The sequence below is a fragment of the Triturus cristatus genome, chromosome 9 (genome assembly GCF_964204655.1).
Source record: "Triturus cristatus chromosome 9, aTriCri1.1, whole genome shotgun sequence".
Taxonomy (NCBI): domain Eukaryota; kingdom Metazoa; phylum Chordata; class Amphibia; order Caudata; family Salamandridae; genus Triturus; species Triturus cristatus.
In genome coordinates, this window is record NC_140592.1 from 435,729,120 (window position 1) to 435,873,298 (window position 144,179).

Sequence of the window (144,179 nt, forward strand, 5' to 3'; positions counted from 1 at the left end):
CATTTATACATGGAAAATCACTTTTAAAGATAAAATGAGATGTTTATAGTGATTTTCAAGCTTCCAGGGGCCATAAACACAAGATTTGAGAAATGGGTAAAAGTGAATGCAAATGGCCAATTTACTCACTCTGAGGCCTTAAAAAGTGTTTCTCCTCCACGGGAAGTGAATTAAATAACATTTGGAGGCCTTTATTGTTCAACCAAAAACGCCCATTTTTTGGTGCAAGAGATAACGACCCCCCCCTTACGACATGCTTCAGAAACTAAAAAAATGGTCCGTTTTCAAATGTTGCCTCTTTGAACTACAATTCACATTTGTACGTGGAAAATCACTTTTATAGATAAAATGAGATGTTTAAAGTGATTTTCATGCTTCCAGGGGCCTTAAACACAAGATTTGAGGAATGTGTAAAAGTGAATGAAAATTTCCAATTTACTCACTCTGCGGCCTTAAAAAGTGTTTCTCCTCCACGGGAAGTGAATTAAATAACATTTGGAGGCCTTTATTGTTCAAGCGAAAACGCCCGATTTTTGAAGAAAGAGCTAACCACCCCTCCTTACGACATGCTTCAGAAACTAAAATAATGGTCCGTTTTCAAATGTTGCCTCTTTGAACTACAATTCACATTTGTACATGGAAAATCACTTTTAAAGATAAAATGAGATGTTTATAGTGATTTTCAAGCTTCCAGGGGCCATAAACACAAGATTTGAGGAATGGGTAAAAGTTAATAAAAATGGCCAATTTAATCACTCTGCGGCCTTAAAAAGTGTTTCTCCTCCACGGGAAGTAAATTAAATAACATTTGTAGGCCTTTATTGTTCAATCAAAAACGCCCGAGTTTTTGATGAAAGAGATAACCACCCCCCCTTACGACATGCTTCAGAAACTAAAAAAATGGTCCATTTTCAAATGTTGCGTCTTTGAACTACAATTAACATTGTACGTGGATAATCACTTTTAGAGATAAAATGAGATGTTTAAAGTGATTTTCAAGCTTCCAGGGGCCGTAAACACAAGATTTGAGGAATGGGTAAATGTGAATGAAAATAGCCAATTTATTCACTCTGAGGCCTTAAAAAGTTTTTCTCCACCCCAGCAAGTGAATTAAATAACATTTGTAGGCCTTTATTGTTCAATCACAAACGCCCGTTTTTTGGTGAAAGAGATAACCACCCCCCCTTACGACATGCTTCAGAAACTAAAAAAATGGTCCGTTTTCAAATGTTGCCTCTTTGAACTACAATTCACATTTGTACGTGGAAAATCACTTTTAAAGATAAAATGAGATGTTTAAAGTGATTTTCATGCTTCCAGGGGCCTTAAACACAAGATTTGAGGAATGGGTAAAAGTTAATAATAATGGCCAATTTAATCACTCTGCGGCCTTAAAAAGTGTTTCTCCTCCACGGGAAGTAAATTAAATAACATTTGTAGGCCTTTATTGTTCAATCAAAAACGCCCGATTTTTGATGAAAGAGATAACCACCCCTCCTTACGACATGCTTCAGAAACTAACAAAATGGTCCGTTTTCAAATGTTGCCTCTTTGAACTACAATTCACATTTATACATGGAAAATCACTTTTAAAGATAAAATGAGATGTTTATAGTGATTTTCAAGCTTCCAGGGGCCATAAACACAAGATTTGAGAAATGGATAAAAGTGAATGCAAATGGCCAATTTACTCACTCTGAGGCCTTAAAAAGTGTTTCTCCTCCACGGGAAGTGAATTAAATAACATTTGGAGGCCTTTATTGTTCAACCCAAAACGCCCGTTTTTTGGTGCAAGAGATAACGACCCCCCCTTACGACATGCTTCAGAAACTAAAAAAATGGTCCGTTTTCAAATGTTGCCTCTTTGAACTACAATTCACATTTGTACGTGGAAAATCACTTTTAAAGATAAAATGAGATGTTTAAAGTGATTTTCATGCTTCCAGGGGCCTTAAACACAAGATTTGAGGAATGGGTAAAAGTTAATAAAAATGGCCAATTTAATCACTCTGCGACCTTAAAAAGTGTTTCTCCTCCACGGGAAGTAAATTAAATAACATTTGTAGGCCTTTATTGTTCAATCAAAAATGCCCGTTTTTTGGTGAAAGAGATAACCACCCCCCCTTACGACATGCTTCAGAAACGATAAAAATGGTCCATTTTCAAATGTTGCATCTTTGAACTACAATTAACATTGTACGTGGATAATCACTTTTAGAGATAAAATGAGATGTTTAAAGTGATTTTCAAGCTTCCAGGGGCCGTAAACACAAGATTTGAGGAATGGGTAAATGTGAATGAAAATAGCCAATTTATTCACTCTGAGGCCTTAAAAAGTTTTTCTCCACCCCAGCAAGTGAATTAAATAACATTTGTAGGCCTTTATTGTTCAATCACAAACGCCCGTTTTTTGGTGAAAGAGATAACCACCCCCCCTTACGACATGCTTCAGAAACTAAAAAAATGGTCCGTTTTCAAATGTTGCCTCTTTGAACTACAATTCACATTTGTACGTGGAAAATCACTTTTAAAGATAAAATGAGATGTTTAAAGTGATTTTCATGCTTCCAGGGGCCTTAAACACAAGATTTGAGGAATGGGTAAAAGTGAATGAAAATAGCCAAATTATTCACTCTAAGGCCTTAAAAAGTTTTTCTCCACCCCAGAAAGTGAATTAAATAACATTTGTAGGCCTTTATTGTTCAATCAAAAATGCCCGATTTTAGATGAAAGAGCTAACCACCACCCCTTACGACATGCTTCAGAAACTAAAAAAATGGTCCGTTTTCAAATGTTGCCTCTTTGAACTACAATTCACATTTGTACGTGGAAAATCACTTTTAAAGATAAAATGAGATGTTTAAAGTGATTTTCATGCTTCCAGGGGCCTTAAACACAAGATTTGAGGAATGGGTAAAAGTGAATGAAAATGGCCAATTTACTCATTCTGAGGCCTTAAAAAGTGTTTCTCCTCCACGGGAAGTGAATTAAATAACATTTGTAGGCCTTTATTGTTCAAGCGCAAATGCCCGATTTTTGACGAAAGAGATAACCACCCCCCCTTACGACATGCTTCAGAAACTAAAAAACTAAAAAATGGTCCGTTTTCAAATGTTGCCTCTTTGAACTACAATTCACATTTGTACGTGGAAAATCACTTTTATAGATAAAATGAGATGTTTAAAGTGATTTTCATGCTTCCAGGGGCCTTAAACACAAGATTTGAGGAATGTGTAAAAGTGAATGAAAATTTCCAATTTACTCACTCTGCGGCCTTAAAAAGTGTTTCTCCTCCACGTGAAGTGAATTAAATAACATTTGGAGGCCTTTATTGTTCAAGCGAAAACGCCTGATTTTTGACGAAAGAGATAACCAACCCCCCTTACGACATGCTTCAGAAACTAAAAAAATGGTCCGTTTTCAAATGTTGCCTCTTTGAAGTACAATTCACATTTGTACGTGGAAAATCACTTTTAAAGATAAAATGAGATGTTTAAAGTGATTTTCATGCTTCCAGGGGCCTTAAACACAAGATTTGAGGAATGGGTAAAAGTTAATAAAAATGGCCAATTTAATCACTCTGCGGCCTTAAAAAGTGTTTCTCCTCCACGGGAAGTAAATTAAATAACATTTGTAGGCCTTTATTGTTCAATCAAAAACGCCCGATTTTTGATGAAAGAGATAACCACCCCTCCTTACGACATGCTTCAGAAACTAACAAAATGGTCCGTTTTCAAATGTTGCCTCTTTGAACTACAATTCACATTTATACATGGAAAATCACTTTTAAAGATAAAATGAGATGTTTATAGTGATTTTCAAGCTTCCAGGGGCCATAAACACAAGATTTGAGAAATGGGTTAAAGTGAATGCAAATGGCCAATTTACTCACTCTGAGGCCTTAAAAAGTGTTTCTCCTCCACGGGAAGTGAATTAAATAACATTTGGAGGCCTTTATTGTTCAACCAAAAACGCCCGTTTTTTGGTGCAAGAGATAACGACCCCCCCCTTACGACATGCTTCAGAAACTAAAAAAATGGTCCGTTTTCAAATGTTGCCTCTTTGAACTACAATTCACATTTGTACGTGGAAAATCACTTTTATAGATAAAATGAGATGTTTAAAGTGATTTTCATGCTTCCAGGGGCCTTAAACACAAGATTTGAGGAATGTGTAAAAGTGAATGAAAATTTCCAATTTACTCACTCTGCGGCCTTAAAAAGTGTTTCTCCTCCACGGGAAGTGAATTAAATAACATTTGGAGGCCTTTATTGTTCAAGCGAAAACGCCCGATTTTTGACGAAAGAGATAACCACCCCTCCTTACGACATGCTTCAGAAACTAAAATAATGGTCCGTTTTCAAATGTTGCCTCTTTGAACTACAATTCACATTTGTACATGGAAAATCACTTTTAAAGATAAAATGAGATGTTTATAGTGATTTTCAAGCTTCCAGGGGCCATAAACACAAGATTTGAGGAATGGGTAAAAGTTAATAAAAATGGCCAATTTAATCACTCTGCGGCCTTAAAAAGTGTTTCTCCTCCACGGGAAGTAAATTAAATAACATTTGTAGGCCTTTATTGTTCAATCAAAAACGCCCGAGTTTTTGATGAAAGAGATAACCACCCCCCCTTACGACATGCTTCAGAAACTAAAATAATGGTCCGTTTTCAAATGTTGCCTCTTTGAACTACAATTCACATTTGTACATGGAAAATCACTTTTAAAGATAAAATGAGATGTTTATAGTGATTTTCAAGCTTCCAGGGGCCATAAACACAAGATTTGAGGAATGGGTAAAAGTTAATAAAAATGGCCAATTTAATCACTCTGCGGCCTTAAAAAGTGTTTCTCCTCCACGGGAAGTAAATTAAATAACATTTGTAGGCCTTTATTGTTCAATCAAAAACGCCCGAGTTTTTGATGAAAGAGATAACCACCCCCCCTTACGACATGCTTCAGAAACTAAAAAAATGGTCCGTTTTCAAAAGTTGCCTCTCTGAACTACAATTCACATTTGTACGTGGAAAATCACTTTTAAAGATAAAATGAGATGTTTAAAGTGATTTTCATGCTTCCAGGGGCCTTAAACACAAGATTTGAGGAATGGGTAAAAGTGAATGAAAATGGCCAATTTACTCATTCTGAGGCCTTAAAAAAGTGTTTCTCCTCCACGGGAAGTGAATAAATAACATTTGTAGGCCTTTATTGTTCAAGCGAAAACGCCCGATTTTTGACGAAAGAGATAACCACCCCCCCTTACGACATGCTTCAGAAACTAAAAAAATGGTCCGTTTTCAAATGTTGCCTCTTTGAACTACAATTCACATTTGTACGTAGAAAATCACTTTTAAAGATAAAATGAGATGTTTAAAGTGATTTTCATGCTTCCAGGGGCCTTAAACACGAGATTTGAGGAATGGGTAAAAGTGAATGAAAATGGCCAATTTACTCACTCTGCGGCCTTAAAAAGTGTTTCTCCTCCACGGGAAGTGAATAAAATACCATTTGGAGGCATTTATAGTTCAATCAAAAACGCCTGTTTTTTTGGTGAAAGAGATAACCACCCCCCCCTTACGACATGCTTCAGAAATGAAAAAAATGGTCCATTTTCAAATGTTGCGTCTTTGAATGACAATTCACATTTGTACGTGGAAAATCACGTTTAAAGATAAAATGAGATGTTTAAAGTGATTTTCATGCTTCCAGGGGCCTTAAACACGAGATTTGAGGAATGGGTAAAAGTGAATGAAAATGGCCAATTTACTCACTCTGCGGCCTTAAAAAGTGTTTCTCCGCCACGGGAAGTGAATTAAATAACATTTGTAGACCTTTATTGTTAAAGCAAAAACGCCCAATTTTTGACGAAAGAGATAACCACCCCCCCTTACGACATGCTTCAGAAACTAAAAAAATGGTCCGTTTTCAAATGTTGCCTCTTTGAACTACAATTCACATTTGTACGTGGATAATCACTTTTAGAGATAAAATTAGATGTGTAAAGTGATTTTCAAGCTTCCAGGGGCCGTAAACACAAGATTTGAGGAATGGGTAAATGTGAATGAAAATGGCCAATTTATGCACTCTGAGGCCTTAAAAAGTTTTTCTCCACCCCAGCAAGTGAATTAAATAACATTTGTAGGCCTTTATTGTTCAATCAAAAACGTCCGAGTTTTTGATGAAAGAGATAACCACCCCTCCCTTACGACATGCTTCAGAAACTAAAAAAATGGTCCGTTTTCAAATGTTGCCTCTTTGAACTACATTTCACATTTGTACGTGGAAAATCACTTTTAAAGATAAAATGAGATGTTTAAAGTGATTTTCATGCTTCCAGGGGCCTTAAACACAAGATTTGAGGAATGGGTAAAAGTGAATGAAAATGGCCAATTTACTCATTCTGAGGCCTTAAAAAGTGTTTCTCCTCCACGGGAAGTGAATTAAGTAATATTTGTAGGCCTTTATTGTTAAAGTAAAAACGCCTGATTTTTGACGAAAGAGATAACCACCCCCCCTTACGACATGCTTCAGAAACTAAAAAAATGGTCTGTTTTCAAATGTTGCCTCTTTGAACTACAATTCACATTTGTACGTGGAAAATCACTTTTAAAGATAAAATGAGATGTTTAAAGTGATTTTCATGCTTCCAGGGGCCTTAAACACGAGATTTGAGGAATGGGTAAAAGTGAATGAAAATGGCCAATTTACTCACTCTGCGGCCTTAAAAAGTGTTTCTCCTCCACGGGAAGTGAATAAAATAACATTTGGAGGCCTTTATTGTTCAATCAAAAACGCCAGTTTTTTGGTGAAAGAGTTAACCACCCCCCCTTACGACACGCTTCAGAAACGAAAAAAATGGTTCATTTTCAAATGTTGCGTCTTTGAACTACAATTCAGATTTGTACGTGGATAATCACTTTTAGAGATAAAATTAGATGTTTAAAGTGATTTTCAAGCTTCCAGGGGCCGTAAACACAAGATTTGAGGAATGGGTAAATGTGAAAGAAAATGGCCAATTTATGCACTCTGAGGCCTTAAAAAGTTTTTCTCCACCCCAGCAAGTGAATTAAATAACATTTGTAGGCCTTTATTGTTCAATCAAAAACGCCCGAGTTTTTGATGAAAGAGATAACCACCCCCCCTTACGACATGCTTCAGAAACTAAAAAAATGGTCCGTTTTCAAAAGTTGCATCTTTGAACTACAATTCACATTTGTACGTGGAAAATCACTTTTAAAGATAAAATGAGATGTTTAAAGTGATTTTCATGCTTCCAGGGGCCTTAAACACAAGATTTGAGGAATGGGTAAAAGTGAATGAAAATGGCCAATTTACTCATTCTGAGGCCTTAAAAAGTGTTTCTCCTCCACGAGAAGTGAATTAAGTAATATTTGTAGGCCTTTATTGTTCAAGCGAAAACGCCCGATTTTTGACGAAAGAGATAACCACCCCCCCTTACGACATGCTTCAGAAACTAAAAAAATGGTCCGTTTTCAAATGTTGCCTCTTTGAACTACAATTCACATTTGTACATGGAAAATCACGTTTAAAGATAAAATGAGATGTTTAAAGTGATTTTCATGCTTCCAGGGGCCTTAAACACGAGATTTGAGGAATGGGTAAAAGTGAATGAAAATGGCCAATTTACTCACTCTGCGGCCTTAAAAAGTGTTTCTCCTCCACGGGAAGTGAATAAAATACCATTTGGAGGCATTTATAGTTCAATCAAAAACGCCTGTTTTTTGGTGAAAGAGATAACCACCCCCCCTTACGACATGCTTCAGAAACGAAAAAAATGGTCCATTTTCAAATGTTGCGTCTTTGAACGACAATTCACATTTGTACGTGGATAATCACTTTTAGAGATAAAATTAGATGTTTAAAGTGATTTTCAAGCTTCCAGGGGCCCTAAACACAAGATTTGAGAAATGGGTAAAAGTGAATGAAAATGGCCAATTTACTCACTCTGAGGCCTTAAAAAGTGTTTCTCCTCCACGGGAAGTGAATAAAATAACATTTGGAGGCCTTTATTGTTCAATCAAAAACACCAGTTTTTTGGTGAAAGAGATAACCACCCCCCCTTACGACATGCTTCAGAAACGAAAAAAATGGTTCATTTTCAAATGTTGCGTCTTTGAACTACAATTCACATTTGTACGTGGATAATCACTTTTAGAGATAAAATTAGATGTGTAAAGTGATTTTCAAGCTTCCAGGGGCCGTAAACACAAGATTTGAGGAATGGGTAAATGTGAATGAAAATGGCCAATTTATGTACTCTGAGGCCTTAAAAAGTTTTTCTCCACCCCAGCAAGTGAATTAAATAACATTTGTAGGCCTTTATTGTTCAATCAAAAACGTCCGAGTTTTTGATGAAAGAGATAACCACCCCTCCCTTACGACATGCTTCAGAAACTAAAAAAATGGTCCGTTTTCAAATGTTGCCTCTTTGAACAACATTTCACATTTGTACGTGGAAAATCACTTTTAAAGATAAAATGAGATGTTTAAAGTGATTTTCATGCTTCCAGGGGCCTTAAACACAAGATTTGAGGAATGGGTAAAAGTGAATGAAAATGGCCAATTTACTCATTCTGAGGCCTTAAAAAGTGTTTCTCCTCCACGGGAAGTGAATTAAGTAATATTTGTAGGCCTTTATTGTTAAAGCAAAAATGCCCGATTTTTGACGAAAGAGATAACCACCCCCCCTTACGACATGCTTCAGAAACTAAAAAAATGGTCCGTTTTCAAATGTTGCCTCTTTGAACTACAATTCACATTTGTACGTGGAAAATCACTTTTAAAGATAAAATGAGATGTTTAAAGTGATTTTCATGCTTCCAGGGGCCTTAAACACGAGATTTGAGGAATGGGTAAAAGTGAATGAAAATGGCCAATTTACTCACTCTGCGGCCTTAAAAAGTGTTTCTCCTCCACGGGAAGTGAATAAAATACCATTTGGAGGCATTTATAGTTCAATCAAAAACGCCTGTTTTTTGGTGAAAGAGATAACCACCCCCCCTTACGACATGCTTCAGAAACGAAAAAAATGGTCCATTTTCAAATGTTGCGTCTTTGAACGACAATTCACATTTGTACGTGGATAATCACTTTTAGAGATAAAATTAGATGTTTAAAGTGATTTTCAAGCTTCCAGGGGCCCTAAACACAAGATTTGAGAAATGGGTAAAAGTGAATGAAAATGGCCAATTTACTCACTCTGAGGCCTTAAAATGTGTTTCTCCTCCACGGGAAGTGAATAAAATAACATTTGGAGGCCTTTATTGTTCAATCAAAAACGGCAGTTTTTTGGTGAAAGAGTTAACCACCCCCCCTTACGACATGCTTCAGAAACGAAAAAAATGGTTCATTTTCAAATGTTGCGTCTTTGAACTACAATTCAGATTTGTATGTGGATAATCACTTTTAGAGATAAAATTAGATGTTTAAAGTGATTTTCAAGCTTCCAGGGGCCGTAAACACAAGATTTGAGGAATGGGTAAATGTGAATGAAAATGGCCAATTTATGCACTCTGAGGCCTTAAAAAGTTTTTCTCCACCCCAGCAAGTGAATTAAATAACATTTGTAGGCCTTTATTGTTCAATCAAAAACGCCCGAGTTTTTGATGAAAGAGATAACCACCCCCCCTTACGACATGCTTCAGAAACTAAAAAAATGGTCCGTTTTCAAAAGTTGCCTCTTTGAACTACAATTCACATTTGTACGTGGAAAATCACGTTTAAAGATAAAATTAGATGTTTAAAGTGATTTTCATGCTTCCAGGGGCCTTAAACACGAGATTTGAGGAATGGGTAAAAGTGAATGAAAATGGCCAATTTACTCACTCTGCGGCCTTAAAAAGTGTTTCTCCTCCACGGGAAGTGAATTAAATAACATTTGTAGGCCTTTATTGTTAAAGCAAAAACGCCCGATTTTTGACGAAAGAGATAACCACCCCCCCTTACGACATGCTTCAGAAACTAAAAAAATGGTCCGTTTTCAAATGTTGCCTCTTTGAACTACAATTCACATTTGTACGTGGAAAATCACTTTTAAAGATAAAATGAGATGTTTAAAGTGATTTTCATGCTTCCAGGGGCCTTAAACACGAGATTTGAGGAATGGGTAAAAGTGAATGAAAATGGCCAATTTACTCACTCTGCGGCCTTAAAAAGTGTTTCTCCTCCACGGGAAGTGAATAAAATACCATTTGGAGGCATTTATAGTTCAATCAAAAACGCCTGTTTTTTGGTGAAAGAGATAACCACCCCCCCCCTTACGACATGCTTCAGAAACAAAAAAAATGGTCCATTTTCAAATGTTGCGTCTTTGAACGACAATTCACATTTGTACGTGGATAATCACTTTTAGAGATAAAATTAGATGTTTAAAGTGATTTTCAAGCTTCCAGGGGCCCTAAACACAAGATTTGAGAAATGGGTAAAAGTGAATGAAAATGGCCAATTTACTCATTCTGAGGCCTTAAAAAGTGTTTCTCCTCCACGGGAAGTGAATTAAGTAATATTTGTAGGCCTTTATTGTTCAAGCGAAAACGCCCGATTTTTGACAAAAGAGATAACCACCCCCCCTTACGACATGCTTCAGAAACGAAAAAAATGGTCCATTTTCAAATGTTGCCTCTTTGAACGACAATTCACATTTGTACGTGGATAATCACTTTTAGAGATAAAATTAGATGTTTAAAGTGATTTTCAAGCTTCCAGGGGCCCTAAACACAAGATTTGAGAAATGGGTAAAAGTGAATGAAAATGGCCAATTTACTCACTCTGAGGCCTTAAAAAGTGTTTCTCCTCCACGGGAAGTGAATAAAATAACATTTGGAGGCCTTTATTGTTCAATCAAAAACACCAGTTTTTTGGTGAAAGAGATAACCACCCCCCCTTACGACATGCTTCAGAAACGAAAAAAAATGGTTCATTTTCAAATGTTGCGTCTTTGAACTACAATTCACATTTGTACTTGGATAATCACTTTTAGAGATAAAATTAGATGTGTAAAGTGATTTTCAAGCTTCCAGGGGCCGTAAACACAAGATTTGAGGAATGGGTAAATGTGAATGAAAATGGCCAATTTATGCACTCTGAGGCCTTAAAAAGTTTTTCTCCACCCCAGCAAGTGAATTAAATAACATTTGTAGGCCTTTATTGTTCAATCAAAAACGTCCGAGTTTTTGATGAAAGAGATAACCACCCCTCCCTTACGACATGCTCCAGAAACTAAAAAAATGGTCCGTTTTCAAATGTTGCCTCTTTGAACTACATTTCACATTTGTACGTGGAAAATCACTTTTAAAGATAAAATGAGATGTTTAAAGTGATTTTCATGCTTCCAGGGGCCTTAAACACAAGATTTGAGGAATGGGTAAAAGTGAATGAAAATGGCCAATTTACTCATTCTGAGGCCTTAAAAAGTGTTTCTCCTCCACGGGAAGTGAATTAAGTAATATTTGTAGGCCTTTATTGTTAAAGCAAAAACGCCAGATTTTTGACGAAAGAGATAACCACCCCCCCTTACGACATGCTTCAGAAACTAAAAAAATGGTCCGTTTTCAAATGTTGCCTCTTTGAACTACAATTCACATATGTACGTGGAAAATCACTTTTAAAGATAAAATGAGATGTTTAAAGTGATTTTCATGCTTCCAGGGGCCTTAAACACGAGATTTGAGGAATGGGTAAAAGTGAATGAAAATGGCCAATTTACTCACTCTGCGGCCTTAAAAAGTGTTTCTCCTCCACGGGAAGTGAATAAAATACCATTTGGAGGCATTTATAGTTCAATCAAAAACGCCTGTTTTTTGGTGAAAGAGATAACCACCCCCCCTTACGACATGCTTCAGAAACGAAAAAAATGGTCCATTTTCAAATGTTGCCTCTTTGAACGACAATTCACATTTGTACGTGGATAATCACTTTTAGAGATAAAATTAGATGTTTAAAGTGATTTTCAAGCTTCCAGGGGCCCTAAACACAAGATTTGAGAAATGGGTAAAAGTGAATGAAAATGGCCAATTTACTCACTCTGAGGCCTTAAAATGTGTTTCTCCTCCACGGGAAGTGAATAAAATAACATTTGGAGGCCTTTATTGTTCAATCAAAAACGGCAGTTTTTTGGTGAAAGAGTTAACCACCCCCCCTTACGACATGCTTCAGAAACGAAAAAAATGGTTCATTTTCAAATGTTGCGTCTTTGAACTACAATTCAGATTTGTATGTGGATAATCACTTTTAGAGATAAAATTAGATGTTTAAAGTGATTTTCAAGCTTCCAGGGGCCGTAAACACAAGATTTGAGGAATGGGTAAATGTGAATGAAAATGGCCAATTTATGCACTCTGAGGCCTTAAAAAGTTTTTCTCCACCCCAGCAAGTGAATTAAATAACATTTGTAGGCCTTTATTGTTCAATCAAAAACGCCCGAGTTTTTGATGAAAGAGATAACCACCCCCCCTTACGACATGCTTCAGAAACTAAAAAAATGGTCCGTTTTCAAAAGTTGCCTCTTTGAACTACAATTCACATTTGTACGTGGAAAATCACGTTTAAAGATAAAATTAGATGTTTAAAGTGATTTTCATGCTTCCAGGGGCCTTAAACACGAGATTTGAGGAATGGGTAAAAGTGAATGAAAATGGCCAATTTACTCACTCTGCGGCCTTAAAAAGTGTTTCTCCTCCACGGGAAGTGAATTAAATAACATTTGTAGGCCTTTATTGTTAAAGCAAAAACGCCCGATTTTTGACGAAAGAGATAACCACCCCCCCTTACGACATGCTTCAGAAACTAAAAAAATGGTCCGTTTTCAAATGTTGCCTCTTTGAACTACAATTCACATTTGTACGTGGAAAATCACTTTTAAAGATAAAATGAGATGTTTAAAGTGATTTTCATGCTTCCAGGGGCCTTAAACACGAGATTTGAGGAATGGGTAAAAGTGAATGAAAATGGGCAATTTACTCACTCTGCGGCCTTAAAAAGTGTTTCTCCTCCACGGGAAGTGAATAAAATACCATTTGGAGGCATTTATAGTTCAATCAAAAACGCCTGTTTTTTGGTGAAAGAGATAACCACCCCCCCCTTACGACATGCTTCAGAAACAAAAAAAATGGTCCATTTTCAAATGTTGCGTCTTTGAACGACAATTCACATTTGTACGTGGATAATCACTTTTAGAGATAAAATTAGATGTTTAAAGTGATTTTCAAGCTTCCAGGGGCCCTCAACACAAGATTTGAGAAATGGGTAAAAGTGAATGAAAATGGCCAATTTACTCATTCTGAGGCCTTAAAAAGTGTTTCTCCTCCACGGGAAGTGAATTAAGTAATATTTGTAGGCCTTTATTGTTCAAGCGAAAACGCCCGATTTTTGACAAAAGAGATAACCACCCCCCCTTACCACATGCTTCAGAAACGAAAAAAATGGCTCATTTTCAAATGTTGCGTCTTTGAACTACAATTCACATTTGTACGTGGATAATCACTTTTAGAGATAAAATTAGATGTTTAAAGTGATTTTCAAGCTTCCAGGGGCCGTAAACACAAGATTTGAGGAATGGGTAAATGTGAATGAAAATGGCCAATTTATGCACTCTGAGGCCTTAAAAAGTTTTTCTCCACCCCAGCAAGTGAATTAAATAACATTTGTAGGCCTTTATTGTTCAATCAAAAACATCCGAGTTTTTGATGAAAGAGATAACCACCCCTCCCTTACGACATGCTTCAGAAACTAAAAAAATGGTCCATTTTCAAATGTTGCCTCTTTGAACTACATTTCACATTTGTACGTGGAAAATCACTTTTAAAGATAAAATGAGATGTTTAAAGTGATTTTCATGCTTCCAGGGGCCTTAAACACAAGATTTGAGGAATGGGTAAAAGTGAATGAAAATGGCCAATTTACTCATTCTGAGGCCTTAAAAAGTGTTTCTCCTCCACGGGAAGTGAATTAAGTAATATTTGTAGGCCTTTATTGTTCAAGCGAAAACGCCCGATTTTTGACGAAAGAGATAACCACCCCCCCTTACGACATGCTTCAGAAACTAAAAAAATGGTCCGTTTTCAAATGTTGCCTCTTTGAACTACAATTCACATTTGTACATGGAAAATCACGTTTAAAGATAAAATGAGATGTTTAAAGTGATTTTCATGCTTCCAGGGTCCTTAAACACGAGATTTGAGGAATGGGTAAAAGTGAATGAAAATGGCCAATTTACTCACTCTGCGGCCTTAAAAAGTGTTTCTCCTCCACGGGAAGTGAATAAAATACCATTTGGAGGCATTTATAGTTCAATCAAAAACGCCTGTTTTTTGGTGAAAGAGATAACCACCCCCCCTTACGACATGCTTCAGAAACGAAAAAAATGGTCCATTTTCAAATGTTGCGTCTTTGAACGACAATTCACATTTGTACGTGGATAATCACTTTTAGAGATAAAATTAGATGTTTAAAGTGATTTTCAAGCTTCCAGGGGCCCTAAACACAAGATTTGAGAAATGGGTAAAAGTGAATGAAAATGGCCAATTTACTCACTCTGAGGCCTTAAAAAGTGTTTCTCCTCCACGGGAAGTGAATAAAATAACATTTGGAGGCCTTTATTGTTCAATCAAAAACACCAGTTTTTTGGTGAAAGAGATAACCACCCCCCCTTACGACATGCTTCAGAAACGTAAAAAATGGTTCATTTTCAAATGTTGCGTCTTTGAACTACAATTCACATTTGTACGTGGATAATCACTTTTAGAGATAAAATTAGATGTTTAAAGTGATTTTCATGCTTCCAGGGGCCTTAAACACAAGATTTGAGGAATGGGTAAAAGTGAATGAAAATGGCCAATTTACTCATTCTGAGGCCTTAAAAAGTGTTTCTCCTCCACGGGAAGTGAATTAAGTAATATTTGTAGGCCTTTATTGTTCAAGCGAAAACTCCTGATTTTTGGCGAAAGAGATAACCACCCCCCCTTACGACATGCTTCAGAAACTAAAAAAATGGTCCGTTTTCAAATGTTGCCTCTTTGAACTACAATTCACAATTGTACGTGGAAAATCACTTTTAAAGATAAAATGAGATGTTTAAAGTGATTTTCATGCTTCCAGGGGCCTTAAACACGAGATTTGAGGAATGGGTAAAAGTGAATGAAAATGGCCAATTTACTCACTCTGCGGCCTTAAAAAGTGTTTCTCCTCCACAGGAAGTGAATAAAATACCATTTGGAGGCATTTATAGTTCAATCAAAAACGCCTGTTTTTTAGTGAAAGAGATAACCACCCCCCCTTACGACATGCTTCAGAAATGAAAAAAATGTCCATTTTCAAATGTTGCGTCTTTGAACGACAATTCACATTTGTACGTGGAAAATCACGTTTAAAGATAAAATGAGATGTTTAAAGTGATTTTCATGCTTCCAGGGGCCTTAAACACGAGATTTGAGGAATGGGTAAAAGTGAATGAAAATGGCCAATTTACTCACTCTGAGGCCTTAAAATGTGTTTCTCCTCCACGGGAAGTGAATAAAATAACATTTGGAGGCCTTTATTGTTCAATCAAAAACTGCAGTTTTTTGGTGAAAGAGTTAACCACCCCCCCTTACGACATGCTTCAGAAACGAAAAAAATGGTTCATTTTCAAATGTTGCGTCTTTGAACTACAATTCAGATTTGTATGTGGATAATCACTTTTAGAGATAAAATTAGATGTTTAAAGTGATTTTCAAGCTTCCAGGGGCCGTAAACACAAGATTTGAGGAATGGGTAAATGTGAATGAAAATGGCCAATTTACTCACTCTGCGGCCTTAAAAAGTGTTTCTCCTCCACGGGAAGTGAATTAAATAACATTTGTAGGCCTTTATTGTTAAAGCAAAAACGCCCGATTTTTGACGAAAGAGATAACCACCCCCCCTTACGACATGCTTCAGAAACTAAAAAAATGGTCCGTTTTCAAATGTTGCCTCTTTGAACTACAATTCACATTTGTACGTGGAAAATCACTTTTAAAGATAAAATGAGATGTTTAAAGTGATTTTCATGCTTCCAGGGGCCTTAAACACGAGATTTGAGGAATGGGTAAAAGTGAATGAAAATGGCCAATTTACTCACTCTGCGGCCTTAAAAAGTGTTTCTCCTCCACGGGAAGTGAATAAAATACCATTTGGAGGCATTTATAGTTCAATCAAAAACGCCTGTTTTTTGGTGAAAGAGATAACCACCCCCCCCTTACGACATGCTTCAGAAACAAAAAAAATGGTCCATTTTCAAATGTTGCGTCTTTGAATGACAATTCACATTTGTACGTGGATAATCACTTTTAGAGATAAAATTAGATGTTTAAAGTGATTTTCAAGCTTCCAGGGGCCCTAAACACAAGATTTGAGAAATGGGTAAAAGTGAATGAAAATGGCCAATTTACTCATTCTGAGGCCTTAAAAAGTGTTTCTCCTCCACGGGAAGTGAATTAAGTAATATTTGTAGGCATTTATTGTTCAAGCGAAAACGCCCGATTTTTGACAAAAGAGATAACCACCCCCCCTTACGACATGCTTCAGAAACGAAAAAAATGGTCCATTTTCAAATGTTGCGTCTTTGAACGACAATTCACATTTGTACGTGGATAATCACTTTTAGAGATAAAATTAGATGTTTAAAGTGATTTTCAAGCTTCCAGGGGCCCTAAACACAAGATTTGAGAAATGGGTAAAAGTGAATGAAAATGGCCAATTTACTCACTCTGAGGCCTTAAAAAGTGTTTCTCCTCCACGGGAAGTGAATAAAATAACATTTGGAGGCCTTTATTGTTCAATCAAAAACACCAGTTTTTTGGTGAAAGAGATAACCACCCCCCCTTACGACATGCTTCAGAAACGAAAAAAAATGGTTCATTTTCAAATGTTGCGTCTTTGAACTACAATTCACATTTGTACGTGGATAATCACTTTTAGAGATAAAATTAGATGTGTAAAGTGATTTTCAAGCTTCCAGGGGCCGTAAACACAAGATTTGAGGAATGGGTAAATGTGAATGAAAATGGCCAATTTATGCACTCTGAGGCCTTAAAAAGTTTTTCTCCACCCCAGCAAGTGAATTAAATAACATTTGTAGGCCTTTATTGTTCAATCAAAAACGTCCGAGTTTTTGATGAAAGAGATAACCACCCCTCCCTTACGACATGCTCCAGAAACTAAAAAAATGGTCCGTTTTCAAATGTTGCCTCTTTGAACTACATTTCACATTTGTACGTGGAAAATCACTTTTAAAGATAAAATGAGATGTTTAAAGTGATTTTCATGCTTCCAGGGGCCTTAAACACAAGATTTGAGGAATGGGTAAAAGTGAATGAAAATGGCCAATTTACTCATTCTGAGGCCTTAAAAAGTGTTTCTCCTCCACGGGAAGTGAATTAAGTAATATTTGTAGGCCTTTATTGTTAAAGCAAAAACGCCAGATTTTTGACGAAAGAGATAACCACCCCCCCTTACGACATGCTTCAGAAACTAAAAAAATGGTCCGTTTTCAAATGTTGCCTCTTTGAACTACAATTCACATATGTACGTGGAAAATCACTTTTAAAGATAAAATGAGATGTTTAAAGTGATTTTCATGCTTCCAGGGGCCTTAAACACGAGATTTGAGGAATGGGTAAAAGTGAATGAAAATGGCCAATTTACTCACTCTGCGGCCTTAAAAAGTGTTTCTCCTCCACGGGAAGTGAATAAAATACCATTTGGAGGCATTTATAGTTCAATCAAAAACGCCTGTTTTTTGGTGAAAGAGATAACCACCCCCCCTTACGACATGCTTCAGAAACGAAAAAAATGGTCCATTTTCAAATGTTGCCTCTTTGAACGACAATTCACATTTGTACGTGGATAATCACTTTTAGAGATAAAATTAGATGTTTAAAGTGATTTTCAAGCTTCCAGGGGCCCTAAACACAAGATTTGAGAAATGGGTAAAAGTGAATGAAAATGGCCAATTTACTCACTCTGAGGCCTTAAAATGTGTTTCTCCTCCACGGGAAGTGAATAAAATAACATTTGGAGGCCTTTATTGTTCAATCAAAAACGGCAGTTTTTTGGTGAAAGAGTTAACCACCCCCCCTTACGACATGCTTCAGAAACGAAAAAAATGGTTCATTTTCAAATGTTGCGTCTTTGAACTACAATTCAGATTTGTATGTGGATAATCACTTTTAGAGATAAAATTAGATGTTTAAAGTGATTTTCAAGCTTCCAGGGGCCGTAAACACAAGATTTGAGGAATGGGTAAATGTGAATGAAAATGGCCAATTTATGCACTCTGAGGCCTTAAAAAGTTTTTCTCCACCCCAGCAAGTGAATTAAATAACATTTGTAGGCCTTTATTGTTCAATCAAAAACGCCCGAGTTTTTGATGAAAGAGATAACCACCCCCCCTTACGACATGCTTCAGAAACTAAAAAAATGGTCCGTTTTCAAAAGTTGCCTCTTTGAACTACAATTCACATTTGTACGTGGAAAATCACGTTTAAAGATAAAATTAGATGTTTAAAGTGATTTTCATGCTTCCAGGGGCCTTAAACACGAGATTTGAGGAATGGGTAAAAGTGAATGAAAATGGCCAATTTACTCACTCTGCGGCCTTAAAAAGTGTTTCTCCTCCACGGGAAGTGAATTAAATAACATTTGTAGGCCTTTATTGTTAAAGCAAAAACGCCCGATTTTTGACGAAAGAGATAACCACCCCCCCTTACGACATGCTTCAGAAACTAAAAAAATGGTCCGTTTTCAAATGTTGCCTCTTTGAACTACAATTCACATTTGTACGTGGAAAATCACTTTTAAAGATAAAATGAGATGTTTAAAGTGATTTTCATGCTTCCAGGGGCCTTAAACACGAGATTTGAGGAATGGGTAAAAGTGAATGAAAATGGGCAATTTACTCACTCTGCGGCCTTAAAAAGTGTTTCTCCTCCACGGGAAGTGAATAAAATACCATTTGGAGGCATTTATAGTTCAATCAAAAACGCCTGTTTTTTGGTGAAAGAGATAACCACCCCCCCCTTACGACATGCTTCAGAAACAAAAAAAATGGTCCATTTTCAAATGTTGCGTCTTTGAACGACAATTCACATTTGTACGTGGATAATCACTTTTAGAGATAAAATTAGATGTTTAAAGTGATTTTCAAGCTTCCAGGGGCCCTCAACACAAGATTTGAGAAATGGGTAAAAGTGAATGAAAATGGCCAATTTACTCATTCTGAGGCCTTAAAAAGTGTTTCTCCTCCACGGGAAGTGAATTAAGTAATATTTGTAGGCCTTTATTGTTCAAGCGAAAACGCCCGATTTTTGACAAAAGAGATAACCACCCCCCCTTACCACATGCTTCAGAAACGAAAAAAATGGTTCATTTTCAAATGTTGCGTCTTTGAACTACAATTCACATTTGTACGTGGATAATCACTTTTAGAGATAAAATTAGATGTTTAAAGTGATTTTCAAGCTTCCAGGGGCCGTAAACACAAGATTTGAGGAATGGGTAAATGTGAATGAAAATGGCCAATTTATGCACTCTGAGGCCTTAAAAAGTTTTTCTCCACCCCAGCAAGTGAATTAAATAACATTTGTAGGCCTTTATTGTTCAATCAAAAACATCCGAGTTTTTGATGAAAGAGATAACCACCCCTCCCTTACGACATGCTTCAGAAACTAAAAAAATGGTCCATTTTCAAATGTTGCCTCTTTGAACTACATTTCACATTTGTACGTGGAAAATCACTTTTAAAGATAAAATGAGATGTTTAAAGTGATTTTCATGCTTCCAGGGGCCTTAAACACAAGATTTGAGGAATGGGTAAAAGTGAATGAAAATGGCCAATTTACTCATTCTGAGGCCTTAAAAAGTGTTTCTCCTCCACGGGAAGTGAATTAAGTAATATTTGTAGGCCTTTATTGTTCAAGCGAAAACGCCCGATTTTTGACGAAAGAGATAACCACCCCCCCTTACGACATGCTTCAGAAACTAAAAAAATGGTCCGTTTTCAAATGTTGCCTCTTTGAACTACAATTCACATTTGTACATGGAAAATCACGTTTAAAGATAAAATGAGATGTTTAAAGTGATTTTCATGCTTCCAGGGTCCTTAAACACGAGATTTGAGGAATGGGTAAAAGTGAATGAAAATGGCCAATTTACTCACTCTGCGGCCTTAAAAAGTGTTTCTCCTCCACGGGAAGTGAATAAAATACCATTTGGAGGCATTTATAGTTCAATCAAAAACGCCTGTTTTTTGGTGAAAGAGATAACCACCCCCCCTTACGACATGCTTCAGAAACGAAAAAAATGGTCCATTTTCAAATGTTGCGTCTTTGAACGACAATTCACATTTGTACGTGGATAATCACTTTTAGAGATAAAATTAGATGTTTAAAGTGATTTTCAAGCTTCCAGGGGCCCTAAACACAAGATTTGAGAAATGGGTAAAAGTGAATGAAAATGGCCAATTTACTCACTCTGAGGCCTTAAAAAGTGTTTCTCCTCCACGGGAAGTGAATAAAATAACATTTGGAGGCCTTTATTGTTCAATCAAAAACACCAGTTTTTTGGTGAAAGAGATAACCACCCCCCCTTACGACATGCTTCAGAAACGTAAAAAATGGTTCATTTTCAAATGTTGCGTCTTTGAACTACAATTCACATTTGTACGTGGATAATCACTTTTAGAGATAAAATTAGATGTTTAAAGTGATTTTCATGCTTCCAGGGGCCTTAAACACAAGATTTGAGGAATGGGTAAAAGTGAATGAAAATGGCCAATTTACTCATTCTGAGGCCTTAAAAAGTGTTTCTCCTCCACGGGAAGTGAATTAAGTAATATTTGTAGGCCTTTATTGTTCAAGCGAAAACTCCTGATTTTTGGCGAAAGAGATAACCACCCCCCCTTACGACATGCTTCAGAAACTAAAAAAATGGTCCGTTTTCAAATGTTGCCTCTTTGAACTACAATTCACAATTGTACGTGGAAAATCACTTTTAAAGATAAAATGAGATGTTTAAAGTGATTTTCATGCTTCCAGGGGCCTTAAACACGAGATTTGAGGAATGGGTAAAAGTGAATGAAAATGGCCAATTTACTCACTCTGCGGCCTTAAAAAGTGTTTCTCCTCCACAGGAAGTGAATAAAATACCATTTGGAGGCATTTATAGTTCAATCAAAATCGCCTGTTTTTTAGTGAAAGAGATAACCACCCCCCCTTACGACATGCTTCAGAAATGAAAAAAATGTCCATTTTCAAATGTTGCGTCTTTGAACGACAATTCACATTTGTACGTGGAAAATCACGTTTAAAGATAAAATGAGATGTTTAAAGTGATTTTCATGCTTCCAGGGGCCTTAAACACGAGATTTGAGGAATGGGTAAAAGTGAATGAAAATGGCCAATTTACTCACTCTGAGGCCTTAAAATGTGTTTCTCCTCCACGGGAAGTGAATAAAATAACATTTGGAGGCCTTTATTGTTCAATCAAAAACTGCAGTTTTTTGGTGAAAGAGTTAACCACCCCCCCTTACGACATGCTTCAGAAACGAAAAAAATGGTCCGTTTTCAAATGTTGCCTCTTTGAACTACAATTCACATTTGTACGTGGAAAATCACTTTTAAAGATAAAATGAGATGTTTAAAGTGATTTTCATGCTTCCAGGGGCCTTAAACACAAGATTTGAGGAATGGGTAAAAGTTAATAAAAATGGCCAATTTAATCACTCTGCGGCCTTAAAAAGTGTTTCTCCTCCACGGGAAGTAAATTAAATAACATTTGTAGGCCTTTATTGTTCAATCAAAAACGCCCGATTTTTGATGAAAGAGATAACCACCCCTCCTTACGACATGCTTCAGAAACTAACAAAATGGTCCGTTTTCAAATGTTGCCTCTTTGAACTACAATTCACATTTATACATGGAAAATCACTTTTAAAGATAAAATGAGATGTTTATAGTGATTTTCAAGCTTCCAGGGGCCATAAACACAAGATTTGAGAAATGGATAAAAGTGAATGCAAATGGCCAATTTACTCACTCTGAGGCCTTAAAAAGTGTTTCTCCTCCACGGGAAGTGAATTAAATAACATTTGGAGGCCTTTATTGTTCAACCAAAAACGCCCGTTTTTTGGTGCAAGAGATAACGACCCCCCCTTACGACATGCTTCAGAAACTAAAAAAATGGTCCGTTTTCAAATGTTGCCTCTTTGAACTACAATTCACATTTGTACGTGGAAAATCACTTTTATAGATAAAATGAGATGTTTAAAGTGATTTTCATGCTTCCTGGGGCCTTAAACACAAGATTTGAGGAATGTGTAAAAGTGAATGAAAATTTCCAATTTACTCACTCTGCGGCCTTAAAAAGTGTTTCTCCTCCACGGGAAGTGAATTAAATAACATTTGGAGGCCTTTATTGTTCAAGCGAAAACGCCCGATTTTTGACGAAAGAGATAACCACCCCCCCTTACGACATGCTTCAGAAACGATAAAAATGGTCCATTTTCAAATGTTGCGTCTTTGAACTACAATTAACATTGTACGTGGATAATCACTTTTAGAGATAAAATGAGATGTTTAAAGTGATTTTCAAGCTTCCAGGGGCCGTAAACACAAGATTTGAGGAATGGGTAAATGTGAATGAAAATAGCCAATTTATTCACTCTGAGGCCTTAAAAAGTTTTTCTCCACCCCAGCAAGTGAATTAAATAACATTTGTAGGCCTTTATTGTTCAATCACAAACGCCCGTTTTTTGGTGAAAGAGATAACCACCCCCCCTTACGACATGCTTCAGAAACTAAAAAAATGGTCCGTTTTCAAATGTTGCCTCTTTGAACTACAATTCACATTTGTACGTGGAAAATCACTTTTAAAGATAAAATGAGATGTTTAAAGTGATTTTCATGCTTCCAGGGGCCTTAAACACAAGATTTGAGGAATGGGTAAAAGTGAATGAAAATAGCCAAATTATTCACTCTAAGGCCTTAAAAAGTTTTTCTCCACCCCAGAAAGTGAATTAAATAACATTTGTAGGCCTTTATTGTTCAATCAAAAATGCCCGATTTTAGATGAAAGAGCTAACCACCACCCCTTACGACATGCTTCAGAAACTAAAAAAATGGTCCGTTTTCAAATGTTGCCTCTTTGAACTACAATTCACATTTGTACGTGGAAAATCACTTTTAAAGATAAAATGAGATGTTTAAAGTGATTTTCATGCTTCCAGGGGCCTTAAACACAAGATTTGAGGAATGGGTAAAAGTGAATGAAAATGGCCAATTTACTCATTCTGAGGCCTTAAAAAGTGTTTCTCCTCCACGGGAAGTGAATTAAATAACATTTGTAGGCCTTTATTGTTCAAGCGCAAATGCCCGATTTTTGACGAAAGAGATAACCACCCCCCCTTACGACATGCTTCAGAAACTAAAAAACTAAAAAATGGTCCGTTTTCAAATGTTGCCTCTTTGAACTACAATTCACATTTGTACGTGGAAAATAACTTTTAAAGATGAAATGAGATGTTTAAAGTGATTTTCATGCTTCCAGGGGCCTTAAACACAAGATTTGAGAAATGTGTAAAAGTGAATGAAAATGGCCAATTTACTCACTCTGCGGCCTTAAAAAGTGTTTCTCCTCCACGGGAAGTGAATTAAATAACATTTGGAGGCCTTTATTGTTCAAGCGCAAATGCCCGATTTTTGATGAAAGAGATAACCACCCCTCCTTACGACATGCTTCAGAAACTAAAATAATGGTCCGTTTTCAAATGTTGCCTCTTTGAACTACAATTCACATTTGTACATGGAAAATCACTTTTAAAGATAAAATGAGATGTTTATAGTGATTTTCAAGCTTCCAGGGGCCATAAACACAAGATTTGAGAAATGGGTAAAAGTGAATGCAAATGGCCAATTTACTCACTCTGAGGCCTTAAAAAGTGTTTCTCCTCCACGGGAAGTGAATTAAATAACATTTGGAGGCCTTTATTATTCAACCAAAAATGCCCGTTTTTTGGTGCAAGAGATAACCACCCCCCCTTACGACATGCTTCAGAAACTAAAAAAATGGTCCGTTTTCAAATGTTGCCTCTTTGAACTACAATTCACATTTGTACGTGGAAAATCACTTTTATAGATAAAATGAGATGTTTAAAGTGATTTTCATGCTTCCAGGGGCCTTAAACACAAGATTTGAGGAATGTGTAAAAGTGAATGAAAATTTCCAATTTACTCACTCTGCGGCCTTAAAAAGTGTTTCTCCTCCACGTGAAGTGAATTAAATAACATTTGGAGGCCTTTATTGTTCAAGCGAAAACGCCCGATTTTTGACGAAAGAGATAACCAACCCCCCTTACGACATGCTTCAGAAACTAAAAAAATGGTCCGTTTTCAAATGTTGCCTCTTTGAAGTACAATTCACATTTGTACGTGGAAAATCACTTTTAAAGATAAAATGAGATGTTTAAAGTGATTTTCATGCTTCCAGGGGCCTTAAACACAAGATTTGAGGAATGGGTAAAAGTTAATAAAAATGGCCAATTTAATCACTCTGCGGCCTTAAAAAGTGTTTCTCCTCCACGGGAAGTAAATTAAATAACATTTGTAGGCCTTTATTGTTCAATCAAAAACGCCCGATTTTTGATGAAAGAGATAACCACCCCTCCTTACGACATGCTTCAGAAACTAACAAAATGGTCCGTTTTCAAATGTTGCCTCTTTGAACTACAATTCACATTTATACATGGAAAATCACTTTTAAAGATAAAATGAGATGTTTATAGTGATTTTCAAGCTTCCAGGGGCCATAAACACAAGATTTGAGAAATGGGTAAAAGTGAATGCAAATGGCCAATTTACTCACTCTGAGGCCTTAAAAAGTGTTTCTCCTCCACGGGAAGTGAATTAAATAACATTTGGAGGCCTTTATTGTTCAACCAAAAACGCCCGTTTTTTGGTGCAAGAGATAACGACCCCCCCTTACGACATGCTTCAGAAACTAAAAAAATGGTCCGTTTTCAAATGTTGCCTCTTTGAACTACAATTCACATTTGTACGTGGAAAATCACTTTTATAGATAAAATGAGATGTTTAAAGTGATTTTCATGCTTCCAGGGGCCTTAAACACAAGATTTGAGGAATGTGTAAAAGTGAATGAAAATTTCCAATTTACTCACTCTGCGGCCTTAAAAAGTGTTTCTCCTCCACGGGAAGTGAATTAAATAACATTTGGAGGCCTTTATTGTTCAAGCGAAAACGCCCGATTTTTGACGAAAGAGATAACCACCCCCCCTTACGACATGCTTCAGAAACTAAAAAAATGGTCCGTTTTCAAATGTTGCCTCTTTGAAGTACAATTCACATTTGTACGTGGAAAATCACTTTTAAAGATAAAATGAGATGTTTAAAGTGATTTTCATGCTTCCAGGGGCCTTAAACACAAGATTTGAGGAATGGGTAAAAGTTAATAAAAATGGCCAATTTAATCACTCTGCGGCCTTAAAAAGTGTTTCTCCTCCACGGGAAGTAAATTAAATAACATTTGTAGGCCTTTATTGTTCAATCAAAAATGCCCGTTTTTTGGTGAAAGAGATAACCACCCCCCCTTACGACATGCTTCAGAAACGATAAAAATGGTCCATTTTCAAATGTTGCGTCTTTGAACTACAATTAACATTGTACGTGGATAATCACTTTTAGAGATAAAATGAGATGTTTAAAGTGATTTTCAAGCTTCCAGGGGCCGTAAACACAAGATTTGAGGAATGGGTAAATGTGAATGAAAATAGCCAATTTATTCACTCTGAGGCCTTAAAAAGTTTTTCTCCACCCCAGCAAGTGAATTAAATAACATTTGTAGGCCTTTATTGTTCAATCACAAACGCCCGTTTTTTGGTGAAAGAGATAACCACCCCCCCTTACGACATGCTTCAGAAACTAAAAAAATGGTCCGTTTTCAAATGTTGCCTCTTTGAACTACAATTCACATTTGTACGTGGAAAATCACTTTTAAAGATAAAATGAGATGTTTAAAGTGATTTTCATGCTTCCAGGGGCCTTAAACACAAGATTTGAGGAATGGGTAAAAGTTAATAATAATGGCCAATTTAATCACTCTGCGGCCTTAAAAAGTGTTTCTCCTCCACGGGAAGTAAATTAAATAACATTTGTAGGCCTTTATTGTTCAATCAAAAACGCCCGATTTTTGATGAAAGAGATAACCACCCCTCCTTACGACATGCTTCAGAAACTAACAAAATGGTCCGTTTTCAAATGTTGCCTCTTTGAACTACAATTCACATTTATACATGGAAAATCACTTTTAAAGATAAAATGAGATGTTTATAGTGATTTTCAAGCTTCCAGGGGCCATAAACACAAGATTTGAGAAATGGATAAAAGTGAATGCAAATGGCCAATTTACTCACTCTGAGGCCTTAAAAAGTGTTTCTCCTCCACGGGAAGTGAATTAAATAACATTTGGAGGCCTTTATTGTTCAACCAAAAACGCCCGTTTTTTGGTGCAAGAGATAACGACCCCCCCTTACGACATGCTTCAGAAACTAAAAAAATGGTCCGTTTTCAAATGTTGCCTCTTTGAACTACAATTCACATTTGTACGTGGAAAATCACTTTTAAAGATAAAATGAGATGTTTAAAGTGATTTTCATGCTTCCAGGGGCCTTAAACACAAGATTTGAGGAATGGGTAAAAGTTAATAAAAATGGCCAATTTAATCACTCTGCGACCTTAAAAAGTGTTTCTCCTCCACGGGAAGTAAATTAAATAACATTTGTAGGCCTTTATTGTTCAATCAAAAATGCCCGTTTTTTGGTGAAAGAGATAACCACCCCCCCTTACGACATGCTTCAGAAACGATAAAAATGGTCCATTTTCAAATGTTGCATCTTTGAACTACAATTAACATTGTACGTGGATAATCACTTTTAGAGATAAAATGAGATGTTTAAAGTGATTTTCAAGCTTCCAGGGGCCGTAAACACAAGATTTGAGGAATGGGTAAATGTGAATGAAAATAGCCAATTTATTCACTCTGAGGCCTTAAAAAGTTTTTCTCCACCCCAGCAAGTGAATTAAATAACATTTGTAGGCCTTTATTGTTCAATCACAAACGCCCGTTTTTTGGTGAAAGAGATAACCACCCCCCCTTACGACATGCTTCAGAAACTAAAAAAATGGTCCGTTTTCAAATGTTGCCTCTTTGAACTACAATTCACATTTGTACGTGGAAAATCACTTTTAAAGATAAAATGAGATGTTTAAAGTGATTTTCATGCTTCCAGGGGCCTTAAACACAAGATTTGAGGAATGGGTAAAAGTGAATGAAAATAGCCAAATTATTCACTCTAAGGCCTTAAAAAGTTTTTCTCCACCCCAGAAAGTGAATTAAATAACATTTGTAGGCCTTTATTGTTCAATCAAAAATGCCCGATTTTAGATGAAAGAGCTAACCACCACCCCTTACGACATGCTTCAGAAACTAAAAAAATGGTCCGTTTTCAAATGTTGCCTCTTTGAACTACAATTCACATTTGTACGTGGAAAATCACTTTTAAAGATAAAATGAGATGTTTAAAGTGATTTTCATGCTTCCAGGGGCCTTAAACACAAGATTTGAGGAATGGGTAAAAGTGAATGAAAATGGCCAATTTACTCATTCTGAGGCCTTAAAAAGTGTTTCTCCTCCACGGGAAGTGAATTAAATAACATTTGTAGGCCTTTATTGTTCAAGCGCAAATGCCCGATTTTTGACGAAAGAGATAACCACCCCCCCCTTACGACATGCTTCAGAAACTAAAAAACTAAAAAATGGTCCGTTTTCAAATGTTGCCTCTTTGAACTACAATTCACATTTGTACGTGGAAAATCACTTTTATAGATAAAATGAGATGTTTAAAGTGATTTTCATGCTTCCAGGGGCCTTAAACACAAGATTTGAGGAATGTGTAAAAGTGAATGAAAATTTCCAATTTACTCACTCTGCGGCCTTAAAAAGTGTTTCTCCTCCACGTGAAGTGAATTAAATAACATTTGGAGGCCTTTATTGTTCAAGCGAAAACGCCTGATTTTTGACGAAAGAGATAACCAACCCCCCTTACGACATGCTTCAGAAACTAAAAAAATGGTCCGTTTTCAAATGTTGCCTCTTTGAAGTACAATTCACATTTGTACGTGGAAAATCACTTTTAAAGATAAAATGAGATGTTTAAAGTGATTTTCATGCTTCCAGGGGCCTTAAACACAAGATTTGAGGAATGGGTAAAAGTTAATAAAAATGGCCAATTTAATCACTCTGCGGCCTTAAAAAGTGTTTCTCCTCCACGGGAAGTAAATTAAATAACATTTGTAGGCCTTTATTGTTCAATCAAAAACGCCCGATTTTTGATGAAAGAGATAACCACCCCTCCTTACGACATGCTTCAGAAACTAACAAAATGGTCCGTTTTCAAATGTTGCCTCTTTGAACTACAATTCACATTTATACATGGAAAATCACTTTTAAAGATAAAATGAGATGTTTATAGTGATTTTCAAGCTTCCAGGGGCCATAAACACAAGATTTGAGAAATGGGTAAAAGTGAATGCAAATGGCCAATTTACTCACTCTGAGGCCTTAAAAAGTGTTTCTCCTCCACGGGAAGTGAATTAAATAACATTTGGAGGCCTTTATTGTTCAACCAAAAACGCCCGTTTTTTGGTGCAAGAGATAACGACCCCCCCCTTACGACATGCTTCAGAAACTAAAAAAATGGTCCGTTTTCAAATGTTGCCTCTTTGAACTACAATTCACATTTGTACGTGGAAAATCACTTTTATAGATAAAATGAGATGTTTAAAGTGATTTTCATGCTTCCAGGGGCCTTAAACACAAGATTTGAGGAATGTGTAAAAGTGAATGAAAATTTCCAATTTACTCACTCTGCGGCCTTAAAAAGTGTTTCTCCTCCACGGGAAGTGAATTAAATAACATTTGGAGGCCTTTATTGTTCAAGCGAAAACGCCCGATTTTTGAAGAAAGAGATAACCACCCCTCCTTACGACATGCTTCAGAAACTAAAATAATGGTCCGTTTTCAAATGTTGCCTCTTTGAACTACAATTCACATTTGTACATGGAAAATCACTTTTAAAGATAAAATGAGATGTTTATAGTGATTTTCAAGCTTCCAGGGGCCATAAACACAAGATTTGAGGAATGGGTAAAAGTTAATAAAAATGGCCAATTTAATCACTCTGCGGCCTTAAAAAGTGTTTCTCCTCCACGGGAAGTAAATTAAATAACATTTGTAGGCCTTTATTGTTCAATCAAAAACGCCCGAGTTTTTGATGAAAGAGATAACCACCCCCCCTTACGACATGCTTCAGAAACTAAAAAAATGGTCCATTTTCAAATGTTGCGTCTTTGAACTACAATTAACATTGTACGTGGATAATCACTTTTAGAGATAAAATGAGATGTTTAAAGTGATTTTCAAGCTTCCAGGGGCCGTAAACACAAGATTTGAGGAATGGGTAAATGTGAATGAAAATAGCCAATTTATTCACTCTGAGGCCTTAAAAAGTTTTTCTCCACCCCAGCAAGTGAATTAAATAACATTTGTAGGCCTTTATTGTTCAATCACAAACGCCCGTTTTTTGGTGAAAGAGATAACCACCCCCCCTTACGACATGCTTCAGAAACTAAAAAAATGGTCCGTTTTCAAATGTTGCCTCTTTGAACTACAATTCACATTTGTACGTGGAAAATCACTTTTAAAGATAAAATGAGATGTTTAAAGTGATTTTCATGCTTCCAGGGCCCTTAAACACAAGATTTGAGGAATGGGTAAAAGTTAATAATAATGGCCAATTTAATCACTCTGCGGCCTTAAAAAGTGTTTCTCCTCCACGGGAAGTAAATTAAATAACATTTGTAGGCCTTTATTGTTCAATCAAAAACGCCCGATTTTTGATGAAAGAGATAACCACCCCTCCTTACGACATGCTTCAGAAACTAACAAAATGGTCCGTTTTCAAATGTTGCCTCTTTGAACTACAATTCACATTTATACATGGAAAATCACTTTTAAAGATAAAATGAGATGTTTATAGTGATTTTCAAGCTTCCAGGGGCCATAAACACAAGATTTGAGAAATGGATAAAAGTGAATGCAAATGGCCAATTTACTCACTCTGAGGCCTTAAAAAGTGTTTCTCCTCCACGGGAAGTGAATTAAATAACATTTGGAGGCCTTTATTGTTCAACCCAAAACGCCCGTTTTTTGGTGCAAGAGATAACGACCCCCCCTTACGACATGCTTCAGAAACTAAAAAAATGGTCCGTTTTCAAATGTTGCCTCTTTGAACTACAATTCACATTTGTACGTGGAAAATCACTTTTAAAGATAAAATGAGATGTTTAAAGTGATTTTCATGCTTCCAGGGGCCTTAAACACAAGATTTGAGGAATGGGTAAAAGTTAATAAAAATGGCCAATTTAATCACTCTGCGACCTTAAAAAGTGTTTCTCCTCCACGGGAAGTAAATTAAATAACATTTGTAGGCCTTTATTGTTCAATCAAAAATGCCCGTTTTTTGGTGAAAGAGATAACCACCCCCCCTTACGACATGCTTCAGAAACGATAAAAATGGTCCATTTTCAAATGTTGCATCTTTGAACTACAATTAACATTGTACGTGGATAATCACTTTTAGAGATAAAATGAGATGTTTAAAGTGATTTTCAAGCTTCCAGGGGCCGTAAACACAAGATTTGAGGAATGGGTAAATGTGAATGAAAATAGCCAATTTATTCACTCTGAGGCCTTAAAAAGTTTTTCTCCACCCCAGCAAGTGAATTAAATAACATTTGTAGGCCTTTATTGTTCAATCACAAACGCCCGTTTTTTGGTGAAAGAGATAACCACCCCCCCTTACGACATGCTTCAGAAACTAAAAAAATGGTCCGTTTTCAAATGTTGCCTCTTTGAACTACAATTCACATTTGTACGTGGAAAATCACTTTTAAAGATAAAATGAGATGTTTAAAGTGATTTTCATGCTTCCAGGGGCCTTAAACACAAGATTTGAGGAATGGGTAAAAGTGAATGAAAATAGCCAAATTATTCACTCTAAGGCCTTAAAAAGTTTTTTTCCACCCCAGAAAGTGAATTAAATAACATTTGTAGGCCTTTATTGTTCAATCAAAAATGCCCGATTTTAGATGAAAGAGCTAACCACCACCCCTTACGACATGCTTCAGAAACTAAAAAAATGGTCCGTTTTCAAATGTTGCCTCTTTGAACTACAATTCACATTTGTACGTGGAAAATCACTTTTAAAGATAAAATGAGATGTTTAAAGTGATTTTCATGCTTCCAGGGGCCTTAAACACAAGATTTGAGGAATGGGTAAAAGTGAATGAAAATGGCCAATTTACTCATTCTGAGGCCTTAAAAAGTGTTTCTCCTCCACGGGAAGTGAATTAAATAACATTTGTAGGCCTTTATTGTTCAAGCGCAAATGCCCGATTTTTGACGAAAGAGATAACCACCCCCCCTTACGACATGCTTCAGAAACTAAAAAACTAAAAAATGGTCCGTTTTCAAATGTTGCCTCTTTGAACTACAATTCACATTTGTACGTGGAAAATCACTTTTATAGATAAAATGAGATGTTTAAAGTGATTTTCATGCTTCCAGGGGCCTTAAACACAAGATTTGAGGAATGTGTAAAAGTGAATGAAAATTTCCAATTTACTCACTCTGCGGCCTTAAAAAGTGTTTCTCCTCCACGTGAAGTGAATTAAATAACATTTGGAGGCCTTTATTGTTCAAGCGAAAACGCCTGATTTTTGACGAAAGAGATAACCAACCCCCCTTACGACATGCTTCAGAAACTAAAAAAATGGTCCGTTTTCAAATGTTGCCTCTTTGAAGTACAATTCACATTTGTACGTGGAAAATCACTTTTAAAGATAAAATGAGATGTTTAAAGTGATTTTCATGCTTCCAGGGGCCTTAAACACAAGATTTGAGGAATGGGTAAAAGTTAATAAAAATGGCCAATTTAATCACTCTGCGGCCTTAAAAAGTGTTTCTCCTCCACGGGAAGTAAATTAAATAACATTTGTAGGCCTTTATTGTTCAATCAAAAACGCCCGATTTTTGATGAAAGAGATAACCACCCCTCCTTACGACATGCTTCAGAAACTAACAAAATGGTCCGTTTTCAAATGTTGCCTCTTTGAACTACAATTCACATTTATACATGGAAAATCACTTTTAAAGATAAAATGAGATGTTTATAGTGATTTTCAAGCTTCCAGGGGCCATAAACACAAGATTTGAGAAATGGGTAAAAGTGAATGCAAATGGCCAATTTACTCACTCTGAGGCCTTAAAAAGTGTTTCTCCTCCACGGGAAGTGAATTAAATAACATTTGGAGGCCTTTATTGTTCAACCAAAAACGCCTGTTTTTTGGTGCAAGAGATAACGACCCCCCCCTTACGACATGCTTCAGAAACTAAAAAAATGGTCCGTTTTCAAATGTTGCCTCTTTGAACTACAATTCACATTTGTACGTGGAAAATCACTTTTATAGATAAAATGAGATGTTTAAAGTGATTTTCATGCTTCCAGGGGCCTTAAACACAAGATTTGAGGAATGTGTAAAAGTGAATGAAAATTTCCAATTTACTCACTCTGCGGCCTTAAAAAGTGTTTCTCCTCCACGGGAAGTGAATTAAATAACATTTGGAGGCCTTTATTGTTCAAGCGAAAACGCCCGATTTTTGAAGAAAGAGATAACCACCCCTCCTTACGACATGCTTCAGAAACTAAAATAATGGTCCGTTTTCAAATGTTGCCTCTTTGAACTACAATTCACATTTGTACATGGAAAATCACTTTTAAAGATAAAATGAGATGTTTATAGTGATTTTCAAGCTTCCAGGGGCCATAAACACAAGATTTGAGGAATGGGTAAAAGTTAATAAAAATGGCCAATTTAATCACTCTGCGGCCTTAAAAAGTGTTTCTCCTCCACGGGAAGTAAATTAAATAACATTTGTAGGCCTTTATTGTTCAATCAAAAACGCCCGAGTTTTTGATGAAAGAGATAACCACCCCCCCTTACGACATGCTTCAGAAACTAAAAAAATGGTCCATTTTCAAATGTTGCGTCTTTGAACTACAATTAACATTGTACGTGGATAATCACTTTTAGAGATAAAATGAGATGTTTAAAGTGATTTTCAAGCTTCCAGGGGCCGTAAACACAAGATTTGAGGAATGGGTAAATGTGAATGAAAATAGCCAATTTATTCACTCTGAGGCCTTAAAAAGTTTTTCTCCACCCCAGCAAGTGAATTAAATAACATTTGTAGGCCTTTATTGTTCAATCACAAACGCCCGTTTTTTGGTGAAAGAGATAACCACCCCCCCCTTACGACATGCTTCAGAAACTAAAAAAATGGTCCGTTTTCAAATGTTGCCTCTTTGAACTACAATTCACATTTGTACGTGGAAAATCACTTTTAAAGATAAAATGAGATGTTTAAAGTGATTTTCATGCTTCCAGGGGCCTTAAACACAAGATTTGAGGAATGGGTAAAAGTTAATAATAATGGCCAATTTAATCACTCTGCGGCCTTAAAAAGTGTTTCTCCTCCACGGGAAGTAAATTAAATAACATTTGTAGGCCTTTATTGTTCAATCAAAAACGCCCGATTTTTGATGAAAGAGATAACCACCCCTCCTTACGACATGCTTCAGAAACTAACAAAATGGTCCGTTTTCAAATGTTGCCTCTTTGAACTACAATTCACATTTATACATGGAAAATCACTTTTAAAGATAAAATGAGATGTTTATAGTGATTTTCAAGCTTCCAGGGGCCATAAACACAAGATTTGAGAAATGGATAAAAGTGAATGCAAATGGCCAATTTACTCACTCTGAGGCCTTAAAAAGTGTTTCTCCTCCACGGGAAGTGAATTAAATAACATTTGGAGGCCTTTATTGTTCAACCCAAAACGCCCGTTTTTTGGTGCAAGAGATAACGACCCCCCCTTACGACATGCTTCAGAAACTAAAAAAATGGTCCGTTTTCAAATGTTGCCTCTTTGAACTACAATTCACATTTGTACGTGGAAAATCACTTTTAAAGATAAAATGAGATGTTTAAAGTGATTTTCATGCTTCCAGGGGCCTTAAACACAAGATTTGAGGAATGGGTAAAAGTTAATAAAAATGGCCAATTTAATCACTCTGCGACCTTAAAAAGTGTTTCTCCTCCACGGGAAGTAAATTAAATAACATTTGTAGGCCTTTATTGTTCAATCAAAAATGCCCGTTTTTTGGTGAAAGAGATAACCACCCCCCCTTACGACATGCTTCAGAAACGATAAAAATGGTCCATTTTCAAATGTTGCATCTTTGAACTACAATTAACATTGTACGTGGATAATCACTTTTAGAGATAAAATGAGATGTTTAAAGTGATTTTCAAGCTTCCAGGGGCCGTAAACACAAGATTTGAGGAATGGGTAAATGTGAATGAAAATAGCCAATTTATTCACTCTGAGGCCTTAAAAAGTTTTTCTCCACCCCAGCAAGTGAATTAAATAACATTTGTAGGCCTTTATTGTTCAATCACAAACGCCCGTTTTTTGGTGAAAGAGATAACCACCCCCCCTTACGACATGCTTCAGAAACTAAAAAAATGGTCCGTTTTCAAATGTTGCCTCTTTGAACTACAATTCACATTTGTACGTGGAAAATCACTTTTAAAGATAAAATGAGATGTTTAAAGTGATTTTCATGCTTCCAGGGGCCTTAAACACAAGATTTGAGGAATGGGTAAAAGTGAATGAAAATAGCCAAATTATTCACTCTAAGGCCTTAAAAAGTTTTTCTCCACCCCAGAAAGTGAATTAAATAACATTTGTAGGCCTTTATTGTTCAATCAAAAATGCCCGATTTTAGATGAAAGAGCTAACCACCACCCCTTACGACATGCTTCAGAAACTAAAAAAATGGTCCGTTTTCAAATGTTGCCTCTTTGAACTACAATTCACATTTGTACGTGGAAAATCACTTTTAAAGATAAAATGAGATGTTTAAAGTGATTTTCATGCTTCCAGGGGCCTTAAACACAAGATTTGAGGAATGGGTAAAAGTGAATGAAAATGGCCAATTTACTCATTCTGAGGCCTTAAAAAGTGTTTCTCCTCCACGGGAAGTGAATTAAATAACATTTGTAGGCCTTTATTGTTCAAGCGCAAATGCCCGATTTTTGACGAAAGAGATAACCACCCCCCCTTACGACATGCTTCAGAAACTAAAAAACTAAAAAATGGTCCGTTTTCAAATGTTGCCTCTTTGAACTACAATTCACATTTGTACGTGGAAAATCACTTTTATAGATAAAATGAGATGTTTAAAGTGATTTTCATGCTTCCAGGGGCCTTAAACACAAGATTTGAGGAATGTGTAAAAGTGAATGAAAATTTCCAATTTACTCACTCTGCGGCCTTAAAAAGTGTTTCTCCTCCACGTGAAGTGAATTAAATAACATTTGGAGGCCTTTATTGTTCAAGCGAAAACGCCTGATTTTTGACGAAAGAGATAACCAACCCCCCTTACGACATGCTTCAGAAACTAAAAAAATGGTCCGTTTTCAAATGTTGCCTCTTTGAAGTACAATTCACATTTGTACGTGGAAAATCACTTTTAAAGATAAAATGAGATGTTTAAAGTGATTTTCATGCTTCCAGGGGCCTTAAACACAAGATTTGAGGAATGGGTAAAAGTTAATAAAAATGGCCAATTTAATCACTCTGCGGCCTTAAAAAGTGTTTCTCCTCCACGGGAAGTAAATTAAATAACATTTGTAGGCCTTTATTGTTCAATCAAAAACGCCCGATTTTTGATGAAAGAGATAACCACCCCTCCTTACGACATGCTTCAGAAACTAACAAAATGGTCCGTTTTCAAATGTTGCCTCTTTGAACTACAATTCACATTTATACATGGAAAATCACTTTTAAAGATAAAATGAGATGTTTATAGTGATTTTCAAGCTTCCAGGGGCCATAAACACAAGATTTGAGAAATGGGTAAAAGTGAATGCAAATGGCCAATTTACTCACTCTGAGGCCTTAAAAAGTGTTTCTCCTCCACGGGAAGTGAATTAAATAACATTTGGAGGCCTTTATTGTTCAACCAAAAACGCCCGTTTTTTGGTGCAAGCGATAACGACCCCCCCTTACGACATGCTTCAGAAACTAAAAAAATGGTCCGTTTTCAAATGTTGCCTCTTTGAACTACAATTCACATTTGTACGTGGAAAATCACTTTTATAGATAAAATGAGATGTTTAAAGTGATTTTCATGCTTCCAGGGGCCTTAAACACAAGATTTGAGGAATGTGTAAAAGTGAATGAAAATTTCCAATTTACTCACTCTGCGGCCTTAAAAAGTGTTTCTCCTCCACGGGAAGTGAATTAAATAACATTTGGAGGCCTTTATTGTTCAAGCGAAAACGCCCGATTTTTGACGAAAGAGATAACCACCCCTCCTTACGACATGCTTCAGAAACTAAAATAATGGTCCGTTTTCAAATGTTGCCTCTTTGAACTACAATTCACATTTGTACATGGAAAATCACTTTTAAAGATAAAATGAGATGTTTATAGTGATTTTCAAGCTTCCAGGGGCCATAAACACAAGATTTGAGGAATGGGTAAAAGTTAATAAAAATGGCCAATTTAATCACTCTGCGGCCTTAAAAAGTGTTTCTCCTCCACGGGAAGTAAATTAAATAACATTTGTAGGCCTTTATTGTTCAATCAAAAACGCCCGAGTTTTTGATGAAAGAGATAACCACCCCCCCTTACGACATGCTTCAGAAACTAAAAAAATGGTCCGTTTTCAAAAGTTGCCTCTCTGAACTACAATTCACATTTGTACGTGGAAAATCACTTTTAAAGATAAAATGAGATGTTTAAAGTGATTTTCATGCTTCCAGGGGCCTTAAACACAAGATTTGAGGAATGGGTAAAAGTGAATGAAAATGGCCAATTTACTCATTCTGAGGCCTTAAAAAAGTGTTTCTCCTCCACGGGAAGTGAATAAATAACATTTGTAGGCCTTTATTGTTCAAGCGAAAACGCCCGATTTTTGACGAAAGAGATAACCACCCCCCCTTACGACATGCTTCAGAAACTAAAAAAATGGTCCGTTTTCATATGTTGCCTCTTTGAACTACAATTCACATTTGTACGTAGAAAATCACTTTTAAAGATAAAATGAGATGTTTAAAGTGATTTTCATGCTTCCAGGGGCCTTAAACACGAGATTTGAGGAATGGGTAAAAGTGAATGAAAATGGCCAATTTACTCACTCTGCGGCCTTAAAAAGTGTTTCTCCTCCACGGGAAGTGAATAAAATACCATTTGGAGGCATTTATAGTTCAATCAAAAACGCCTGTTTTTTTGGTGAAAGAGATAACCACCCCCCCCTTACGACATGCTTCAGAAATGAAAAAAATGGTCCATTTTCAAATGTTGCGTCTTTGAATGACAATTCACATTTGTACGTGGAAAATCACGTTTAAAGATAAAATGAGATGTTTAAAGTGATTTTCATGCTTCCAGGGGCCTTAAACACGAGATTTGAGGAATGGGTAAAAGTGAATGAAAATGGCCAATTTACTCACTCTGCGGCCTTAAAAAGTGTTTCTCCGCCACGGGAAGTGAATTAAATAACATTTGTAGACCTTTATTGTTAAAGCAAAAACGCCCAATTTTTGACGAAAGAGATAACCACCCCCCCTTACGACATGCTTCAGAAACTAAAAAAATTGTCCGTTTTCAAATGTTGCCTCTTTGAACTACAATTCACATTTGTACGTGGATAATCACTTTTAGAGATAAAATTAGATGTGTAAAGTGATTTTCAAGCTTCCAGGGGCCGTAAACACAAGATTTGAGGAATGGGTAAATGTGAATGAAAATGGCCAATTTATGCACTCTGAGGCCTTAAAAAGTTTTTCTCCACCCCAGCAAGTGAATTAAATAACATTTGTAGGCCTTTATTGTTCAATCAAAAACGTCCGAGTTTTTGATGAAAGAGATAACCACCCCTCCCTTACGACATGCTTCAGAAACTAAAAAAATGGTCCGTTTTCAAATGTTGCCTCTTTGAACTACATTTCACATTTGTACGTGGAAAATCACTTTTAAAGATAAAATGAGATGTTTAAAGTGATTTTCATGCTTCCAGGGGCCTTAAACACAAGATTTGAGGAATGGGTAAAAGTGAATGAAAATGGCCAATTTACTCATTCTGAGGCCTTAAAAAGTGTTTCTCCTCCACGGGAAGTGAATTAAGTAATATTTGTAGGCCTTTATTGTTAAAGTAAAAACGCCTGATTTTTGACGAAAGAGATAACCACCCCCCCTTACGACATGCTTCAGAAACTAAAAAAATGGTCTGTTTTCAAATGTTGCCTCTTTGAACTACAATTCACATTTGTACGTGGAAAATCACTTTTAAAGATAAAATGAGATGTTTAAAGTGATTTTCATGCTTCCAGGGGCCTTAAACACGAGATTTGAGGAATGGGTAAAAGTGAATGAAAATGGCCAATTTACTCACTCTGCGGCCTTAAAAAGTGTTTCTCCTCCACGGGAAGTGAATAAAATACCATTTGGAGGCATTTATAGTTCAATCAAAAACGCCTGTTTTTTGGTGAAAGAGATAACCACCCCCCCTTACGACATGCTTCAGAAACGAAAAAAATGGTCCATTTTCAAATGTTGCGTCTTTGAACGACAATTCACATTTGTACGTGGATAATCACTTTTAGAGATAAAATTAGATGTTTAAAGTGATTTTCAAGCTTCCAGGGGCCCTAAACACAAGATTTGAGAAATGGGTAAAAGTGAATGAAAATGGCCAATTTACTCACTCTGAGGCCTTAAAATGTGTTTCTCCTCCACGGGAAGTGAATAAAATAACATTTGGAGGCCTTTATTGTTCAATCAAAAACGCCAGTTTTTTGGTGAAAGAGTTAACCACCCCCCCTTACGACACGCTTCAGAAACGAAAAAAATGGTTCATTTTCAAATGTTGCGTCTTTGAACTACAATTCAGATTTGTACGTGGATAATCACTTTTAGAGATAAAATTAGATGTTTAAAGTGATTTTCAAGCTTCCAGGGGCCGTAAACACAAGATTTGAGGAATGGGTAAATGTGAATGAAAATGGCCAATTTATGCACTCTGAGGCCTTAAAAAGTTTTTCTCCACCCCAGCAAGTGAATTAAATAACATTTGTAGGCCTTTATTGTTCAATCAAAAACGCCCGAGTTTTTGATGAAAGAGATAACCACCCCCCCTTACGACATGCTTCAGAAACTAAAAAAATGGTCCGTTTTCAAAAGTTGCATCTTTGAACTACAATTCACATTTGTACGTGGAAAATCACTTTTAAAGATAAAATGAGATGTTTAAAGTGATTTTCATGCTTCCAGGGGCCTTAAACACAAGATTTGAGGAATGGGTAAAAGTGAATGAAAATGGCCAATTTACTCATTCTGAGGCCTTAAAAAGTGTTTCTCCTCTACGAGAAGTGAATTAAGTAATATTTGTAGGCCTTTATTGTTCAAGCGAAAACGCCCGATTTTTGACGAAAGAGATAACCACCCCCCCTTACGACATGCTTCAGAAACTAAAAAAATGGTCCGTTTTCAAATGTTGCCTCTTTGAACTACAATTCACATTTGTACATGGAAAATCACGTTTAAAGATAAAATGAGATGTTTAAAGTGATTTTCATGCTTCCAGGGTCCTTAAACACGAGATTTGAGGAATGGGTAAAAGTGAATGAAAATGGCCAATTTACTCACTCTGCGGCCTTAAAAAGTGTTTCTCCTCCACGGGAAGTGAATAAAATACCATTTGGAGGCATTTATAGTTCAATCAAAAACGCCTGTTTTTTGGTGAAAGAGATAACCACCCCCCCTTACGACATGCTTCAGAAACGAAAAAAATGGTCCATTTTCAAATGTTGCGTCTTTGAACGACAATTCACATTTGTACGTGGATAATCACTTTTAGAGATAAAATTAGATGTTTAAAGTGATTTTCAAGCTTCCAGGGGCCCTAAACACAAGATTTGAGAAATGGGTAAAAGTGAATGAAAATGGCCAATTTACTCACTCTGAGGCCTTAAAAAGTGTTTCTCCTCCACGGGAAGTGAATAAAATAACATTTGGAGGCCTTTATTGTTCAATCAAAAACACCAGTTTTTTGGTGAAAGAGATAACCACCCCCCCTTACGACATGCTTCAGAAACGAAAAAAATGGTTCATTTTCAAATGTTGCGTCTTTGAACTACAATTCACATTTGTACGTGGATAATCACTTTTAGAGATAAAATTAGATGTGTAAAGTGATTTTCAAGCTTCCAGGGGCCGTAAACACAAGATTTGAGGAATGGGTAAATGTGAATGAAAATGGCCAATTTATGTACTCTGAGGCCTTAAAAAGTTTTTCTCCACCCCAGCAAGTGAATTAAATAACATTTGTAGGCCTTTATTGTTCAATCAAAAACGTCCGAGTTTTTGATGAAAGAGATAACCACCCCTCCCTTACGACATGCTTCAGAAACTAAAAAAATGGTCCGTTTTCAAATGTTGCCTCTTTGAACAACATTTCACATTTGTACGTGGAAAATCACTTTTAAAGATAAAATGAGATGTTTAAAGTGATTTTCATGCTTCCAGGGGCCTTAAACACAAGATTTGAGGAATGGGTAAAAGTGAATGAAAATGGCCAATTTACTCATTCTGAGGCCTTAAAAAGTGTTTCTCCTCCACGGGAAGTGAATTAAGTAATATTTGTAGGCCTTTATTGTTAAAGCAAAAATGCCCGATTTTTGACGAAAGAGATAACCACCCCCCCTTACGACATGCTTCAGAAACTAAAAAAATGGTCCGTTTTCAAATGTTGCCTCTTTGAACTACAATTCACATTTGTACGTGGAAAATCACTTTTAAAGATAAAATGAGATGTTTAAAGTGATTTTCATGCTTCCAGGGGCCTTAAACACGAGATTTGAGGAATGGGTAAAAGTGAATGAAAATGGCCAATTTACTCACTCTGCGGCCTTAAAAAGTGTTTCTCCTCCACGGGAAGTGAATAAAATACCATTTGGAGGCATTTATAGTTCAATCAAAAACGCCTGTTTTTTGGTGAAAGAGATAACCACCCCCCCTTACGACATGCTTCAGAAACGAAAAAAATGGTCCATTTTCAAATGTTGCGTCTTTGAACGACAATTCACATTTGTACGTGGATAATCACTTTTAGAGATAAAATTAGATGTTTAAAGTGATTTTCAAGCTTCCAGGGGCCCTAAACACAAGATTTGAGAAATGGGTAAAAGTGAATGAAAATGGCCAATTTACTCACTCTGAGGCCTTAAAATGTGTTTCTCCTCCACGGGAAGTGAATAAAATAACATTTGGAGGCCTTTATTGTTCAATCAAAAACGGCAGTTTTTTGGTGAAAGAGTTAACCACCCCCCCTTACGACATGCTTCAGAAACGAAAAAAATGGTTCATTTTCAAATGTTGCGTCTTTGAACTACAATTCAGATTTGTATGTGGATAATCACTTTTAGAGATAAAATTAGATGTTTAAAGTGATTTTCAAGCTTCCAGGGGCCGTAAACACAAGATTTGAGGAATGGGTAAATGTGAATGAAAATGGCCAATTTACTCACTCTGCGGCCTTAAAAAGTGTTTCTCCTCCACGGGAAGTGAATTAAATAACATTTGTAGGCCTTTATTGTTAAAGCAAAAACGCCCGATTTTTGACGAAAGAGATAACCACCCCCCCTTACGACATGCTTCAGAAACTAAAAAAATGGTCCGTTTTCAAATGTTGCCTCTTTGAACTACAATTCACATTTGTACGTGGAAAATCACTTTTAAAGATAAAATGAGATGTTTAAAGTGATTTTCATGCTTCCAGGGGCCTTAAACACGAGATTTGAGGAATGGGTAAAAGTGAATGAAAATGGCCAATTTACTCACTCTGCGGCCTTAAAAAGTGTTTCTCCTCCACGGGAAGTGAATAAAATAGCATTTGGAGGCATTTATAGTTCAATCAAAAACGCCTGTTTTTTGGTGAAAGAGATAACCACCCCCCCCTTACGACATGCTTCAGAAACAAAAAAAATGGTCCATTTTCAAATGTTGCGTCTTTGAACGACAATTCACATTTGTACGTGGATAATCACTTTTAGAGATAAAATTAGATGTTTAAAGTGATTTTCAAGCTTCCAGGGGCCCTAAACACAAGATTTGAGAAATGGGTAAAAGTGAATGAAAATGGCCAATTTACTCATTCTGAGGCCTTAAAAAGTGTTTCTCCTCCACGGGAAGTGAATTAAGTAATATTTGTAGGCCTTTATTGTTCAAGCGAAAACGCCCGATTTTTGACAAAAGAGATAACCACCCCCCCTTACCACATGCTTCAGAAACGAAAAAAATGGTCCATTTTCAAATGTTGCGTCTTTGAACGACAATTCACATTTGTACGTGGATAATCACTTTTAGAGATAAAATTAGATGTTTAAAGTGATTTTCAAGCTTCCAGGGGCCCTAAACACAAGATTTGAGAAATGGGTAAAAGTGAATGAAAATGGCCAATTTACTCACTCTGAGGCCTTAAAAAGTGTTTCTCCTCCACGGGAAGTGAATAAAATAACATTTGGAGGCCTTTATTGTTCAATCAAAAACACCAGTTTTTTGGTGAAAGAGATAACCACCCCCCCTTACGACATGCTTCAGAAACGTAAAAAATGGTTCATTTTCAAATGTTGCGTCTTTGAACTACAATTCACATTTGTACGTGGATAATCACTTTTAGAGATAAAATTAGATGTTTAAAGTGATTTTCAAGCTTCCAGGGGCCTTAAACACAAGATTTGAGGAATGGGTAAAAGTGAATGAAAATGGCCAATTTACTCATTCTGAGGCCTTAAAAAGTGTTTCTCCTCCACGGGAAGTGAATTAAGTAATATTTGTAGGCCTTTATTGTTCAAGCGAAAACTCCTGATTTTTGGCGAAAGAGATAACCACCCCCCCTTACGACATGCTTCAGAAACTAAAAAAATGGTCCGTTTTCAAATGTTGCCTCTTTGAACTACAATTCACAATTGTACGTGGAAAATCACTTTTAAAGATAAAATGAGATGTTTAAAGTGATTTTCATGCTTCCAGGGGCCTTAAACACGAGATTTGAGGAATGGGTAAAAGTGAATGAAAATGGCCAATTTACTCACTCTGCGGCCTTAAAAAGTGTTTCTCCTCCACAGGAAGTGAATAAAATACCATTTGGAGGCATTTATAGTTCAATCAAAAACGCCTGTTTTTTAGTGAAAGAGATAACCACCCCCCCTTACGACATGCTTCAGAAATGAAAAAAATGTCCATTTTCAAATGTTGCGTCTTTGAACGACAATTCACATTTGTACGTGGAAAATCACGTTTAAAGATAAAATGAGATGTTTAAAGTGATTTTCATGCTTCCAGGGGCCTTAAACACGAGATTTGAGGAATGGGTAAAAGTGAATGAAAATGGCCAATTTACTCACTCTGAGGCCTTAAAATGTGTTTCTCCTCCACGGGAAGTGAATAAAATAACATTTGGAGGCCTTTATTGTTCAATCAAAAACTGCAGTTTTTTGGTGAAAGAGTTAACCACCCCCCCTTACGACATGCTTCAGAAACGAAAAAAATGGTTCATTTTCAAATGTTGCGTCTTTGAACTACAATTCAGATTTGTATGTGGATAATCACTTTTAGAGATAAAATTAGATGTTTAAAGTGATTTTCAAGCTTCCAGGGGCCGTAAACACAAGATTTGAGGAATGGGTAAATGTGAATGAAAATGGCCAATTTACTCACTCTGCGGCCTTAAAAAGTGTTTCTCCTCCACGGGAAGTGAATTAAATAACATTTGTAGGCCTTTATTGTTAAAGCAAAAACGCCCGATTTTTGACGAAAGAGATAACCACCCCCCCTTACGACATGCTTCAGAAACTAAAAAAATGGTCCGTTTTCAAATGTTGCCTCTTTGAACTACAATTCACATTTGTACGTGGAAAATCACTTTTAAAGATAAAATGAGATGTTTAAAGTGATTTTCATGCTTCCAGGGGCCTTAAACACGAGATTTGAGGAATGGGTAAAAGTGAATGAAAATGGCCAATTTACTCACTCTGCGGCCTTAAAAAGTGTTTCTCCTCCACGGGAAGTGAATAAAATACCATTTGGAGGCATTTATAGTTCAATCAAAAACGCCTGTTTTTTGGTGAAAGAGATAACCACCCCCCCCTTACGACATGCTTCAGAAACAAAAAAAATGGTCCATTTTCAAATGTTGCGTCTTTGAACGACAATTCACATTTGTACGTGGATAATCACTTTTAGAGATAAAATTAGATGTTTAAAGTGATTTTCAAGCTTCCAGGGGCCCTAAACACAAGATTTGAGAAATGGGTAAAAGTGAATGAAAATGGCAATTTACTCATTCTGAGGCCTTAAAAAGTGTTTCTCCTCCACGGGAAGTGAATTAAGTAATATTTGTAGGCATTTATTGTTCAAGCGAAAACGCCCGATTTTTGACAAAAGAGATAACCACCCCCCCTTACGACATGCTTCAGAAACGAAAAAAATGGTCCATTTTCAAATGTTGCGTCTTTGAACGACAATTCACATTTGTACGTGGATAATCACTTTTAGAGATAAAATTAGATGTTTAAAGTGATTTTCAAGCTTCCACGGGCCCTAAACACAAGATTTGAGAAATGGGTAAAAGTGAATGAAAATGGCCAATTTACTCACTCTGAGGCCTTAAAAAGTGTTTCTCCTCCACGGGAAGTGAATAAAATAACATTTGGAGGCCTTTATTGTTCAATCAAAAACACCAGTTTTTTGGTGAAAGAGATAACCACCCCCCTTACGACATGCTTCAGAAACGAAAAAAAATGGTTCATTTTCAAATGTTGCGTCTTTGAACTACAATTCACATTTGTACGTGGATAATCACTTTTAGAGATAAAATTAGATGTGTAAAGTGATTTTCAAGCTTCCAGGGGCCGTAAACACAAGATTTGAGGAATGGGTAAATGTGAATGAAAATGGCCAATTTATGCACTCTGAGGCCTTAAAAAGTTTTTCTCCACCCCAGCAAGTGAATTAAATAACATTTGTAGGCCTTTATTGTTCAATCAAAAACGTCCGAGTTTTTGATGAAAGAGATAACCACCCCTCCCTTACGACATGCTCCAGAAACTAAAAAAATGGTCCGTTTTCAAATGTTGCCTCTTTGAACTACATTTCACATTTGTACGTGGAAAATCACTTTTAAAGATAAAATGAGATGTTTAAAGTGATTTTCATGCTTCCAGGGGCCTTAAACACAAGATTTGAGGAATGGGTAAAAGTGAATGAAAATGGCCAATTTACTCATTCTGAGGCCTTAAAAAGTGTTTCTCCTCCACGGGAAGTGAATTAAGTAATATTTGTAGGCCTTTATTGTTAAAGCAAAAACGCCAGATTTTTGACGAAAGAGATAACCACCCCCCCTTACGACATGCTTCAGAAACTAAAAAAATGGTCCGTTTTCAAATGTTGCCTCTTTGAACTACAATTCACATATGTACGTGGAAAATCACTTTTAAAGATAAAATGAGATGTTTAAAGTGATTTTCATGCTTCCAGGGGCCTTAAACACGAGATTTGAGGAATGGGTAAAAGTGAATGAAAATGGCCAATTTACTCACTCTGCGGCCTTAAAAAGTGTTTCTCCTCCACGGGAAGTGAATAAAATACCATTTGGAGGCATTTATAGTTCAATCAAAAACGCCTGTTTTTTGGTGAAAGAGATAACCACCCCCTCTTACGACATGCTTCAGAAACGAAAAAAATGGTCCATTTTCAAATGTTGCCTCTTTGAACGACAATTCACATTTGTACGTGGATAATCACTTTTAGAGATAAAATTAGATGTTTAAAGTGATTTTCAAGCTTCCAGGGGCCGTAAACACAAGATTTGAGGAATGGGTAAATGTGAATGAAAATGGCCAATTTATGCACTCTGAGGCCTTAAAAAGTTTTTCTCCACCCCAGCAAGTGAATTAAATAACATTTGTAGGCCTTTATTGTTCAATCAAAAACGCCCGAGTTTTTGATGAAAGAGATAACCACCCCCCCTTACGACATGCTTCAGAAACTAAAAAAATGGTCCGTTTTCAAAAGTTGCCTCTTTGAACTACAATTCACATTTGTACGTGGAAAATCACGTTTAAAGATAAAATTAGATGTTTAAAGTGATTTTCATGCTTCCAGGGGCCTTAAACACGAGATTTGAGGAATGGGTAAAAGTGAATGAAAATGGCCAATTTACTCACTCTGCGGCCTTAAAAAGTGTTTCTCCTCCACGGGAAGTGAATTAAATAACATTTGTAGGCCTTTATTGTTAAAGCAAAAACGCCCGATTTTTGACGAAAGAGATAACCACCCCCCCTTACGACATGCTTCAGAAACTAAAAAAATGGTCCGTTTTCAAATGTTGCCTCTTTGAACTACAATTCACATTTGTACGTGGAAAATCACTTTTAAAGATAAAATGAGATGTTTAAAGTGATTTTCATGCTTCCAGGGGCCTTAAACACGAGATTTGAGGAATGGGTAAAAGTGAATGAAAATGGGCAATTTACTCACTCTGCGGCCTTAAAAAGTGTTTCTCCTCCACGGGAAGTGAATAAAATACCATTTGGAGGCATTTATAGTTCAATCAAAAACGCCTGTTTTTTGGTGAAAGAGATAACCACCCCCCCCTTACGACATGCTTCAGAAACAAAAAAAATGGTCCATTTTCAAATGTTGCGTCTTTGAACGACAATTCACATTTGTACGTGGATAATCACTTTTAGAGATAAAATTAGATGTTTAAAGTGATTTTCAAGCTTCCAGGGGCCCTCAACACAAGATTTGAGAAATGGGTAAAAGTGAATGAAAATGGCCAATTTACTCATTCTGAGGCCTTAAAAAGTGTTTCTCCTCCACGGGAAGTGAATTAAGTAATATTTGTAGGCCTTTATTGTTCAAGCGAAAACGCCCGATTTTTGACAAAAGAGATAACCACCCCCCCTTACCACATGCTTCAGAAACGAAAAAAATGGTTCATTTTCAAATGTTGCGTCTTTGAACTACAATTCACATTTGTACGTGGATAATCACTTTTAGAGATAAAATTAGATGTTTAAAGTGATTTTCAAGCTTCCAGGGGCCGTAAACACAAGATTTGAGGAATGGGTAAATGTGAATGAAAATGGCCAATTTATGCACTCTGAGGCCTTAAAAAGTTTTTCTCCACCCCAGCAAGTGAATTAAATAACATTTGTAGGCCTTTATTGTTCAATCAAAAACATCCGAGTTTTTGATGAAAGAGATAACCACCCCTCCCTTACGACATGCTTCAGAAACTAAAAAAATGGTCCATTTTCAAATGTTGCCTCTTTGAACTACATTTCACATTTGTACGTGGAAAATCACTTTTAAAGATAAAATGAGATGTTTAAAGTGATTTTCATGCTTCCAGGGGCCTTAAACACAAGATTTGAGGAATGGGTAAAAGTGAATGAAAATGGCCAATTTACTCATTCTGAGGCCTTAAAAAGTGTTTCTCCTCCACGGGAAGTGAATTAAGTAATATTTGTAGGCCTTTATTGTTCAAGCGAAAACGCCCGATTTTTGACGAAAGAGATAACCACCCCCCCTTACGACATGCTTCAGAAACTAAAAAAATGGTCCGTTTTCAAATGTTGCCTCTTTGAACTACAATTCACATTTGTACATGGAAAATCACGTTTAAAGATAAAATGAGATGTTTAAAGTGATTTTCATGCTTCCAGGGTCCTTAAACACGAGATTTGAGGAATGGGTAAAAGTGAATGAAAATGGCCAATTTACTCACTCTGCGGCCTTAAAAAGTGTTTCTCCTCCACGGGAAGTGAATAAAATACCATTTGGAGGCATTTATAGTTCAATCAAAAACGCCTGTTTTTTGGTGAAAGAGATAACCACCCCCCCTTACGACATGCTTCAGAAATGAAAAAAATGTCCATTTTCAAATGTTGCGTCTTTGAACGACAATTCACATTTGTACGTGGAAAATCACGTTTAAAGATAAAATGAGATGTTTAAAGTGATTTTCATGCTTCCAGGGGCCTTAAACACGAGATTTGAGGAATGGGTAAAAGTGAATGAAAATGGCCAATTTACTCACTCTGAGGCCTTAAAATGTGTTTCTCCTCCACGGGAAGTGAATAAAATAACATTTGGAGGCCTTTATTGTTCAATCAAAAACTGCAGTTTTTTGGTGAAAGAGTTAACCACCCCCCCTTACGACATGCTTCAGAAACGAAAAAAATGGTTCATTTTCAAATGTTGCGTCTTTGAACTACAATTCAGATTTGTATGTGGATAATCACTTTTAGAGATAAAATTAGATGTTTAAAGTGATTTTCAAGCTTCCAGGGGCCGTAAACACAAGATTTGAGGAATGGGTAAATGTGAATGAAAATGGCCAATTTACTCACTCTGCGGCCTTAAAAAGTGTTTCTCCTCCACGGGAAGTGAATTAAATAACATTTGTAGGCCTTTATTGTTAAAGCAAAAACGCCCGATTTTTGACGAAAGAGATAACCACCCCCCCTTACGACATGCTTCAGAAACTAAAAAAATGGTCCGTTTTCAAATGTTGCCTCTTTGAACTACAATTCACATTTGTACGTGGAAAATCACTTTTAAAGATAAAATGAGATGTTTAAAGTGATTTTCATGCTTCCAGGGGCCTTAAACACGAGATTTGAGGAATGGGTAAAAGTGAATGAAAATGGCCAATTTACTCACTCTGCGGCCTTAAAAAGTGTTTCTCCTCCACGGGAAGTGAATAAAATACCATTTGGAGGCATTTATAGTTCAATCAAAAACGCCTGTTTTTTGGTGAAAGAGATAACCACCCCCCCCTTACGACATGCTTCAGAAACAAAAAAAATGGTCCATTTTCAAATGTTGCGTCTTTGAACGACAATTCACATTTGTACGTGGATAATCACTTTTAGAGATAAAATTAGATGTTTAAAGTGATTTTCAAGCTTCCAGGGGCCCTAAACACAAGATTTGAGAAATGGGTAAAAGTGAATGAAAATGGCCAATTTACTCATTCTGAGGCCTTAAAAAGTGTTTCTCCTCCACGGGAAGTGAATTAAGTAATATTTGTAGGCATTTATTGTTCAAGCGAAAACGCCCGATTTTTGACAAAAGAGATAACCACCCCCCCTTACGACATGCTTCAGAAACGAAAAAAATGGTCCATTTTCAAATGTTGCGTCTTTGAACGACAATTCACATTTGTACGTGGATAATCACTTTTAGAGATAAAATTAGATGTTTAAAGTGATTTTCAAGCTTCCAGGGGCCCTAAACACAAGATTTGAGAAATGGGTAAAAGTGAATGAAAATGGCCAATTTACTCACTCTGAGGCCTTAAAAAGTGTTTCTCCTCCACGGGAAGTGAATAAAATAACATTTGGAGGCCTTTATTGTTCAATCAAAAACACCAGTTTTTTGGTGAAAGAGATAACCACCCCCCCTTACGACATGCTTCAGAAACGAAAAAAAATGGTTCATTTTCAAATGTTGCGTCTTTGAACTACAATTCACATTTGTACGTGGATAATCACTTTTAGAGATAAAATTAGATGTGTAAAGTGATTTTCAAGCTTCCAGGGGCCGTAAACACAAGATTTGAGGAATGGGTAAATGTGAATGAAAATGGCCAATTTATGCACTCTGAGGCCTTAAAAAGTTTTTCTCCACCCCAGCAAGTGAATTAATTAACATTTGTAGGCCTTTATTGTTCAATCAAAAACGTCCGAGTTTTTGATGAAAGAGATAATCACCCCTCCCTTACGACATGCTCCAGAAACTAAAAAAATGGTCCGTTTTCAAATGTTGCCTCTTTGAACTACATTTCACATTTGTACGTGGAAAATCACTTTTAAAGATAAAATGAGATGTTTAAAGTGATTTTCATGCTTCCAGGGGCCTTAAACACAAGATTTGAGGAATGGGTAAAAGTGAATGAAAATGGCCAATTTACTCATTCTGAGGCCTTAAAAAGTGTTTCTCCTCCACGGGAAGTGAATTAAGTAATATTTGTAGGCCTTTATTGTTAAAGCAAAAACGCCCGATTTTTGACGAAAGAGATAACCACCCCCCCTTACGACATGCTTCAGAAACTAAAAAAATGGTCCGTTTTCAAATGTTGCCTCTTTGATCTACAATTCACATTTGTACGTGGAAAATCACTTTTAAAGATAAAATGAGATGTTTAAAGTGATTTTCATGCTTCCAGGGGCCTTAAACACGAGATTTGAGGAATGGGTAAAAGTGAATGAAAATGGCCAATTTACTCACTCTGCGGCCTTAAAAAGTGTTTCTCCTCCACGGGAAGTGAATAAAATACCATTTGGAGGCATTTATAGTTCAATCAAAAACGCCTGTTTTTTGGTGAAAGAGATAACCACCCCCCCTTACGACATGCTTCAGAAACGAAAAAAATGGTCCATTTTCAAATGTTGCGTCTTTGAACGACAATTCACATTTGTACGTGGATAATCACTTTTAGAGATAAAATTAGATGTTTAAAGTGATTTTCAAGCTTCCAGGGGCCCTAAACACAAGATTTGAGAAATGGGTAAAAGTGAATGAAAATGGCCAATTTACTCCCTCTGAGGCCTTAAAATGTGTTTCTCCTCCACGGGAAGTGAATAAAATCCAATTTGGAGGCATTTATAGTTCAATCAAAAACGCCTGTTTTTTGGTGAAAGAGTTAACCACCCCCCCTTACGACATGCTTCAGAAACGAAAAAAAAGGTTCATTTTCAAATGTTGCGTCTTTGAACTACAATTCAGATTTGTATGTGGATAATCACTTTTAGAGAAAAAATTAGATGTTTAAAGTGATTTTCAAGCTTCCAGGGGCCGTAAACACAAGATTTGAGGAATGGGTAAATGTGAATGAAAATGGCCAATTTATGCACTCTGAGGCCTTAAAAAGTTTTTCTCCACCCCAGCAAGTGAATTAAATAACATTTGTAGGCCTTTATTGTTCAATCAAAAACGTCCGAGTTTTTGATGAAAGAGATAACCACCCCCCCCTTACGACATGCTTCAGAAACTAAAAAAATGGTCCGTTTTCAAATGTTGCGTCTTTGAACGACAATTCACATTTGTATGTGGAAAATCACGTTTAAAGATAAAATGAGATGTTTAAAGTGATTTTCATGCTTCCAGGGGCCTTAAACACAAGATTTGAGGAATGGGTAAAAGTGAATGAAAATGGCCAATTTACTCATTCTGAGGCCTTAAAAAGTGTTTCTCCTCCACGGGAAGTGAATTAAGTAATATTTGTAGGCCTTTATTGTTCAAGCGAAAACGCCCGATTTTTGACGAAAGAGATAACCACCCCCCCTTACGACATGCTTCAGAAACTAAAAAAATGGTCCGTTTTCAAATGTTGCCTCTTTGAACTACAATTCACATTTGTACATGGAAAATCACGTTTAAAGATAAAATGAGATGTTTAAAGTGATTTTCATGCTTCCAGGGTCCTTAAACACGAGATTTGAGGAATGGGTAAAAGTGAATGAAAATGGCCAATTTACTCACTCTGCGGCCTTAAAAAGTGTTTCTCCTCCACGGGAAGTGAATAAAATACCATTTGGAGGCATTTATAGTTCAATCAAAAATGCCTGTTTTTTGGTGAAAGAGATAACCACCCCCACCTTACGACATGCTTCAGAAACGAAAAAAATGGTCCATTTTCAAATGTTGCGTCTTTGAACGACAATTCACATTTGTACGTGGATAATCACTTTTAGAGATAAAATTAGATGTTTAAAGTGATTTTCAAGCTTCCAGGGGCCCTAAACACAAGATTTGAGAAATGGGTAAAAGTGAATGAAAATGGCCAATTTACTCACTCTGAGGCCTTAAAAAGTGTTTCTCCTCCACGGGAAGTGAATAAAATAACATTTTGAGGCCTTTATTGTTCAATCAAAAACACCAGTTTTTTGGTGAAAGAGATAACCACCCCCCCTTATGACATGCTTCAGAAACGAAAAAAATGGTTCATTTTCAAATGTTGCGTCTTTGAACTACAATTCACATTTGTACGTGGATAATCACTTTTAGAGATAAAATTAGATGTTTAAAGTGATTTTCAAGCTTCCAGGGGCCGTAAACACAAGATTTGAGGAATGGGTAAATGTGAATGAAAATGGCCAATTTATGCACTCTGAGGCCTTAAAAAGTTTTTCTCCACCCCAGCAAGTGAATTAAATAACATTTGTAGGCCTTTATTGTTCAATCAAAAACGTCCGAGTTTTTGATGAAAGAGATAACCACCCCTCCCTTACGACATGCTTCAGAAACTAAAAAAATGGTCCGTTTTCAAATGTTGCCTCTTTGAACTACATTTCACATTTGTACGTGGAAAATCACTTTTAAAGATAAAATGAGATGTTTAAAGTGATTTTCATGCTTCCAGGGGCCTTAAACACAAGATTTGAGGAATGGGTAAAAGTGAATGAAAATGGCCAATTTACACATTCTGAGGCCTTAAAAAGTGTTTCTCCTCCACGGGAAGTGAATTAAGTAATATTTGTAGGCCTTTATTGTTCAAGCGAAAACTCCTGATTTTTGGCGAAAGAGATAACCACCCCCCCTTACGACATGCTTCAGAAACTAAAAAAATGGTCCGTTTTCAAATGTTGCCTCTTTGAACTACAATTCACAATTGTACGTGGAAAATCACTTTTAAAGATAAAATGAGATGTTTAAAGTGATTTTCATGCTTCCAGGGGCCTTAAACACGAGATTTGAGGAATGGGTAAAAGTGAATGAAAATGGCCAATTTACTCACTCTGCGGCCTTAAAAAGTGTTTCTCCTCCACAGGAAGTGAATAAAATACCATTTGGAGGCATTTATAGTTCAATCAAAAACGCCTGTTTTTTAGTGAAAGAGATAACCACCCCCCCTTACGACATGCTTCAGAAATGAAAAAAATGTCCATTTTCAAATGTTGCGTCTTTGAACGACAATTCACATTTGTACGTGGAAAATCACGTTTAAAGATAAAATGAGATGTTTAAACAGATTTTCATGCTTCCAGGGGCCTTAAACACGAGATTTGAGGAATGGGTAAAAGTGAATGAAAATGGCCAATTTACTCACTCTGCGGCCTTAAAAAGTGTTTCTCCTCCACGGGAAGTGAATTAAATAACATTTGTAGGCCTTTATTGTTAAAGCAAAAACGCCCGATTTTTGACGAAAGAGATAACCACCCCCCCTTACGACATGCTTCAGAAATTAAAAAAATGGTCCGTTTTCAAATGTTGCCTCTTTGAACTACAATTCACATTTGTACGTGGAAAATCACTTTTAAAGATAAAATGAGATGTTTAAAGTGATTTTCATGCTTCCAGGGGCCTTAAACACGAGATTTGAGGAATGGGTAAAAGTGAATGTAAATGGCCAATTTACTCACTCTGCGGCCTTAAAAAGTGTTTCTCCTCCACGGGAAGTGAATAAAATACCATTTGGAGGCATTTATAGTTCAATCAAAAACGCCTGTTTTTTGGTGAAAGAGATAACCACCCCCCCTTACGACATGCTTCAGAATCGAAAAAAATGGTCCATTTTCAAATGTTGCGTCTTTGAACGACAATTCACATTTGTACGTGGATAATCACTTTTAGAGATAAAATTAGATGTTTAAAGTGATTTTCAAGCTTCCAGGGGCCCTAAACACAAGATTTGAGAAATGGGTAAAAGTGAATGAAAATGGCCAATTTACTCACTCTGAGGCCTTAAAATGTGTTTCTCCTCCACGGGAAGTGAATAAAATAACATTTGGAGGCCTTTATTGTTCAATCAAAAACTGCAGTTTTTTGGTGAAAGAGTTAACCACCCCCCCTTACGACATGCTTCAGAAACGAAAAAAATGGTTCATTTTCAAATGTTGCGTCTTTGAACTACAATTCAGATTTGTATGTGGATAATCACTTTTAGAGATAAAATTAGATGTTTAAAGTGATTTTCAAGCTTCCAGGGGCCGTAAACACAAGATTTGAGGAATGGGTAAATGTGAATGAAAATGGCCAATTTACTCACTCTGCGGCCTTAAAAAGTGTTTCTCCTCCACGGGAAGTGAATTAAATAACATTTGTAGGCCTTTATTGTTAAAGCAAAAACGCTCAATTTTTGACGAAAGAGATAACCACCCCCCCTTACGACATGCTTCAGAAACTAAAAAAATGGTCCGTTTTCAAATGTTGCCTCTTTGAACTACAATTCACATTTGTACGTGGAAAATCACTTTTAAAGATAAAATGAGATGTTTAAAGTGATTTTCATGCTTCCAGGGGCCTTAAACACGAGATTTGAGGAATGGGTAAAAGTGAATGAAAATGGCCAATTTACTCACTCTGCGGCCTTAAAAAGTGTTTCTCCTCCACGGGAAGTGAATAAAATACCATTTGGAGGCATTTATAGTTCAATCAAAAACACCTGTTTTTTGGTGAAAGAGATAACCACCCCCCCCTTACGACATGCTTCAGAAACAAAAAAAATGGTCCATTTTCAAATGTTGCGTCTTTGAACGACAATTCACATTTGCACGTGGATAATCACTTTTAGAGATAAAATTAGATGTTTAAAGTGATTTTCAAGCTTCCAGGGGCCCTAAACACAAGATTTGAGGAATGGGTAAAAGTGAATGAAAATGGCCAATTTACTCATTCTGAGGCCTTAAAAAGTGTTTCTCCTCCACGGGAAGTGAATTAAGTAATATTTGTAGGCCTTTATTGTTCAAGCGAAAACGCCCGATTTTTGACAAAAGAGATAACCACCCCCCCTTACGACATGCTTCAGAAACGAAAAAAATGGTCCATTTTCAAATGTTGCGTCTTTGAACGACAATTCACATTTGTACGTGGATAATCACTTTTAGAGATAAAATTAGATGTTTAAAGTGATTTTCAAGCTTCCAGGGGCCCTAAACACAAGATTTGAGAAATGGGTAAAAGTGAATGAAAATGGCCAATTTACTCACTCTGAGGCCTTAAAAAGTGTTTCTCCTCCACGGGAAGTGAATAAAATAACATTTGGAGGCCTTTATTGTTCAATCAAAAACACCAGTTTTTTGGTGAAAGAGATAACCACCCCCCCTTACGACATGCTTCAGAAACGAAAAAAAATGGTTCATTTTCAAATGTTGCGTCTTTGAACTACAATTCACATTTGTACGTGGATAATCACTTTTAGAGATAAAATTAGATGTGTAAAGTGATTTTCAAGCTTCCAGGGGCCGTAAACACAAGATTTGAGGAATGGGTAAATGTGAATGAAAATGGCCAATTTATGCACTCTGAGGCCTTAAAAAGTTTTTCTCCACCCCAGCAAGTAAATTAAATAACATTTGTAGGCCTTAATTGTTCAATCAAAAACGTCCGAGTTTTTGATGAAAGAGATAATCACCCCTCCCTTACGACATGCTCCAGAAACTAAAAAAATGGTCCGTTTTCAAATGTTGCCTCTTTGAACTACATTTCACATTTGTACGTGGAAAATCACTTTTAAAGATAAAATGAGATGTTTAAAGTGATTTTCATGCTTCCAGGGGCCTTAAACACAAGATTTGAGGAATGGGTAAAAGTGAATGAAAATGGCCAATTTACTCATTCTGAGGCCTTAAAAAGTGTTTCTCCTCCACGGGAAGTGAATTAAGTAATATTTGTAGGCCTTTATTGTTAAAGCAAAAACGCCCGATTTTTGACGAAAGAGATAACCACCCCCCCTTACGACATGCTTCAGAAACTAAAAAAATGGTCCGTTTTCAAATGTTGCCTCTTTGAACTACAATTCACATTTGTACGTGGAAAATCACTTTTAAAGATAAAATGAGATGTTTAAAGTGATTTTCATGCTTCCAGGGGCCTTAAACACGAGATTTGAGGAATGGGTAAAAGTGAATGAAAATGGCCAATTTACTCACTCTGCGGCCTTAAAAAGTGTTTCTCCTCCACGGGAAGTGAATAAAATACCATTTGGAGGCATTTATAGTTCAATCAAAAACGCCTGTTTTTTGGTGAAAGAGATAACACCCCCCCTTACGACATGCTTCAGAAACGAAAAAAATGGTCCATTTTCAAATGTTGCGTCTTTGAACGACAATTCACATTTGTACGTGGATAATCACTTTTAGAGATAAAATTAGATGTTTAAAGTGATTTTCAAGCTTCCAGGGGCCCTAAACACAAGATTTGAGAAATGGGTAAAAGTGAATGAAAATGGCCAATTTACTCACTCTGAGGCCTTAAAATGTGTTTCTCCTCCACGGGAAGTGAATAAAATAACATTTGGAGGCCTTTATTGTTCAATCAAAAACGGCAGTTTTTTGGTGAAAGAGTTAACCACCCCCCCTTACGACATGCTTCAGAAACGAAAAAAATGGTTCATTTTCAAATGTTGCGTCTTTGAACTACAATTCAGATTTGTATGTGGATAATCACTTTTAGAGATAAAATTAGATGTTTAAAGTGATTTTCAAGCTTCCAGGGGCCGTAAACACAAGATTTGAGGAATGGGTAAATGTGAATGAAAATGGCCAATTTATGCACTCTGAGGCCTTAAAAAGTTTTTCTCCACCCCAGCAAGTGAATTAAATAACATTTGTAGGCCTTTATTGTTCAATCAAAAACGCCCGAGTTTTTGATGAAAGAGATAACCACCCCCCCTTACGACATGCTTCAGAAACTAAAAAAATGATCCGTTTTCAAAAGTTGCCTCTTTGAACTACAATTCACATTTGTACGTGGAAAATCACGTTTAAAGATAAAATTAGATGTTTAAAGTGATTTTCATGCTTCCAGGGGCCTTAAACACGAGATTTGAGGAATGGGTAAAAGTGAATGAAAATGGCCAATTTACTCACTCTGCGGCCTTAAAAAGTGTTTCTCCTCCACGGGAAGTGAATAAAATACCATTTGGAGGCATTTATAGTTCAATCAAAAACGCCTGTTTTTTGGTGAAAGAGATAACCACCCCCCCCCTTACGACATGCTTCAGAAACAAAAAAAATGGTCCATTTTCAAATGTTGCGTCTTTGAACGACAATTCACATTTGTACGTGGATAATCACTTTTAGAGATAAAATTAGATGTTTAAAGTGATTTTCAAGCTTCCAGGGGCCCTAAACACAAGATTTGAGAAATGGGTAAAAGTGAATGAAAATGGCCAATTTATGCACTCTGAGGCCTTAAAAAGTTTTTCTCCACCCCAGCAAGTGAATTAAATAACATTTGTAGGCCTTTATTGTTCAATCAAAAACGTCCGAGTTTTTGATGAAAGAGATAATCACCCCTCCCTTACGACATGCTCCAGAAACTAAAAAAATGGTCCGTTTTCAAATGTTGCCTCTTTGAACTACATTTCACATTTGTACGTGGAAAATCACTTTTAAAGATAAAATGAGATGTTTAAAGTGATTTTCATGCTTCCAGGGGCCTTAAACACAAGATTTGAGGAATGGGTAAAAGTGAATGAAAATGGCCAATTTACTCATTCTGAGGCCTTAAAAAGTGTTTCTCCTCCACGGGAAGTGAATTAAGTAATATTTGTAGGCCTTTATTGTTAAAGCAAAAACGCCCGATTTTTGACGAAAGAGATAACCACCCCCCCTTACGACATGCTTCAGAAACTAAAAAAATGGTCCGTTTTCAAATGTTGCCTCTTTGAACTACAATTCACATTTGTACGTGGAAAATCACTTTTAAAGATAAAATGAGATGTTTAAAGTGATTTTCATGCTTCCAGGGGCCTTAAACACGAGATTTGAGGAATGGGTAAAAGTGAATGAAAATGGCCAATTTACTCACTCTGCGGCCTTAAAAAGTGTTTCTCCTCCACGGGAAGTGAATAAAATACCATTTGGAGGCATTTATAGTTCAATCAAAAACGCCTGTTTTTTGGTGAAAGAGATAACCACCCCCCCCTTACGACATGCTTCAGAAACAAAAAAAATGGTCCATTTTCAAATGTTGCGTCTTTGAACGACAATTCACATTTGTACGTGGATAATCACTTTTAGAGATAAAATTAGATGTTTAAAGTGATTTTCAAGCTTCCAGGGGCCCTAAACACAAGATTTGAGAAATGGGTAAAAGTGAATGAAAATGGCCAATTTACTCATTCTGAGGCCTTAAAAAGTGTTTCTCCTCCACGGGAAGTGAATTAAGTAATATTTGTAGGCCTTTATTGTTCAAGCGAAAACGCCCGATTTTTGACAAAAGAGATAACCACCCCCCCTTACCACATGCTTCAGAAACGAAAAAAATGGTTCATTTTCAAATGTTGCGTCTTTGAACTACAATTCACATTTGTACGTGGATAATCACTTTTAGAGATAAAATTAGATGTTTAAAGTGATTTTCAAGCTTCCAGGGGCCGTAAACACAAGATTTGAGGAATGGGTAAATGTGAATGAAAATGGCCAATTTATGCACTCTGAGGCCTTAAAAAGTTTTTCTCCACCCCAGCAAGTGAATTAAATAACATTTGTAGGCCTTTATTGTTCAATCAAAAACATCCGAGTTTTTGATGAAAGAGATAACCACCCCTCCCTTACGACATGCTTCAGAAACAAAAAAAATGGTCCGTTTTCAAATGTTGCCTCTTTGAACTACATTTCACATTTGTACGTGGAAAATCACTTTTAAAGATAAAATGAGATGTTTAAAGTGATTTTCATGCTTCCAGGGGCCTTAAACACAAGATTTGAGGAATGGGTAAAAGTGAATGAAAATGGCCAATTTACTCATTCTGAGGCCTTAAAAAGTGTTTCTCCTCCACGGGAAGTGAATTAAGTAATATTTGTAGGCCTTTATTGTTCAAGCGAAAACGCCCGATTTTTGACGAAAGAGATAACCACCCCCCCTTACGACATGCTTCAAAAACTAAAAAAATGGTCCATTTTCAAATGTTGCCTCTTTGAACTACAATTCACATTTGTACATGGAAAATCACGTTTAAAGATAAAATGAGATGTTTAAAGTGATTTTCATGCTTCCAGGGTCCTTAAACACGAGATTTGAGGAATGGGTAAAAGTGAATGAAAATGGCCAATTTACTCACTCTGCGGCCTTAAAAAGTGTTTCTCCTCCACGGGAAGTGAATAAAATACCATTTGGAGGCATTTATAGTTCAATCAAAAACGCCTGTTTTTTGGTGAAAGAGATAACCACCCCCCCTTACGACATGCTTCAGAAACGAAAAAAATGGTCCATTTTCAAATGTTGCGTCTTTGAACGACAATTCCCATTTGTACGTGGATAATCACTTTTAGAGATAAAATTAGATGTTTAAAGTGATTTTCAAGCTTCCAGGGGCCGTAAACACAAGATTTGAGGAATGGGTAAATGTGAATGAAAATGGCCAATTTATGCACTCTGAGGCCTTAAAAAGTTTTTCTCCACCCCAGCAAGTGAATTAAATAACATTTGTAGGCCTTTATTGTTCAATCAAAAACGTCCGAGTTTTTGATGAAAGAGATAACCACCCCTCCCTTACGACATGCTTCAGAAACTAAAAAAATGGTCCGTTTTCAAATGTTGCCTCTTTGAACTACATTTCACATTTGTACGTGGAAAATCACTTTTAAAGATAAAATGAGATGTTTAAAGTGATTTTCATGCTTCCAGGGGCCTTAAACACAAGATTTGAGGAATGGGTAAAAGTGAATGAAAATGGCCAATTTACTCATTCTGAGGCCTTAAAAAGTGTTTCTCCTCCACGGGAAGTGAATTAAGTAATATTTGTAGGCCTTTATTGTTCAAGCGAAAACTCCTGATTTTTGGCGAAAGAGATAACCACCCCCCCTTACGACATGCTTCAGAAACTAAAAAAATGGTCCGTTTTCAAATGTTGCCTCTTTGAACTACAATTCACAATTGTACGTGGAAAATCACTTTTAAAGATAAAATGAGATGTTTAAAGTGATTTTCATGCTTCCAGGGGCCTTAAACACGAGATTTGAGGAATGGGTAAAAGTGAATGAAAATGGCCAATTTACTCACTCTGCGGCCTTAAAAAGTGTTTCTCCTCCACGGGAAGTGAATTAAATAACATTTGTAGGCCTTTATTGTTAAAGCAAAAACGCCCGATTTTTGACGAAAGAGATAACCTCCCCCCCTTACGACATGCTTCAGAAATTAAAAAAATGGTCCGTTTTCAAATGTTGCGTCTTTGAACGACAATTCACATTTGTACGTGGATAATCACTTTTAGAGATAAAATTAGATGTTTAAAGTGATTTTCAAGCTTCCAGGGGCCCTAAACACAAGATTTGAGAAATGGGTAAAAGTGAATGAAAATGGCCAATTTACTCACTCTGAGGCCTTAAAATGTGTTTCTCCTCCACGGGAAGTGAATAAAATAACATTTGGAGGCCTTTATTGTTCAATCAAAAACGGCAGTTTTTTGGTCAAAGAGTTAACCACCCCCCCTTACGACATGCTTCAGAAACGAAAAAAATGGTTCATTTTCAAATGTTGCGTCTTTGAACTACAATTCAGATTTGTATGTGGATAATCACTTTTAGAGATAAAATTAGATGTTTAAAGTGATTTTCAAGCTTCCAGGGGCCGTAAACACAAGATTTGAGGAATGGGTAAATGTGAATGAAAATGGCCAATTTATGCACTCTGAGGCCTTAAAAAGTTTTTCTCCACCCCAGCAAGTGAATTAAATAACATTTGTAGGCCTTTATTGTTCAATCAAAAACACCCGAGTTTTTGATGAAAGAGATAACCACCCCCCCTTACGACATGCTTCAGAAACTAAAAAAATGGTCCGTTTTCAAAAGTTGCCTCTTTAAACTACAATTCACATTTGTACGTGGAAAATCACGTTTAAAGATAAAATTAGATGTTTAAAGTGATTTTCATGCTTCCAGGGCCCTTAAACACGAGATTTGAGGAATGGGTAAAAGTGAATGAAAATGGCCAATTTACTCACTCTGCGGCCTTAAAAAGTGTTTCTCCTCCACGGGAAGTGAATTAAATAACATTTGTAGGCCTTTATTGTTAAAGCAAAAACGCCCGATTTTTGACGAAAGAGATAACCACCCCCCCTTACGACATGCTTCAGAAACTAAAAAAATGGTCCGTTTTCAAATGTTGCCTCTTTGAACTACAATTCACATTTGTACGTGGAAAATCACTTTTAAAGATAAAATGAGATGTTTAAAGTGATTTTCATGCTTCCAGGGGCCTTAAACACGAGATTTGAGGAATGGGTAAAAGTGAATGAAAATGGCCAATTTACTCACTCTGCGGCCTTAAAAAGTGTTTCTCCTCCACGGGAAGTGAATAAAATACCATTTGGAGGCATTTATAGTTCAATCAAAAACGCCTGTTTTTTGGTGAAAGAGATAACCACCCCCCCCTTACGACATGCTTCAGAAACAAAAAAAATGGTCCATTTTCAAATGTTGCGTCTTTGAACGACAATTCACATTTGTACGTGGATAATCACTTTTAGAGATAAAATTAGATGTTTAAAGTGATTTTCAAGCTTCCAGGGGCCCTAAACACAAGATTTGAGAAATGGGTAAAAGTGAATGAAAATGGCCAATTTACTCATTCTGAGGCCTTAAAAAGTGTTTCTCCTCCACGGGAAGTGAATTAAGTAATATTTGTAGGCCTTTATTGTTCAAGCGAAAACGCCCGATTTTTGACAAAAGAGATAACCACCCCCCCTTACGACATGCTTCAGAAACGAAAAAAATGGTCCATTTTCAAATGTTGCGTCTTTGAACGACAATTCACATTTGTACGTGGATAATCACTTTTAGAGATAAAATTAGATGTTTAAAGTGATTTTCAAGCTTCCAGGGGCCCTAAACACAAGATTTAAGAAATGGGTAAAAGTGAATGAAAATGGCCAATTTACTCACTCTGAGGCCTTAAAAAGTGTTTCTCCTCCACGGGAAGTGAATAAAATAACATTTGGAGGCCTTTATTGTTCAATCAAAAACACCAGTTTTTTGGTGAAAGAGATAACCACCCCCCCTTACGACATGCTTCAGAAACGAAAAAAAATGGTTCATTTTCAAATGTTGCGTCTTTGAACTACAATTCACATTTGTACGTGTATAATCACTTTTAGAGATAAAATTAGATGTGTAAAGTGATTTTCAAGCTTCCAGGGGCCGTAAACACAAGATTTGAGGAATGGGTAAATGTGAATGAAAATGGCCAATTTATGCACTCTGAGGCCTTAAAAAGTTTTTCTCCACCCCAGCAAGTGAATTAAATAACATTTGTAGGCCTTTATTGTTCAATCAAAAACGTCCGAGTTTTTGATGAAAGAGATAATCACCCCTCCCTTACGACATGCTCCAGAAACTAAAAAAATGGTCCGTTTTCAAATGTTGCCTCTTTGAACTACATTTCACATTTGTACGTGGAAAATCACTTTTAAAGATAAAATGAGATGTTTAAAGTGATTTTCATGCTTCCAGGGGCCTTAAACACAAGATTTGAGGAATGGGTAAAAGTGAATGAAAATGGCCAATTTACTCATTCTGAGGCCTTAAAAAGTGTTTCTCCTCCACGGGAAGTGAATTAAGTAATATTTGTAGGCCTTTATTGTTAAAGCAAAAACGCCCGATTTTTGACGAAAGAGATAACCACCCCCCCTTACGACATGCTTCAGAAACTAAAAAAATGGTCCGTTTTCAAATGTTGCCTCTTTGAACTACAATTCACATTTGTACGTGGAAAATCACTTTTAAAGATAAAATGAGATGTTTAAAGTGATTTTCATGCTTCCAGGGGCCTTAAACACGAGATTTGAGGAATGGGTAAAAGTGAATGAAAATGGCCAATTTACTCACTCTGCGGCCTTAAAAAGTGTTTCTCCTCCACGGGAAGTGAATAAAATACCATTTGGAGGCATTTATAGTTCAATCAAAAACGCCTGTTTTTTGGTGAAAGAGATAACCACCCCCCCTTACGACATGCTTCAGAAACGAAAAAAATGGTCCATTTTCAAATGTTGCGTCTTTGAACGACAATTCACATTTGTACGTGGATAATCACTTTTAGAGATAAAATTAGATGTTTAAAGTGATTTTCAAGCTTCCAGGGGCCCTAAACACAAGATTTGAGAAATGGGTAAAAGTGAATGAAAATGGCCAATTTACTCACTCTGAGGCCTTAAAATGTGTTTCTCCTCCACGGGAAGTGAATAAAATAACATTTGGAGGCCTTTATTGTTCAATCAAAAACGGCAGTTTTTTGGTGAAAGAGTTAACCACCCCCCCTTACGACATGCTTCAGAAACGAAAAAAATGGTTCATTTTCAAATGTTGCGTCTTTGAACTACAATTCAGATTTGTATGTGGATAATCACTTTTAGAGATAAAATTAGATGTTTAAAGTGATTTTCAAGCTTCCAGGGGCCGTAAACACAAGATTTGAGGAATGGGTAAATGTGAATGAAAATGGCCAATTTATGCACTCTGAGGCCTTAAAAAGTTTTTCTCCACCCCAGCAAGTGAATTAAATAACATTTGTAGGCCTTTATTGTTCAATCAAAAACGCCCGAGTTTTTGATGAAAGAGATAACCACCCCCCCTTACGACATGCTTCAGAAACTAAAAAAATGGTCCGTTTTCAAAAGTTGCCTCTTTGAACTACAATTCACATTTGTACGTGGAAAATCACGTTTAAAGATAAAATTAGATGTTTAAAGTGATTTTCATGCTTCCAGGGGCCTTAAACACGAGATTTGAGGAATGGGTAAAAGTGAATGAAAATGGCCAATTTACTCACTCTGCGGCCTTAAAAAGTGTTTCTCCTCCACGGGAAGTGAATTAAATACCATTTGGAGGCATTTATAGTTCAATCAAAAACGCCTGTTTTTTGGTGAAAGAGATAACCACCCCCCCTTACGACATGCTTCAGAAACAAAAAAAACGGTCCATTTTCAAATGTTGCGTCTTTGAACGACAATTCACATTTGTACGTGGATAATCACTTTTAGAGATAAAATTAGATGTTTAAAGTGATTTTCAAGCTTCCAGGGGCCCTAAACACAAGATTTGAGAAATGGGTAAAAGTGAATGAAAATGGCCAATTTACTCATTCTGAGGCCTTAAAAAGTGTTTCTCCTCCACGGGAAGTGAATTAAGTAATATTTGTAGGCCTTTATTGTTCAAGCGAAAACGCCCGATTTTTGACAAAAGAGATAACCACCCCCCCTTACCACATGCTTCAGAAACGAAAAAAATGGTTCATTTTCAAATGTTGCGTCTTTGAACTACAATTCACATTTGTACGTGGATAATCACTTTTAGAGATAAAATCAGATGTTTAAAGTGATTTTCAAGCTTCCAGGGGCCGTAAACACAAGATTTGAGGAATGGGTAAATGTGAATGAAAATGGCCAATTTATGCACTCTGAGGCCTTAAAAAGTTTTTCTCCACCCCAGCAAGTGAATTAAATAACATTTGTAGGCCTTTATTGTTCAATCAAAAACATCCGAGTTTTTGATGAAAGAGATAACCACCCCTCCCTTACGACATGCTTCAGAAACTAAAAAAATGGTCCGTTTTCAAATGTTGCCTCTTTGAACTACATTTCACATTTGTACGTGGAAAATCACTTTTAAAGATAAAATGAGATGTTTAAAGTGATTTTCATGCTTCCAGGGGCCTTAAACACAAGATTTGAGGAATGGGTAAAAGTGAATGAAAATGGCCAATTTACTCATTCTGAGGCCTTAAAAAGTGTTTCTCCTCCACGGGAAGTGAATTAAGTAATATTTGTAGGCCTTTATTGTTCAAGCGAAAACGCCCGATTTTTGACGAAAGAGATAACCACCCCCCTTACGACATGCTTCAGAAACTAAAAAAATGGTCCGTTTTCAAATGTTGCCTCTTTGAACTACAATTCACATTTGTACATGGAAAATCACGTTTAAAGATAAAATGAGATGTTTAAAGGGATTTTCATGCTTCCAGGGTCCTTAAACACGAGATTTGAGGAATGGGTAAAAGTGAATGAAAATGGCCAATTTACTCACTCTGCGGCCTTAAAAAGTGTTTCTCCTCCACGGGAAGTGAATAAAATACCATTTGGAGGCATTTATAGTTCAATCAAAAACGCCTGTTTTTTGGTGAAAGAGATAACCACCCCCCCTTACGACATGCTTCAGAAACGAAAAAAATGGTCCATTTTCAAATGTTGCGTCTTTGAACGACAATTCACATTTGTGCGTGGATAATCACTTTTAGAGATAAAATTAGATGTTTAAAGTGATTTTCAAGCTTCCAGGGGCCCTAAACACAAGATTTGAGAAATGGGTAAAAGTGAATGAAAATGGCCAATTTACTCACTCTGAGGCCTTAAAAAGTGTTTCTCCTCCACGGGAAGTGAATAAAATAACATTTGGAGGCCTTTATTGTTCAATTAAAAACACCAGTTTTTTGGTGAAAGAGATAACCACCCCCCCTTACGACATGCTTCAGAAACGAAAAAAATGGTTCATTTTCAAATGTTGCGTCTTTGAACTACAATTCACATTTGTACGTGGATAATCACTTTTAGAGATAAAATTAGATGTTTAAAGTGATTTTCAAGCTTCCAGGGGCCGTAAACACAAGATTTGAGGAATGGGTAAATGTGAATGAAAATGGCCAATTTATGCACTCTGAGGCCTTAAAAAGTTTTTCTCCACCCCAGCAAGTGAATTAAATAACATTTGTAGGCCTTTATTGTTCAATCAAAAACGTCCGAGTTTTTGATGAAAGAGATAACCACCCCTCCCTTACGACATGCTTCAGAAACTAAAAAAATGGTCCGTTTTCAAATGTTGCCTCTTTGAACTACATTTCACATTTGTACGTGGAAAATCACTTTTAAAGATAAAATGAGATGTTTAAAGTGATTTTCATGCTTCCAGGGGCCTTAAACACAAGATTTGAGGAATGGGTAAAAGTGAATGAAAATGGCCAATTTACTCATTCTGAGGCCTTAAAAAGTGTTTCTCCTCCTCGGGAAGTGAATTAAGTAATATTTGTAGGCCTTTATTGTTCAAGCGAAAACTACTGATTTTTGGCGAAAGAGATAACCACCCCCCCTTACGACATGCTTCAGAAACTAAAAAAATGGTCCGTTTTCAAATGTTGCCTCTTTGAACTACAATTCACAATTGTACGTGGAAAATCACTTTTAAAGATAAAATGAGATGTTTAAAGTGATTTTCATGCTTCCAGGGGCCTTAAACACGAGATTTGAGGAATGGGTAAAAGTGAATGAAAATGGCCAATTTACTCACTCTGCGGCCTTAAAAAGTGTTTCTCCTCCACAGGAAGTGAATAAAATACCATTTGGAGGCATTTATAGTTCAATGAAAAACGCCTGTTTTTTAGTGAAAGAGATAACCACCCCCCCTTACGACATGCTTCAGAAATGAAAAAAATGTCCATTTTCAAATGTTGCGTCTTTGAACGACAATTCACATTTGTACGTGGAAAATCACGTTTAAAGATAAAATGAGATGTTTAAAGAGATTTTCATGCTTCCAGGGGCCTTAAACACGAGATTTGAGGAATGGGTAAAAGTGAATGAAAATGGCCAATTTACTCACTCTGCGGCCTTAAAAAGTGTTTCTCCTCCACGGGAAGTGAATTAAATAACATTTGTAGGCCTTTATTGTTAAAGCAAAAACGCCCGATTTTTGACGTAAGAGATAACCACCCCCCCTTACGACATGCTTCAGAAATTAAAAAAATGGTCCGTTTTCAAATGTTGCCTCTTTGAACTACAATTCACATTTGTACGTGGAAAATCACTTTTAGAGATAAAATTAGATGTTTAAAGTGATTTTCAAGCTTCCAGGGGCCGTAAACACAAGATTTGAGGAATGGGTAAATGTGAATGAAAATGGCCAATTTATGCACTCTGAGGCCTTAAAATGTGTTTCTCCTCCACGGGAAGTGAATAAAATAACATTTGGAGGCCTTTATTGTTCAATCAAAAACGGCAGTTTTTTGGTGAAAGAGTTAACCACCCCCCCCTTACGACATGCTTCAGAAACGAAAAAAATGGTTCATTTTCAAATGTTGCATCTTTGAACTACAATTCAGATTTGTATGTGGATAATCACTTTTAGAGATAAAATTAGATGTTTAAAGTGATTTTCAAGCTTCCAGGGGCCGTAAACACAAGATTTGAGGAATGGGTAAATGTGAATGAAAATGGCCAATTTATGCACTCTGAGGCCTTAAAAAGTTTTTCTCCACCCCAGCAAGTGAATTAAATAACATTTGTAGGCCTTTATTGTTCAATCAAAAACACCCGAGTTTTTGATGAAAGAGATAACCACCCCCCCTTACGACATGCTTCAGAAACTAAAAAAATGGTCCGTTTTCAAAAGTTGCCTCTTTGAACAACAATTCACATTTGTACGTGGAAAATCACGTTTAAAGATAAAATTAGATGTTTAAAGTGATTTTCATGCTTCCAGGGGCCTTAAACACGAGATTTGAGGAATGGGTAAAAGTGAATGAAAATGGCCAATTTACTCACTCTGCGGCCTTAAAAAGTGTTTCTCCTCCACGGGAAGTGAATTAAATAACATTTGTAGGCCTTTATTGTTAAAGCAAAAACGCCCGATTTTTGACGAAAGAGATAACCACCCCCCCTTACGACATGCTTCAGAAACTAAAAAAATGGTCCGTTTTCAAATGTTGCCTCTTTGAACTACAATTCACATTTGTACGTGGAAAATCACTTTTAAAGATAAAATGAGATGTTTAAAGTGATTTTCATGCTTCCAGGGGCCTTAAACACGAGATTTGAGGAATGGGTAAAAGTGAATGAAAATGGCCAATTTACTCACTCTGCGGCCTTAAAAAGTGTTTCTCCTCCACGGGAAGTGAATAAAATACCATTTGGAGGCATTTATAGTTCAATCAAAAACGCCTGTTTTTTGGTGAAAGAGATAACCACCCCCCCCTTACGACATGCTTCAGAAACAAAAAAATGGTCCATTTTCAAATGTTGCGTCTTTGAACGACAATTCACATTTGTACGTGGATAATCACTTTTAGAGATAAAATTAGATGTTTAAAGTGATTTTCAAGCTTCCAGGGGCCCTAAACACAAGATTTGAGAAATGGGTAAAAGTGAATGAAAATGGCCAATTTACTCACTCTGAGGCCTTAAAATGTGTTTCTCCTCCACGGGAAGTGAATAAAATACCATTTGGAGGCATTTATAGTTCAATCAAAAACGCCTGTTTTTTGGTGAAAGAGTTAACCACCCCCCCTTACGACATGCTTCAGAAACGAAAAAAATGGTTCATTTTCAAATGTTGCGTCTTTGAACTACAATTCAGATTTGTATGTGGATAATCACTTTTAGAGAAAAAATTAGATGTTTAAAGTGATTTTCAAGCTTCCAGGGGCCGTAAACACAAGATTTGAGGAATGGGTAAATGTGAATGAAAATGGCCAATTTATGCACTCTGAGGCCTTAAAAAGTTTTTCTCCACCCCAGCAAGTGAATTAAATAACATTTGTAGGCCTTTATTGTTTAATCAAAAACGCCCGAGTTTTTGATGAAAGAGATAACCACCCCCCCTTACGACATGCTTCAGAAACTAAAAAAATGGTCCGTTTTCAAAAGTTGCCTCTTTGAACTACAATTCACATTTGTACGTGGAAAATCACTTTTAAAGATAAAATGAGATGTTTAAAGTGATTTTCATGCTTCCAGGGGCCTTAAACACAAGATTTGAGGAATGGGTAAAAGTGAATGAAAATGGCCAATTTACTCATTCTGAGGCCTTCAAAAGTGTTTCTCCTCCACTGGAAGTGAATTAAGTAATATTTGTAGGCCTTTAATGTTCAAGCGAAAACGCCCGATTTTTGACGAAAGAGATAACCACCCCCCCTTACGACATGCTTCAGAAACTAAAAAAATGGTCCGTTTTCAAATGTTGCCTCTTTGAACTACAATTCACATTTGTACGTGGAAAATCACTTTTAAAGATAAAATGAGATGTTTAAAGTGATTTTCATGCTTCCAGGGGCCTTAAACACGAGATTTGAGGAATGGGTAAAAGTGAATGAAAATGGCCAATTTACTCATTCTGAGGCCTTAAAAAGTGTTTCTCCTCCACGGGAAGTGAATTAAGTAATATTTGTAGGCCTTTATTGTTCAAGCGAAAACGCCTGATTTTTGATGAAAGAGATAACCACCCCCCCTTACGACATGCTTCTGAAACTAAAAAAATGGTCTATTTTCAAATGTTGCGTCTTTGAACGGCAATTCACATTTGTACGTGGATAATCACTTTTAGAGATAAAATTAGATGTTTAAAGTGTTTTTCAAGCTTCCAGGGGCCCTAAACACAAGATTTGAGAAATGGGTAAAAGTGAATAAAAATGGCCAATTTAATCACTCTGAGGCCTTAAAAAGTGTTTCTCCTCCACGGGAAGTGAATAAAATACCATTTGGAGGACTTTATTGTTGAACTAAAAACGCCCATTTTTTGGTGAAAGAGATAACCACCCCCCCTTACGACATGCTTCAGAAACGAAAAAAATGGTCCATTTTCAAATGTTGCGTCTTTGAACTACAATTAACATTGTACATGGATAATCACTTTTAGAGATAAAATGAGATGTTTAAAGTGATTTTCAAGCTTCCAGGGACCCTAAACACAAGATTTGAGAAATGGGTAAAAGTGAATGAAAATGGCCAATTTACTCACTCCGCGGCCTTAAAAAGTGTTTCTCCTCCACGGGAAGTGAATTAAATAACATTTGTAGGCCTTTATTGTTCAACCAAAAACGCCCGTTTTTTGGTGCAAGAGATAACCACCCCCCCTTACGACATGCTTCAGAAACTAAAAAAATGGTCCGTTTTCAAATGTTGCCTCTTTGAACTATAATTCACATTTGTGCGTGGAAAATCACTTTTAAAGATAAAATGAGATTTTTAAAGTGATTTTCATGCTTCCAGGGGCCTTAAACACGAGATTTGAGGAATGGGTAAAAGTGAATGAAAATGGCCAATTTACACACTCTGCGGCCTTAAAAAGTGTTTCTCCTCCACGGGAAGTGAATAAAATACCATTTGGAGGCATTTATAGTTCAATCAAAAACGCCTGTTTTTTGGTGAAATAGATAACCACCCCCCCTTACGACATGCTTCAGCAACGAAAAAAATGGTCCATTTTCAAATATTGCGTCTTTCAACGACAATTCACATTTGTACGTGGATAATCACTTTTAGAGATAAAATTAGATGTTTAAAGTGATTTTCAAGCTTCCAGGGGCCCTAAACACAAGATTTGAGAAATGGGTAAAAGTGAATGAAAATGGCCAATTTACTCACTCTGAGGCCTTAAAAAGTGTTTCTCCTCCACGGGAAGTGAATAAAATAACATTTGGAGGCCTTTATTGTTCAATCAAAAACGCCAGTTTTTTGGTGAAAGAGTTAACCACCCCCCCTTACGACATGCTTCAGAAACGAAAAAAATGGTTCGTTTTCAAATGTTGCGTCTTTGAACTACAATTCACATTTGTACGTGGATAATCACTTTTAGAGATAAAATTAGATGTTTAAAGTGATTTTCAGGCTTCCAGGGGCCGTAAACACAAGATTTGAGGAATGGGTAAATGTGAATGAAAATGGCCGATTTATGCACTCTGAGGCCTTAAAAAGTTTTTCTCCACCCCAGCAAGTGAATTAAATAACATTTGTAGGCCTTTATTGTTCAATCAAAAACGTCCGAGTTTTTGATGAAAGAGATAACCACCCCCCCTTACGACATGCTTCAGAAACTAAAAAAATGGTCCGTTTTCAAATGTTGCCTCTTTGAACTACAATTCACATTTGTACGTGGAAAATCACTTTTAAAGATAAAATGAGATGTTTAAAGTGATTTTCATGCTTCCAGGGGCCTTAAACACAAGATTTGAGGAATGGGTAAAAGTGAATGAAAATGGCCAATTTACTCATTCTGAGGCCTTAAAAAGTTTCTCCTCCACGGGAAGTGAATTAAGTAATATTTGTAGGCCTTTATTGTTCAAGCGAAAACTCCTGATTTTTGGCGAAAGAGATAACCACCCCCCCTTACGACATGCTTCACAAACTAAAAAAATGGTCCGTTTTCAAATGTTGCCTCTTTGAACTACAATTCACAATTGTACGTGGAAAATCACTTTTAAAGATAAAATGAGATGTTTAAAGTGATTTTCATGCTTCCAGGGGCCTTAAACTCAAGATTTGAGGAATGGGTAAAAGTGAATGAAAATGGCCAATTTACTCATTCTGAGGCCTTAAAAAGTGTTTCTCCTCCACGGGAAGTGAATTAAGCAATATTTGTAGGCCTTTATTGTTCAAGCGAAAACGCCTGATTTTTGACGAAAGAGATAACCACCCCCCCTTACGACATGCTTCAGAAACTAAAAAAATGGTCCATTTTCAAATGTTGCGTCTTTGAACGACAATTCACATTTGTACCTGGAAAATCACGTTTAAAGATAAAATGAGATGTTTAAAGTGATTTTCATGCTTCCAGGGGCCTTAAACACGAGATTTGAGGAATGGGTAAAAGTGAATGAAAATGGCCAATTTACTCACTCTGCAGCCTTAAAAAGTGTTTCTCCTCCACGGGAAGTGAATAAAATACCATTTGGAGGCATTTATAGTTCAATCAAAAACGCCTGTTTTTTGGTGAAAGAGATAACCACCCCCCCTTACGACATGCTTCAGAAATGAAAAAAATGGTCCATTTTCAAATGTTGCGTCTTTGAACGACAATTCACATTTGTACGTGGAAAATCACGTTTAAAGATAAAATGAGATGTTTAAAGTGATTATCATGCTTCCAGGGGCCTTAAACACAAGATTTGAGGAATGGGTAAAAGTGAATGAAAATGGCCGATTTACTCACTCTGCGGCCTTAAAAAGTGTTTCTCCTCCACGGGAAGTGAATAAAATACCATTTGGAGGCATTTATAGTTCAATCAAAAACGCCTGTTTTTTGGTGAAAGAGATAACCACCCCCCCTTACGACATGCTTCAGAAACGAAAAAAATGGTCCATTTTCAAATGTTGCGTCTTTGAACGACAATTCACATTTGTACGTGGATAATCACTTTTAGAGATAAAATTAGATGTTTAAAGTGATTTTCAAGCTTCCAGGGGCCCTAAACACAAGATTTGAGAAATGGGTAAAAGTGAATGAAAATGGCCAATTTACTCACTCTGAGGCCTTAAAAAGTGTTTCTCCTCCACGGGAAGTGAATTAAATAACATTTGTAGGCCTTTATTGTTCAAGCGAAAACGCCTGATTTTTGACGAAAGAGATAAGCACCCCCCCTTACGACATGCTTCAGAAACTAAAAAACTTAAAAATGAACCGTTTTCAAATGTTGCCTCTTTGAACTACAATTCACATTTGTACGTGGAAAATCACTTTTAAAGATAAAATGAGATGTTTAAAGTGATTTTCATGCTTCCAGGGGCCTTAAACACGAGATTTGAGGAATGGGTAAAAGTGAATGAAAATGGCCAATTTACTCACTCTGCGGCCTTAAAAAGTGTCTCTCCTCCACGGGAAGTGAATAAAATACCATTTGGAGGCATTTATAGTTCAATCAAAAACGCCTGTTTATTGGTGAAAGAGATAACCACCCCCCTTACGACATGCTTCAGAAACGAAAAAAATGGTCCACTTTCAAATGTTGCGTCTTTGAACGACAATTCACATTTGTACGTGGATAATCACTTTTAGAGATAAAATTAGATGTTTAAAGTGATTTTCAAGCTTCCCGGGGCCCTAAACACAAGATTTGAGAAATGGGTAAAAGTGAATGAAAATGGCCAATTTACTCACTCTGAGGCCTTAAAATGTGTTTCTCCTCCACGGGAAGTGAATAAAATAACATTTGGAGGACTTTATTGTTCAATCAAAAACGCCAGTTTTTTGGTGAAAGAGTTAACCACCCCCCCTTACGACATGCTTCAGAAACGAAAAAAATGGTTCATTTTCAAATGTTGCGTCTTTGAACTACAATTCAGATTTGTACGTGGATAATCACTTTTAGAGATAAAATTACATGTTTAAAGTGATTTTCAAGCTTCCAGGGGCCGTAAACACAAGATTTGAGGAATGGGTAAATGTGAATGAAAATGGCCAATTTATGCACTCTGAGGTCTTAAAAAGTTTTTCTCCACCCCAGCAAGTGAATTAAATAACATTTGTAGGCCTTTATTGTTCAATCAAAAACGCCCGAGTTTTTGATGAAAGAGATAACCACCCCCCCTTACGACATGCTTCAGAAACTAAAAAAATGGTCTGTTTTCAAAAGTTGCCTCTTTGAACTACAATTCACATTTGTACGTGGAAAATCACTTTTAAAGATAAAATGAGATGTTTAAAGTGATTTTCATGCTTCCAGGGGCCTTAAACACAAGATTTGAGGAATGGGTAAAAGTGAATGAAAATGGCCAATTTACTCATTCTGAGGCCTTAAAAAGTGTTTCTCCTCCACGGGAAGTGAATTAAGTAATATTTGTAGGCCTTTATTGTTCAAGCGAAAACGCCCGATTTTTGACGAAAGAGATAACCACCCCCCCTTACGACATGCTTCAGAAACTAAAAAAATGGTCCGTATTCAAATGTTGCCTCTTTGAACTACAATTCACATTTGTACGTGGAAAATCACTTTTAAAGATAAAATGAGATGTTTAAAGTGATTTTCATGCTTCCAGGGGCCTTAAACACGAGATTTGAGGAATGGGTAAAAGTGAATGAAAATGGCCAATTTACTCACTCTGCGGCCTTAAAAAGTGTTTCTCCTCCACGGGAAGTGAATAAAATACCATTTGGAGGCATTTATAGTTCAATCAAAAACGCCTGTTTTTTGGTGAAAGAGATAACCACCCCCCCTTACGACATGCTTCAGAAACGAAAAAAATGGTCCATTTTCAAATGTTGCATCTTTGAACTACAATTAACATTTTACATGGATAATCACTTTTAGAGATAAAATAAGATGTTTAAAGTGATTTTCAAGCTTCCAGGGACCCTAAACACAAGATTTGAGAAATGGGTAAAAGTGAATGAAAATGGCCAATTTACTCACTCCGCGGCCTTAAAAAGTGTTTCTCCTCCACGGGAAGTGAATTAAGTAACATTTGTAGGCCTTTATTATTCAAGCGAAAACTCCTGATTTTTGGCGAAAGAGATAACCACCCCCCCTTACGACATGCTTCAGAAACTAAAAAAATGGTCCGTTTTCAAATGTTGCCTCTTTGAACTACAATTCACAATTGTACGTGGAAAATCACTTTTAAAGATAAAATGAGATGTTTAAAGTGATTTTCATGCTTCCAGGGGCCTTAAACACGAGATTTGAGGAATGGGTAAAAGTGAATGAAAATGGCCAATTTACTCACTCTGCGGCCTTAAAAAGTGTTTCTCCTCCACAGGAAGTGAATAAAATACCATTTGGAGGCATTTATAGTTCAATCAAAAACGCCTGTTTTTTAGTGAAAGAGATAACCACCCCCCCTTACGACATGCTTCAGAAATGAAAAAAATGTCCATTTTCAAATGTTGCGTCTTTGAACGACAATTCACATTTGTACGTGGAAATTCACGTTTAAAGATAAAATGAGATGTTTAAAGTGATTTTCATGCTTCCAGGGGCCTTTAACACGAGATTTGAGGAATGGGTAAAAGTGAATGAAAATGGCCAATTTACTCACTCTGCGGCCTTAAAAAGTGTTTCTCCTCCACGGGAAGTGAATTAAATAACATTTGTAGGCCTTTATTGTTAAAGCAAAAACGCCCGATTTTTGACGAAAGAGATAACCACCCCCCCCCCTTACGACATGATTCAGAAACTAAAAAAATGGTCCGTTTTCAAATGTTGCCTCTTTGAACTACAATTCACATTTGTACGTGGAAAATCACTTTTAAAGATAAAATGAGATGTTTAAAGTGATTTTCATGCTTCCAGGGGCCTTAAACACGAGATTTGAGGAATGGGTAAAAGTGAATGAAAATGCCCAATTTACTCACTCTGCGGCCTTAAAAAGTGTTTCTCCTCCACGGGAAGTGAATAAAATACCATTTGGAGGCATTTATAGTTCAATCAAAAACGCCTGTTTTTTGGTGAAAGAGATAACCACTCCCCCTTACGACATGCTTCAGAAACGAAAAAAATGGTTCATTTTCAAATGTTGCCTCTTTGAACTACAATTCACAATTGTACGTGGAAAATCACTTTTAAAGATAAAATGAGATGTTTAAAGTGATTTTCATGCTTCCAGGGGCCTTAAACACGAGATTTGAGGAATGGGTAAAAGTGAATGAAAATGGCCAATTTACTCACTCTGCGGCCTTAAAAAGTGTTTCTCCTCCACAGAAAGTGAATTAAATAACATTTGTAGGCCTTTATTGTTAAAGCAAAAACGCCCGATTTTTGACGAAAGAGATAACCATCCCCCCTTACGACATGCTTCAGAGACTAAAAAAATCTTCCGTTTTCAAATGTTGCCTCTTTGAACTACAATTCACATTTGTACGTGGAAAATCACTTTTATAGATAAAATGAGATGTTTAAAGTGATTTTCATGCTTCCAGGGGCCTTAAACACAAGATTTGAGGAATGGGTAAAAGTGAATGAAAATGGCCAATTTACTCATTCTGAGGCCTTAAAAAGTGTTTCTCCTCCACGGGAAGTGAATTAAATAACATTTGTAGGCCTTTATTGTTCAAGCGAAAACGCCCGATTTTTGACGAAAGAGATAAGCACCCCCCCTTACGACATGCTTCAGAAACTAAAAAACTTAAAAATGAACCGTTTTCAAATGTTGCCTCTTTGAACTACAATTCACATTTGTTTGTGGAAAATCTATTTTAAAGATAAAATGAGATGTTTAAGGTGATTTTCATGCTTCCAGGGGCCTTAAACACGAGATTTGAGGAATGGGTAAAAGTGAATGAAAATGGCCAATTTACTCACTCTGCAGCCTTAAAAAGTGTTTCTCCTCCACGGGAAGTGAATTAAGTAATATTTGTAGGCCTTTATTGTTCAAGCGAAAACGCCTGATTTTTGATGAAAGAGATAACCACCCCCCCTTACGACATGCTTCTGAAACTAAAAAAATGGTCCATTTTCAAATGTTGCGTCTTTGAACGGCAATTCACATTTGTACGTGGATAATCACTTTAAGAGATAAAATTAGATGTTTAAAGTGTTTTTCAAGCTTCCAGGGGCCCTAAACACAAGATTTGAGAAATGGGTAAAAGTGAATAAAAATGGCCAATTTAATCACTCTGAGGCCTTAAAAAGTGTTTCTCCTCCACGGGAAGTGAATAAAATACCATTTGGAGGACTTTAGTGTTGAACCAAAAACGCCCATTTTTTGGTGAAAGAGATAACCACCCCCCCCTTACGACATGCTTCAGAAACGAAAAAAATGGTCCATTTTCAAATGTTGCGTCTTTGAACTACAATTAACATTGTACATGGATAATCACTTTTAGAGATAAAATGAGATGTTTAAAGTGATTTTCAAGCTTCCAGGGACCCTAAACACAAGATTTGAGAAATGGGTAAAAGTGAATGAAAATGGCCAATTTACTCACTCCGCGGCCTTAAAAAGTGTTTCTCCTCCACGGGAAGTGAATTAAATAACATTTGTAGGCCTTTATTGTTAAAGCAAAAACGCCCACTTTTTGACGAAAGAGATAACCACCCCCCCTTACGACATGCTTCAGAAACTAAAAAAATGGTCCGTTTTCAAATGTTGCCTCTTTGAACTACAATTCACATTTGTACGTGGAAAATCACTTTTAAAGATAAAATGAGATGTTTAAAGTGATTTTCATGCTTCCAGGGGCCTTAAACACGAGATTTGAGGAATGGGTAAAAGTGAATGAAAATGGCCAATTTACTCACTCTGCGGCCTTAAAAAGTGTTTCTCCTCCACGGGAAGTGAATAAATTACCATTTGGAGGCATTTATAGTTCAATCAAAAACGCCTGTTTTTTGGTGAAAGAGATAACCACCCCCCCTTACGACATGCTTCAGAAACGAAAAAAATGGTCCATTTTCAAATGTTGCGTCTTTGAACGACAATTCACATTTGTACGTGGATAATAACTTTTAGAGATAAAATTAGATGTTTAAAGTGATTTTCAAGCTTCCAGGGGCCCTAAACACAAGATTTGAGAAATGGGTAAAAGTGAATGAAAATGGCCAATTTACTCACTCTGAGGCCTTAAAATGTGTTTCTCCTCCCCGGGAAGTGAATAAAATAACATTTGGAGGCCTTTATTGTTCAATCAAAAACGCCAGTTTTTTGGTGAAAGAGTTAACCACCCCCCTTACGACATGCTTCAGAAACGAAAAAAATGGTTCATTTTCAAATGTTGCGTCTTTGAACTACAATTCAGATTTGTACGTGGATAATCACTTTTAGAGATAAAATTAGATGTTTAAAGTGATTTTCAAGCTTCCAGGGGCCGTAAACACAAGATTTGAGGAATGGGTAAATGTGAATGAAAATGGCCAATTTATGCACTCTGAGGCCTTAAAAAGTTTTTCTCCACCCCAGCAAGTGAATTAAATAACATTTGTAGGCCTTTATTGTTCAATCAAAAACGCCCGAGTTTTTGATGAAAGAGATAACCACCCCCCCTTACGACATGCTTCAGAAATGAAAAAAATGTCCATTTTCAAATGTTGCGTCTTTGAACGACAATTCACATTTGTACGTGGAAAATCACGTTTAAAGATAAAATGAGATGTTTAAAGTGATTTTCATGCTTCCAGGGGCCTTAAACACGAGATTTGAGGAATGGGTAAAAGTGAATGAGAATGGCCAATTTACTCACTCTACGGCCTTAAAAAGTGTTTCTCCTCCACGGGAAGTGAATTAAATAACATTTGTAGGCCTTTATTGTTAAAGCAAAAACGCCCGATTTTTGACGAAAGAGATAACCACCCCCCCTTACGACATGCTTCAGAAACTAAAAAAATGGTCCGTTTTCAAATGTTGCCTCTTTGAACTACAATTCACATTTGTACGTGGAAAATCACTTTTAAAGATAAAATGAGATGTTTAAAGTGATTTTCATGCTTCCAGGGGCCTTAAACACGAGATTTGAGGAATGGGTAAAAGTGAATGAAAATGGCCAATTTACTCACTCTGCGGCCTTAAAAAGTGTTTCTCCTCCACGGGAAGTGAATAAAATACCATTTGGAGGCATTTATAGTTCAATCAAAAACGCCTGTTTTTCGGTGAAAGAGATAACCACCCCCCCTTACGACATGCTTCAGAAACGAAAAAAATGGTCCATTTTCAAATGTTGCGTCTTTGAACGACAATTCACATTTGTACGTGGATAATCACTTTTAGAGATAAAATTAGATGTTTAAAGTGATTTTCAAGCTTCCAGGGGCCCTAAACACAAGATTTGAGAAATGGGTAAAAGTGAATGAAAATGGCCAATTTACTCACTCTGAGGCCTTAAAATGTGTTTCTCCTCCACGGGAAGTGAATAAAATAACATTTGGAGGCCTTTATTGTTCAATCAAAAATGCCAGTTTTTTGGTGAAAGAGTTAACCACCCCCCCTTACGACATGCTTCAGAAACGAAAAAAATGGTTCATTTTCAAATGTTGCGTCTTTGAACTACAATTCAGATTTGTACGTGGATAATCACTTTTAGAGATAAAATTAGATGTTTAAAGTGATTTTCAAGCTTCCAGGGGCCGTAAACACAAGATTTGAGGAATGGGTAAATGTGAATGAAAATGGCCAATTTATGCACTGTGAGGCCTTAAAAGTTTTTCTCCACCCCAGCAAGTGAATTAAATAACATTTGTAGGCCTTTATTGTTCAATCAAAAACGCCCGAGTTTTTGATGAAAGAGATAACCACCCCCCCTTACGACATGCTTCAGAAACTAAAAAAATGGTCCTTTTTCAAAAGTTGCCTCTTTGAACTACAATTCACATTTGTACGTGGAAAATCACTTTTAAAGATAAAATGAGATGTTTAAAGTGATTTTCATGCTTCCAGGGGCCTTAAACACAAGATTTGAGGAATGGGTAAAAGTGAATGAAAATGGCCAATTTACTCATTCTGAGGCCTTAAAAAGTGTTTCTCCTCCACGGGAAGTGAATTAAGTAAAATTTGTAGGCCTTTATTGTTCAAGCGAAAACGCCCGATTTTTGAAGAAAGAGATAACCACCCCCCCTTACGACATGCTTCAGAAACTAAAAAAATGGTCCGTTTTCAAATGTTGCCTCTTTGAACTACAATTCACATTTGTACGTGGAAAATCACTTTTAAAGATAAAATGAGATGTTTAAAGTGATTTTCATGCTTCCAGGGGCCTTAAACACGAGATTTGAGGAATGGGTAAAAGTGAATGAAAATGGCCAATTTACTCACTCTGCGGCCTTAAAAAGTGTTTCTCCTCCACGGGAAGTGAATAAAATACCATTTGGAGGCATTTATAGTTCAATCAAAAACGCCTGTTTTTTTGGTGAAAGAGATAACCACCCCCCCCTTACGACATGCTTCAGAAATGAAAAAAATGGTCCATTTTCAAATGTTGCCTCTTTGAACGACAATTCACATTTGTACGTGGAAAATCACGTTTAAAGATAAAATGAGATGTTTAAAGTGATTTTCATGCTTCCAGGGGCCTTAAACACGAGATTTGAGGAATGGGTAAAAGTGAATGAAAATGGCCAATTTACTCACTCTGCGGCCTTAAAAAGTGTTTCTCCTCCACGGGAAGTGAATAAAATACCATTTGGAGGCATTTATAGTTCAATCAAAAACGCCTGTTTTTTGGTGAAAGAGATAACCACCCCCCCTTACGACATGCTTCAGAAACGAAAAAAATGGTCCACTTTCAAATGTTGCGTCTTTGAACTACAATTAACATTGTACATGGATAATCACTTTTAGAGATAAAATAAGATGTTTAAAGTGATTTTCAAGCTTCCAGGGACCCTAAACACAAGATTTGAGAAATGGGTAAAAGTGAATGAAAATGGCCAATTTACTCACTCCGCGGCCTTAAAAAGTGTTTCTCCTCCACGGGAAGTGAATTAAGTAACATTTGTAGGCCTTTATTGTTCAAGCGAAAACTCCTGATTTTTGGCGAAAGAGATAACCACCCCCCCTTACGACATGCTTCAGAAACTAAAAAAATGGTCCGTTTTCAAATGTTGCCTCTTTGAACTACAATTCACAATTGTACGTGGAAAATCACTTTTAAAGATAAAATGAGATGTTTAAAGTGATTTTCATGCTTCCAGGGGCCTTAAACACGAGATTTGAGGAATGGGTAAAAGTGAATGAAAATGGCCAATTTACTCACTCTGCGGCCTTAAAAAGTGTTTCTCCTCCACATGAAGTGAATAAAATACCATTTGGAGGCATTTATAGTTCAATCAAAAACGCCTGTTTTTTAGTGAAAGAGATAACCACCCCCCCTTACGACATGCTTCAGAAATGAAAAAAATGTCCATTTTCAAATGTTGCGTCTTTGAACGACAATTCACATTTGTACGTGGAAATTCACGTTTAAAGATAAAATGAGATGTTTAAAGTGATTTTCATGCTTCCAGGGGCCTTAAACACGAGATTTGAGGAATGGGTAAAAGTGAATGAAAATGGCCAATTTACTCACTCTGCGGCCTTAAAAAGTGTTTCTCCTCCACGGGAAGGGAATTAAATAACATTTGTAGGCCTTTATTGTTAAAGCAAAAACGCCCGATTTTTGACGAAAGAGATAACCACCCCCCCCTTACGACATGATTCAGAAACTAAAAAAATGGTCCGTTTTCAAATGTTGCCTCTTTGAACTACAATTCACATTTGTACGTGGAAAATCACTTTTAAAGATAAAATGAGATGTTTAAAGTGATTTTCATGCTTCCAGGGGCCTTAAACACGAGATTTGAGGAATGGGTAAAAGTGAATGAAAATGGCCAATTTACTCACTCTGCGGCCTTAAAAAGTGTTTCTCCTCCACGGGAAGTGAATAAAATACCATTTGGAGGCATTTATAGTTCAATCAAAAACGCCTGTTTTTTTGGTGAAAGAGATAACCACCCCCCCTTACGACATGCTTCAGAAATGAAAAAAATGGTCCATTTTCAAATGTTGCCTCTTTGAACGACAATTCACATTTGTACGTGGAAAATCACGTTTAAAGATAAAATGAGATGTTTAAAGTGATTTTCATGCTTCCAGGGGCCTTAAACACGAGATTTGAGGAATGGGTAAAAGTGAATGAAAATGGCCAATTTACTCACTCTGCGGCCTTAAAAAGTGTTTCTCCTCCACGGGAAGTGAATAAAATACCATTTGGAGGCATTTATAGTTCAATCAAAAACGCCTGTTTTTTGGTGAAAGAGATAACCACCCCCCCTTACGACATGCTTCAGAAACGAAAAAAATGGTCCACTTTCAAATGTTGCGTCTTTGAACTACAATTAACATTGTACATGGATAATCACTTTTAGAGATAAAATAAGATGTTTAAAGTGATTTTCAAGCTTCCAGGGACCCTAAACACAAGATTTGAGAAATGGGTAAAAGTGAATGAAAATGGCCAATTTACTCACTCCGCGGCCTTAAAAAGTGTTTCTCCTCCACGGGAAGTGAATTAAGTAACATTTGTAGGCCTTTATTGTTCAAGCGAAAACTCCTGATTTTTGGCGAAAGAGATAACCACCCCCCCTTATGACATGCTTCAGAAACTAAAAAAATGGTCCGTTTTCAAATGTTGCCTCTTTGAACTACAATTCACAATTGTACGTGGAAAATCACTTTTAAAGATAAAATGAGATGTTTAAAGTGATTTTCATGCTTCCAGGGGCCTTAAACACGAGATTTGAGGAATGGGTAAAAGTGAATGAAAATGGCCAATTTACTCACTCTGAGGCCTTAAAATGTGTTTCTCCTCCACGGGAAGTGAATAAAATAACATTTGGATGCCTTTATTGTTCAATCAAAAACGACAGTTTTTTGGTGAAAGAGTTAACCACTCCCCCTTACGACATGCTTCAGAAACGAAAAAAATGGTTCATTTTCAAATGTTGCGTCTTTGAACTACAATTCAGATTTGTACGTGGATAATCACTTTTAGAGATAAAATTAGATGTTTAAAGTGATTTTCAAGCTTCCAGGGGCCGTAAACACAAGATTTGAGGAATGGGTAAATGTGAATGAAAATGGCCAATTTATGCACTCTGAAGCCTTAAAAAGTTTTCCTCCACCCCAGCAAGTGAATTAAATAACATTTGTAGGCCTTTATTGTTCAATCAAAAACGTCCGAGTTTTTGATGAAAGAGATAACCACCCCCCCTTACGACATGCTTCAGAAACTAAAAAAATGGTCCGTTTTCAAATGTTGCCTCTTTGAACGACAATTCACATTTGTACGTGGAAAATCACTTTTAAAGATAAAATGAGATGTTTAAAGTGATTTTCATGCTTCCAGGGGCCTTAAACACGAGATTTGAGGAATGGGTAAAAGTGAATGAAAATGGCCAATTTACTCATTCTGAGGCCTTAAAAAGTGTTTCTCCTCCACGGGAAGTGAATTAAGTAATATTTGTAGGCCTTTATTGTTCAAGCGAAAACTCCTGATTTTTGGCGAAAGAGATAACCACCCCCCTTACGACATGCTTCAGAAACTAAAAAAATTCTCCGTTTTCAAATGTTGCCTCTTTGAACTACAATTCACAATTGTACGTGGAAAATCACTTTTAAAGATAAAATGAGATGTTTAAAGTGATTTTCAAGCTTCCAGGGGCCGTAAACACAAGATTTGAGGAATGGGTAAATGTGAATGAAAATGGCCAATTTATGCACTCTGAGGCCTTAAAAAGTTTTTCTCCACCCCAGCAAGTGAATTAAATAACATTTGTAGGCCTTTATTGTTTAATCAAAAACGCCCGAGTTTTTGATGAAAGAGATAACCACCCCCCCTTACGACATGCTTCAGAAACTAAAAAAATGGTCCTTTTTCAAAAGTTGCCTCTTTGAACTACAATTCACATTTGTACGTGGAAAATCACTTTTAAAGATAAAATGAGATGTTTAAAGTGATTTTCATGCTTCCAGGGGCCTTAAACACAAGATTTGAGGAATGGGTAAAAGTGAATGAAAATGGCCAATTTACTCATTCTGAGGCCTTAAAAAGTGTTTCTCCTCCACGGGAAGTGAATTAAGTAAAATTTGTAGGCCTTTATTGTTCAAGCGAAAACGCCCGATTTTTGAAGAAAGAGATAACCACCCCCCCTTACGACATGCTTCAGAAACTAAAAAAATGGTCCGTTTTCAAATGTTGCCTCTTTGAACTACAATTCACATTTGTACGTGGAAAATCACTTTTAAAGATAAAATGAGATGTTTAAAGTGATTTTCATGCTTCCAGGGGCCTTAAACACGAGATTTGAGGAATGGGTAAAAGTGAATGAAAATGGCCAATTTACTCACTCTGCGGCCTTAAAAAGTGTTTCTCCTCCACGGGAAGTGAATAAAATACCATTTGGAGGCATTTATAGTTCAATCAAAAACGCCTGTTTTTTTGGTGAAAGAGATAACCACCCCCCCCTTACGACATGCTTCAGAAATGAAAAAAATGGTCCATTTTCAAATGTTGCCTCTTTGAACGACAATTCACATTTGTACGTGGAAAATCACGTTTAAAGATAAAATGAGATGTTTAAAGTGATTTTCATGCTTCCAGGGGCCTTAAACACGAGATTTGAGGAATGGGTAAAAGTGAATGAAAATGGCCAATTTACTCACTCTGCGGCCTTAAAAAGTGTTTCTCCTCCACGGGAAGTGAATAAAATACCATTTGGAGGCATTTATAGTTCAATCAAAAACGCCTGTTTTTTGGTGAAAGAGATAACCACCCCCCCTTACGACATGCTTCAGAAACGAAAAAAATGGTCCACTTTCAAATGTTGCGTCTTTGAACTACAATTAACATTGTACATGGATAATCACTTTTAGAGATAAAATAAGATGTTTAAAGTGATTTTCAAGCTTCCAGGGACCCTAAACACAAGATTTGAGAAATGGGTAAAAGTGAATGAAAATGGCCAATTTACTCACTCCGCGGCCTTAAAAAGTGTTTCTCCTCCACGGGAAGTGAATTAAGTAACATTTGTAGGCCTTTATTGTTCAAGCGAAAACTCCTGATTTTTGGCGAAAGAGATAACCACCCCCCCTTACGACATGCTTCAGAAACTAAAAAAATGGTCCGTTTTCAAATGTTGCCTCTTTGAACTACAATTCACAATTGTACGTGGAAAATCACTTTTAAAGATAAAATGAGATGTTTAAAGTGATTTTCATGCTTCCAGGGGCCTTAAACACGAGATTTGAGGAATGGGTAAAAGTGAATGAAAATGGCCAATTTACTCACTCTGCGGCCTTAAAAAGTGTTTCTCCTCCACATGAAGTGAATAAAATACCATTTGGAGGCATTTATAGTTCAATCAAAAACGCCTGTTTTTTAGTGAAAGAGATAACCACCCCCCCTTACGACATGCTTCAGAAATGAAAAAAATGTCCATTTTCAAATGTTGCGTCTTTGAACGACAATTCACATTTGTACGTGGAAATTCACGTTTAAAGATAAAATGAGATGTTTAAAGTGATTTTCATGCTTCCAGGGGCCTTAAACACGAGATTTGAGGAATGGGTAAAAGTGAATGAAAATGGCCAATTTACTCACTCTGCGGCCTTAAAAAGTGTTTCTCCTCCACGGGAAGGGAATTAAATAACATTTGTAGGCCTTTATTGTTAAAGCAAAAACGCCCGATTTTTGACGAAAGAGATAACCACCCCCCCCTTACGACATGATTCAGAAACTAAAAAAATGGTCCGTTTTCAAATGTTGCCTCTTTGAACTACAATTCACATTTGTACGTGGAAAATCACTTTTAAAGATAAAATGAGATGTTTAAAGTGATTTTCATGCTTCCAGGGGCCTTAAACACGAGATTTGAGGAATGGGTAAAAGTGAATGAAAATGGCCAATTTACTCACTCTGCGGCCTTAAAAAGTGTTTCTCCTCCACGGGAAGTGAATAAAATACCATTTGGAGGCATTTATAGTTCAATCAAAAACGCCTGTTTTTTTGGTGAAAGAGATAACCACCCCCCCCTTACGACATGCTTCAGAAATGAAAAAAATGGTCCATTTTCAAATGTTGCCTCTTTGAACGACAATTCACATTTGTACGTGGAAAATCACGTTTAAAGATAAAATGAGATGTTTAAAGTGATTTTCATGCTTCCAGGGGCCTTAAACACGAGATTTGAGGAATGGGTAAAAGTGAATGAAAATGGCCAATTTACTCACTCTGCGGCCTTAAAAAGTGTTTCTCCTCCACGGGAAGTGAATAAAATACCATTTGGAGGCATTTATAGTTCAATCAAAAACGCCTGTTTTTTGGTGAAAGAGATAACCACCCCCCCTTACGACATGCTTCAGAAACGAAAAAAATGGTCCACTTTCAAATGTTGCGTCTTTGAACTACAATTAACATTGTACATGGATAATCACTTTTAGAGATAAAATAAGATGTTTAAAGTGATTTTCAAGCTTCCAGGGACCCTAAACACAAGATTTGAGAAATGGGTAAAAGTGAATGAAAATGGCCAATTTACTCACTCCGCGGCCTTAAAAAGTGTTTCTCCTCCACGGGAAGTGAATTAAGTAACATTTGTAGGCCTTTATTGTTCAAGCGAAAACTCCTGATTTTTGGCGAAAGAGATAACCACCCCCCCTTATGACATGCTTCAGAAACTAAAAAAATGGTCCGTTTTCAAATGTTGCCTCTTTGAACTACAATTCACAATTGTACGTGGAAAATCACTTTTAAAGATAAAATGAGATGTTTAAAGTGATTTTCATGCTTCCAGGGGCCTTAAACACGAGATTTGAGGAATGGGTAAAAGTGAATGAAAATGGCCAATTTACTCACTCTGAGGCCTTAAAATGTGTTTCTCCTCCACGGGAAGTGAATAAAATAACATTTGGATGCCTTTATTGTTCAATCAAAAACGACAGTTTTTTGGTGAAAGAGTTAACCACTCCCCCTTACGACATGCTTCAGAAACGAAAAAAATGGTTCATTTTCAAATGTTGCGTCTTTGAACTACAATTCAGATTTGTACGTGGATAATCACTTTTAGAGATAAAATTAGATGTTTAAAGTGATTTTCAAGCTTCCAGGGGCCGTAAACACAAGATTTGAGGAATGGGTAAATGTGAATGAAAATGGCCAATTTATGCACTCTGAAGCCTTAAAAAGTTTTCCTCCACCCCAGCAAGTGAATTAAATAACATTTGTAGGCCTTTATTGTTCAATCAAAAACGTCCGAGTTTTTGATGAAAGAGATAACCACCCCCCCTTACGACATGCTTCAGAAACTAAAAAAATGGTCCGTTTTCAAATGTTGCCTCTTTGAACGACAATTCACATTTGTACGTGGAAAATCACTTTTAAAGATAAAATGAGATGTTTAAAGTGATTTTCATGCTTCCAGGGGCCTTAAACACAAGATTTGAGGAATGGGTAAAAGTGAATGAAAATGGCCAATTTACTCATTCTGAGGCCTTAAAAAGTGTTTCTCCTCCACGGGAAGTGAATTAAGTAATATTTGTAGGCCTTTATTGTTCAAGCGAAAACTCCTGATTTTTGGCGAAAGAGATAACCACCCCCCTTACGACATGCTTCAGAAACTAAAAAAATTCTCCGTTTTCAAATGTTGCCTCTTTGAACTACAATTCACAATTGTACGTGGAAAATCACTTTTAAAGATAAAATGAGATGTTTAAAGTGATTTTCAAGCTTCCAGGGGCCGTAAACAAAAGATTTGAGGAATGGGTAAATGTGAATGAAAATGGCCAATTTATGCACTCTGAGGCCTTAAAAAGTTTTTCTCCACCCCAGCAAGTGAATTAAATAACATTTGTAGGCCTTTATTGTTTAATCAAAAACGCCCGAGTTTTTGATGAAAGAGATAACCACCCCCCCTTACGACATGCTTCAGAAACTAAAAAAATGGTCCGTTTTCAAAAGTTGCCTCTTTGAACTACAATTCACATTTGTACGTGGAAAATCACTTTTAAAGATAAAATGAGATGTTTAAAGTGATTTTCATGCTTCCAGGGGCCTTAAACACGAGATTTGAGGAATGGGTAAAAGTGAATGAAAATGGCCAATTTACTCACTCTGCGGCCTTAAAAAGTGTTTCTCCTCCACGGGAAGTGAATAAAATACCATTTGGAGGCATTTATAGGTCAATCAAAAACGCCTGTTTTTTTGGTGAAAGAGATAACCACCCCCCCTTACGACATGCTTCAGAAACGAAAAAAATGGTCCATTTTCAAATGTTGCGTCTTTGAACGACAATTCACATTTGTACGTGGATAATCACTTTTAGAGATAAAATTAGATGTTTAAAGTGATTTTCAAGCTTCCAGGGGCCCTAAACACAAGATTTGAGAAATGGGGAAAAGTGAATGAAAATGGCCAATTTACTCACTCTGAGGCCTTAAAAAGTGTTTCTCCTCCACGGGAAGTGAATAAAATAACATTTGGAGGCCTTTATTGTTCAATCAAAAACACCAGTTTTTTGGTGAAAGAGATAACCACCCCCCCTTACGACATGCTTCAGAAACTAAAAAAATGGTCCGTTTTCAAATGTTGCCTCTTTGAACTACAATTCACATTTGTACGTGGAAAATCACTTTTAAAGATAAAATGAGATGTTTAAAGTGATTTTCATGCTTCCAGGGGCCTTAAACACAAGATTTGAGGAATGGGTAAAAGTGAATGAAAATGGCCAATTTACTCATTCTGAGGCCTTAAAAAGTGTTTCTCCTCCACGGGAAGTGAATTAAGTAATATTTGTAGGCCTTTATTGTTCAAGCGAAAACTCCTGATTTTTGGCGAAAGAGATAACCACCCCCCCTTACGACATGCTTCAGAAACTAAAAAAATGGTCCGTTTTCAAATGTTGCCTCTTTGAACTACAATTCACAATTGTACGTGGAAAATCACTTTTAAAGATAAAATGAGATGTTTAAAGTGATTTTCATGCTTCCAGGGGCCTTAAACACGAGATTTGAGGAATGGGTAAAAGTGAATGAAAATGGCCAATTTACTTACTCTGCGGCCTTAAAAAGTGTTTCTCCTCCACGGGAAGTGAATTAAATAACATTTGTAGGCCTTTATTGTTCAAGCGAAAACGCCCGATTTTTGACGAAAGAGATAAGCACCCCCCCTTACGACATGCTTCAGAAACTAAAAAACTTAAAAATGAACCGTTTTCAAATGTTGCCTCTTTGAACTACAATTCACATTTGTTTGTGGAAAATCTATTTTAAAGATAAAATGAGATGTTTAAGGTGATTTTCATGCTTCCAGGGGCCTTAAACACGAGATTTGAGGAATGGGTAAAAGTGAATGAAAATGGCCAATTTACTCACTCTGCAGCCTTAAAAAGGGTTTCTCCTCCACGGGAAGTGAATAAAATACCATTTGGAGGCCTTTATTGTTCAATCAAAAACGCCAGTTTTTTGGTGAAAGAGATAGCCACCCCCCCTTACGACATGCTTCAGAAACGAAAAAAATGGTCCATTTTCAAATGTTGCGTCTTTGAACTACAATTCACATTTGTACGTGGATAATCACTTTTAGAGATAAAATTAGATGTTTAAAGTGATTTTCAAGCTTCCAGGGGCCGTAAACACAAGATTTGAGGAATGGGTAAATGTGAATGAAAATGGCCAATTTATTCACTCTGAGCCCTAAAAAGTTTTTCTCCACCCCAGCAAGTGAATTAAATACCATTTGGAGGCCTTTATTGTTCAATCAAAAACGCCCGTTTTTTGGTGAAAGAGATAGCCACCCCCCCTTACGACATGCTTCAGAAACTAAAAAAATGGTCCGTTTTCAAATGTTGCCTCTTTGAACTACAATTCACATTTGTACGTGGAAAATCACTTTTAAAGATAAAATGAGATGTTTAAAGTGATTTTCATTCTTCCAGGGGCCTTAAACACAAGATTTGAGGAATGGGTAAAAGTGAATGAAAATGGCCAATTTAGTCATTCTGAGGCCTTAAAAAGTGTTTCTCCTCCACGGGAAGTGAATTAAGTAATATTTGTAGGCCTTTATTGTTCAAGCGAAAACGCCTGATTTTTGATGAAAGAGATAACCACCCCCCCTTACGACATGCTTCTGAAACTAAAAAAATGGTCCAGTTTCAAATGTTGCGTCTTTGAACGGCAATTCACATTTGTACGTGGATAATCACTTTAAGAGATAAAATTAGATGTTTAAAGTGTTTTTCAAGCTTCCAGGGGCCCTAAACACAAGATTTGAGAAATGGGTAAAAGTGAATAAAAATGGCCAATTTAATCACTCTGAGGCCTTAAAAAGTGTTTCTCCTCCACGGGAAGTGAATAAAATACCATTTGGAGGACTTTAGTGTTAAACCAAAAACGCCCATTTTTTGGTGAAAGAGATAACCACCCCCCCCTTACGACATGCTTCAGAAACGAAAAAAATGGTCCATTTTCAAATGTTGCGTCTTTGAACTACAATTAACATTGTACATGGATAATCACTTTTAGAGATAAAATGAGATGTTTAAAGTGATTTTCAAGCTTCCAGGGACCCTAAACACAAGATTTGAGAAATGGGTAAAAGTGAATGAAAATGGCCAATTTACTCACTCCGCGGCCTTAAAAAGTGTTTCTCCTCCACGGGAAGTGAATTAAATAACATTTGTAGGCCTTTATTGTTAAAGCAAAAACGCCCGCTTTTTGACGAAAGAGATAACCACCCCCCCTTACGACATGCTTCAGAAACTAAAAAAATGGTCCGTTTTCAAATGTTGCCTCTTTGAACTACAATTCACATTTGTACGTGGAAAATCACTTTTAAAGATAAAATGAGATGTTTAAAGTGATTTTCATGCTTCCAGGGGCCTTAAACACGAGATTTGAGGAATGGGTAAAAGTGAATGAAAATGGCCAATTTACTCACTCTGCGGCCTTAAAAAGTGTTTCTCCTCCACGGGAAGTGAATAAAATACCATTTGGAGGCATTTATAGTTCAATCAAAAACGCCTGTTTTTTGGTGAAAGAGATAACCACTCCCCCTTACGACATGCTTCAGAAACGAAAAAAATGGTTCATTTTCAAATGTTGCCTCTTTGAACTACAATTCACAATTGTACGTGGAAAATCACTTTTAAAGATAAAATGAGATGTTTAAAGTGATTTTCATGCTTCCAGGGGCCTTAAACACGAGATTTGAGGAATGGGTAAAAGTGAATGAAAATGGCCAATTTACTCACTCTGCGGCCTTAAAAAGTGTTTCTCCTCCACAGAAAGTGAATTAAATAACATTTGTAGGCCTTTATTGTTAAAGCAAAAACGCCCGATTTTTGACGAAAGAGATAACCATCCCCCCTTACGACATGCTTCAGAGACTAAAAAAATCTTCCGTTTTCAAATGTTGCCTCTTTGAACTACAATTCACATTTGTACATGGAAAATCACTTTTATAGATAAAATGAGATGTTTAAAGTGATTTTCATGCTTCCAGGGGCCTTAAACACAAGATTTGAGGAATGGGTAAAAGTGAATGAAAATGGCCAATTTACTCATTCTGAGGCCTTAAAAAGTGTTTCTCCTCCACGGGAAGTGAATTAAATAACATTTGTAGGCCTTTATTGTTCAAGCGAAAACGCCCGATTTTTGACGAAAGAGATAAGCACCCCCCCTTACGACATGCTTCAGAAACTAAAAAACTTAAAAATGAACCGTTTTCAAATGTTGCCTCTTTGAACTACAATTCACATTTGTTTGTGGAAAATCTATTTTAAAGATAAAATGAGATGTTTAAGGTGATTTTCATGCTTCCAGGGGCCTTAAACACGAGATTTGAGGAATGGGTAAAAGTGAATGAAAATGGCCAATTTACTCACTCTGCAGCCTTAAAAAGGGTTTCTCCTCCACGGGAAGTGAATAAAATACCATTTGGAGGCCTTTATTGTTCAATCAAAAACGCCAGTTTTTTGGTGAAAGAGATAGCCACCCCCCCTTACGACATGCTTCAGAAACGAAAAAAATGGTCCGTTTTCAAATGTTGCCTCTTTGAACTACAATTCACATTTGTACGTGGAAAATCACTTTTAAAGATAAAATGAGATGTTTAAAGTGATTTTCATTCTTCCAGGGGCCTTAAACACAAGATTTGAGGAATGGGTAAAAGTGAATGAAAATGGCCAATTTACTCATTCTGAGGCCTTAAAAAGTGTTTCTCCTCCACGGGAAGTGAATTAAGTAATATTTGTAGGCCTTTATTGTTCAAGCGAAAACGCCTGATTTTTGATGAAAGAGATAACCACCCCCCCTTACGACATGCTTCTGAAACTAAAAAAATGGTCCATTTTCAAATGTTGCGTCTTTGAACGGCAATTCACATTTGTACGTGGATAATCACTTTAAGAGATAAAATTAGATGTTTAAAGTGTTTTTCAAGCTTCCAGGGGCCCTAAACACAAGATTTGAGAAATGGGTAAAAGTGAATAAAAATGGCCAATTTAATCACTCTGAGGCCTTAAAAAGTGTTTCTCCTCCACGGGAAGTGAATTAAATAACATTTGTAGGCCTTTATTGTTAAAGCAAAAACGCCCGCTTTTTGACGAAAGAGATAACCACCCCCCCTTACGACATGCTTCAGAAACTAAAAAAATGGTCCGTTTTCAAATGTTGCGTCTTTGAACGACAATTCACATTTGTACGTGGAAAATCACGTTTAAAGATAAAATGAGATGTTTAAAGTGATTTTCATGCTTCCAGGTGCCTTAAACACGAGATTTGAGGAATGGGTAAAAGTGAATGAAAATGGCCAATTTACTCACTCTACGGCCTTAAAAAGTGTTTCTCCTCCACGGGAAGTGAATTAAATAACATTTGTAGGCCTTTATTGTTAAAGCAAAAAATGCCCGATTTTTGACGAAAGAGATAACCACCCCCCCTTACGACATGCTTCAGAAACTAAAAAAATGGTCCGTTTTCAAATGTTGCCTCTTTGAACTACAATTCACATTTGTACGTGGAAAATCACTTTTAAAGATAAAATGAGATGTTTAAAGTGATTTTCATGCTTCCAGGGGCCTTAAACACGAGATTTGAGGAATGGGTAAAAGTGAATGAAAATGGCCAATTTACTCACTCTGCGGCCTTAAAAAGTGTTTCTCCTCCACGGGAAGTGAATAAAATACCATTTGGAGGCATTTATAGTTCAATCAAAAACGCCTGTTTTTTGGTGAAAGAGATAACCACCCCCCCTTACGACATGCTTCAGAAACGAAAAAAATGGTCCATTTTCAAATGTTGCGTCTTTGAACGACAATTCACATTTGTACGTGGATAATCACTTTTAGAGATAAAATTAGATGTTTAAAGTGATTTTCAAGCTTCCAGGGGCCCTAAACACAAGATTTGAGAAATGGGTAAAAGTGAATGAAAATGGCCAATTTACTCACTCTGAGGCCTTAAAATGTGTTTCTCCTCCACGGGAAGTGAATAAAATAACATTTGGAGGCCTTTATTGTTCAATCAAAAATGCCAGTTTTTTGGTGAAAGAGTTAACCACCCCCCCTTACGACATGCTTCAGAAACGAAAAAAATGGTTCATTTTCAAATGTTGCGTCTTTGAACTACAATTCAGATTTGTACGTGGATAATCACTTTTAGAGATAAAATTAAATGTTTAAAGTGATTTTCAAGCTTCCAGGGGCCGTAAACACAAGATTTGAGGAATGGGTAAATGTGAATGAAAATGGCCAATTTATGCACTCTGAGGCCTTAAAAGTTTTTCTCCACCCCAGCAAGTGAATTAAATAACATTTGTAGGCCTTTATTGTTCAATCAAAAACGCCCGAGTTTTTGATGAAAGAGATAACCACCCCCCCTTACGACATGCTTCAGAAACTAAAAAAATGGTCCGTTTTCAAATGTTGCCTCTTTGAACTACAATTCACATTTGTACGTGGAAAATCACTTTTAAAGATAAAATGAGATGTTTAAAGTGATTTTCATGCTTCCAGGGGCCTTAAACACAAGATTTGAGGAATGGGTAAAAGTGAATGAAAATGGCCAATTTACTCATTCTGAGGCCTTAAAAAGTGTTTCTCCTCCACGGGAAGTGAATTAAGTAATATTTGTAGGCATTTATTGTTCAAGCGAAAACTCCTGATTTTTGGCGAAAGAGATATCCACCCCCCCTTACGACATGCTTCAGAAACTAAAAAAATGGTCCGTTTTCAAATGTTGCCTCTTTGAACTACAATTCACAATTGTACGTGGAAAATCACTTTTAAAGATAAAATGAGATGTTTAAAGTGATTTTCATGCTTCCAGGGGCCTTAAACACGAGATTTGAGGAATGGGTAAAAGTGAATGAAAATGGCCAATTTACTCACTCTGCGGCCTTAAAAAGTGTTTCTCCTCCACAGGAAGTGAATAAAATACCATTTGGAGGCATTTATAGTTCAATCAAAAACGCCTGTTTTTTAGTGAAAGAGATAACCACCCCCCCTTACGACATGCTTCAGAAATGAAAAAAATGTCCATTTTCAAATGTTGCGTCTTTGAACGACAATTCACATTTGTACGTGGAAAATCACGTTTAAAGATAAAATGAGATGTTTAAAGTGATTTTCATGCTTCCAGGGGCCTTAAACACGAGATTTGAGGAATGGGTAAAAGTGAATGAGAATGGCCAATTTACTCACTCCACGGCCTTAAAAAGTGTTTCTCCTCCACGGGAAGTGAATTAAATAACATTTGTAGGCCTTTATTGTTAAAGCAAAAACGCCCGATTTTTGACGAAAGAGATAACCACCCCCCCTTACGACATGCTTCAGAAACTAAAAAAATGGTCCGTTTTCAAATGTTGCCTCTTTGAACTACAATTCACATTTGTACGTGGAAAATCACTTTTAAAGATAAAATGAGATGTTTAAAGTGATTTTCATGCTTCCAGGGGCCTTAAACACGAGATTTGAGGAATGGGTAAAAGTGAATGAAAATGGCCAATTTACTCACTCTGCGGCCTTAAAAAGTGTTTCTCCTCCACGGGAAGTGAATAAAATACCATTTGGAGGCATTTATAGTTCAATCAAAAACGCCTGTTTTTCGGTGAAAGAGATAACCACCCCCCCTTACGACATGCTTCAGAAACGAAAAAAATGGTCCATTTTCAAATGTTGCGTCTTTGAACGACAATTCACATTTGTACGTGGATAATCACTTTTAGAGATAAAATTAGATGTTTAAAGTGATTTTCAAGCTTCCAGGGGCCCTAAACACAAGATTTGAGAAATGGGTAAAAGTGAATGAAAATGGCCAATTTACTCACTCTAAGGCCTTAAAATGTGTTTCTCCTCCACGGGAAGTGAATAAAATAACATTTGGAGGCCTTTATTGTTCAATCAAAAACGCCAGTTTTTTGGTGAAAGAGTTAACCACCCCCCCTTACGACATGCTTCAGAAACGAAAAAAATGGTTCATTTTCAAATGTTGCGTCTTTGAACTACAATTCAGATTTGTACGTGGATAATCACTTTTAGAGATAAAATTAGATGTTTAAAGTGATTTTCAAGCTTCCAGGGGCCGTAAACACAAGATTTGAGGAATGGGTAAATGTGAATGAAAATGGCCAATTTATGCACTGTGAGGCCTTAAAAGTTTTTCTCCACCCCAGCAAGTGAATTAAATAACATTTGTAGGCCTTTATTGTTCAATCAAAAACGCCCGAGTTTTTGATGAAAGAGATAACCACCCCCCTTACGACATGCTTCAGAAACTAAAAAAATGGTCCTTTTTCAAAAGTTGCCTCTTTGAACTACAATTCACATTTGTACGTGGAAAATCACTTTTAAAGATAAAATGAGATGTTTAAAGTGATTTTCATGCTTCCAGGGGCCTTAAACACAAGATTTGAGGAATGGGTAAAAGTGAATGAAAATGGCCAATTTACTCATTCTGAGGCCTTAAAAAGTGTTTCTCCTCCACGGGAAGTGAATTAAGTAATATTTGTAGGCCTTTATTGTTCAAGCGAAAACGCCCGATTTTTGAAGAAAGAGATAACCACCCCCCCTTACGACATGCTTCAGAAACTAAAAAAATGGTCCGTTTTCAAATGTTGCCTCTTTGAACTACAATTCACATTTGTACGTGGAAAATCACTTTTAAAGATAAAATGAGATGTTTAAAGTGATTTTCATGCTTCCAGGGGCCTTAAACACGAGATTTGAGGAATGGGTAAAAGTGAATGAAAATGGCCAATTTACTCACTCTGCGGCCTTAAAAAGTGTTTCTCCTCCACGGGAAGTGAATAAAATACCATTTGGAGGCATTTATAGTTCAATCAAAAACGCATGTTTTTTTGGTGAAAGAGATAACCACCCCCCCCTTACGACATGCTTCAGAAATGAAAAAAATGGTCCATTTTCAAATGTTGCCTCTTTGAACGACAATTCACATTTGTACGTGGAAAATCACGTTTAAAGATAAAATGAGATGTTTAAAGTGATTTTCATGCTTCCAGGGGCCTTAAACACGAGATTTGAGGAATGGGTAAAAGTGAATGAAAATGGCCAATTTACTCACTCTGCGGCCTTAAAAAGTGTTTCTCCTCCACGGGAAGTGAATAAAATACCATTTGGAGGCATTTATAGTTCAATCAAAAACGCCTGTTTTTTGGTGAAAGAGATAACCACCCCCCCTTACGACATGCTTCAGAAACGAAAAAAATGGTCCACTTTCAAATGTTGCGTCTTTGAACTACAATTAACATTGTACATGGATAATCACTTTTAGAGATAAAATAAGATGTTTAAAGTGATTTTCAAGCTTCCAGGGACCCTAAACACAAGATTTGAGAAATGGGTAAAAGTGAATGAAAATGGCCAATTTACTCACTCCGCGGCCTTAAAAAGTGTTTCTCCTCCACGGGAAGTGAATTAAGTAACATTTGTAGGCCTTTATTGTTCAAGCGAAAACTCCTGTTTTTTGGCGAAAGAGATAACCACCCCCCCTTACGACATGCTTCAGAAACTAAAAAAATGGTCCGTTTTCAAATGTTGCCTCTTTGAACTACAATTCACAATTGTACGTGGAAAATCACTTTTAAAGATAAAATGAGATGTTTAAAGTGATTTTCATGCTTCCAGGGGCCTTAAACACGAGATTTGAGGAATGGGTAAAAGTGAATGAAAATGGCCAATTTACTCACTCTGCGGCCTTAAAAAGTGTTTCTCCTCCACATGAAGTGAATAAAATACCATTTGGAGGCATTTATAGTTCAATCAAATACGCCTGTTTTTTAGTGAAAGAGATAACCACCCCCCCTTACGACATGCTTCAGAAATGAAAAAAATGTCCATTTTCAAATGTTGCGTCTTTGAACGACAATTCACATTTGTACGTGGAAATTCACGTTTAAAGATAAAATGAGATGTTTAAAGTGATTTTCATGCTTCCAGGGGCCTTAAACACGAGATTTGAGGAATGGGTAAAAGTGAATGAAAATGGCCAATTTACTCACTCTGCGGCCTTAAAAAGTGTTTCTCCTCCACGGGAAGTGAATTAAATAACATTTGTAGGCCTTTATTGTTAAAGCAAAAACGCCCGATTTTTGACGAAAGAGATAACCACCCCCCTTACGACATGATTCAGAAACTAAAAAAATGGTCCGTTTTCAAATGTTGCCTCTTTGAACTACAATTCACATTTGTACGTGGAAAATCACTTTTAAAGATAAAATGAGATGTTTAAAGTGATTTTCATGCTTCCAGGGGTCTTAAACACGAGATTTGAGGAATGGGTAAAAGTGAATGAAAATGCCCAATTTACTCACTCTGCGGCCTTAAAAAGTGTTTCTCCTCCACGGGAAGTGAATAAAATACCATTTGGAGGCATTTATAGTTCAATCAAAAACGCCAGTTTTTTGGTGAAAGAGATAACCACCCCCCCTTACGACATGCTTCAGAAACGAAAAAAATGGTCCATTTTCAAATGTTGCGTCTTTGAACGACAATTCACATTTGTACGTGGATAATCACTTTTAGAGATAAAATTAGATGTTTAAAGTGATTTTCAAGCTTCCAGGGGCCCTAAACACAAGATTTGAGAAATGGGTAAAAGTGAATGAAAATGGCCAATTTACTCACTCTGAGGCCTTAAAATGTGTTTCTCCTCCACGGGAAGTGAATAAAATAACATTTGGAGGCCTTTATTGTTCAATCAAAAACGACAGTTTTTTGGTGAAAGAGTTAACCACTCCCCCTTACGACATGCTTCAGAAACGAAAAAAATGGTTCATTTTCAAATGTTGCGTCTTTGAACTACAATTCAGATTTGTACGTGGATAATCACTTTTAGAGATAAAATTAGATGTTTAAAGTGATTTTCATGCTTCCAGGGGCCTTAAACACAAGATTTGAGGAATGGGTAAAAGTGAATGAAAATGGCCAATTTACTCATTCTGAGGCCTTAAAAAGTGTTTCTCCTCCACGGGAAGTGAATTAAGTAATATTTGTAGGCCTTTATTGTTCAAGCGAAAACGCCCGATTTTTGAAGAAAGAGATAACCACCCCCCCTTACGACATGCTTCAGAAACTAAAAAAATGGTCCGTTTTCAAATGTTGCCTCTTTGAACTACAATTCACATTTGTACGTGGAAAATCACTTTTAAAGATAAAATGAGATGTTTAAAGTGATTTTCATGCTTCCAGGGGCCTTAAACACGAGATTTGAGGAATGGGTAAAAGTGAATGAAAATGGCCAATTTACTCACTCTGCGGCCTTAAAAAGTGTTTCTCCTCCACGGGAAGTGAATAAAATACCATTTGGAGGCATTTATAGTTCAATCAAAAACGCCTGTTTTTTTGGTGAAAGAGATAACCACCCCCCCCTTACGACATGCTTCAGAAATGAAAAAAATGGTCCATTTTCAAATGTTGCCTCTTTGAACGACAATTCACATTTGTACGTGGAAAATCACGTTTAAAGATAAAATGAGATGTTTAAAGTGATTTTCATGCTTCCAGGGGCCTTAAACACGAGATTTGAGGAATGGGTAAAAGTGAATGAAAATGGCCAATTTACTCACTCTGCGGCCTTAAAAAGTGTTTCTCCTCCACGGGAAGTGAATAAAATACCATTTGGAGGCATTTATAGTTCAATCAAAAACGCCTGTTTTTTGGTGAAAGAGATAACCACCCCCCCTTACGACATGCTTAAGAAACGAAAAAAATGGTCCACTTTCAAATGTTGCGTCTTTGAACTACAATTAACATTGTACATGGATAATCACTTTTAGAGATAAAATAAGATGTTTAAAGTGATTTTCAAGCTTCCAGGGACCCTAAACACAAGATTTGAGAAATGGGTAAAAGTGAATGAAAATGGCCAATTTACTCACTCCGCGGCCTTAAAAAGTGTTTCTCCTCCACGGGAAGTGAATTAAGTAACATTTGTAGGCCTTTATTGTTCAAGCGAAAACTCCTGATTTTTGGCGAAAGAGATAACCACCCCCCCTTACGACATGCTTCAGAAACTAAAAAAATGGTCCGTTTTCAAATGTTGCCTCTTTGAACTACAATTCACAATTGTACGTGGAAAATCACTTTTAAAGATAAAATGAGATGTTTAAAGTGATTTTCATGCTTCCAGGGGCCTTAAACACGAGATTTGAGGAATGGGTAAAAGTGAATGAAAATGGCCAATTTACTCACTCTGCGGCCTTAAAAAGTGTTTCTCCTCCACATGAAGTGAATAAAATACCATTTGGAGGCATTTATAGTTCAATCAAATACGCCTGTTTTTTAGTGAAAGAGATAACCACCCCCCCTTACGACATGCTTCAGAAATGAAAAAAATGTCCATTTTCAAATGTTGCGTCTTTGAACGACAATTCACATTTGTACGTGGAAATTCACGTTTAAAGATAAAATGAGATGTTTAAAGTGATTTTCATGCTTCCAGGGGCCTTAAACACGAGATTTGAGGAATGGGTAAAAGTGAATGAAAATGGCCAATTTACTCACTCTGCGGCCTTAAAAAGTGTTTCTCCTCCACGGGAAGTGAATTAAATAACATTTGTAGGCCTTTATTGTTAAAGCAAAAACGCCCGATTTTTGACGAAAGAGATAACCACCCCCCCTTACGACATGATTCAGAAACTAAAAAAATGGTCCGTTTTCAAATGTTGCCTCTTTGAACTACAATTCACATTTGTACGTGGAAAATCACTTTTAAAGATAAAATGAGATGTTTAAAGTGATTTTCATGCTTCCAGGGGCCTTAAACACGAAATTTGAGGAATGGGTAAAAGTGAATGAAAATGCCCAATTTACTCACTCTGCGGCCTTAAAAAGTGTTTCTCCTCCACGGGAAGTGAATAAAATACCATTTGGAGGCATTTATAGTTCAATCAAAAACGCCCGTTTTTTGGTGAAAGAGATAACCACCCCCCCTTACGACATGCTTCAGAAACGAAAAAAATGGTCCATTTTCAAATGTTGCGTCTTTGAACGACAATTCACATTTGTACGTGGATAATCACTTTTAGAGATAAAATTAGATGTTTAAAGTGATTTTCAAGCTTCCAGGGGCCCTAAACACAAGATTTGAGAAATGGGTAAAAGTGAATGAAAATGGCCAATTTACTCACTCTGAGGCCTTAAAATGTGTTTCTCCTCCACGGGAAGTGAATAAAATAACATTTGGAGGCCTTTATTGTTCAATCAAAAACGACAGTTTTTTGGTGAAAGAGTTAACCACTCCCCCTTACGACATGCTTCAGAAACGAAAAAAATGGTTCATTTTCAAATGTTGCGTCTTTGAACTACAATTCAGATTTGTACGTGGATAATCACTTTTAGAGATAAAATTAGATGTTTAAAGTGATTTTCAAGCTTCCAGGGGCCGTAAACACAAGATTTGAGGAATGGGTAAATGTGAATGAAAATGGCCAATTTATGCACTCTGAAGCCTTAAAAAGTTTTTCTCCACCCCAGCAAGTGAATTAAATAACATTTGTAGGCCTTTATTGTTCAATCAAAAACGTCCGAGTTTTTGATGAAAGAGATAACCACCCCCCCTTACGACATGCTTCAGAAACTAAAAAAATGGTCCGTTTTCAAATGTTGCCTCTTTGAACGACAATTCACATTTGTACGTGGAAAATCACTTTTAAAGATAAAATGAGATGTTTAAAGTGATTTTCATGCTTCCAGGGGCCTTAAACACAAGATTTGAGGAATGGGTAAAAGTGAATGAAAATGGCCAATTTACTCATTCTGAGGCCTTAAAAAGTGTTTCTCCTCCACGGGAAGTGAATTAAGTAATATTTGTAGGCCTTTATTGTTCAAGCGAAAACTCCTGATTTTTGGCGATTGAGATAACCACCCCCCTTACGACATGCTTCAGAAACTAAAAAAATTCTCCGTTTTCAAATGTTGCCTCTTTGAACTACAATTCACAATTGTACGTGGAAAATAACTTTTAAAGATAAAATGAGATGTTTAAAGTGATTTTCATGCTTCCAGGGGCCTTAAACACGAGATTTGAGGAATGGGTAAAAGTGAATGAAAATGGCCAATTTACTCACTCTGCGGCCTTAAAAAGTGTTTCTCCTCCACGGGAAGTGAATTAAATAACATTTGTAGGCCTTTAGTGTTCAAGCGAAAACGCCCGATTTTTGACGAAAGAGATAAGCACCCCCCCTTACGACATGCTTCAGAAACTAAAAAACTTAAAAATGAACCGATTTCAAATGTTGCCTCTTTGAACTACAATTCACATTTGTTTGTGGAAAATCTATTTTAAAGATAAAATGAGATGTTTAAGGTGATTTTCATGCTTCCAGGGGCCTTAAACACGAGATTTGAGGAATGGGTAAAAGTGAATGAAAATGGCCAATTTACTCACTCTGCAGCCTTAAAAAGGGTTTCTCCTCCACGGGAAGTGAATAAAATACCATTTGGAGGCCTTTATTGTTCAATCAAAAACGCCAGTTTTTTGGAGAAAGAGATAGCCACCCCCCCTTACGACATGCTTCAGAAACGAAAAAAATGGTCCATTTTCAAATGTTGCGTCTTTGAACTACAATTCACATTTGTACGTGGATAATCACTTTTAGAGATAAAATTAGATGTTTAAAGTGATTTTCAAGCTTCCAGGGGCCGTAAACACAAGATTTGAGGAATGGGTAAATGTGAATGAAAATGGCCAATTTATTCACTCTGAGCCCTAAAAAGTTTTTCTCCACCCCAGCAAGTGAATTAAATACCATTTGGAGGCCTTTATTGTTCAATCAAAAACGCCCGTTTTTTGAAGAAAGAGATAACCACCCCCCCCTTACGACATGCTTCAGAAACTAAAAAAATGGTCCGTTTTCAAATGTTGCCTCTTTGAACTACAATTCACATTTGTACGTGGAAAATCACTTTTAAAGATAAAATGAGATGTTTAAAGTGATTTTCATTCTTCCAGGGGCCTTAAACACAAGATTTGAGGAATGGGTAAAAGTGAATGAAAATGGCCAATTTACTCATTCTGAGGCCTTAAAAAGTGTTTCTCCTCCACGGGAAGTGAATTAAGTAATATTTGTAGGCCTTTATTGTTCAAGCGAAAACGCCTGATTTTTGATGAAAGAGATAACCACCCCCCCTTACGACATGCTTCTGAAACTAAAAAAATGGTCCATTTTCAAATGTTGCGTCTTTGAACGGCAATTCACATTTGTACGTGGATAATCACTTTAAGAGATAAAATTAGATGTTTAAAGTGTTTTTCAAGCTTCCAGGGGCCCTAAACACAAGATTTGAGAAATGGGTAAAAGTGAATAAAAATGGCCAATTTAATCACTCTGAGGCCTTAAAAAGTGTTTCTCCTCCACGGGAAGTGAATAAAATACCATTTGGAGGACTTTAGTGTTGAACCAAAAACGCCCATTTTTTGGTGAAAGAGATAACCACCCCCCCCTTACGACATGCTTCAGAAACGAAAAAAATGGTCCATTTTCAAATGTTGCGTCTTTGAACTACAATTAACATTGTACATGGATAATCACTTTTAGAGATAAAATGAGATGTTTAAAGTGATTTTCAAGCTTCCAGGGGCCCTAAACACAAGATTTGAGAAATGGGTAAAAGTGAATGAAAATGGCCAATTTACTCACTCCGCGGCCTTAAAAAGTGTTTCTCCTCCACGGGAAGTGAATTAAATACCATTTGTAGGCCTTTATTGTTAAAGCAAAAACGCCCGCTTTTTGACGAAAGAGATAACCACCCCCCCTTACGACATGCTTCAGAAACTAAAAAAATGGTCCGTTTTCATATGTTGCCTCTTTGAACTACAATTCACATTTGTACGTGGAAAATCACTTTTAAAGATAAAATGAGATGTTTAAAGTGATTTTCATGCTTCCAGGGGCCTTAAACACGAGATTTGAGGAATGGGTAAAAGTGAATGAAAATGGCCAATTTACTCACTCTGCGGCCTTAAAAAGTGTTTCTCCTCCACGGGAAGTGAATAAAATACCATTTGGAGGCATTTATAGTTCAATCAAAAACGCCTGTTTTTCGGTGAAAGAGATAACCCCCCCCCCTTACGACATGCTTCAGAAACGAAAAAAATTGTCCATTTTCAAATGTTGCGTCTTTGAACGACAATTCACATTTGTACGTGGATAATCACTTTTAGAGATAAAATTAGATGTTTAAAGTGATTTTCAAGCTTCCAGGGGCCCTAAACACAAGATTTGAGAAATGGGTAAAAGTGAATGAAAATGGCCAATTTACTCACTCTGAGGCCTTAAAATGTGTTTCTCCTCCACGGGAAGTGAATAAAATAACATTTGGAGGCCTTTATTGTTCAATCAAAAACGCCAGTTTTTTGGTGAAAGAGTTAACCACCCCCCCTTACGACATGCTTCAGAAACGAAAAAAATGGTTCATTTTCAAATGTTGCGTCTTTGAACTACAATTCAGATTTGTACGTGGATAATCACTTTTAGAGATAAAATTAGATGTTTAAAGTGATTTTCAAGCTTCCAGGGGCCGTAAACACAAGATTTGAGGAATGGGTAAATGTGAATGAAAATGGCCAATTTATGCACTGTGAGGCCTTAAAAGTTTTTCTCCACCCCAGCAAGTGAATTAAATAACATTTGTAGGCCTTTATTGTTCAATCAAAAACGCCCGAGTTTTTGATGAAAGAGATAACCACCCCCCCTTACGACATGCTTCAGAAACTAAAAAAATGGTCCGTTTTCAAAAGTTGCCTCTTTGAACTACAATTCACATTTGTACGTGGAAAATCACTTTTAAAGATAAAATGAGATGTTTAAAGTGATTTTCATGCTTCCAGGGGCCTTAAACACAAGATTTGAGGAATGGGTAAAAGTGAATGAAAATGGCCAATTTACTCATTCTGAGGCCTTAAAAAGTGTTTCTCCTCCACGGGAAGTGAATTAAGTAATATTTGTAGGCCTTTATTGTTCAAGCGAAAACGCCCGATTTTTGACGAAAGAGATAACCACCCCCCCTTACGACATGCTTCAGAAACTAAAAAAATGGTCCGTTTTCAAATGTTGCCTCTTTGAACTACAATTCACATTTGTACGTGGAAAATCACTTTTAAAGATAAAATGAGATGTTTAAAGTGATTTTCATGCTTCCAGGGGCCTTAAACACGAGATTTGAGGAATGGGTAAAAGTGAATGAAAATGGCCAATTTACTCACTCTGCGGCCTTAAAAAGTGTTTCTCCTCCACGGGAAGTGAATAAAATACCATTTGGAGGCATTTATAGTTCAATCAAAAACGCCTGTTTTTTTGGTGAAAGAGATAACCACCCCCCCCTTACGACATGCTTCAGAAATGAAAAAAATGGTCCATTTTCAAATGTTGCCTCTTTGAACGACAATTCACATTTGTACGTGGAAAATCACGTTTAAAGATAAAATGAGATATTTAAAGTGATTTTCATGCTTCCAGGGGCCTTAAACATGAGATTTGAGGAATGGGTAAAAGTGAATGAAAATGGCCAATTTACTCACTCTGCGGCCTTAAAAAGTGTTTCTCCTCCACGGGAAGTGAATAAAATACCATTTGGAGGCATTTATAGTTCAATCAAAAACGCCTGTTTTTTGGTGAAAGAGATAACCACCCCCCCTTACGACATGCTTCAGAAACGAAAAAAATGGTCCATTTTCAAATGTTGCGTCTTTGAACGACAATTCACATTTGTACGTGGATAATCACTTTTAGAGATAAAATTAGATGTTTAAAGTGATTTTCAAGCTTCCAGGGGCCCTAAACACAAGATTTGAGAAATGGGTAAAAGTGAATGAAAATGGCCAATTTACTCACTCTGAGGCCTTAAAATGTGTTTCTCCTCCACGGGAAGTGAATAAAATAACATTTGGAGGCCTTTATTGTTCAATCAAAAACGCCAGTTTTTTGGTGAAAGAGTTAACCACCCCCCCTTACGACATGCTTCAGAAACGAAAAAAATGGTTCATTTTCAAATGTTGCGTCTTTGAACTACAATTCAGATTTGTATGTGGATAATCACTTTTAGAGATAAAATTAGATGTTTAAAGTGATTTTCAAGCTTCCAGGGGCCGTAAACACAAGATTTGAGGAATGGGTAAATGTGAATGAAAATGGCCAATTTATGCACTCTGAGGCCTTAAAAAGTTTTTCTCCACCCCAGCAAGTGAATTAAATAACATTTGTAGGCCTTTATTGTTCAATCAAAAACGCCCGAGTTTTTGATGAAAGAGATAACCACCCCCCCTTACGACATGCTTCAGAAACTAAAAAAATGGTCCGTTTTCAAAAGTTGCCTCTCTGAACTACAATTCACATTTGTACGTGGAAAATCACTTTTAAAGATAAAATGAGATGTTTAAAGTGATTTTCATGCTTCCAGGGGCCTTAAACACAAGATTTGAGGAATGGGTAAAAGTGAATGAAAATGGCCAATTTACTCATTCTGAGGCCTTAAAAAGTGTTTCTCCTCCACTGGAAGTGAATTAAGTAATATTTGTAGGCCTTTATTGTTCAAGCGAAAAAGCCCGATTTTTGACGAAAGAGATAACCACCCCCCCTTACGACATGCTTCAGAAACTAAAAAAATGGTCCGTTTTCAAATGTTGCCTCTTTGAACTACAATTCACATTTGTACGTAGAAAATCACTTTTAAAGATAAAATGAGATGTTTAAAGTGATTTTCATGCTTCCAGGGGCCTTAAACACGAGATTTGAGGAATGGGTAAAAGTGAATGAAAATGGCCAATTTACTCACTCTGCGGCCTTAAAAAGTGTTTCTCCTCCACGGGAAGTGAATAAAATACCATTTGGAGGCATTTATAGTTCAATCAAAAACGCCTGTTTTTTTGGTGAAAGAGATAACCACCCCCCCCTTACGACATGCTTCAGAAATGAAAAAAATGGTCCATTTTCAAATGTTGGGTCTTTGAATGACAATTCACATTTGTACGTGGAAAATCACGTTTAAAGATAAAATGAGATGTTTAAAGTGATTTTCATGCTTCCAGGGGCCTTAAACACGAGATTTGAGGAATGGGTAAAAGTGAATGAAAATGGCCAATTTACTCACTCTGCGGCCTTAAAAAGTGTTTCTCCTCCACGGGAAGTGAATAAAATACCATTTGGAGGCCTTTATTGTTCAATCAAAAATGTCCGAGTTTTTGATGAAAGAGATAACCATCCCCCCTTACGACATGCTTCAGAAACGAAAAAAATGGTCCGTTTTCAAATGTTGCGTCTTTGAAGGACAATTCACATTTGTATGTGGAAAATCACGTTTAAAGATAAAATGAGATGTTTAAAGTGATTTTCATGCTTCCAGGGGCCTTAAACACGAGATTTGAGGAATGGGTAAAAGTGAATGAAAATGGCCAATTTACTCACTCTGCGGCCTTAAAAAGTGTTTCTCCTCCACGGGAAGTGAATTAAATAACATTTGTAGGCCTTCATTGTTAAAGCAAAAATGCCCGATTTTTGACGAAAGAGATAACCACCCCCCCTTACGACATGCTTCAGAAACTAAAAAAATGGTCCGTTTTCAAATGTTGCCTCTTTGAACTACAATTCACATTTGTACGTGGAAAATCACTTTTAAAGATAAAATGAGATGTTTAAAGTGATTTTCATGCTTCCAGGGGCCTTAAACACGAGATTTGAGGAATGGGTAAAAGTGAATGAAAATGGCCAATTTACTCACTCTGCAGCCTTAAAAAGGGTTTCTCCTCCACGGGAAGTGAATAAAATACCATTTGGAGGCCTTTATTGTTCAATCAAAAACGCCAGTTTTTTGGAGAAAGAGATAGCCACCCCCCCTTACGACATGCTTCAGAAACGAAAAAAATGGTCCATTTTCAAATGTTGCGTCTTTGAACTACAATTCACATTTGTACGTGGATAATCACTTTTAGAGATAAAATTAGATGTTTAAAGTGATTTTCAAGCTTCCAGGGGCCGTAAACACAAGATTTGAGGAATGGGTAAATGTGAATGAAAATGGCCAATTTATTCACTCTGAGCCCTAAAAAGTTTTTCTCCACCCCAGCAAGTGAATTAAATACCATTTGGAGGCCTTTATTGTTCAATCAAAAACGCCCGTTTTTTGAAGAAAGAGATAACCACCCCCCCCTTACGACATGCTTCAGAAACTAAAAAAATGGTCCGTTTTCAAATGTTGCCTCTTTGAACTACAATTCACATTTGTACGTGGAAAATCACTTTTAAAGATAAAATGAGATGTTTAAAGTGATTTTCATTCTTCCAGGGGCCTTAAACACAAGATTTGAGGAATGGGTAAAAGTGAATGAAAATGGCCAATTTACTCATTCTGAGGCCTTAAAAAGTGTTTCTCCTCCACGGGAAGTGAATTAAGTAATATTTGTAGGCCTTTATTGTTCAAGCGAAAACGCCTGATTTTTGATGAAAGAGATAACCACCCCCCCTTACGACATGCTTCTGAAACTAAAAAAATGGTCCATTTTCAAATGTTGCGTCTTTGAACGGCAATTCACATTTGTACGTGGATAATCACTTTAAGAGATAAAATTAGATGTTTAAAGTGTTTTTCAAGCTTCCAGGGGCCCTAAACACAAGATTTGAGAAATGGGTAAAAGTGAATAAAAATGGCCAATTTAATCACTCTGAGGCCTTAAAAAGTGTTTCTCCTCCACGGGAAGTGAATAAAATACCATTTGGAGGACTTTAGTGTTGAACCAAAAACGCCCATTTTTTGGTGAAAGAGATAACCACCCCCCCCTTACGATATGCTTCAGAAACGAAAAAAATGGTCCATTTTCAAATGTTGCGTCTTTGAACTACAATTAACATTGTACATGGATAATCACTTTTAGAGATAAAATGAGATGTTTAAAGTGATTTTCAAGCTTCCAGGGGCCCTAAACACAAGATTTGAGAAATGGGTAAAAGTGAATGAAAATGGCCAATTTACTCACTCCGCGGACTTAAAAAGTGTTTCTCCTCCACGGGAAGTGAATTAAATACCATTTGTAGGCCTTTATTGTTAAAGCAAAAACGCCCGCTTTTTGACGAAAGAGATAACCACCCCCCCTTACGACATGCTTCAGAAACTAAAAAAATGGTCCGTTTTCATATGTTGCCTCTTTGAACTACAATTCACATTTGTACGTGGAAAATCACTTTTAAAGATAAAATGAGATGTTTAAAGTGATTTTCATGCTTCCAGGGGCCTTAAACACGAGATTTGAGGAATGGGTAAAAGTGAATGAAAATGGCCAATTTACTCACTCTGCGGCCTTAAAAAGTGTTTCTCCTCCACGGGAAGTGAATAAAATACCATTTGGAGGCATTTATAGTTCAATCAAAAACGCCTGTTTTTTGGTGAAAGAGATAACCCCCCCCCCTTACGACATGCTTCAGAAACGAAAAAAATGGTTCATTTTCAAATGTTGCGTCTTTGAACTACAATTCAGATTTGTACGTGGATAATCACTTTTAGAGATAAAATTAGATGTTTAAAGTGATTTTCAAGCTTCCAGGGGCCGTAAACACAAGATTTGAGGAATGGGTAAATGTGAATGAAAATGGCCAATTTATGCACTGTGAGGCCTTAAAAGTTTTTCTCCACCCCAGCAAGTGAATTAAATAACATTTGTAGGCCTTTATTGTTCAATCAAAAACGCCCGAGTTTTTGATGAAAGAGATAACCACCCCCCCTTACGACATGCTTCAGAAACTAAAAAAATGGTCCGTTTTCAAAAGTTGCCTCTTTGAACTACAATTCACATTTGTACGTGGAAAATCACTTTTAAAGATAAAATGAGATGTTTAAAGTGATTTTCATGCTTCCAGGGGCCTTAAACACAAGATTTGAGGAATGGGTAAAAGTGAATGAAAATGGCCAATTTACTCATTCTGAGGCCTTAAAAAGTGTTTCTCCTCCACGGGAAGTGAATTAAGTAATATTTGTAGGCCTTTATTGTTCAAGCGAAAACGCCCGATTTTTGACGAAAGAGATAACCACCCCCCCTTACGACATGCTTCAGAAACTAAAAAAATGGTCCGTTTTCAAATGTTGCCTCTTTGAACTACAATTCACATTTGTACGTGGAAAATCACTTTTAAAGATAAAATGAGATGTTTAAAGTGATTTTCATGCTTCCAGGGGCCTTAAACACGAGATTTGAGGAATGGGTAAAAGTGAATGAAAATGGCCAATTTACTCACTCTGCGGCCTTAAAAAGTGTTTCTCCTCCACGGGAAGTGAATAAAATACCATTTGGAGGCATTTATAGTTCAATCAAAAACGCCTGTTTTTTTGGTGAAAGAGATAACCACCCCCCCCTTACGACATGCTTCAGAAATGAAAAAAATGGTCCATTTTCAAATGTTGCCTCTTTGAACGACAATTCACATTTGTACGTGGAAAATCACGTTTAAAGATAAAATGAGATATTTAAAGTGATTTTCATGCTTCCAGGGGCCTTAAACATGAGATTTGAGGAATGGGTAAAAGTGAATGAAAATGGCCAATTTACTCACTCTGCGGCCTTAAAAAGTGTTTCTCCTCCACGGGAAGTGAATAAAATACCATTTGGAGGCATTTATAGTTCAATCAAAAACGCCTGTTTTTTGGTGAAAGAGATAACCACCCCCCCTTACGACATGCTTCAGAAACGAAAAAAATGGTCCATTTTCAAATGTTGCGTCTTTGAACGACAATTCACATTTGTACGTGGATAATCACTTTTAGAGATAAAATTAGATGTTTAAAGTGATTTTCAAGCTTCCAGGGGCCCTAAACACAAGATTTGAGAAATGGGTAAAAGTGAATGAAAATGGCCAATTTACTCACTCTGAGGCCTTAAAATGTGTTTCTCCTCCACGGGAAGTGAATAAAATAACATTTGGAGGCCTTTATTGTTCAATCAAAAACGCCAGTTTTTTGGTGAAAGAGTTAACCACCCCCCCTTACGACATGCTTCAGAAACGAAAAAAATGGTTCATTTTCAAATGTTGCGTCTTTGAACTACAATTCAGATTTGTATGTGGATAATCACTTTTAGAGATAAAATTAGATGTTTAAAGTGATTTTCAAGCTTCCAGGGGCCGTAAACACAAGATTTGAGGAATGGGTAAATGTGAATGAAAATGGCCAATTTATGCACTCTGAGGCCTTAAAAAGTTTTTCTCCACCCCAGCAAGTGAATTAAATAACATTTGTAGGCCTTTATTGTTCAATCAAAAACGCCCGAGTTTTTGATGAAAGAGATAACCACCCCCCCTTACGACATGCTTCAGAAACTAAAAAAATGGTCCGTTTTCAAAAGTTGCCTCTCTGAACTACAATTCACATTTGTACGTGGAAAATCACTTTTAAAGATAAAATGAGATGTTTAAAGTGATTTTCATGCTTCCAGGGGCCTTAAACACAAGATTTGAGGAATGGGTAAAAGTGAATGAAAATGGCCAATTTACTCATTCTGAGGCCTTAAAAAGTGTTTCTCCTCCACTGGAAGTGAATTAAGTAATATTTGTAGGCCTTTATTGTTCAAGCGAAAAAACCCGATTTTTGACGAAAGAGATAACCACCCCCCCTTACGACATGCTTCAGAAACTAAAAAAATGGTCCGTTTTCAAATGTTGCCTCTTTGAACTACAATTCACATTTGTACGTAGAAAATCACTTTTAAAGATAAAATGAGATGTTTAAAGTGATTTTCATGCTTCCAGGGGCCTTAAACACGAGATTTGAGGAATGGGTAAAAGTGAATGAAAATGGCCAATTTACTCACTCTGCGGCCTTAAAAAGTGTTTCTCCTCCACGGGAAGTGAATAAAATACCATTTGGAGGCATTTATAGTTCAATCAAAAACGCCTGTTTTTTTGGTGAAAGAGATAACCACCCCCCCCTTACGACATGCTTCAGAAATGAAAAAAATGGTCCATTTTCAAATGTTGGGTCTTTGAATGACAATTCACATTTGTACGTGGAAAATCACGTTTAAAGATAAAATGAGATGTTTAAAGTGATTTTCATGCTTCCAGGGGCCTTAAACACGAGATTTGAGGAATGGGTAAAAGTGAATGAAAATGGCCAATTTACTCACTCTGCGGCCTTAAAAAGTGTTTCTCCTCCACGGGAAGTGAATTAAATAACATTTGTAGACCTTTATTGTTAAAGCAAAAACGCCCGATTTTTGACGAAAGAGATAACCACCCCCCCTTACGACATGCTTCAGAAACTAAAAAAATGGTCCGTTTTCAAATGTTGCCTCTTTGAACTACAATTCACATTTGTACGTGGAAAATCACTTTTAAAGATAAAATGAGATGTTTAAAGTGATTTTCATGCTTCCAGGGGCCTTAAACACGAGATTTGAGGAATGGGTAAAAGTGAATGAAAATGGCCAATTTACTCACTCTGCGGCCTTAAAAAGTGTTTCTCCTCCACGGGAAGTGAATAAAATACCATTTGGAGGCATTTATAGTTCAATCAAAAACGCCTGTTTTTTTGGTGAAAGAGATAACCACCCCCCCCTTACGACATCCTTCAGAAATGAAAAAAATGGTCCATTTTCAAATGTTGCGTCTTTGAACGACAATTCACATTTGTACGTGGAAAATCACGTTTAAAGATAAAATGAGATGTTTAAAGTGATTTTCATGCTTCCAGGGGCCTTAAACACGAGATTTGAGGAATGGGTAAAAGTGAATGAAAATGGCCAATTTACTCACTCTGCGGCCTTAAAAAGTGTTTCTCCTCCACGGGAAGTGAATAAAATACCATTTGGAGGCCTTTATTGTTCAATCAAAAATGTCCGAGTTTTTGATGAAAGAGATAACCATCCCCCCTTACGACATGCTTCAGAAACGAAAAAAATGGTCCGTTTTCAAATGTTGCGTCTTTGAAGGACAATTCACATTTGTATGTGGAAAATCACGTTTAAAGATAAAATGAGATGTTTAAAGTGATTTTCATGCTTCCAGGGGCCTTAAACACGAGATTTGAGGAATGGGTAAAAGTGAATGAAAATGGCCAATTTACTCACTCTGCGGCCTTAAAAAGTGTTTCTCCTCCACGGGAAGTGAATTAAATAACATTTGTAGGCCTTCATTGTTAAAGCAAAAATGCCCGATTTTTGACGAAAGAGATAACCACCCCCCCTTACGACATGCTTCAGAAACTAAAAAAATGGTCCGTTTTCAAATGTTGCCTCTTTGAACTACAATTCACATTTGTACGTGGAAAATCACTTTTAAAGATAAAATGAGATGTTTAAAGTGATTTTCATGCTTCCAGGGGCCTTAAACACGAGATTTGAGGAATGGGTAAAAGTGAATGAAAATGGCCAATTTACTCACTCTGCAGCCTTAAAAAGTGTTTCTCCTCCACAGGAAGTGAATAAAATACCATTTGGAGGCATTTATAGTTCAATCAAAAACGCCTGTTTTTTAGTGAAAGAGATAACCACCCCCCCTTACGACATGCTTCAGAAACTAAAAAAATGGTCCGTTTTCAAATGTTGCCTCTTTGAACTACAATTCACATTTGTACGTGGAAAATCACTTTTAAAGATAAAATGAGATGTTTAAAGTGATTTTCATGCTTCCAGGGGCCTTAAACACGAGATTTGAGGAATGGGTAAAAGTGAATGAAAATGGCCAATTTACTCACTCTGCGGCCTTAAAAAGTGTTTCTCCTCCACGGGAAGTGAATAAAATACCATTTGGAGGCATGTATAGTTCAATCAAAAGCGCCTGTTTTTTGGTGAAAGAGATAACCACCCCCCCTTACGACATGCTTCAGAAACGAAAAAAATGGTCCATTTTCAAATGTTGCGTCTTTGAACGACAATTCACATTTGTACGTGGATAATCACTTTTAGAGATAAAATTAGATGTTTAAAGTGATTTTCAAGCTTCCAGGGGCCCTAAACACAAGATTTGAGAAATGGGTAAAAGTGAATGAAAATGGCCAATTTACTCACTCTGAGGCCCTAAAATGTGTTTCTCCTCCACGGGAAGTGAATAAAATAACATTTGGAGGCCTTTATTGTTCAATCAAAAACGCCAGTTTTTTTGGTGAAAGAGTTAACCACCCCCCTTACGACATGCTTCAGAAACGAAAAAAATGGTTCATTTTCAAATGTTGCGTCTTTGAACTACAATTCAGATTTGTACGTGGATAATCACTTTTAGAGATAAAATTAGATGTTTAAAGTGATTTTCAAGCTTCCAGGGGCCGTAAACACAAGATTTGAGGAATGGGTAAATGTGAATGAAAATGGCCAATTTATGCACTCTGAGGCCTTAAAAGTTTTTTTCCACCCCAGCAAGTGAATTAAATAACATTTGTAGGCCTTTATTGTTCAATCAAAAACGCCCGAGTTTTTGATGAAAGAGATAACCACCCCCCCTTACGACATGCTTCAGAAACTAAAAAAATGGTCCGTTTTCAAAAGTTGCCTCTTTGAACTACAATTCACATTTGTACGTGGAAAATCACTTTTAAAGATAAAATGAGATGTTTAAAGTGATTTTCATGCTTCCAGGGGCCTTAAACACAAGATTTGAGGAATGGGTAAAAGTGAATGAAAATGGCCAATTTACTCATTCTGAGGCCTTAAAAAGTGTTTCTCCTCCACGGGAAGTGAATTAAGTAATATTTGTAGGCCTTTATTGTTCAAGCGAAAACGCCCGATTTTTGACGAAAGAGATAACCACCCCCCCTTACGACATGCTTCAGAAACTAAAAAAATGGTCCGTTTTCAAATGTTGCCTCTTTGAACTACAATTCACATTTGTACGTGGAAAATCACTTTTAAAGATAAAATGAGATGTTTAAAGTGATTTACATGCTTCCAGGGGCCTTAAACACGAGATTTGAGGAATGGGTAAAAGTGAATGAAAATGGCCAATTTACTCACTCTGCGGCCTTAAAAAGTGTTTCTCCTCCACGGGAAGTGAATAAAATACCATTTGGAGGCATTTATAGTTCAATCAAAAACGCCTGTTTTTTGGTGAAAGAGATAACCACCCCCCCTTACGACATGCTTCAGAAACGAAAAAAATGGTCCATTTTCAAATGTTGCGTCTTTGAACGACAATTCACATTTGTACGTGGATAATCACTTTTAGAGATAAAATTAGATGTTTAAAGTGATTTTCAAGCTTCCAGGGGCCCTAAACACAAGATTTGAGAAATGGGTAAAAGTGAATGAAAATGGCCAATTTACTCACTCTGAGGCCTTAAAATGTGTTTCTCCTCCACGGGAAGTGAATAAAATAACATTTGGAGGCCTTTATTGTTCAATCAAAAATGCCAGTTTTTTGGTGAAAGAGTTAACCACCCCCCCTTACGACATGCTTCAGAAACGAAAAAAATGGTTCATTTTCAAATGTTGCGTCTTTGAACTACAATTCAGATTTGTACGTGGATAATCACTTTTAGAGATAAAATTAAATGTTTAAAGTGATTTTCAAGCTTCCAGGGGCCGTAAACACAAGATTTGAGGAATGGGTAAATGTGAATGAAAATGGCCAATTTATGCACTCTGAGGCCTTAAAAGTTTTTCTCCACCCCAGCAAGTGAATTAAATAACATTTGTAGGCCTTTATTGTTCAATCAAAAACGCCCGAGTTTTTGATGAAAGAGATAACCACCCCCCCTTACAACATGCTTCAGAAACTAAAAAAATGGTCCGTTTTCAAATGTTGCCTCTTTGAACTACAATTCACATTTGTACGTGGAAAATCACTTTTAAAGATAAAATGAGATGTTTAAAGTGATTTTCATGCTTCCAGGGGCCTTAAACACAAGATTTGAGGAATGGGTAAAAGTGAATGAAAATGGCCAATTTACTCATTCTGAGGCCTTAAAAAGTGTTTCTCCTCCACGGGAAGTGAATTAAGTAATATTTGTAGGCATTTATTGTTCAAGCGAAAACTCCTGATTTTTGGCGAAAGAGATATCCACCCCCCCTTACGACATGCTTCAGAAACTAAAAAAATGGTCCGTTTTCAAATGTTGCCTCTTTGAACTACAATTCACAATTGTACGTGGAAAATCACTTTTAAAGATAAAATGAGATGTTTAAAGTGATTTTCATGCTTCCAGGGGCCTTAAACACGAGATTTGAGGAATGGGTAAAAGTGAATGAAAATGGCCAATTTACTCACTCTGCGGCCTTAAAAAGTGTTTCTCCTCCACAGGAAGTGAATAAAATACCATTTGGAGGCATTTATAGTTCAATCAAAAACGCCTGTTTTTTAGTGAAAGAGATAACCACCCCCCCTTACGACATGCTTCAGAAATGAAAAAAATGTCCATTTTCAAATGTTGCGTCTTTGAACGACAATTCACATTTGTACGTGGAAAATCACGTTTAAAGATAAAATGAGATGTTTAAAGTGATTTTCATGCTTCCAGGGGCCTTAAACACGAGATTTGAGGAATGGGTAAAAGTGAATGAGAATGGCCAATTTACTCACTCTACGGCCTTAAAAAGTGTTTCTCCTCCACGGGAAGTGAATTAAATAACATTTGTAGGCCTTTATTGTTAAAGCAAAAACGCCCGATTTTTGACGAAAGAGATAACCACCCCCCCTTACGACATGCTTCAGAAACTAAAAAAATGGTCCGTTTTCAAATGTTGCCTCTTTGAACTACAATTCACATTTGTACGTGGAAAATCACTTTTAAAGATAAAATGAGATGTTTAAAGTGATTTTCATGCTTCCAGGGGCCTTAAACACGAGATTTGAGGAATGGGTAAAAGTGAATGAAAATGGCCAATTTACTCACTCTGCGGCCTTAAAAAGTGTTTCTCCTCCACGGGAAGTGAATAAAATACCATTTGGAGGCATTTATAGTTCAATCAAAAACGCCTGTTTTTCGGTGAAAGAGATAACCACCCCCCCTTACGACATGCTTCAGAAACGAAAAAAATGGTCCATTTTCAAATGTTGCGTCTTTGAACGACAATTCACATTTGTACGTGGATAATCACTTTTAGAGATAAAATTAGATGTTTAAAGTGATTTTCAAGCTTCCAGGGGCCCTAAACACAAGATTTGAGAAATGGGTAAAAGTGAATGAAAATGGCCAATTTACTCACTCTAAGGCCTTAAAATGTGTTTCTCCTCCACGGGAAGTGAATAAAATAACATTTGGAGGCCTTTATTGTTCAATCAAAAACGCCAGTTTTTTGGTGAAAGAGTTAACCACCCCCCCTTACGACATGCTTCAGAAACGAAAAAAATGGTTCATTTTCAAATGTTGCGTCTTTGAACTACAATTCAGATTTGTACGTGGATAATCACTTTTAGAGATAAAATTAGATGTTTAAAGTGATTTTCAAGCTTCCAGGGGCCGTAAACACAAGATTTGAGGAATGGGTAAATGTGAATGAAAATGGCCAATTTATGCACTGTGAGGCCTTAAAAGTTTTTCTCCACCCCAGCAAGTGAATTAAATAACATTTGTAGGCCTTTATTGTTCAATCAAAAACGCCCGAGTTTTTGATGAAAGAGATAACCACCCCCCCTTACGACATGCTTCAGAAACTAAAAAAATGGTCCTTTTTCAAAAGTTGCCTCTTTGAACTACAATTCACATTTGTACGTGGAAAATCACTTTTAAAGATAAAATGAGATGTTTAAAGTGATTTTCATGCTTCCAGGGGCCTTAAACACAAGATTTGAGGAATGGGTAAAAGTGAATGAAAATGGCCAATTTACTCATTCTGAGGCCTTAAAAAGTGTTTCTCCTCCACGGGAAGTGAATTAAGTAATATTTGTAGGCCTTTATTGTTCAAGCGAAAACGCCCGATTTTTGAAGAAAGAGATAACCACCCCCCCTTACGACATGCTTCAGAAACTAAAAAAATGGTCCGTTTTCAAATGTTGCCTCTTTGAACTACAATTCACATTTGTACGTGGAAAATCACTTTTAAAGATAAAATGAGATGTTTAAAGTGATTTTCATGCTTCCAGGGGCCTTAAACACGAGATTTGAGGAATGGGTAAAAGTGAATGAAAATGGCCAATTTACTCACTCTGCGGCCTTAAAAAGTGTTTCTCCTCCACGGGAAGTGAATAAAATACCATTTGGAGGCATTTATAGTTCAATCAAAAACGCCTGTTTTTTTGGTGAAAGAGATAACCACCCCCCCCTTACGACATGCTTCAGAAATGAAAAAAATGGTCCATTTTCAAATGTTGCCTCTTTGAACGACAATTCACATTTGTACGTGGAAAATCACGTTTAAAGATAAAATGAGATGTTTAAAGTGATTTTCATGCTTCCAGGGGCCTTAAACACGAGATTTGAGGAATGGGTAAAAGTGAATGAAAATGGCCAATTTACTCACTCTGCGGCCTTAAAAAGTGTTTCTCCTCCACGGGAAGTGAATAAAATACCATTTGGAGGCATTTATAGTTCAATCAAAAACGCCTGTTTTTTGGTGAAAGAGATAACCACCCCCCCTTACGACATGCTTCAGAAACGAAAAAAATGGTCCACTTTCAAATGTTGCGTCTTTGAACTACAATTAACATTGTACATGGATAATCACTTTTAGAGATAAAATAAGATGTTTAAAGTGATTTTCAAGCTTCCAGGGACCCTAAACACAAGATTTGAGAAATGGGTAAAAGTGAATGAAAATGGCCAATTTACTCACTCCGCGGCCTTAAAAAGTGTTTCTCCTCCACGGGAAGTGAATTAAGTAACATTTGTAGGCCTTTATTGTTCAAGCGAAAACTCCTGATTTTTGGCGAAAGAGATAACCACCCCCCCTTACGACATGCTTCAGAAACTAAAAAAATGGTCCGTTTTCAAATGTTGCCTCTTTGAACTACAATTCACAATTGTACGTGGAAAATCACTTTTAAAGATAAAATGAGATGTTTAAAGTGATTTTCATGCTTCCAGGGGCCTTAAACACGAGATTTGAGGAATGGGTAAAAGTGAATGAAAATGGCCAATTTACTCACTCTGCGGCCTTAAAAAGTGTTTCTCCTCCACATGAAGTGAATAAAATACCATTTGGAGGCATTTATAGTTCAATCAAATACGCCTGTTTTTTAGTGAAAGAGATAACCACCCCCCCTTACGACATGCTTTAGAAATGAAAAAAATGTCCATTTTCAAATGTTGCGTCTTTGAACGACAATTCACATTTGTACGTGGAAATTCATGTTTAAAGATAAAATGAGATGTTTAAAGTGATTTTCATGCTTCCAGGGGCCTTAAACACGAGATTTGAGGAATGGGTAAAAGTGAATGAAAATGGCCAATTTACTCACTCTGCGGCCTTAAAAAGTGTTTCTCCTCCACGGGAAGTGAATTAAATAACATTTGTAGGCCTTTATTGTTAAAGCAAAAACGCCCGATTTTTGACGAAAGAGATAACCACCCCCCCTTACGACATGATTCAGAAACTAAAAAAATGGTCCGTTTTCAAATGTTGCCTCTTTGAACTACAATTCACATTTGTACGTGGAAAATCACTTTTAAAGATAAAATGAGATGTTTAAAGTGATTTTCATGCTTCCAGGGGCCTTAAACACGAGATTTGAGGAATGGGTAAAAGTGAATGAAAATGCCCAATTTACTCACTCTGCGGCCTTAAAAAGTGTTTCTCCTCCACGGGAAGTGAATAAAATACCATTTGGAGGCATTTATAGTTCAATCAAAAACGCCTGTTTTTTGGTGAAAGAGATAACCACCCCCCCTTACGACATGCTTCAGAAACGAAAAAAATGGTCCATTTTCAAATGTTGCGTCTTTGAACGACAATTCACATTTGTACGTGGATAATCACTTTTAGAGATAAAATTAGATGTTTAAAGAGATTTTCAAGCTTCCAGGGGCCCTAAACACAAGATTTGAGAAATGGGTAAAAGTGAATGAAAATGGCCAATTTACTCACTCTGAGGCCTTAAAATGTGTTTCTCCTCCACGGGAAGTGAATAAAATAACATTTGGAGGCCTTTATTGTTCAATCAAAAACGACAGTTTTTTGGTGAAAGAGTTAACCACTCCCCCTTACGACATGCTTCAGAAACGAAAAAAATGGTTCATTTTCAAATGTTGCGTCTTTGAACTACAATTCAGATTTGTACGTGGATAATCACTTTTAGAGATAAAATTAGATGTTTAAAGTGATTTTCATGCTTCCAGGGGCCTTAAACACAAGATTTGAGGAATGGGTAAAAGTGAATGAAAATGGCCAATTTACTCATTCTGAGGCCTTAAAAAGTGTTTCTCCTCCACGGGAAGTGAATTAAGTAATATTTGTAGGCCTTTATTGTTCAAGCGAAAACGCCCGATTTTTGAAGAAAGAGATAACCACCCCCCCTTACGACATGCTTCAGAAACTAAAAAAATGGTCCGTTTTCAAATGTTGCCTCTTTGAACTACAATTCACATTTGTACGTGGAAAATCACTTTTAAAGATAAAATGAGATGTTTAAAGTGATTTTCATGCTTCCAGGGGCCTTAAACACGAGATTTGAGGAATGGGTAAAAGTGAATGAAAATGGCCAATTTACTCACTCTGCGGCCTTAAAAAGTGTTTCTCCTCCACGGGAAGTGAATAAAATACCATTTGGAGGCATTTATAGTTCAATCAAAAACGCCTGTTTTTTTGGTGAAAGAGATAACCACCCCCCCCTTACGACATGCTTCAGAAATGAAAAAAATGGTCCATTTTCAAATGTTGCCTCTTTGAACGACAATTCACATTTGTACGTGGAAAATCACGTTTAAAGATAAAATGAGATGTTTAAAGTGATTTTCATGCTTCCAGGGGCCTTAAACACGAGATTTGAGGAATGGGTAAAAGTGAATGAAAATGGCCAATTTACTCACTCTGCGGCCTTAAAAAGTGTTTCTCCTCCACGGGAAGTGAATAAAATACCATTTGGAGGCATTTATAGTTCAATCAAAAACGCCTGTTTTTTGGTGAAAGAGATAACCACCTCCCCTTACGACATGCTTCAGAAACGAAAAAAATGGTCCACTTTCAAATGTTGCGTCTTTGAACTACAATTAACATTGTACATGGATAATCACTTTTAGAGATAAAATAAGATGTTTAAAGTGATTTTCAAGCTTCCAGGGACCCTAAACACAAGATTTGAGAAATGGGTAAAAGTGAATAAAAATGGCCAATTTACTCACTCCGCGGCCTTAAAAAGTGTTTCTCCTCCACGGGAAGTGAATTAAGTAACATTTGTAGGCCTTTATTGTTCAAGCGAAAACTCCTGATTTTTGGCGAAAGAGATAACCACCCCCCCTTACGACATGCTTCAGAAACTAAAAAAATGGTCCGTTTTCAAATGTTGCCTCTTTGAACTACAATTCACAATTGTACGTGGAAAATCACTTTTAAAGATAAAATGAGATGTTTAAAGTGATTTTCATGCTTCCAGGGGCCTTAAACACGAGATTTGAGGAATGGGTAAAAGTGAATGAAAATGGCCAATTTACTCACTCTGCGGCCTTAAAAAGTGTTTCTCCTCCACATGAAGTGAATAAAATACCATTTGGAGGCATTTATAGTTCAATCAAATACGCCTGTTTTTTAGTGAAAGAGATAACCACCCCCCCTTACGACATGCTTCAGAAATGAAAAAAATGTCTATTTTCAAATGTTGCGTCTTTGAACGACAATTCACATTTGTACGTGGAAATTCACGTTTAAAGATAAAATGAGATGTTTAAAGTGATTTTCATGCTTCCAGGGGCCTTAAACACGAGATTTGAGGAATGGGTAAAAGTGAATGAAAATGGCCAATTTACTCACTCTGCGGCCTTAAAAAGTGTTTCTCCTCCACGGGAAGTGAATTAAATAACATTTGTAGGCCTTTATTGTTAAAGCAAAAACGCCCGATTTTTGACGAAAGAGATAACCACCCCCCCTTACGACATGATTCAGAAACTAAAAAAATGGTCCGTTTTCAAATGTTGCCTCTTTGAACTACAATTCACATTTGTACGTGGAAAATCACTTTTAAAGATAAAATGAGATGTTTAAAGTGATTTTCATGCTTCCAGGGGCCTTAAACACGAGATTTGAGGAATGGGTAAAAGTGAATGAAAATGCCCAATTTACTCACTCTGCGGCCTTAAAAAGTGTTTCTCCTCCACGGGAAGTGAATAAAATACCATTTGGAGGCATTTATAGTTCAATCAAAAACGCCTGTTTTTTGGTGAAAGAGATAACCACCCCCCCTTACGACATGCTTCAGAAACGAAAAAAATGGTCCATTTTCAAATGTTGCGTCTTTGAACGACAATTCACATTTGTACGTGGATAATCACTTTTAGAGATAAAATTAGATGTTTAAAGTGATTTTCAAGCTTCCAGGGGCCCTAAACACAAGATTTGAGAAATGGGTAAATGTGAATGAAAATGGCCAATTTATGCACTCTGAAGCCTTAAAAAGTTTTTCTCCACCCCAGCAAGTGAATTAAATAACATTTGTAGGCCTTTATTGTTCAATCAAAAACGTCCGAGTTTTTGATGAAAGAGATAACCACCCCCCCTTACGACATGCTTCAGAAACTAAAAAAATGGTCCGTTTTCAAATGTTGCCTCTTTGAACGACAATTCACATTTGTACGTGGAAAATCACTTTTAAAGATAAAATGAGATGTTTAAAGTGATTTTCATGCTTCCAGGGGCCTTAAACACAAGATTTGAGGAATGGGTAAAAGTGAATGAAAATGGCCAATTTACTCATTCTGAGGCCTTAAAAAGTGTTTCTCCTCCACGGGAAGTGAATTAAGTAATATTTGTAGGCCTTTATTGTTCAAGCGAAAACTCCTGATTTTTGGCGATTGAGATAACCACCCCCCTTACGACATGCTTCAGAAACTAAAAAAATTCTCCGTTTTCAAATGTTGCCTCTTTGAACTACAATTCACAATTGTACGTGGAAAATAACTTTTAAAGATAAAATGAGATGTTTAAAGTGATTTTCAAGCTTCCAGGGGCCGTAAACACAAGATTTGAGGAATGGGTAAATGTGAATGAAAATGGCCAATTTATGCACTCTGAGGCCTTAAAAAGTTTTTCTCCACCCCAGCAAGTGAATTAAATAACATTTGTAGGCCTTTATTGTTTAATCAAAAACGCCCGAGTTTTTGATGAAAGAGATAACCACCCCCCCTTACGACATGCTTCAGAAACTAAAAAAATGGTCCGTTTTCAAAAGTTGCCTCTTTGAACTACAATTCACATTTGTACGTGGAAAATCACCTTTAAAGATAAAATGAGATGTTTAAAGTGATTTTCATGCTTCCAGGGGCCTTAAACACGAGATTTGAGGAATGGGTAAAAGTGAATGAAAATGGCCAATTTACTCACTCTGCGGCCTTAAAAAGTGTTTCTCCTCCACGGGAAGTGAATAAAATACCATTTGGAGGCATTTATAGGTCAATCAAAAACGCCTGTTTTTTTGGTGAAAGAGATAACCACCCCCCCTTACGACATGCTTCAGAAACGAAAAAAATGGTCCATTTTCAAATGTTGCGTCTTTGAACGACAATTCACATTTGTACGTGGATAATCACTTTTAGAGATAAAATTAGATGTTTAAAGTGATTTTCAAGCTTCCAGGGGCCCTAAACACAAGATTTGAGAAATGGGGAAAAGTGAATGAAAATGGCCAATTTACTCACTCTGAGGCCTTAAAAAGTGTTTCTCCTCCACGGGAAGTGAATAAAATAACATTTGGAGGCCTTTATTGTTCAATCAAAAACACCAGTTTTTTGGTGAAAGAGATAACCACCCCCCCTTACGACATGCTTCAGAAACTAAAAAAATGGTCCGTTTTCAAATGTTGCCTCTTTGAACTACAATTCACATTTGTACGTGGAAAATCACTTTTAAAGATAAAATGAGATGTTTAAAGTGATTTTCATGCTTCCAAGGGCCTTAAACACAAGATTTGAGGAATGGGTAAAAGTGAATGAAAATGGCCAATTTACTCATTCTGAGGCCTTAAAAAGTGTTTCTCCTCCACGGGAAGTGAATTAAGTAATATTTGTAGGCCTTTATTGTTCAAGCGAAAACTCCTGATTTTTGGCGAAAGAGATAACCACCCCCCCTTACGACATGCTTCAGAAACTAAAAAAATGGTCCGTTTTCAAATGTTGCCTCTTTGAACTACAATTCACAATTGTACGTGGAAAATCACTTTTAAAGATAAAATGAGATGTTTAAAGTGATTTTCATGCTTCCAGGGGCCTTAAACACGAGATTTGAGGAATGGGTAAAAGTGAATGAAAATGGCCAATTTACTCACTCTGCGGCCTTAAAAAGTGTTTCTCCTCCACGGGAAGTGAATTAAATAACATTTGTAGGCCTTTATTGTTCAAGCGAAAACGCCCGATTTTTGACGAAAGAGATAAGCACCCCCCCTTACGACATGCTTCAGAAACTAAAAAACTTAAAAATGAACCGATTTCAAATGTTGCCTCTTTGAACTACAATTCACATTTGTTTGTGGAAAATCTATTTTAAAGATAAAATGAGATGTTTAAGGTGATTTTCATGCTTCCAGGGGCCTTAAACACGAGATTTGAGGAATGGGTAAAAGTGAATGAAAATGGCCAATTTACTCACTCTGCAGCCTTAAAAAGGGTTTCTCCTCCACGGGAAGTGAATAAAATACCATTTGGAGGCCTTTATTGTTCAATCAAAAACGCCAGTTTTTTGGAGAAAGAGATAGCCACCCCCCCTTACGACATGCTTCAGAAACGAAAAAAATGGTCCATTTTCAAATGTTGCGTCTTTGAACTACAATTCACATTTGTACGTGGATAATCACTTTTAGAGATAAAATTAGATGTTTAAAGTGATTTTCAAGCTTCCAGGGGCCGTAAACACAAGATTTGAGGAATGGGTAAATGTGAATGAAAATGGCCAATTTATTCACTCTGAGCCCTAAAAAGTTTTTCTCCACCCCAGCAAGTGAATTAAATACCATTTGGAGGCCTTTATTGTTCAATCAAAAACGCCCGTTTTTTGAAGAAAGAGATAACCACCCCCCCCTTACGACATGCTTCAGAAACTAAAAAAATGGTCCGTTTTCAAATGTTGCCTCTTTGAACTACAATTCACATTTGTACGTGGAAAATCACTTTTAAAGATAAAATGAGATGTTTAAAGTGATTTTCATTCTTCCAGGGGCCTTAAACACAAGATTTGAGGAATGGGTAAAAGTGAATGAAAATGGCCAATTTACTCATTCTGAGGCCTTAAAAAGTGTTTCTCCTCCACGGGAAGTGAATTAAGTAATATTTGTAGGCCTTTATTGTTCAAGCGAAAACGCCTGATTTTTGATGAAAGAGATAACCACCCCCCCTTACGACATGCTTCTGAAACTAAAAAAATGGTCCATTTTCAAATGTTGCGTCTTTGAACGGCAATTCACATTTGTACGTGGATAATCACTTTAAGAGATAAAATTAGATGTTTAAAGTGTTTTTCAAGCTTCCAGGGGCCCTAAACACAAGATTTGAGAAATGGGTAAAAGTGAATAAAAATGGCCAATTTAATCACTCTGAGGCCTTAAAAAGTGTTTCTCCTCCACGGGAAGTGAATAAAATACCATTTGGAGGACTTTAGTGTTGAACCAAAAACGCCCATTTTTTGGTGAAAGAGATAACCACCCCCCCCCTTACGACATGCTTCAGAAACGAAAAAAATGGTCCATTTTCAAATGTTGCGTCTTTGAACTACAATTAACATTGTACATGGATAATCACTTTTAGAGATAAAATGAGATGTTTAAATTGATTTTCAAGCTTCCAGGGGCCCTAAACACAAGATTTGAGAAATGGGTAAAAGTGAATGAAAATGGCCAATTTACTCACTCCGCGGCCTTAAAAAGTGTTTCTCCTCCACGGGAAGTGAATTAAATACCATTTGTAGGCCTTTATTGTTAAAGCAAAAACGCCCGCTTTTTGACGAAAGAGATAACCACCCCCCCTTACGACATGCTTCAGAAACTAAAAAAATGGTCCGTTTTCATATGTTGCCTCTTTGAACTACAATTCACATTTGTACGTGGAAAATCACTTTTAAAGATAAAATGAGATGTTTAAAGTGATTTTCATGCTTCCAGGGGCCTTAAACACGAGATTTGAGGAATGGGTAAAAGTGAATGAAAATGGCCAATTTACTCACTCTGCGGCCTTAAAAAGTGTTTCTCCTCCACGGGAAGTGAATAAAATACCATTTGGAGGCATTTATAGTTCAATCAAAAACGCCTGTTTTTCGGTGAAAGAGATAACCACCCCCCCTTACGACATGCTTCAGAAACGAAAAAAATGGTCCATTTTCAAATGTTGCGTCTTTGAACGACAATTCACATTTGTACGTGGATAATCACTTTTAGAGATAAAATTAGATGTTTAAAGTGATTTTCAAGCTTCCAGGGGCCCTAAACACAAGATTTGAGAAATGGGTAAAAGTGAATGAAAATGGCCAATTTACTCACTCTGAGGCCTTAAAATGTGTTTCTCCTCCACGGGAAGTGAATAAAATAACATTTGGAGGCCTTTATTGTTCAATCAAAAACGCCAGTTTTTTGGTGAAAGAGTTAACCACCCCCCCTTACGACATGCTTCAGAAACGAAAAAAATGGTTCATTTTCAAATGTTGCGTCTTTGAACTACAATTCAGATTTGTACGTGGATAATCACTTTTAGAGATAAAATTAGATGTTTAAAGTGATTTTCAAGCTTCCAGGGGCCGTAAACACAAGATTTGAGGAATGGGTAAATGTGAATGAAAATGGCCAATTTATGCACTGTGAGGCCTTAAAAGTTTTTCTCCACCCCAGCAAGTGAATTAAATAACATTTGTAGGCCTTTATTGTTCAATCAAAAACGCCCGAGTTTTTGATGAAAGAGATAACCACCCCCCCTTACGACATGCTTCAGAAACTAAAAAAATGGTCCGTTTTCAAAAGTTGCCTCTTTGAACTACAATTCACATTTGTACGTGGAAAATCACTTTTAAAGATAAAATGAGATGTTTAAAGTGATTTTCATGCTTCCAGGGGCCTTAAACACAAGATTTGAGGAATGGGTAAAAGTGAATGAAAATGGCCAATTTACTCATTCTGAGGCCTTAAAAAGTGTTTCTCCTCCACGGGAAGTGAATTAAGTAATATTTGTAGGCCTTTATTGTTCAAGCGAAAACGCCCGATTTTTGACGAAAGAGATAACCACCCCCCCTTACGACATGCTTCAGAAACTAAAAAAATGGTCCGTTTTCAAATGTTGCCTCTTTGAACTACAATTCACATTTGTACGTGGAAAATCACTTTTAAAGATAAAATGAGATGTTTAAAGTGATTTTCATGCTTCCAGGGGCCTTAAACACGAGATTTGAGGAATGGGTAAAAGTGAATGAAAATGGCCAATTTACTCACTCTGCGGCCTTAAAAAGTGTTTCTCCTCCACGGGAAGTGAATAAAATACCATTTGGAGGCATTTATAGTTCAATCAAAAACGCCTGTTTTTTTGGTGAAAGAGATAACCACCCCCCCCTTACGACATGCTTCAGAAATGAAAAAAATGGTCCATTTTCAAATGTTGCCTCTTTGAACGACAATTCACATTTGTACGTGGAAAATCACGTTTAAAGATAAAATGAGATATTTAAAGTGATTTTCATGCTTCCAGGGGCCTTAAACATGAGATTTGAGGAATGGGTAAAAGTGAATGAAAATGGCCAATTTACTCACTCTGCGGCCTTAAAAAGTGTTTCTCCTCCACGGGAAGTGAATAAAATACCATTTGGAGGCATTTATAGTTCAATCAAAAACGCCTGTTTTTTGGTGAAAGAGATAACCACCCCCCCTTACGACATGCTTCAGAAACGAAAAAAATGGTCCATTTTCAAATGTTGCGTCTTTGAACGACAATTCACATTTGTACGTGGATAATCACTTTTAGAGATAAAATTAGATGTTTAAAGTGATTTTCAAGCTTCCAGGGGCCCTAAACACAAGATTTGAGAAATGGGTAAAAGTGAATGAAAATGGCCAATTTACTCACTCTGAGGCCTTAAAATGTGTTTCTCCTCCACGGGAAGTGAATAAAATAACATTTGGAGGCCTTTATTGTTCAATCAAAAACGCCAGTTTTTTGGTGAAAGAGTTAACCACCCCCCCTTACGACATGCTTCAGAAACGAAAAAAATGGTTCATTTTCAAATGTTGCGTCTTTGAACTACAATTCAGATTTGTATGTGGATAATCACTTTTAGAGATAAAATTAGATGTTTAAAGTGATTTTCAAGCTTCCACGGGCCGTAAACACAAGATTTGAGGAATGGGTAAATGTGAATGAAAATGGCCAATTTATGCACTCTGAGGCCTTAAAAAGTTTTTCTCCACCCCAGCAAGTGAATTAAATAACATTTGTAGGCCTTTATTGTTCAATCAAAAACGCCCGAGTTTTTGATGAAAGAGATAACCACCCCCCCTTACGACATGCTTCAGAAACTAAAAAAATGGTCCGTTTTCAAAAGTTGCCTCTCTGAACTACAATTCACATTTGTACGTGGAAAATCACTTTTAAAGATAAAATGAGATGTTTAAAGTGATTTTCATGCTTCCAGGGGCCTTAAACACAAGATTTGAGGAATGGGTAAAAGTGAATGAAAATGGCCAATTTACTCATTCTGAGGCCTTAAAAAGTGTTTCTCCTCCACTGGAAGTGAATTAAGTAATATTTGTAGGCCTTTATTGTTCAAGCGAAAAAGCCCGATTTTTGACGAAAGAGATAACCACCCCCCCTTACGACATGCTTCAGAAACTAAAAAAATGGTCCGTTTTCAAATGTTGCCTCTTTGAACTACAATTCACATTTGTACGTAGAAAATCACTTTTAAAGATAAAATGAGATGTTTAAAGTGATTTTCATGCTTCCAGGGGCCTTAAACACGAGATTTGAGGAATGGGTAAAAGTGAATGAAAATGGCCAATTTACTCACTCTGCGGCCTTAAAAAGTGTTTCTCCTCCACGGGAAGTGAATAAAATACCATTTGGAGGCATTTATAGTTCAATCAAAAACGCCTGTTTTTTTGGTGAAAGAGATAACCACCCCCCCCTTACGACATGCTTCAGAAATGAAAAAAATGGTCCATTTTCAAATGTTGGGTCTTTGAATGACAATTCACATTTGTACGTGGAAAATCACGTTTAAAGATAAAATGAGATGTTTAAAGTGATTTTCATGCTTCCAGGGGCCTTAAACACGAGATTTGAGGAATGGGTAAAAGTGAATGAAAATGGCCAATTTACTCACTCTGCGGCCTTAAAAAGTGTTTCTCCTCCACGGGAAGTGAATTAAATAACATTTGTAGACCTTTATTGTTAAAGCAAAAACGCCCGATTTTTGACGAAAGAGATAACCACCCCCCCTTACGACATGCTTCAGAAACTAAAAAAATGGTCCGTTTTCAAATGTTGCCTCTTTGAACTACAATTCACATTTGTACGTGGAAAATCACTTTTAAAGATAAAATGAGATGTTTAAAGTGATTTTCATGCTTCCAGGGGCCTTAAACACGAGATTTGAGGAATGGGTAAAAGTGAATGAAAATGGCCAATTTACTCACTCTGCGGCCTTAAAAAGTGTTTCTCCTCCACGGGAAGTGAATAAAATACCATTTGGAGGCATTTATAGTTCAATCAAAAACGCCTGTTTTTTTGGTGAAAGAGATAACCACCCCCCCTTACGACATCCTTCAGAAATGAAAAAAATTGTCCATTTTCAAATGTTGCGTCTTTGAACGACAATTCACATTTGTACGTGGAAAATCACGTTTAAAGATAAAATGAGATGTTTAAAGTGATTTTCATGCTTCCAGGGGCCTTAAACACGAGATTTGAGGAATGGGTAAAAGTGAATGAAAATGGCCAATTTACTCACTCTGCGGCCTTAAAAAGTGTTTCTCCTCCACGGGAAGTGAATAAAATACCATTTGGAGGCCTTTATTGTTCAATCAAAAATGTCCGAGTTTTTGATGAAAGAGATAACCATCCCCCCTTACGACATGCTTCAGAAACGAAAAAAATGGTCCGTTTTCAAATGTTGCGTCTTTGAAGGACAATTCACATTTGTATGTGGAAAATCACGTTTAAAGATAAAATGAGATTTTTAAAGTGATTTTCATGCTTCCAGGGGCCTTAAACACGAGATTTGAGGAATGGGTAAAAGTGAATGAAAATGGCCAATTTACTCACTCTGCGGCCTTAAAAAGTGTTTCTCCTCCACGGGAAGTGAATTAAATAACATTTGTAGGCCTTTATTGTTAAAGCAAAAATGCCCGATTTTTGACGAAAGAGATAACCACCCCCCCTTACGACATGCTTCAGAAACTAAAAAAATGGTCCGTTTTCAAATGTTGCCTCTTTGAACTACAATTCACATTTGTACGTGGAAAATCACTTTTAAAGATAAAATGAGATGTTTAAAGTGATTTTCATGCTTCCAGGGGCCTTAAACACGAGATTTGAGGAATGGGTAAAAGTGAATGAAAATGGCCAATTTACTCACTCTGCGGCCTTAAAAAGTGTTTCTCCTCCACGGGAAGTGAATAAAATACCATTTGGAGGCATGTATAGTTCAATCAAAAGCGCCTGTTTTTTGGTGAAAGAGATAACCACCCCCCCTTACGACATGCTTCAGAAACGAAAAAAATGGTCCATTTTCAAATGTTGCGTCTTTGAACGACAATTCACATTTGTACGTGGATAATCACTTTTAGAGATAAAATTAGATGTTTAAAGTGATTTTCAAGCTTCCAGGGGCCCTAAACACAAGATTTGAGAAATGGGTAAAAGTGAATGAAAATGGCCAATTTACTCACTCTGAGGCCCTAAAATGTGTTTCTCCTCCACGGGAAGTGAATAAAATAACATTTGGAGGCCTTTATTGTTCAATCAAAAACGCCAGTTTTTTTGGTGAAAGAGTTAACCACCCCCCTTACGACATGCTTCAGAAACGAAAAAAATGGTTCATTTTCAAATGTTGCGTCTTTGAACTACAATTCAGATTTGTACGTGGATAATCACTTTTAGAGATAAAATTAGATGTTTAAAGTGATTTTCAAGCTTCCAGGGGCCGTAAACACAAGATTTGAGGAATGGGTAAATGTGAATGAAAATGGCCAATTTATGCACTCTGAGGCCTTAAAAGTTTTTTTCCACCCCAGCAAGTGAATTAAATAACATTTGTAGGCCTTTATTGTTCAATCAAAAACGCCCGAGTTTTTGATGAAAGAGATAACCACCCCCCCTTACGACATGCTTCAGAAACTAAAAAAATGGTCCGTTTTCAAAAGTTGCCTCTTTGAACTACAATTCACATTTGTACGTGGAAAATCACTTTTAAAGATAAAATGAGATGTTTAAAGTGATTTTCATGCTTCCAGGGGCCTTAAACACAAGATTTGAGGAATGGGTAAAAGTGAATGAAAATGGCCAATTTACTCATTCTGAGGCCTTAAAAAGTGTTTCTCCTCCACGGGAAGTGAATTAAGTAATATTTGTAGGCCTTTATTGTTCAAGCGAAAACGCCCGATTTTTGACGAAAGAGATAACCACCCCCCCTTACGACATGCTTCAGAAACTAAAAAAATGGTCCGTTTTCAAATGTTGCCTCTTTGAACTACAATTCACATTTGTACGTGGAAAATCACTTTTAAAGATAAAATGAGATGTTTAAAGTGATTTTCATGCTTCCAGGGGCCTTAAACACGAGATTTGAGGAATGGGTAAAAGTGAATGAAAATGGCCAATTTACTCACTCTGCGGCCTTAAAAAGTGTTTCTCCTCCACGGGAAGTGAATAAAATACCATTTGGAGGCATTTATAGTTCAATCAAAAACGCCTGTTTTTTTGGTGAAAGAGATATCCACCCCCCCTTACGACATGCTTCAGAAATGAAAAAAATGGTCCATTTTCAAATGTTGCGTCTTTGAACGACAATTCACATTTGTACGTGGAAAATCACGTTTAAAGATAAAATGAGATGTTTAAAGTGATTTACATGCTTCCAGGGGCCTTAAACACGAGATTTGAGGAATGGGTAAAAGTGAATGAAAATGGCCAATTTACTCACTCTGCGGCCTTAAAAAGTGTTTCTCCTCCACGGGAAGTGAATAAAATACCATTTGGAGGCATTTATAGTTCAATCAAAAACGCCTGTTTTTTGGTGAAAGAGATAACCACCCCCCCTTACGACATGCTTCAGAAACGAAAAAAATTGTCCATTTTCAAATGTTGCGTCTTTGAACGACAATTCACATTTGTACGTGGATAATCACTTTTAGAGATAAAATTAGATGTTTAAAGTGATTTTCAAGCTTCCAGGGGCCCTAAACACAAGATTTGAGAAATGGGTAAAAGTGAATGAAAATGGCCAATTTACTCACTCTGAGGCCTTAAAATGTGTTTCTCCTCCACGGGAAGTGAATAAAATAACATTTGGAGGCCTTTATTGTTCAATCAAAAACGCCAGTTTTTTGGTGAAAGAGTTAACCACCCCCCCTTACGACATGCTTCAGAAACGAAAAAAATGGTTCATTTTCAAATGTTGCGTCTTTGAACTACAATTAACATTGTACATGGATAATCACTTTTAGAGATAAAATGAGATGTTTAAAGTGATTTTCAAGCTTCCAGGGACCCTAAACACAAGATTTGAGAAATGGGTAAAAGTGAATGAAAATGGCCAATTTACTCACTCCGCGGCCTTAAAAAGTGTTTCTCCTCCACGGGAAGTAAATAAAATACCATTTGGAGGCATTTATAGTTCAATCAAAAACGCCTGTTTTTTGGTGAAATAGATATCCACCCCCCCTTACGACATGCTTCAGAAACGAAAAAAATGGTTCATTTTCAAATGTTGCGTCTTTGAACTACAATTCACATTTGTACGTGGATAATCACTTTTAGAGATAAAATTAGATGTTTAAAGTGATTTTCAAGCTTCCAGGGGCCGTAAACACAAGATTTGAGGAATGGGTAAATGTGAATGAAAATGGCCGATTTATGCACTCTGAGGCCTTAAAAAGTTTTTCTCCACCCCAGCAAGTGAATTAAATAACATTTGTAGGCCTTTATTGTTCAATCAAAAACGTCCGAGTTTTTGATGAAAGAGATAACCACCCCCCCTTACGACATGCTTCAGAAACTAAAAAAATGGTCCGTTTTCAAATGTTGCCTCTTTGAACTACAATTCACATTTGTACGTGGAAAATCACTTTTAAAGATAAAATGAGATGTTTAAAGTGATTTTCATGCTTCCAGGGGCCTTAAACACAAGATTTGAGGAATGGGTAAAAGTGAATGAAAATGGCCAATTTACTCATTCTGAGGCCTTAAAAAGTGTTTCTCCTCCACGGGAAGTGAATTAAGTAATATTTGTAGGCCTTTATTGTTCAAGCGAAAACTCCTGATTTTTGGCGAAAGAGATAACCACCCCCCCTTACGACATGCTTCAGAAACTAAAAAAATGGTCCGTTTTCAAATGTTGCCACTTTGAACTACAATTCACAATTGTACGTGGAAAATCACTTTTAAAGATAAAATGAGATGTTTAAAGTGATTTTCATGCTTCCAGGGGCCTTAAACACAAGATTTGAGGAATGGGTAAAAGTGAATGAAAATGGCCAATTTACTCATTCTGAGGCCTTAAAAAGTGTTTCTCCTCCACGGGAAGTGAATTAAGCAATATTTGTAGGCCTTTATTGTTCAAGCGAAAACGCCTGATTTTTGACGAAAGAGATAACCACCCCCCCTTACGACATGCTTCAGAAACTAAAAAAATGGTCCATTTTCAAATGTTGCGTCTTTGAACGGCAATTCACATTTGTACCTGGAAAATCACGTTTAAAGATAAAATGAGATGTTTAAAGTGATTTTCATGCTTCCAGGGGCCTTAAACACAAGATTTGAGGAATGGGTAAAAGTTAATGAAAATGGCCAATTTACTCATTCTGAGGCCTTAAAAAGTGTTTCTCCTCCACGGGAAGTGAATTAAGTAATATTTGTAGGCCTTTATTGTTCAAGCGAAAACGCCTGATTTTTGATGAAAGAGATAACCACCCCCCCCTTACGACATGCTTCTGAAACTATAAAAATGGTCCATTTTCAAATGTTGCGTCTTTGAACGACAATTCACATTTGTACCTGGAAAATCACGTTTAAAGATAAAATGAGATATTTAAAGTGATTTTCATGCTTCCAGGGGCCTTAAACACGAGATTTGAGGAATGGGTAAAAGTGAATGAAAATGGCCAATTTACTCACTCTGCAGCCTTAAAAAGTGTTTCTCCTCCACGGGAAGTGAATTAAATAACATTTGTAGGCCTTCATTGTTCAAGCGAAAACGCCCGATTTTTGACGAAAGAGATAAGCACCCCCCCTTACGACATGCTTCAGAAACTAAAAAACTTAAAAATGAACCGTTTTCAAATATTGTCTCTTTGAACTACAATTCACATTTGTACGTGGAAAATCACTTTTAAAGATAAAATGAGATGTTTAAAGTGATTTTCATGCTTCCAGGGGCCTTAAACACGAGATTTGAGGAATGGGTAAAAGTGAATGAAAATGGCCAATTTACTCACTCTGAGGCCTTCAAATGTGTTTCTCCTCCACGGGAAGTGAATAAAATACCATTTGGAGGCCTTTATTGTTCAATCAAAAACGCCAGTTTTTTGGTGAAAGAGATAGCCACCCCCCCTTACGACATGCTTCAGAAACGAAAAAAATGATCCATTTTCAAATGTGGCGTCTTTAAACTACAATTCACATTTGTACGTGGATAATCACTTTTAGAGATGAAATTAGATGTTTAAAGTGATTTTCAACCTTCCAGGGGCCGTAAACACAAGATTTGAGGAATGGGTAAATGTGAATGAAAATGGCCAATGTATTCACTCTGAGCCCTTAAAAAGTTTTTCTCCACCCCAGCAAGTGAATTAAATAACATTTGGAGGCCTTTATTGTTCAATCAAAAACACCCGTTTTTTGGTGAAAGAGATAACCACCCCCCCCTACGACATGCTTCAGAAACTAAAAAAATGGTCCGTTTTCAAATGTTGCCTCTTTGAAGTACAATTCACATTTGTACGTGGAAAATCACTTTTAAAGATAAAATGAGATGTTTAAAGTGATTTTCATGCTTCCATGGGCCTTAAACACAAGATTTGAGGAATGGGTAAAAGTGAATGAAAATGGCCATTTTACTCATTCTGAGGCCTTAAAAAGTGTTTCTCCTCCACGGGAAGTGAATTAAGTAATATTTGTAGGCCTTTATTGTTCAAGCGAAAACGCCCGATTTTTGACGAAAGAGATAACCACCCCCCCTTACGACATGCTTCAGAAACTAAAAAAATGGTCCGTTTTCAAATGTTGCCTCTTTGAACTACAATTCACATTTGTACGTGGAAAATCACTTTTAAAGATAAAATGAGATGTTTAAAGTGATTTTCATGCTTCCAGGGGCCTTAAACACGAGATTTGAGGAATGGGTAAAAGTGAATGAAAATGGCCAATTTACTCACTCTGCGGCCTTAAAAAGTGTTTCTCCTCCACGGGAAGTGAATAAAATACCATTTGGAGGCATTTATAGTTCAATCAAAAACGCCTGTTTTTTGGTGAAAGAGATAACCACCCCCCCTTACGACATGCTTCAGAAATGAAAAAAATGGTCCATTTTCAAATGTTGCGTCTTTGAACGACAATTCACATTTGTACCTGGAAAATCACGTTTAAAGATAAAATGAGATGTTTAAAGTGATTTTCATGCTTCCAGGGGCCTTAAACACGAGATTTGAGGAATGGGTAAAAGTGAATGAAAATGGCCAATTTACTCATTCTGAGGCCTTAAAAAGTGTTTCTCCTCCACGGGAAGTGAATTAAGTAATATTTGTAGGCCTTTATTGTTCAAGCGAAAACGCCTGATTTTTGATGAAAGAGATAACCACCCCCCCTTACGACATGCTTCTGAAACTAAAAAAATGGTCCATTTTCAAATGTTGCGTCTTTGAACGGCAATTCACATTTGTACGTGGATAATCACTTTAAGAGATAAAATTAGATGTTTAAAGTGTTTTTCAAGCTTCCAGGGGCCCTAAACACAAGATTTGAGAAATGGGTAAAAGTGAATAAAAATGGCCAATTTAATCACTCTGAGGCCTTAAAAAGTGTTTCTCCTCCACGGGAAGTGAATAAAATACCATTTGGAGGACTTTAGTGTTGAACCAAAAACGCCCATTTTTTGGTGAAAGAGATAACCACCCCCCCCCCTTACGACATGCTTCAGAAACGAAAAAAATGGTCCATTTTCAAATGTTGCGTCTTTGAACGACAATTCACATTTGTACGTGGAAAATCACGTTTAAAGATAAAATGAGATGTTTAAAGTGATTTTCATGCTTCCAGGGGCCTTAAACACGAGATTTGAGGAATGGGTAAAAGTGAATGAAAATGGCCAATTTACTCACTCTGCGGCCTTAAAAAGTGTTTCTCCTCCACGGGAAGTGAATAAAATACCATTTGGAGGCCTTTATTGTTCAATCAAAAATATCCGAGTTTTTGATGAAAGAGATAACCATCCCCCCTTACGACATGCTTCAGAAACGAAAAAAATGGTCCGTTTTCAAATGTTGCGTCTTTGAAGGACAATTCACATTTGTATGTGGAAAATCACGTTTAAAGATAAAATGAGATGTTTAAAGTGATTTTCATGCTTCCAGGGGCCTTAAACACGAGATTTGAGGAATGGGTAAAAGTGAATGAAAATGGCCAATTTACTCACTCTGCGGCCTTAAAAAGTGTTTCTCCTCCACGGGAAGTGAATTAAATAACATTTGTAGGCCTTTATTGTTAAAGCAAAAATGCCCGATTTTTGACGAAAGAGATAACCACCCCCCCTTACGACATGCTTCAGAAACTAAAAAAATGGTCCGTTTTCAAATGTTGCCTCTTTGAACTACAATTCACATTTGTACGTGGAAAATCACTTTTAAAGATAAAATGAGATGTTTAAAGTGATTTTCATGCTTCCAGGGGCCTTAAACACGAGATTTGAGGAATGGGTAAAAGTGAATGAAAATGGCCAATTTACTCACTCTGCGGCCTTAAAAAGTGTTTCTCCTCCACGGGAAGTGAATAAAATACCATTTGGAGGCATGTATAGTTCAATCAAAAGCGCCTGTTTTTTGGTGAAAGAGATAACCACCCCCCCTTACGACATGCTTCAGAAACGAAAAAAATGGTCCATTTTCAAATGTTGCGTCTTTGAACGACAATTCACATTTGTACGTGGATAATCACTTTTAGAGATAAAATCAGATGTTTAAAGTGATTTTCAAGCTTCCAGGGGCCCTAAACACAAGATTTGAGAAATGGGTAAAAGTGAATGAAAATGGCCAATTTACTCACTCTGAGGCCCTAAAATGTGTTTCTCCTCCACGGGAAGTGAATAAAATAACATTTGGAGGCCTTTATTGTTCAATCAAAAACGCCAGTTTTTTTGGTGAAAGAGTTAACCACCCCCCTTACGACATGCTTCAGAAACGAAAAAAATGGTTCATTTTCAAATGTTGCGTCTTTGAACTACAATTCAGATTTGTACGTGGATAATCACTTTTAGAGATAAAATTAGATGTTTAAAGTGATTTTCAAGCTTCCAGGGGCCGTAAACACAAGATTTGAGGAATGGGTAAATGTGAATGAAAATGGCCAATTTATGCACTCTGAGGCCTTAAAAGTTTTTTTCCACCCCAGCAAGTGAATTAAATAACATTTGTAGGCCTTTATTGTTCAAGCGAAAACGCCCGATTTTTGACGAAAGAGATAACCACCCCCCCTTACGACATGCTTCAGAAACTAAAAAAATGGTCCGTTTTCAAATGTTGCCTCTTTGAACTACAATTCACATTTGTACGTGGAAAATCACTTTTAAAGATAAAATGAGATGTTTAAAGTGATTTTCATGCTTCCAGGGGCCTTAAACACGAGATTTGAGGAATGGGTAAAAGTGAATGAAAATGGCCAATTTACTCACTCTGCGGCCTTAAAAAGTGTTTCTCCTCCACGGGAAGTGAATAAAATACCATTTGGAGGCATTTATAGTTCAATCAAAAACGCCTGTTTTTTTGGTGAAAGAGATATCCACCCCCCCTTACGACATGCTTCAGAAATGAAAAAAATGGTCCATTTTCAAATGTTGCGTCTTTGAACGACAATTCACATTTGTACGTGGAAAATCACGTTTAAAGATAAAATGAGATGTTTAAAGTGATTTACATGCTTCCAGGGGCCTTAAACACGAGATTTGAGGAATGGGTAAAAGTGAATGAAAATGGCCAATTTACTCACTCTGCGGCCTTAAAAAGTGTTTCTCCTCCACGGGAAGTGAATAAAATACCATTTGGAGGCATTTATAGTTCAATCAAAAACGCCTGTTTTTTGGTGAAAGAGATAACCACCCCCCCTTACGACATGCTTCAGAAACGAAAAAAATTGTCCATTTTCAAATGTTGCGTCTTTGAACGACAATTCACATTTGTACGTGGATAATCACTTTTAGAGATAAAATTAGATGTTTAAAGTGATTTTCAAGCTTCCAGGGGCCCTAAACACAAGATTTGAGAAATGGGTAAAAGTGAATGAAAATGGCCAATTTACTCACTCTGAGGCCTTAAAATGTGTTTCTCCTCCACGGGAAGTGAATAAAATAACATTTGGAGGCCTTTATTGTTCAATCAAAAACGCCAGTTTTTTGGTGAAAGAGTTAACCACCCCCCCTTACGACATGCTTCAGAAACGAAAAAAATGGTTCATTTTCAAATGTTGCGTCTTTGAACTACAATTAACATTGTACATGGATAATCACTTTTAGAGATAAAATGAGATGTTTAAAGTGATTTTCAAGCTTCCAGGGACCCTAAACACAAGATTTGAGAAATGGGTAAAAGTGAATGAAAATGGCCAATTTACTCACTCCGCGGCCTTAAAAAGTGTTTCTCCTCCACGGGAAGTAAATAAAATACCATTTGGAGGCATTTATAGTTCAATCAAAAACGCCTGTTTTTTGGTGAAATAGATATCCACCCCCCCTTACGACATGCTTCAGAAACGAAAAAAATGGTTCATTTTCAAATGTTGCGTCTTTGAACTACAATTCACATTTGTACGTGGATAATCCCTTTTAGAGATAAAATTAGATGTTTAAAGTGATTTTCAAGCTTCCAGGGGCCGTAAACACAAGATTTGAGGAATGGGTAAATGTGAATGAAAATGGCCGATTTATGCACTCTGAGGCCTTAAAAAGTTTTTCTCCACCCCAGCAAGTGAATTAAATAACATTTGTAGGCCTTTATTGTTCAATCAAAAACGTCCGAGTTTTTGATGAAAGAGATAACCACCCCCCCTTACGACATGCTTCAGAAACTAAAAAAATGGTCCGTTTTCAAATGTTGCCTCTTTGAACTACAATTCACATTTGTACGTGGAAAATCACTTTTAAAGATAAAATGAGATGTTTAAAGTGATTTTCATGCTTCCAGGGGCCTTAAACACAAGATTTGAGGAATGGGTAAAAGTGAATGAAAATGGCCAATTTACTCATTCTGAGGCCTTAAAAAGTGTTTCTCCTCCACGGGAAGTGAATTAAGTAATATTTGTAGGCCTTTATTGTTCAAGCGAAAACTCCTGATTTTTGGCGAAAGAGATAACCACCCCCCCTTACGACATGCTTCAGAAACTAAAAAAATGGTCCGTTTTCAAATGTTGCCACTTTGAACTACAATTCACAATTGTACGTGGAAAATCACTTTTAAAGATAAAATGAGATGTTTAAAGTGATTTTCATGCTTCCAGGGGCCTTAAACACAAGATTTGAGGAATGGGTAAAAGTGAATGAAAATGGCCAATTTACTCATTCTGAGGCCTTAAAAAGTGTTTCTCCTCCACGGGAAGTGAATTAAGCAATATTTGTAGGCCTTTATTGTTCAAGCGAAAACGCCTGATTTTTGACGAAAGAGATAACCACCCCCCCCTTACGACATGCTTCAGAAACTAAAAAAATGGTCCATTTTCAAATGTTGCGTCTTTGAACGGCAATTCACATTTGTACCTGGAAAATCACGTTTAAAGATAAAATGAGATGTTTAAAGTGATTTTCATGCTTCCAGGGGCCTTAAACACAAGATTTGAGGAATGGGTAAAAGTTAATGAAAATGGCCAATTTACTCATTCTGAGGCCTTAAAAAGTGTTTCTCCTCCACGGGAAGTGAATTAAGTAATATTTGTAGGCCTTTATTGTTCAAGCGAAAACGCCTGATTTTTGATGAAAGAGATAACCACCCCCCCCTTACGACATGCTTCTGAAACTATAAAAATGGTCCATTTTCAAATGTTGCGTCTTTGAACGACAATTCACATTTGTACCTGGAAAATCACGTTTAAAGATAAAATGAGATATTTAAAGTGATTTTCATGCTTCCAGGGGCCTTAAACATGAGATTTGAGGAATGGGTAAAAGTGAATGAAAATGGCCAATTTACTCACTCTGCAGCCTTAAAAAGTGTTTCTCCTCCACGGGAAGTGAATTAAATAACATTCGTAGGCCTTCATTGTTCAAGCGAAAACGCCCGATTTTTGACGAAAGAGATAAGCACCCCCCCTTACGACATGCTTCAGAAACTAAAAAACTTAAAAATGAACCGTTTTCAAATGTTGCCTCTTTGAACTACAATTCACATTTGTACGTGGAAAATCACTTTTAAAGATAAAATGAGATGTTTAAAGTGATTTTCATGCTTCCAGGGGCCTTAAACACGAGATTTGAGGAATGGGTAAAAGTGAATGAAAATGGCCAATTTACTCACTCTGAGGCCTTCAAATGTGTTTCTCCTCCACGGGAAGTGAATAAAATACCATTTGGAGGCCTTTATTGTTCAATCAAAAACGCCAGTTTTTTGGTGAAAGAGATAGCCACCCCCCCTTACGACATGCTTCAGAAACGAAAAAAATGATCCATTTTCAAATGTGGCGTCTTTAAACTACAATTCACATTTGTACGTGGATAATCACTTTTAGAGATGAAATTAGATGTTTAAAGTGATTTTCAACCTTCCAGGGGCCGTAAACACAAGATTTGAGGAATGGGTAAATGTGAATGAAAATGGCCAATGTATTCACTCTGAGCCCTTAAAAAGTTTTTCTCCACCCCAGCAAGTGAATTAAATAACATTTGGAGGCCTTTATTGTTCAATCAAAAACACCCGTTTTTTGGTGAAAGAGATAACCACCCCCCCCTACGACATGCTTCAGAAACTAAAAAAATGGTCCGTTTTCAAATGTTGCCTCTTTGAAGTACAATTCACATTTGTACGTGGAAAATCACTTTTAAAGATAAAATGAGATGTTTAAAGTGATTTTCATGCTTCCATGGGCCTTAAACACAAGATTTGAGGAATGGGTAAAAGTGAATGAAAATGGCCATTTTACTCATTCTGAGGCCTTAAAAAGTGTTTCTCCTCCACGGGAAGTGAATTAAGTAATATTTGTAGGCCTTTATTGTTCAAGCGAAAACGCCCGATTTTTGACGAAAGAGATAACCACCCCCCCTTACGACATGCTTCAGAAACTAAAAAAATGGTCCGTTTTCAAATGTTGCCTCTTTGAACTACAATTCACATTTGTACGTGGAAAATCACTTTTAAAGATAAAATGAGATGTTTAAAGTTATTTTCATGCTTCCAGGGGCCTTAAACACGAGATTTGAGGAATGGGTAAAAGTGAATGAAAATGGCCAATTTACTCACTCTGCGGCCTTAAAAAGTGTTTCTCCTCCACGGGAAGTGAATAAAATACCATTTGGAGGCATTTATAGTTCAATCAAAAACGCCTGTTTTTTGGTGAAAGAGATAACCACCCCCCCTTACGACATGCTTCAGAAATGAAAAAAATGGTCCATTTTCAAATGTTGCGTCTTTGAACGACAATTCACATTTGTACCTGGAAAATCACGTTTAAAGATAAAATGAGATGTTTAAAGTGATTTTCATGCTTCCAGGGGCCTTAAACACGAGATTTGAGGAATGGGTAAAAGTGAATGAAAATGGCCAATTTACTCACTCTGCGGCCTTAAAAAGTGTTTCTCCTCCACAGAAAGTGAATTAAATAACATTTGTAGGCCTTTATTGTTAAAGCAAAAACGCCCGATTTTTGACGAAAGAGATAACCATCCCCCCTTACGACATGCTTCAGAGACTAAAAAAATCTTCTGTTTTCAAATGTTGCCTCTTTGAACTACAATTCACATTTGTACGTGGAAAATCACTTTTATAGATAAAATGAGATGTTTAAAGTGATTTTCATGCTTCCAGGGGCCTTAAACACAAGATTTGAGGAATGGGTACAAGTGAATGAAAATGGCCAATTTACTCATTCTGAGGCCTTAAAAAGTGTTTCTCCTCCACGGGAAGTGAATTAAATAACATTTGTAGGCCTTTATTGTTCAAGCGAAAACGCCCGATTTTTGACGAAAGAGATAATCACCCCCACTTACGACATGCTTCAGAAACTAAAAAACTTAAAAATGAACCGTTTTCAAATGTTGCCTCTTTGAACTACAATTCACATTTGTTTGTGGAAAATCTATTTTAAAGATAAAATGAGATGTTTAAGGTGATTTTCATGCTTCCAGGGGCCTTAAACACGAGATTTGAGGAATGGGTAAAAGTGAATGAAAATGGCCAATTTACTCACTCTGCAGCCTTAAAAAGGGTTTCTCCTCCACGGGAAGTGAATAAAATACCATTTGGAGGCCTTTATTGTTCAATCAAAAACGCCAGTTTTTTGGTGAAAGAGATAGCCACCCCCCCTTACGACATGCTTCAGAAACTAAAAAAATGGTCCGTTTTCAAATGTTGCCTCTTTGAACTACAATTCACATTTGTACGTGGAAAATCACTTTTAAAGATAAAATGAGATGTTTAAAGTGATTTTCATTCTTCCAGGGGCCTTAAACACAAGATTTGAGGAATGGGTAAAAGTGAATGAAAATGGCCAATTTACTCATTCTGAGGCCTTAAAAAGTGTTTCTCCTCCACGGGAAGTGAATTAAGTAATATTTGTAGGCCTTTATTGTTCAAGCGAAAACGCCTGATTTTTGATGAAAGAGATACCACCCCCCCTTACGACATGCTTCTGAAACTAAAAAAATGGTCCATTTTCAAATGTTGCGTCTTTGAACGGCAATTCACATTTGTACGTGGATAATCACTTTAAGAGATAAAATTAGATGTTTAAAGTGTTTTTCAAGCTTCCAGGGGCCCTAAACACAAGATTTGAGAAATGGGTAAAAGTGAATAAAAATGGCCAATTTAATCACTCTGAGGCCTTAAAAAGTGTTTCTCCTCCACGGGAAGTGAATAAAATACCATTTGGAGGACTTTAGTGTTGAACCAAAAACGCCCATTTTTTGGTGAAAGAGATAACCACCCCCCCCCTTACGACATGCTTCAGAAACGAAAAAAATGGTCCATTTTCAAATGTTGCGTCTTTGAACTACAATTAACATTGTACATGGATAATCACTTTTAGAGATAAAATGAGATGTTTAAAGTGATTTTCAAGCTTCCAGGGACCCTAAACACAAGATTTGAGAAATGGGTAAAAGTGAATGAAAATGGCCAATTTACTCACTCCGCGGCCTTAAAAAGTGTTTCTCCTCCACGGGAAGTGAATTAAATACCATTTGTAGGCCTTTATTGTTAAAGCAAAAACGCCCGCTTTTTGACGAAAGAGATAACCACCCCCCCTTACGACATGCTTCAGAAACGAAAAAAATGGTCCGTTTTCAAATGTTGCCTCTTTGAACTACAATTCACATTTGTACGTGGAAAATCACTTTTAAAGATAAAATGAGATGTTTAAAGTGATTTTCATGCTTCCAGGGGCCTTAAACACGAGATTTGAGGAATGGGTAAAAGTGAATGAAAATGGCCAATTTACTCACTCTGCGGCCTTAAAAAGGGTTTCTCCTCCACGGGAAGTGAATAAAATACCATTTGGAGGCCTTTATTGTTCAATCAAAAACGCCAGTTTTTTGGTGAAAGAGATAGCCACCCCCCCTTACGACATGCTTCAGAAACGAAAAAAATGATCCATTTTCAAATGTGGCGTCTTTAAACTACAATTCACATTTGTACGTGGATAATCACTTTTAGAGATGAAATTAGATGTTTAAAGTGATTTTCAACCTTCCAGGGGCCGTAAACACAAGATTTGAGGAATGGGTAAATGTGAATGAAAATGGCCAATTTATGCACTCTGAGGCCTTAAAAAGTTTTTCTCCACCCCAGCAAGTGAATTAAATAACATTTGTAGGCCTTTATTGTTCAATCAAAAACGCCCGAGTTTTTGATGAAAGAGATAACCACCCCCCCTTACGACATGCTTCAGAAACTAAAAAAATGGTCCGTTTTCAAAAGTTGCCTCTCTGAACTACAATTCACATTTGTACGTGGAAAATCACTTTTAAAGATAAAATGAGATGTTTAAAGTGATTTTCATGCTTCCAGGGGCCTTAAACACAAGATTTGAGGAATGGGTAAAAGTGAATGAAAATGGCCAATTTACTCATTCTGAGGCCTTAAAAAGTGTTTCTCCTCCACTGGAAGTGAATTAAGTAATATTTGTAGGCCTTTATTGTTCAAGCGAAAAAGCCCGATTTTTGACGAAAGAGATAACCACCCCCCCTTACGACATGCTTCAGAAACTAAAAAAATGGTCCGTTTTCAAATGTTGCCTCTTTGAACTACAATTCACATTTGTACGTAGAAAATCACTTTTAAAGATAAAATGAGATGTTTAAAGTGATTTTCATGCTTCCAGGGGCCTTAAACACGAGATTTGAGGAATGGGTAAAAGTGAATGAAAATGGCCAATTTACTCACTCCGCGGCCTTAAAAAGTGTTTCTCCTCCACGGGAAGTGAATTAAATACCATTTGTAGGCCTTTATTGTTAAAGCAAAAACGCCCGCTTTTTGACGAAAGAGATAACCACCCCCCCTTACGACATGCTTCAGAAACGAAAAAAATGGTCCGTTTTCAAATGTTGCCTCTTTGAACTACAATT